Source organism: Lytechinus pictus, chromosome 10 (assembly GCF_037042905.1).
Source record: "Lytechinus pictus isolate F3 Inbred chromosome 10, Lp3.0, whole genome shotgun sequence".
Lineage (NCBI taxonomy): Eukaryota > Metazoa > Echinodermata > Echinoidea > Temnopleuroida > Toxopneustidae > Lytechinus > Lytechinus pictus.
This window is the reverse complement of record NC_087254.1, coordinates 1,694,474-1,816,369: the sequence shown is the minus strand read 5'-3', so window position 1 is coordinate 1,816,369 and position 121,896 is coordinate 1,694,474. Positions and strand designations below refer to the sequence as shown.

General features: G+C 36.7%; 1 protein-coding gene across 3 annotated transcripts; it reads right to left on the bottom strand.

Annotated features, from left to right (window-relative positions):
- Positions 1-5,130: 5,130 nt before the first annotated feature.
- On the bottom strand, positions 5,131-62,310 carry LOC129269585 (ras-associating and dilute domain-containing protein-like). 3 transcript variants are annotated; one of them, XM_064105111.1, is made up of 4 exons: positions 31,400-31,651; positions 23,825-25,770; positions 17,851-17,888; positions 5,131-5,909 (listed from the first exon to the last, which is right to left on the bottom strand). In XM_064105111.1, exons 2-4 carry the CDS (start codon positions 25,670-25,672, stop codon positions 5,588-5,590), a joined length of 2,208 nt encoding a protein of 735 aa, XP_063961181.1. In that variant the 5' UTR covers positions 25,673-25,770; positions 31,400-31,651; the 3' UTR covers positions 5,131-5,587. The 3 variants fall into 3 exon arrangements, 2 of the variants coding, with proteins under 2 accessions (XP_063961181.1, XP_063961180.1); XM_064105110.1 differs by lacking the exon at positions 31,400-31,651 and adding an exon at positions 62,150-62,310 and having other exon boundaries at positions 5,559-5,909; XR_010294733.1 differs by lacking the exons at positions 5,131-5,909; positions 17,851-17,888; positions 31,400-31,651 and adding exons at positions 19,612-19,948; positions 62,150-62,298 and having other exon boundaries at positions 21,656-25,770.
- Positions 62,311-121,896: the final 59,586 nt, after the last annotated feature.

The following is a 121,896-nucleotide window of genomic DNA, read 5'->3' as shown; positions in this document are numbered from 1 at the left end:
GTCCCCCCCCCCGCTTCCACCGCCTAAGTAATTAATACGCTTATTATTTCGACATAGCTATATATTCTATCTTGTCAAGTCGATATGTCCACATGGCGAGATATGAAGTGTACAAGTCCCGATATATCGCCATGTTGACATGTAACTTATTTAAGTCGACTTGGCAAGATAAAATATCTCGCCATATAACTTTTTATAAGTGGACTGACTTGGCAGGATAACGTATCGCGCCATGTGGACATAATAAGCTTATTTAGTCGACAAGGCAAGGTAAAGTATCTCGCCATGTCGTCAAGTCGATGGCATTTTAGAGGCTCCGTATGGCGTCTAGAGGGTAAATTTCCGGGGGGGGGGGGGGGTAACAATCCCTGACGATAAAAATATGGGGATAATATTTTCCTTGAAGTAGATGTCAGGAGGCGATTGTCCGTTGGGTCATCGTTATAGAACCCCATGGACTCGTATCATTGGCCTTTTGACCTCTTGATGACATTGGATCTCACTATATCCTGATCATAATTTTACACACACCGCGGTCTATCGGACCCGCGGTCTATCGGACCCGCGGACTATCGGACCCGCGGTCTATCGGACCCGCGGTCTATCGGACCCGCGGACTATCGGACCCGCGGACTATCGGACCCGCGGTCTATCGGACCCGCGGTCTATCGGGCCCGCGGTCTATCGGGCTGTAACCGTTTTATTTTGTGAGAGTATTCATTTGCACTGTCTTTCCCTCTTTTAAAGCCCACCCAGTACAATCCAAACCAGAAGAAGGCCATTGTGGAATTTTGAGATCTCTGTAGCGTTCAATTGATTGGTTCTGCAGAACTGAAAGACACATTTTAAAACCAGCAAAAAATGATTGAATGAAAAAATGAAAAAGTGTTTGCACTAAAAATCTTTGAAAACCTTGGGGGTTTTTAGGGGCAAAAATATGTTGATTGAATGCTTTATGGATAAACTAGTTGTAAAGACTAGACATTTACCTAAACTAACTTCAACATAGCCCATGGATGATATTTTTATGCTGCTAATTAACCCATTACTTAAATCTATCCACTGACCTGACAATTCGTTGGCGTTCATCCGAACCGTCATATCAGTCAAATTTGGTTTAAAAAAATCTTATTTTGAGATTTTAGCAGAAAATGAAAGTACAAGTCCTATTCTATCCATAACTAAATTATTAGGCAGTAATTTATGTTATTTTCTGAGATATGAGAGGATTTTCACGGCAATGCAATACAAAATTTTGTTAAAATGCGCAAATCCCTTTGGAAACGTGTACTGTAGTAGAGCAATACAACGTTTTGACTGACCGCGATGTCAATGTGCGCGGTCAGCCAAACTATCGTATCGGCCATCGGCACTGAATTGACTTTGCACGTGAAAAGTGATGCGATGTTTCGACTGACCTCGTACCAAAATTACAAGCATGGAGCTATCTTGCAATATTTTCTCTGATTCTTGGTTTTGTGTAAAAATAAGGATACCAATGTCAAGCAATTGTCTTGGTCTTTCCAACCATGTATTTTTCTAGCAATGAATATGTTGGTAGGCTGGGGAACTAAGTGTGAAAATTATAGTAAAATTTGAAGTCGATTTTCTCTGAAATGGGTTTGCACCGTCGTACATGTATGTGTGATACGACGGTTCGGATGACAGCCGACGAATTGATAAGATAATGACAAACCATATAGGCCTACTATGGAGTTATAATCAATTGCAATGTATCTCTTTTAATAACAGGTATAGTACATGGATCAGTATGAGGCAATTCCGTCGTTGGAGAAGGCAAACCCCTGTTACGATCCATGAAAAACCAAAATCACCCCAGGCTTATTTAAGTAACTAAACATGTGTTTGTGTTTCTTGACCTCAATGGGTCCGTAAAAACTAAACCGCAATTACATACGCAGTGCGCCGATTCAAGCAAACTCGCTCGCCATCGCATGCAGTCATTTTTATTTCTCTTTAGTTTCCTTATTTCGGGGCCGATTTTCTTCGTACGAAACTGAAAACAGAAAAACATTTGATTTCAACATACAATATGCCTTTGAAAACTTGATTGAATATCAAATACAATAACTTAATTCCGGAAGGCCTACTACAGGCAGAGCTGCTCTTAGTAATATCAGCTGTTGTTTATGGTCTAACCCTCAGGCTTGCGCCTGCGGAGGAGAAATGTTACATAAGAGGGATTATCGGGCGATTCAGGGTTGATAGCGCTTGGGAATGAAATATCTTGGTTCCTCCAACGAGTTATCGGGGTATAGGACAGCAGCAAAGCCATGAGCTGGGGAGGTCTCCTCTGCAATGAGGGTTTGACGTAATGGGGGCTGGTTTCATAAAACCTGTTATAATAACAAATTTGCAATAACAGTTAAAAGCTACTGAAATCATTCAATCTGATTGACTGATAGTAAATTTGTTGTAGAAATTGTGCATTTGTTATTATAACAAGACTATGAAACTGGACCCAAGAGTATTAAAGAGAACTCATTCTGGTATTTGTAATTGTGTAATACATTATTTCCATTTTCAATTTGAATAGATAATAAAGATTCTCTGATTTAAATATAAAAATGATTGGAAAGTGAAAATGGAACGTATCCTGTTGATATAGAAATGACTAGTGAGTGAATTATATTATTGGCTCCATACTGCAGTGCCTGACATTTGTTTGTTTGACTTTTAAAATAAATATCTTCTGTTTGTCAAATGTGGTTACATTCATAGCAGAGTTTAGAATTTTTTTTAAAATCCCAATATGTTGCAAAACTGTCACAATCAGAAAGAATAAAAATGATTCAAGATTTATCATTCAAACTATGACACCGTTTTCACTACCTTCCTAAAACTATATGCTTTTCACACTGCATTTCCTTAACCCCATACTATCCTTAACCCCGGACTATCCTTTACCCCATACTATCTTTTTATCGATTCACACTGCATTTCCTTAACCCCATACTATCCTTAACCCCGGACTATCCTTTACCCCATACTATCTTTTTATCGATTCACACTGTATTTCTTAACCCCATACTATCTGCTCAGCCGGCCAAATGCCTTAACCCCGGACTATCCCTCAGCTCATGAATATTGATTATTTTACCATACAGAGCGTGATTAACGTGCAATTCGACTTCCGTGATTGGCTTATGCTTAGCCCCACTTTCCTTAGCCCTGTTTCGTTTTCACACTGCATCTCTTAGCTCCGCAAATGTGGTGCTAGCACCACAATAAGCCGGCTAACCCTGCTTTTTTGCAGGGCCAGATAGTACCGTACTATTTACTGTGCTAGCCCACTTTGCTAAAACGTAGTGTGAAAACGAAGTGGGTTAAGGACTAGTTTAGTGGAAACTAGTTTAACGTGTAGTGAGAGCAGTCTTCGACACCGTTCTCACTACCTTCCTAAAATTAGTTTACTGGAAACTAGTTAAGTGGAAACTAGTTTAACGTGTAGTGAGAACAGCTGAAGCGATCTTCCAAACCGCTTCAGAAAACCACCACGCGATGTAGTTTTGATGATCGCTTTGCCTCGTTAAACTGGTCTTTAGCGTGAGGACACAACCATTCTTCGGGAAGCAATCTTCGCACATTTTCAGTTTTTAGCGCGCTACTCCACACGACAGGTGTAGAATGCCTAGGCTGCGGTTTCGAATTTCACTCACTATTTCTTTTGTATTTTCCTACCTAAACCTTTGGAATGAGCATTGTTTATTACGATATAGTTTAGTCCAGTTGGTCCTTATTGTCATATCTGTAAAAATTGAAATATTGTATAATTCAAACAATAAAAAACAAAAGAAATAGTGAGTGAAGGACATCATCGACTGTCTCATTTGCATGTCCCTGAATTGTGCATATCACATATTTTGTGAAAAATAAGCGAAACTTTGAAATGTCATAACTTTCTTATTTTACATCCGATTTTCATGAAAATTTCATCATTATGCTAGTTTGATTTTTCTCTATTTATTCAAATCAACATTTTTCTGGGGTGGACTGGACCTTTAAAATTGAGGCTGGAAGCAACATCAAACATTTCATAAATACTAATAAAAACAAAATTCACAAATTAGTTAAATTGATTTTGATGTGTCCAATTCACACTTTAAACGTGACTCGATCATGTATCAAAATTGTTGCCAATTTGCCAAGTCCCTAATGCGTAGCTTTCAGATACATAATCCAGGGATGAGATCATTGTACTTTTGATAACAATGATATCACAACATTTATCATGACATAATATGGGCCAACCGTGGCTATGACTCATACAAGACTTCATTCACCTACTTTAATTTCAAAGGTGATACCATACCAGCTACTGCAAACGACATTTCATATAACAATTATCGATGAATCAAGTCTGGCCAAGAGGCCATGGTGTCACTTCAGTCAAGGTATTGTATAAATGCTATAGGCGAGCGAAATAAAAGTCCTTAGATTAGGCCATGCACTTCTTGACTGACATTTCCAACTTTAAAACGTGATGACATACCAGCTGGGCGATTCCATACGTGTCGTACGGGACATTTTGACAACAATTTCTAGTTTCCTAGCCATATGCTTGAGCAATAAAATATTATTTTTTGTCAATGATAAAGCTATAGTGGGTAGTCATGTGAAAAACTAATAACCAACACAAAAAAATTGATTACATATGGGTAAATTATAGGTGAAAATGTTGTGTGTCGTACGTATGGACAATATATTTTTGTTGGTTGTCAGTTTTTTGCATGTCTACCCAGTAGTACTTTAATATTACCACAAAGCAAATTGAAGTTCTTCGTTCGTTTGGACAGCAGGTTGAAAAATGTTGTGAAAATGGCTGATTTTTCTAGCATGGAATCGCCCAGCTACATATTATTAAATTTCAATCATATTTCTGATAAAGGATGGGTGGATGTTTGCCAAGAGGCCACAGTGTGTTGCCATCTCTGGGAGATATTATTCATTCTTCATAGTTCTGCTATACCAGGGGCTCATCCTTATCCCCTCCCCTTCATGTAAAACCTTCCCTCTATAGCTCTATGGTTATACCAGGGGCCCTTTACCATCCCTCATTGTACAGGTCCTTTCTTCTTTCTATCAATCTTAAACTCGTTTTTATATTTTCTCTATCTATCTATCTATCTATCTATCTATCTATCTATCTATCTATCTATCTATCTATCTATCTATCTATCTATCTTTCTATCTATCTATCTTTCTATTCCTTTCAAATCCTATAATAATAATAATAATAATAGCGGTATATTTACCCAGGGTAGCCGCTTCAGTTCCGAAAACTGTTCTCCCAGCGGGCCCTGCTATTATTACCCCGGCTGTAGCTGGGCTGCCTAGGCGCTCAAGCATTCAAGGAATTAATCCTGCCGGGTACCCATTTACCTCACCTGGGTCGAGTGCAGCACAATGTGGATAAATTTCTTGCCGAAGGAAATTACGCCATGGCTGGGATTCGAACCCACGACCCTCTGTTTCAAAGTCCGAAGACTAATCCACTGGGCCACAACGCTCCACACTCCCTTGGTTTCTGAGATAAAGTGGAATTTATGGCAAATTGTGCTCCAGTTTATCCTTGTTGGTGGATCATGCTTACCTTGGTGAGATAGTAGACACACTGCTGGAAAGTATACATCATCACCTCTTCCAAGATAGACAAGACTTCTTGCTCACCCTCCTCTACCTCTCTCTTTTCCTGCTCTGATGAAGATGTTGATGATGAAGTTGAAGGTGTTGAGCTGTTCCCATCCTTATAGGGCATCTGGGAAGCCAGGTAGTTGTGAAGGTTGTTCTGGTAAAAGTTAAGAAGCTCCAAGGCATTGGCCATGCAGATGAGTAGAAGACGCAAATCAGGGAGGAGTGTTGCCATGGTACCATGAACATCCTCAGGTCTACCAAGAAAGCACAATTTAAAATTTACTTTCGGATTATTCAGTTTCATTTAATTCCTATAAAAATCAAAGTTTACCAGTATATGTTGATCACAAGATTGATTTAAAAAAAAACAAATGATTGCATATATTTTCACTCTTAAAATCAGTTCCTATGATCATTTGCGTTAACAATAACAAGTTTCTCAAATTCAGCATGTCCATATCATAATTTGTGTAATTAAAGGAAAATTATACTCCCCATAATTCAATATTTGGTTATGTTGCAATCAATTGCGCACATTCTAATGTCCTGTGATTTAATCCATAATCATATTTGCTTACATGTATATAGCGTTTAACACTAACTTTATCAGAAGTCTATAAAGCGCTCGACAGTAATGCAGAATAATTAAACTGGCTTTTGCAGAGCAGCTGTTATGCGTGCTGCGTTTCAAGGAATAAATTCCTACCAGGTCCCGGGAGGGGGGGGGGGCACTTCCATTGACGAGTGGATACCATGGGGTCTCTAAAAGCATCCGAAACAAGTATTTTCCATATTCTGAAAATGTATAAAAGTATAAGCGTGTGAAACCCTACCCTTAACGAGTATTGGAAGCAAAACGATAACCTTGTCAAGTATTCTCTGAATCGAACCCCTAAACAAGTACAGCAATATTTCAATTGTTGTATGTCACATACTTCGGTCGTCGGTTTTACCTTTACCTACATCATTGGGTTTAGTACGGCCCCACCTCCCTCACCTCGCGCAAATCGGACTCTTAAGACGTAGTGTTGACTGTTGAGGCAAATAGTACATCCTTTATACAACATTTTAGTCTTTTTTATACTGTCGCAAATTTGACCCTATACACGTAGCTTTCCGAGCAAAATAGATGCCCTTTTTTCATTTAGTTTTTTTTTACATCCTTTATTACATTATGTACGTAACGTGCCCTTTCTTGAAAAAGACATCCTTTTAACGTGTTTTTTGGGTCGCACATGGTATCCACTCGTCAATGGGAGTGCCCCCCCCCCCCCGAGTACCAGGTACCCATTCACCCCTTGAATGCAGCTCAATGCAGGTAAATTTCTTGCTGAATGAAAACACACCATGGCTGGAATTTAACCCACATTCTCCAGCCTGAAATACATGTACAAGAGTCATGACCACTAGACCAAGACACCCTTACATGATAATCTATGATATGAAATCTCCTATATAACACACTTTGCCTATGCGTGTATCCACATGTTTTTATTGTATTTTGCAGTTGAAAGTAGTATTAAAATACAAAGTTTGACTATTTGATAAGAAATCATTAAAAGGAACAGCAAACAGATATGATGTTCTGATGCGAGAGTTTTAAACTGTAAGACGGTGATATTGAAAACAATAAAGTTGTCATGTTGATGACAAATGGGAAGTATGATTCCATTGCCAATATAACACTTAATTAAGTTATGGGGGATCTTCCTTAAGAAAGATAAGAAACTGAATTAGAAGATTAAGCATTGAGTCAGGTGTGAGGCCATATCAGCATACTATGTCTTAGTCAACGTCTCTTAATCATCATCCATGTAGGCAGCCTGATAACCTATTTCTTTATAATAAACCAACCAAAAGCAAAAAAAAAAGTTCCAGAACAATCGCCCCCTGAGATCACATGCTAAAGGTTAATAGATCAGAGAATGTTAATTTATAATTATTCTTGAGGAATAAATTGCAGTTGCTAATGTGATGTTTTATGTAGTCATTCATTTTTGGCCAGTCAAAATTGTAGTTTTAATCCTGGACTTAGTTATACCTATTCCCAACTCTACTGTATATACCATAATAGCCACAACACATTATAAAACAAAGAATGAGAATCAACTTCCCAGAGTAATTATACTTTCTACTCTTCTACTGAAATGAATTCAATCGAGAAATGGCTGAAATTGAAGGACTGAATATATTTTGAAAATTTATAAACTCATTAACGAGTGCATGGCTTGAAGATCCATGGTTCACCTCCTCACACCCCTACCACCTCCACATACCCCTACCACCTCCACATACCCCTACCACCTCATCATACCCCTACCACCTCCTCACACCCCTACCACCTCCTCACACCCCTACCACCTCCTCATACCCCTACCACCTCCTCACACCCCTACCACCTCCTCACACCCCTACCACCTCCTCATACCCCTATCACCTCATTATACCCCTACCACCTCCTCATACCCCTACCACCCCCTCACACCCCTTCCACCTCCTCATACCCCTACCACCTCCTCACACCCTACCACCTCCTCACACCCCTTCCACCTCCTCATACCCCTACCACCTCCTCATACCCCTACCACCTCCTCATACCCCTACCACCTCCTCACACCCCTACCACCTCCTCATACCCATACCACCTCCTCATACTCCTACCACCTCCTCATACCCCTACCACCTCCTCACACCCCTACCACCTCCTCACACCCCTACCACCTCCTCATACCCCTACCACCTCCTCATACCCCTACCACCTCCTCACACCCCTACCACCTCCTCACACCCCTACCACCTCCTCATACCCCTACCACCTCCTCATACCCCTACCACCCCCTCACACCCCTACCACCTCCTCATACCCCTACCACCTCCTCACACTCCTACCACCTCCTCATACCCCTACCACCTCCTCATACCCCTACCCCCTCCTCATACCCCTACCACCTCCTCATACCCCTACCACCTCCTTACCCCCCTACCACCTCCTTACCCCCCTACCACCTCCTCATACCCCTACCACCTCCTCATACCCCTACCACCCCCTCATACCCCTACCACCTCCTCATACCCCTACCACCTCCTCATACCCCTACCACCTCCTCATACCCCTACCACCTCCTTACCCCCCTACCACCTCCTTACCCCCCTACCACCTCCTGCCCCTACCACCTCCTCATGCCCCTACCACCTCCTCATGCCCCTACCACCTCCTCATACCCCTACCACCTCCTCATGCCCCTACCACCTCCTCACACCCCTACCACCTCCTCATACCCCTACCACCTCCTCATACCCCTACCACCTCCTCACACCCCTACCACCTCCTCATACCCCTACCACCTCCTCACACTCCTACCACCTCCTCATACCCCTACCACCTCCTCACACCCCTTCCACCTCCTCATACCCCTACCACCTCCTCACACCCCTACCACCTCCTTACCCCCCTACCACCTCCTCATACCCCTACCACCTCCTCATACCCTACCACCTCCTCATACCCCTACCACCTCCTCATACCCCTACCACCTCCTTATACCCCTACCACCTCCTTATACCCCTACCACCTCCTCACATCCCTACCACCTCCTCATACCCCTACCACCTCCTCATACCCTACCACCTCCTCACACCCCTACCACCTCCTCATACCCCTACCACCTCCTCACACTCCTACCACCTCCTCATACCCCTACCACCTCCTCACACCCCTTCCACCTCCTCATACCCCTACCACCTCCTCACACCCCTACCACCTCCTTACCCCCTACCACCTCCTCATACCCCTACCACCTCCTCATACCCTACCACCTCCTCATACCCCTACCACCTCCTCATACCCCTACCACCTCCTTATACCCCTACCACCTCCTTATACCCCTACCACCTCCTCACATCCCTACCACCTCCTCATACCCCTACCACCTCCTCATACCCTACCACCTCCTCACACCCCTACCACCTCCTCATACCCCTACCACCTCCTCATACCCCTACCACCTCCTCATACCCCTACCACCTCCTCATACCCCTACCACCTCATCATACCCCTACCACCTCATCATACCCTACCACCTCCTCATACCCCTACCACCTCCTCATACCCCTACCACCTCCTCACACCCCTACCACCTCCTCATACCCCTACCACCTCCTCATACCCCTACCACCTCCTTGTACCCCTACCACCTCCTTATACCCCTACCACCTCCTCACACCCCTACCACCTCCTCATACCCCTACCACCTCCTCATACCCTACCACCTCCTCACACCCCTACCACCTCCTCATACCCCTACCACCTCCTCATACCCCTACCACCTCCTCATACCCCTACCACCTCCTCATACCCCTACCACCTCCTCATACCCCTACCACCTCCTTATACCCCTACCACCTCCTTATACCCCTACCACCTCCTCACACCCCTACCACCTCCTCATACCCCTACCACCTCCTCACATCCCTACCACCTCCTCATACCCCTACCACCTCCTCATACCCCTACCACCTCCTTATACCCCTACCACCTCCTTATACCCCTACCACCTCCTCATACCCCTACCACCTCCTCATACCCCTACCACCTCCTCATACCCCTACCACCTCCTCATACCCCTACCACCTCCTCATACCCCTACCACCTCCTTATACCCCTACCACCTCCTCATACCCCTACCACCTCCTCACACCCCTACCACCTCCTCATACCCCTACCACCTCCTCATACCCCTACCACCTCCTCATACCCCTACCACCTCCTCATACCCCTACCACCTCCTTATACCCCTACCACCTCCTCATACCCCTACCACCTCCTCATACCCCTACCACCTCCTCATACCCCTACCACCTCCTCACACCCCTACCACCTCCTTATACCCCTACCACCTCCTCATACCCTACCACCTCCTCACACCCCTACCACCTCCTCACACCCCTACTACCTCCTCATACCCCTACCACCTCCTCACACTCCTACCACCTCCTCATACCCCTACCACCTCCTCATACCCCTACCACCTCCTCACACTCCTACCACCTCCTCATACCCCTACCACCTCCTCATACCCCTACCACCTCCTCATACCCCTACCACCTCCTCACACCCCTACCACCTCCTCATACCCCTACCACCTCCTCATACCCCTACAACCTCCTCATACCCCTACATCCTCCTCATACCCCTACCACCTCCTTATACCCCTACCACCTCCTCATACCCCTACCACCTCCTCACACCCCTACCACCTCCTCATACCCCTACCACCTCCTCACACCCCTACCACCTCCTCACACCCCTACCACCTCCTCATACCCCTACCACTTCCTCATACCCCTACCACCTCCTCATACCCCTACCACCTCCTCATACCCCTACCACCTCCTCATACCCCTACATCCTCCTCATACCCCTACCACCTCCTCATACCCCTACCACCTCCTCATACCCCTACCACCTCCTCACACCCCTACCACCTCCTCACACCCCTACCACCTCCTCACACCCCTACCACCTCCTCACACCCCTACCACCTCCTCATACCCCTACCACCTCCTCATACCCCTACCACCTCCTCATACCCCTACCACCTCCTCATACCCCTACCACCTCCTCATACCCCTACATCCTCCTCATACCCCTACCACCTCCTTATACCCCTACCACCTCCTCATACCCCTACCACCTCCTCACACCCCTACCACCTCCTCACACCCCTACCACCTCCTCATACCCCTACCACCTCCTCATACCCCTACCACCTCCTCATACCCCTACCACCTCCTCATACCCCTACATCCTCCTCATACCCCTACCACCTCCTCACACCCCTACCACCTCCTCATACCCCTACCACCTCCTCACACCCCTACCACCTCCTCATACCCCTACCACCTCCTCATACCCCTACCACCTCCTCACACTCCTACCACCTCCTCATACCCCTACCACCTCCTCATACCCCTACCACCTCCTCATACCCCTACCACCTCCTCACACCCCTACCACCTCCTCATACCCCTACCACCTCCTCATACCCCTACAACCTCCTCATACCCCTACATCCTCCTCATACCCCTACCACCTCCTTATACCCCTACCACCTCCTCATACCCCTACCACCTCCTCACACCCCTACCACCTCCTCACACCCCTACCACCTCCTCACACCCCTACCACCTCCTCATACCCCTACCACCTCCTCACACCCCTACCACCTCCTTACACCCCTACCACCTCCTTATACCCCTACCACCTAATTAAACCCCTACCATCTCCTCATACCCCTACCACCTCCTCACCCCCTACTACCTCAGAGAACTAAAAAAAAAAAGGAAACTAATGGAGAGGCTGGCTTAAGAGACTTTTGAGGAAGTTGGTATGTCCTGCAAAGATAATTAATTGCTCCTCTCTTTTCGCCCTGAAAAGTGAAAAGTCATCCACGATCACATACACATACCCTTAACCCTAACTAGGCCGGGCTTTTTTGGCTGTTCTGTGGCCGGGGGGGGGGTTGATTCAACCCCCCCCCCCCTGAGATCTCGGCCGCCGATCGCGCGAGTGCCGCAAAAATTTGTAGCTGGTAGTGTGCGATGTAATCTACAAGGCTGTATGGTAAAATTTTCCAAAATAATGAGATGTTATTTTATATGAATTAATTATGCTAATTTATGCATAAATCATACTTTTTGCTCTAATTCACTAAATAAAGCTCCTAGAATGCTAATTTTTGGTGAAAATATTATTTGTAGCATTCTTAACAATGGTAATTGAAAAAAACTTCGGTTTGGAAATCAATTTCTTATGTATTTTATTGTTTTATGAATTTCTTATGTATTTCTTTGTTTTTCAACCTTTTGTTTTTCTTTGTTTTTTTCACCAGATTTATTGCACAACCTTTTTGAAGCATAATTATGCTAAAATCAATTGCTTTCAGCTGTTTAAAGTAAAAATAATCATATCTTTATGAATAAGATGAGAAAACTCATTTTGCATTGACTTTGTACACAAAATCACGTTTTGGAACAAGTTTTGGTCTGACGTGCACTTACAAAATGTTGCGTGATTTCGGAACCGCGTACCCGGGCGTCGTAAATTTGGTCTCAAAAGATGCGCAAGACTTAAAAGTATAAACTCTGCGAGTGGCGGGGTCAAAAAAATTTGCGCGGCGGAATAATCGCAGAAAATGTTGAGGGGGGGGTTGATTCAACCCCCCCCCCCGGCCATTTTAGGGTTAATGCATTCTATAAAATATATAACATTTAAAGAAAGAACAAAAGAAATAGAGTGAAATATCACTCGGTACCATATCATTTGACCTGCTCATAAGCTAGTTTTATGAAAATAAATGCAAATGATTTGGATAAAATGTTTAGCATTTTGCATGTATGATTTTTCTTTATTTATTCAAATTAGAATGGTTATAATTTGGAGAACTTGGATTTGAGTTTGAATTATAGTACTAAGCTGAAGATAATGTGATTTGAATTAATAAAATAAAATCAAATGATCAAAACACTCAAAATGACATTATATTCAGATAATAAAAATTAGTCAAATTATTCTGGTCAAGTAGCTCAAGGCACATGACATTTTTGCAATTTGTATTTCGTATTTTTTGTGTTGTATGAAATTACAATTTTCATAATTGTCGACTCAAAAGATTTTAACAAGAAATAATCTAAGGCTCATTTAATAAAAAGAATTATACATGAATGAAAAATATGAAACAATTAAAATCCATGTAATATCATTTGTATTGTTGAATATGGAAGAGGGGACGTGGCATAATCAGTTCTCATTGCAGATGCATGCAACTTTTCAACAAAATAATGTAAAGTTTAAATTCAATTCCAAATTATTTTGATGAAATTTTCAATGTTTTGTTTGTTTAATTTTATCACATCAATTCAAATCAAATCATTTTTCAGCATAGAGTATCCCTTTAAAAACCCGAAGAAAGTTTTGTACAGCCCTGAACAATATATTCAATCTAAAAAGAAAACAAGACCTTTTTATTTATTTTTTGTTGTTGAGCTTATCAGTCCTAAATGACATGCATTTGATTATCAGAAATTGGTTGTGCCTTGGATAGAGATAAGTTTGGAACATATACCGTGTTTACACAGTGACTCGTCTCAGGGGTTCGACAAGCGAGCCATGCTCAACATGGCAATTTTATGCTCTTTAAACGCGATCAGTGTGATCCGCGAGCCATGTCGAACACAACTTTTTTTATTTGCCAAAATTGTAGGTTTCAACCCGGGAGCAGAGTCAGACCCGCCTATTTTTCCATGTGTAAACAGAAAGCTGTGTCGAACCCCACATGACCTACAATGTAGGTCAAACACGGCATATATTTGTGACGTCTATTCTACTTCCGTTCGTGATCCGCGGGCCATGCCAATCTCGCCTTTTGTGTTTCAGTATTAACGTGATCACAGTTGCCCTCTTCACAGCGTTCGACCCTGCTTGAGGATTCAACACTCGAGCCGAGTCACTGTGTAAACACAGTAATATCCTCTCGGGTGTCAAACAAACAGTCAGTGAAAAATACTATTCGTTATAAGCTACTAGAAATCCTTGCATTTGATTGGCTGAGAGTACTGGAAATCACTGACTGAACTCTTCATAAAATGCTTCCCAGTACCTATAGGGGGTACACAGGGCTGAAAATAATTATAATCTAAATAAATTGAGTACACTTCACTGAGCGAAATGCTAAAAATGTCATCAAAATCTGATAAAAAAATAACATAGTTATTGAATTCTTAAATTTAGCAATATTTTGTGAAAACAATTATATGCACATCATCATGAATATTCATTAGATAGGCTGATGATGTCATGTCCCCACTTTCTTTCTTTTTATATTATTACATTAAATCATAATTTATGTCATATTATCAAACATGTGTACATGACATGTCTCCCTTATAACAAAATAAGTTGCAGCACTGAATATCTAATGCATTAAATTAGTTGCAAATCCATTCTTTTATTATATTAATGGACAAAATTTTAATTTAAAAAAAATTTCATATAACAAAATAAAAAAGACAACCGGGAAATGGACATTACTCATTGGATATTCATGAAAACATGCATAGAACTGTTTCATAAAAATAATTCAAATCTTTAAAATGTCAAAACGTTATACCTTGTTCTATTTGATTGAATTTTCAATTTTTTTTATTCCTAAGGGTCTTTGTAATTTTGGATCATGTCTTGTGTGAAAAGACTGGAGCTACAGCAACAGTAGCTTGGAGGAAAGGAAGTCTGGTATTTAGGTTCTAGAAGGGGAATTTAAAGGAAGAACAATCTCCCTGAAAGCAGAGAGTGGTACATGTCTTCTTACTCAGGTTTACCAATAGAAAATGATGTTCACATTACTTACAAATTATGTCTAACATGATATTTTAAACCATCAATCAATATGAAATATGAAAACTAGCATGCGATAGCTTTTATTTTCAGGGAATATTTAAAGAACTATGACAATCCAGAATCACAATATATTTGAAAATTTTATGAAATTTATGGAATATAGTGAGGATTGTTTTTTTTTCTTTTGAAAAAAAAATTAATTGAAAGATATCATGACACCTATGGAGCAAATGTTTACTTAAAGTTTTAACATTCTTGTCAAGTTCCTTCATAAAATTCATTATGTATCATATGAAAGATCATTACGATAACGAAAGCCAACACTCGGCTTTTTATTTGACCTGTAAAAGAAAAACCCTAGAAACTTTAGTTATACATTTCACACCATTTTATTTACACACTTGTGCAGAGTATATCATTGATAAATACAAATTTCATAAAGTCATGGATGCAGAGTGGATGCAGATCATTTTTATACATGAAAGGACCAAAACAATCTAGATTATTTGACTGCTTAATTCCTTTAAGAGGACTCAATCCACACTTCATCTCATCTTTGAATTCATTAATGGCATTCTCAAACAAGTGGAGCACCTCTGGCATATTCGCCTGCATTACGCGATTCAATATAGCAGCAGAGCTGACTTTGAACATAACAAAAGAATAATCATTCACAAAAAACACCATTCAGATGATGATAAAATCCTATGTTCACTGATCCTAAATGACATTTGACCTTGATTGTGTGACTAAAGACTTTTGCAAGATGATCAGTGATACTTGATTACCTTTATGTCCACATTTCATGAACTAGATCCATAAACTTTCAAAGTTATGACCTCAGTCATGTGACCTGAAACTGAAGCTTGATTACTCTTATGTCCAAGTTTCGTGAACTAGATCCATATACTTTCAGAGTTATGATACCTAAAAAACGTAACCTTGGTTAAGATTTCATTAGGTGGTTTCAAACCGCCTCGATCACAAGAATCCCCGTTAAATTACGAGAACTTTTTTAGGCTGAAAAATACCCATTAATTATTCCTGCATTCACACCGCCCTGAAACATACCCTTCGGGATAAGTTCCTGAAGTTACGAGCATGCGCAGTATGGTCTGATAAGCAGCAAGGCGCGAAATTCAAAATCACTAGCCCAGCAGCAACCCATGCACGGCGCCGCACCCAACGACACGCTGGGCTAAAAGTTCCCGTAATTTGCTTTCAGACCGCCAAAATACCCACGACCTTGGAAAAATCCCCGCGAAAGTTCTCGTAATTTCGCCAAGTACCTACTATTTATCGGGTATTTTCTTTCGGGGATATTACGCGTAGTTTGCTTTCAGACCGCCAAAATATCTGGTATTTTCTGATCGGGGTAAATTTCCCGATCAGAGAATACCTGGAACTGGCGAACTTCGAGGCGGTCTGAAACCACCTATTTTGATTCCTGCAACATAATCTAAGTTCATTGACCCAAAATGACATTTGACCTTAGTAGTGTGACCTGAATCTCACAAAGGATGTTCAGTGATACTTGATTAATCTTATGTCCAAGTTTCATGAACCAGATCCATAAACTTTATAAAAGTTATCATGAAAATCAACAAATACCCCCAACATGGCCAAAGTTCATTGACCATGACCTTTGACCTTGGTCATGTGACCTGAAACTCAGCCAGGATGTTCAGTAATACTTGATTACCCTTATGTCCAAGTTTCACGAACTAGGCCCATATGCTTTCTAAGTTATGATGACATTTCCAAACGTTAACCTTCGGTTAAGATTTGATGTTGACGCCGCCGCCCTCGGAAAAGCAGCGCCTATAGTCTCGCTCTGCTATGCAGGCGAGACAATAAATTGGCAAATTTATCTGCTATCACTGAAGGACCTGCAATATATATAATGTTCCCTCAAGGTCAGTAAATATTATAAAATTACTTCCTCACTTCAATACAAAATATTTCTGTATTCATGATCCCAGTTTTAATAACCATGTCATTTTGATCCACAGTTATTCCGGAGTATGCAGTGTGTCCCAGAAAAAAGGAAAACGAGATTTCGATGTCTGTTTTCTTCAAAGGCAAAAAAATTATGATATTTCATTTACATAATCATATAATTCAATCATTCCTGTTTATTCTAATACCTAATATAAGACAAATGCTTCACAAATTAATGAGAAAGACAAAATTTATAGTAAAACATATTAAATAATTAAGAAATCTATCTCTGAAAACGAGTTTCCTTTTTTGGTGGACACACTGTATAAGGTCAAATGAAAGGGGTAGTATTTTTTTACAGATGACAAAATTTGTCCTACATTCCAAGGGGAGACACTTCTAGAAGTTCTCAATAAAGTAAAAATGCAGTGTCACTCACAAAAACATTCCCTCAATTTCGTGTCCTAAATCTTACATATTGAATTTAAACAATTTGTAAAATTCAAATGCTTTAAGTCAATTCTGTTGATTTTGGTTCATAACTGCAATGCGATTTTATATTATTTTCTGAACATGAGTGGACAGTTTGTTAGTTTTCACCATAGTAATTTTCCACCTAGAAACCAGTTCCTGTCTTACTAGTATATATCATTTAAAAGGACATGAATTGACAGTTCTGCAAATGAAATCAAATCAATAAGGCCAATCTCGGGGCAGGCTCAGATATGTCATTTAGGCTAGCTCTTTGAAAAAATTCATCTTTTTAAATCATGCCTTGTTTATCACACAAATTGAAAAATTACAGTTAAAATCAATTTCACTTCTAGAAAAAAAATACACACATATAGAAATGTACTTACTTTTCTGTTGGGCGATTGGCAAGATTTTTAGTTGTGTCCTGTACATAGAAAAAATACAAAGAAAATATTTAAGATTAAGAGCCTTTAGGCCTTCACAAAATATTCCTTCCTAAATACAATACTTTATGCCATGTTAATAATAATAATGTTTTGACTTGTAAAGCGCCAAATCCACTCCGTAGATTGCTCAAGGCACATAAAAGGCTAAGAGTGAAATAAAAGAGTTTTCAGAAGATTTTTTAAAGTCTTGATAGAGGTGCATGTCTTCAGGAAGGCTACTCCACAAAGTGGGGCATGCATAAGCAAATGATATTTCCCCTCAAGTTTTAGAAACTTTTTTAATATACATGTAGTGTTTTATTACACTGAAATGCAAATCGTTTATCACATTTCAAAGAGTTTTAGGCCATTTTATCAAAAGTATTTCATCAAAGTGCTTAGAAAAATAGTTTGTAACTTGCTAATTTTTTTCATGACAGAATAAATGCAACCTGATTACGTACATGGTTATTTGTATACAAAGTATACCAGCAAGGACACTGAAAAACACTATATCTAAAGAAATAGAGTAAAATTCACTGAGCAAAATTCTGAAAATCTCATCAATATCTGATAAAAATATTAAAGTTACTGAATTTCAAATTTTGCCATATTTTGTGGAAACAGTTATACAACACTGTCATGAATATCAATAAGTGGGCTGATGTCATATCCCCATTTTCCTTATACATGTTATTACATAAAAATGACGAAATTGTGATACATCTCCCTTGCAGTTGCAGCAATGGTTATCTACACTTACATATTAAATCATTAAATCAGTTGTAAATCAATTTTTTTTTATTCGGGGGGGGGGGGGGGGGGGGAGGGGATTTCAATAAAAATAATTTCATAAAATAAAATACAAAAAGAATAAGCAGGGATATGACATCATCAGCTTGCTCATCATATTCATGAAAATGTGCACAACTGTATCGCCAAAATAATGCCATACTTTCAAATATTGTAACTTTTCTTTTATTCCTTGTCCAAGTTCGATTAAATTTTCAGTATTTTGTTTGTCTTATTTTACTTTATCTGTTCAAATCATATATTTTAGCCTGTAGTACCCCTATAATACCACTATTAGGGAGTTTACACACTGCAATGTAGATCGCTTTCATGAACATAAAAAATATATTGTTAATTGTCAAATGTCCTTCATGACAGGGAGGTCTTTGTCAAAGGTTGGTGAATTGAAACAGCAGTTCCATCCCAGACTCTGGACAAACGAAATATTAACAACTTTTAGTCTGCTCTGAAAATTAGGAATAAACTGCCATTCCGATTTACCAATTTTCAACAAAGACCTCCCAGCTGTCATTGTCATACGACTGCCATTTTCAATACATTTTCACATGTGGTATTACCCAAGGATCATATGTACCAAGTATGAACATAATTCATGCAGAAATAAAGAAATGAGAGTAAGTTGAACAAAAACTTTAAAAAAGGACGAACATGACCTCTTATTTGACCTTTTAACCCCTAGATGACCTTTGACCCCGTCACTCTAATGGGCTCACATGTGGTATTATCCAAGGGTCATATGTATCAAGTATGAACATAAATGCAAAAAATAAAGAAATGAGAGCAATTTGATCAACAGACTAACAGACTATTGGACTAACGGACCAACAGGAAAAGTGATTACTAAGTCTCTGCCGAACTTCGTTCAGGTGAGACAAAAATTGTATGCTTTAAATTCAATGCTTTTTTTTTGTGTAGATGCAAATGCAACAAAGCCGGGTCTAATCGGAAAAACAACTGGAAGTCAATAGCAAACTCGTTTTTTAAAGAAAATATTATTTAAAAAGTCAGACAAAATATCTTTTGGAATTGATATTCGTTGAACTAGACAATTATTTTCCATGAGTGAAATTGATCAAACAAGTTGGTGCTGCACCAGCCTGAGTTTTCTCAATCTTGAGATTTTAGCCTGATCTTCGCTATTGATCTAGAGATTCAAGAAACCCCATCTCCACCAGCGCAAGAAGAGCAATTCGTGCCCGAGCGAGGCATTGATGCATTATGGTGTGACGCCGAATCCCGAGTGCACCTGCGAATTAGTGGGATAATTCGAAAATAGCGCGCTATTTTGCAAATAATCCCAAGTTGACTTGGGATTGCAATGTCAACATTAATCCAGCGAACTATCCCGATGGTTGCTTCTCCATTACAAATAATCTCGAGATTGTTTAAATCAGGATCGTTCGCTAGATCAGAAATAGAGCGCTAATTTGATGTGCACTGCTATGCAGATAGCAGGCCTGCCAACATTTGAAAATAAAAAAAAGAGGAGTCCCAATCGCAGTGCTCAAGCTGCATGCAATATAATTCTACGCCGCAGTAATAATGGCAAGCATCAATTGATTCTGGGGTAATACAGACCTGCCAACCTTCTACAACAAAAAGAAGTATTCTTAGAAGGGGGAAAACCCCCCGAACTATCCCGATGATTGCGTCTCCATTACAAATTTTAAAAAAGGGAAGAAAGGAAAACAGGGAAGAAAAAAAGAGCATTTTTAAAAATTTGTCAAAACGTAACCATGTGAAATTACATTCATCCAATTACCATATTTGTGTAAGTTTTATGAAATAGAGACATACATGTATAGAGATGATTTTTGTCAATAAATTACGATTAAAAAAAAAATGTTTAAACATAATAAACATACTGTTGTATTTGGTGCAAAAAACGTACTGGTTGGCAGCTGAGATGGACGCAACCGTGAAAACATTGATTCTAGCCTGTTAAGTGGAAGCATACACATGCCCTTAACTGACATCCAACATGGATATTAAGGGATGAACATTTACTTGTAAAGCTATTAAATGGCCTTGAATGGGGGTGATACAGGGAATTTTCACCCCCACCCGATGATTACGACCCTAAGAATTCAGTCTTTGACAACAAAGATATTGATTGATTAACACCAAACTATTTTGTTGTTTGAATTCTACATGGGAGCAGAAAGCTTTTGACAAAGGTATGTGACATAGCATTCTTCTCCTTTTATTAAACATGTGATTTTATCGGTCTTTCACTACCAAACATGTTTTTTTGAAAGTGCTCATTAAACTTTTAAAGAATGAAAATTGCAAATCAAATTTGTGTGAAGAAACAGTGCATCCCAGAAAAAGGGAAACTGGAATTCAGTGTAGTTTTTTGCAATACAGTCCAACCTCTCTTATCCAGCCTCCCCTTATCCGGATCTCTCTATTATCCGGACGCACACTTACCGAGATTGTTTTCTTTCAATTCAATCTAGTACGTGAGGAAATGAGATTTCAATCTAAACTCAATCCTATACGCAAACTCACTTTGATTACATATATTTTCCAATATAGTCTACATACAACAACATTATTTTCATGAAAATATCTCAACCAAATCACCAAAAGAACCTAGGCAGGATAATTTTCCAGTAAATCAGGGTGCAGCGCAAACATTTCATCACATTCTCTTTTTATTTCCCGTAAAAAACAACACATGTCTAGCTAGCTAACGCTAGGCCTCAATACGGACAGCGCCATCTATCATGTTTAAGCCTACCGTCGGTATAACAATGGCTGACATTGCGAAGCTGCGATGGTCTAATTGTAAATTTTTGTTTCATCGAGTCATATTCTCTTTCTTTCGAGGTATGCTCGATGTATATCTAAACCATTTTAGCAGGTAAATTATCCAACAGTTTTGGCCATCGATCGATTTCATTTCCGTAAAAATACCGCCTATAATTTGCACTGACAAGGCAGTGATTACTGTCTGTACGCGCGCCCACTACAATATATAACGTGTAGCTACCGCCGTTGGGGAGCTGAGGCAGCAGCTGCGTGTATTTAATATTGGGTCTCCGAGATCCGGATAAATCCCTTATCCGGATTGGTGCTGGTCCCAACGTGTCCGGATAAGAGAGGTCGGACTGTATAATCATAAATCTTCTTCATGAAATGTATATGAATGGATATGCTTCTCTTCTTTCATTTGAGATCCATCTCAATGTTAGTAATGCACGCATGACTGAGTTAGAACAAAGGAAAATGGTACTACCAAATTTTCATTTGCAAAAGCAAATTACGATTTTGAGTTGGTTTTCCTGGCTTTACTGCTATCTTTTCGAAAACAAATTTCATAACTTGAATATCAATTTTTCCTCCTTGTGAGACCCAAAGTGTAAAATGTGAATGCCGCATGGTCGAGAAAAAGTAGCATAAAAACATGCTTAATTTTTACCTATTCGACGGATTGTTTTTCTCAGTGGATCATCCCCTCCCATCCAAAATTCTGCTGCCCCTGCCTCGTCTACATGTAATCCTATCAAGCAATATTTTTACAAGTTTTACAGACAGAATTCAAATATAATATTCAAGCCAACCACAATATCATATTAATCGTGCACATCACTGGTAGCTCTTTGTTGGAAATGCTTGTTTTTCAACGTTCCATCAAATAGATAGGAATCAAGCATGTTTTCATGCTTTCTCGACCATGCATCAATCAATTTTACGACAAGGTTTCATATGAAAGATGAACAAGTGGAGCGCCTCTAGCAGTCTCACCTGCATTAATAATTATTCACAAAAAACACCATTCATATAATAATACAATACTACGTTCATTGACCCTAAATGAAATTTGACCTTGATCATGTGACCTAAGACTTGTCAGTGATACTTGATTACCCCTATGTCACATTTCATAAACTATATCCATAAACTTTGAAAGTTATGACAGCAATTCAATAATTACCTCCAACATAGTCAAGGTTCATTGACCTTAAATGACCTTTGACTCGCATGAGATGTTCAGTGATATTTGATTACTCCTATGTCCACGTTTTATGAAACAGATCCATAGACTTACGAAAGTTATGATGATAATCAACAAAAAACCCAACTTGGCCAAAGTTCATTGACCTTAAATGACCTTTGACCTTGGTCATGTGACCTAAAACCCGCACAGGGTGTTCAATGATACTTGATTACTCTTATGTCCAAGTTTTATGAACTATAGAACAATACACTTTTAGAGTTATGATGGTAATTCAAATACCCCCAACATGGTCAAATTCATTGACCTTCGTCATGGGACCTAAAACCCGCAAAGGATGTTCATTTATACTTGATTACTCTTAGGTCAAAATTTTATGAATCAGATCCATAAACTTTCGAAGTTATGATGGTAATTCAAATACCCCCAACATGATAAAAGTTCATTGACCTTAAATGACCAAACCTTGGTCATGTGACCTGAAACTCGCACAGGATGTTCAGTGATATTTGATTACTCTTATGTCCAACTTATATGAATCAGATCCATAAACTTTCAAAGTTATGATGGTAATTCAACAAATACCCCCGACATGGTCTAAGTTCATTGACCCTAAATGACCTTTGACCTTAGTCATGTGACCTGAAACTTATACTTTCTAAGTTATGCTGTCATTTCAAAAACTTAACCTTTATTTAAGATTTGATGCTGATGCCGTCACTCTGCTATGCAAGTGAGACAAAAATTCATATGTAAGTTCTGAACTTTGTTTTCCAAATAGCCAGGAAAACTCATTTAAAATCGTACTTTGCTTGTGCAAATGGAAATTTGCTAGCAATAATTTCCATTGTCCTAACTCAGTCATGCATGCATTATAAACATTGAGATGGGCTTTAAATGAAAGAGGGGAAGCATATCTTTTTATTGATATACAGTGTACATCTCACGAAGCAAATTAATAATTATGATGGCAGAAAATAACACTGAATTCCTGTTTCCTTTTTTCTGGGAAGCACTGTATTTCATTTATCAGTTGTTGTTTTTGTTTTGATTTGCATGTAGACATGGAAGATCCAGGCACAACGAAAAGGATTTTTTTTAAACACAAAATAACAAATGAAATACATTGATATGTCTCAAAATCTTTACACTATTACTTACCCACGCGATGCCTTGGATGAGAGTTGCAGATTTGATAATGAGTGATTTTGCATTGGTCTGATGAAAGTGATAGGCGGCATATTCAACCATAGATGCTAAGAGGTAAGACATTCCAAGAGGACACTTGGTGTCTGCCTTCTCCAGGTGTTGCCCAATCCAGTTGAAAATCTGGTCCTCGTCATAAGGTCTGTACATAACTTTAATTCTCTGCTTGTCGTTGGTATATTCATTGGCTTTCTGGGCAAGATACTGGTTGGGAGCAACCCAGCGCCTCTGAGTCATGCTGGGTGGGATACTCCAGGGGAACATTGCTGGAGAAGTACAGGCTGCAGGGTCCTTGTACATAACTGCGTAGTGATGACCAAAGCACACAAAGTCTCCTGGGTTAAGAGTGGCACTTCCAGAAACAGGGATACCATTGATGATGACGTGCGCATCGGGTAAGGTCTCTAGTCTTACAACAAATTCACTCTCTTCTTCTCTAGAGTCTTCCTGTTCCTGAAGATGCCTCTGCTGGCGGAAGATCCAACAGTGCTGTGGCAAGATATCAGGAGCCTCTAGAGAGATATCAACACCCTCTGCATACAATTCATCACTATCATCCTCCTCAGGTTCAATTTGTCTATTGCCCACAAGCATCACTTCCTTGGTAAGCATGTGAAGCAAGACATCATGATTGTCATAACCGTGGAGTGTTAGGAAATAGGGCAGTTCTGAGGGCATTCTCATATTGCAAAGGATTGGCTCATCACTGCTCTCTGTTTCTTCGCGTTCCAGGCTCAAGTTTGGATCCTGAGAGTGGATGATGCTTGATCGTGGACTAGAATGGGAAGCAAGGTCTCCATTGAAGAATCCATTTTCCATATCTACACCAGTATCCAACCTGTCCATACTGGTCTCATTTGGAGCAACAGCATGTGACCGTGACATCTGAAGTCTTCTGGCATTCTTGTTAATACCAGATGTGATGCTGTCTATCTCGTCAGGTGGGAGATCTTGTCGTCGTCTGATCTCAAATCGCCTTACAAGACCATCACCAGGCTTCCAGAATGACTGGATCATCAAAGGTTTCTCATTGTCTGCAAGTGCTCTTACACATTCCTCAATCCATCTTTCCTGTGAATCACCCTGTTCTGTCTTCTTCAGTCCATTTTGCTTCCTACTTACAAACTTTCCGATGACATCACACAGAACATATTCGGTATGTGCACTTCTGGGTAGAGAATACCTTGTCAAAATTTCCTTCACTAACTCAACAGCTGATGACCTTGCAGAAGCAAGTATACTCTTATAATTTGATCCAGGGCACAAGGAGTCTCCAAACACTTTGAGGACTCCTGGGGCTGATTCCTCTGTTGACAGTTCCTTCCCATTCTGCTTTCTACCACCATCATTTTGTCTCCTCTTTAAACTCAGACTTCTTTCCAGCATCAAAGTTAGTGATTTTGGTCTGTGTCTCTTTTTCTGTGCCCTGTTAGGGGGTCGTATATTTCTATGCTCTTGACCGGGAGTTGGTGCCTTTCGCTTGAAGCGAGGAGTCTGAGGTTTCAATAATAATCCTGTAACCCCATTTGAACCAAGTACAGGTTTTTGCCCTCTGGATTTGCGTTGGCCATTTGAAAAGCTGCTACTACTGCTGTTACTACTGCTCACACTGATGGCATCACAGTTGGAATATGTGTCTGAACGTGGGGAGTCAAAGCCATTAGATAGGTTATCATGTGATGAAGGTACAGACTGCGAGAAGGGAAGACTAAGTTCGCTGCTGCTGACTCCAAAAAACTTGCTCAGCATCTTGTGTCTGGCAGAGTCTGTAAGGGCCGGCAGAGCCCCATGTTGATTGGCCATTTCCTGATCCTGAGGGACTTTAAGTACAAACCGGACTTTGCGTTTGCTTTCTACAGCAATGTCCAATGGACATTCCTCTTCAGATAGCAGAATTTCATCTGAAAGAACAAGAAAAACAAACTCATTAGACCCAATGTAATAACCAAATTAATTTCTTCTCCATATTTTGACTAGACTATTGATAATTAAATAATAATAATAATAACACATAAGACTTGTATAGCGCTTTTTCCATTTTGATTAGATGCTAAATGCGCTTCAGAGCAGAAAAACAAAACAAATTACATATAACACATGTCTGAAGAATAAGTCGATGTCTGTCAAAAAGCACTCTTATACATGTATGTTTTCAGGTTGCCTTTAAAGGTGGTCACTGAAGTCTGGGTTTTCAAACTCTGTGGAAGAGAAATCCACAGGATTGGCCCTGCATGAGCGAAGGCCCGCCTCCCCATGATTTCTTAGAAACTGGAATTCGTAAGAGATTAGATGATGAGGATCACAAGGTTCTTGAGGGTTGGTAGTTATGTATCAAAGGCTTATTGTAACTGGGGGAAGTTCCATAAAGATCAAAAAGAAGGATTTCTAAGTCTATGCATTCCTTCAGGGGCAACCAATGAAGAGTTTTCAGAGTAGGGGTGACATGGCTGCGCTTGCATTTTGCAACTTCTGCAATTTCTAAAGTTGAGAAGTTGTGAAGAAGGCTACTACCAAAATCGAATCATGAAGAAATTAGTGAATGTACCAGTTTCTGTGTTGCTGAGCGAATGAAACAGTTTCTTATAAAGTCAATTGATAAAGAAACTGATCTGCAAATGTTTGTTATCTGATTGGACATGGACCTGTGGGAATAAAAAAAACAACGCTAAGATTTCATTACCTGAGACAGAAATGGAATCAATGTCGATTTTGTTAAATTGAGACTGAGCCAAATAATAATAATAATAATAATAATGAAACGTTTTTGTATAGCGCAAAATACATACAAATACAGCAAAGTTGCATGTCTCTAAGCGCTTTTTACAGAAGGAGTGGAGAGCACTGGGTTCTTACATTAATTGTTTACAAAATGGTGAATAAATGTGGGTTCAAGCTATTTCTAAACTTTTCGTATGGTTGTATATTTCTAAGATATTCAAAGCCAAAGACTAGTAACTCAAGTTTACTATGGTTTAAAAGTAACGAGTTGACTTCAACCAAGTATCAATGTCCATTTAACCTTCCAAGATTACACAAGACTTATGTGGCACTAGTTTGATTGAGTAAAAATAAAACAAAAATCTGAATATTATCTACACATAAATGATAGTGAACAGAGTGACGTATGATAATATCTTGAAGCCCTGGTAAATAAATGGAAAACAAAGTGGGCCCTCCAACAGAGCACTGGGGGACACCGCAGACCAAAGGCCCAGATGAAGTGGTAACACCATTTAGGACTGATTGTGAATTGAATGAACGATAAGATTTCAGCCATTGAAATCTGAATTAAATAATCTTGAAGGTGAATTATAACAATATTCACGGTGTTTTGGCAGTCATCAGAAATATTATAATTTGGAGATTTGGATTAATACAAACTTCTTTGGCTGAATAACATAAATCTATAAATGAGGGTATACACACCTCCATCAGATATATTCAAGTAGGAGAATTGCCATGAACTTTATTTTTTCTGTTTTTAATTCAAACTTGATCACTGGTATCAAGTTCATTTTCTTCTCCCTTCTTCAAAACATTATCCTCATCATCCTCCAGAAAAACTGTTATTTTCCCACACACAAATCTTAGTATCTTGACACTCTATGACAAAGGAAGAACCAAACCAAACCAAACTGAGGTTGGCCCGAAGGTGGCTTGAAGTATGTGTTGTGTATCACCTCACTATTTTTTATTGCCAGAAATTAAAAGGCAACTCAACCACTGAACTAGTAATAGGTTAATAGCAAATAATTATTGCTAACGAACAATAGAAAATGCTGGTGTGAAAAGACAGGCACACGTACGTGCCACTTGAATAGTCGTCATGGATTAAGAATCTCAAAGCGGTCTCAGTCTACTTCTGGTACATGTGCATACGCACCAAACCCGGTGCATGTGTATCTTGGGCCTATGTCAATTAGTTAAACCGTGCATAATTTAATACCCAATTACGAAACACAGAACACTAAACACGATCAACAGTACAAAATTCAGTGTTGATTATATGTGGATCGTCTCAAAATTTCCTGCTGTTAAAATCTAACATCAGTGCAGCCTCCATGGCAAAAGCATAAGACGTTCCAAAACTTCATCGTGTTCAGTGTCGCATTTTGTTGCATTTGCGATGCTGACAGTTGTAAAATCTACAGTGATTGTGTTTCAAAACGTACCTTTCTTGGGGTAAAGTTTTCCTCCAATCGAGGTCTGAATTACGTTCATTTTTACGACTGGGAATGGGGGCATTGAACACACCCTGTTTATCATTATATCTGTGTTTTGGAATGATTCGTGTTGCTGTTCAAATTTAAAATTGACATTGAAAACACCCTCAGTGGTGTGCAAACATTTTTCTATTTTCAGTCAGTGGGTAAGTGAGGTCACATGATCACAACACCACTGTTTGTGTTCACAAACAAAAAGGCATAAGTGATTTTTTGAGAGGGCACGCAACAGAATCATATCAAAACTTCATTGTGAAATAACTGGGATGGAACAACATTTGTCATAAGAGTCTTGCATGAAAACTCTAATGTTGACCTCATAATGAACTTTGACCTTACCATGTGACTTCCAAACACGATAACATGCAGGTCTCCTACACCTACAACCCAAGTAAGGAAAAAAAGTGACTTAACGTTGCAGAGTTATGTGTCATAACATTGACCTCAAAATGACCTTTTTCCTTATCATGTGACCTCCAACTGCAGCATAACATGCAGGTCTCCCAAGTCCATCTACCACCAAAGTTTGGTTGAAAAGTCACTTACGGTTGCGGAGTTAGGTGTCATAAGAGAGTCTTACACATAAACTTTTTTAATGTTGACCTGAAAATAACCTTTGACCTTACCATGTGACCTCCCACTGCAGCATGACATGTAGGTCTCTTAAGTACATCTACAATCCAAGTTTGTGTGAAAAGTGACTTATGGTTGAGGAGTTAGGCGTCATAAAGTGGGTCTTTCATGTAAACTATAACGTTGACCTGAAAATTACCTTCAACCTTACCATGTGACCTCTAACTGCAGCATAACATGCAGGTCCCCCAAGTCCATCTACCATCCAAGTTTGGTTGAAAAGTGACTTACTTTTGCAGAGTTAGGTGTCATAAGAGAGTCTTGCATGTAAACTTTAACGTTGACCTGAAAATTACCTTTGACCTTACCATGTGACTTTTGACTGCAGCATAACATGCAGGTCCCCCAAATTCATCTACCATCCAAGTTTGGTTGAAAAGTGACTTACAGTTGCGGAGTTAGGTGTCATAAGAGAGTCTTGCACGTAAGCTTTAATGTTGACCTGAAGATGACCTTTAACCTTACCATGTGACTTCCGACTGCAGCATAACATGCAGGTCCCCCAAGTACATCTACCATCCAAGTTTGGTTGAAAAGTGACTTACGGTTGCGGAGTTAGGTGTCATAACAGAGTCTTGCATGTAAACTTTTAACGTTGACCTGAAAATGACCTTTGACCTTACCATGTGACCTCCTACTACAGCACAACATGCAGGTCCCCCAAGTTCATCTAACATCCAAGTTTGGTTGAAAAGTGACCTATGGTTGTAGAGTTATGTGTCATAAGGTTTGTGATGGACGAACCTCTGGTTGGCGAGACAAAAATTATATTCAGTACAAAGCAAGTTTAGCTCATCTCTATTACAGGTCGTCTCAGTCAAACTAAAAGATCTAGTCTGTATCATTATCTGTATCAATTGATAAATGACAATGATTTCAACTCTACCTACCTTAACTTATTTTTAAAAATCTTGCTTTTCCTCTTTGAAATCACACTACTGATTTTAAAAGTCTTGATGGTTTTATTGGTATTTTATACATTCGTTTACAAGCTTTAAAACTAAACGTAGGGTTCCATTATCAGCAGTGAAATTGGCACATCATAACATCAAACAATTGTCTCCGCCAACTTGTAGCTGACTGATCTCTAATCAAAATGTGTTTGCAATTATTATTATTGAAAATTATTGATTATCATCAACCCTGATAAAAACAACAGTGATTCAGAAAACAGAACTTAATCAAGATAACATCAATATATATTTCAAATATTTCACTCAAATTAAAAATCAATAAAGATTTCAGAATGGTTGACAGTGGCCCAACGCTATGAAGATATAAATATTGTATGAACATCAATAAGGAAATGAATTATCTTTTTTTTTCTTAGCAACTGCAAGTTTTCACTAATTAAAATACTGTATGTAAATGTTCATTTTGTTTTTCATTGTTAAAGAGGGTAACTGAAGAGTATTTACAAGTACAAGTACAACAATAATTCAAAGGTGACAGGGTAGACATGGAAGTCAGGTCCCTGCCCATTATGGTGAGCAAGGTATTTAATCAACAGTATACTCTTTTATTATACATTTAAATAAATGCACACGATATATTCTTGTTAGTAATGTTTGTGTACTTGTTTAAAAATACACACACACAATTTTATTTGACAAAAAATATATCTGAATTCGAGTAGTCCCTAGAAGAAAAATAGTTTCTTAAATCCATGGGCATAGTACGTGTACATTCTCAAATGCAGTTTTAAATGACCTTTATATTACATCAATTCAAAATCCATGAACTAAGATATTAAGAAGGAGTGTTGTTTGTTAACCATCCTCCCATACTAACTCTCTACATACATTTACAATGACATCCATGGTGAACTATGAATTTGAGCATGGTATTGAAAATATAAGGCCTTTTATCTCGCTTAATATACAAAGGACCCTTTATAATTGTATTGTGAGACCATAAGCTAACACTCAATATCAATTCATTGATAATATACCCCCTGCAATGGCTTTTATCCAGCCCAATTTTATTCATAAATAATTAGAAATATATGAATAAAAGTTGGTATATGATATTTCAAAAGAGATATACTAAAGACTGGATTGCCCTATACACATACAGCTGAAAAGAGTACTATGAAATATAGTTTTAAGATCCACTATTTAATGACATTATACCAATTGTGTAAAGATATTTCTTTTGCTTTGTTGGAGTTTATAAAGTACACAAAAATAAAAGAAATTGTACTGTTCTACAGTTTAAATAATGTTATTAATGAAATCCTGATCTTGGCAATTTTTCCTGTCTTCAATGGAGGTTTGTAAAACAACTTCATTGTGTGTGAAGTATAACAACTATCATGATTACTTGTAAACTCTGTAAAGGTAAATAAAACTGTTTCCAGTAACTGAAAATAGTATCCAAAAGAATATGAGCACTTTGTAATTCAAATCAATGACATTTTGGGTATTTGAATAAAACAAAAGTGTAAAACTCAAATAAAACATTTTGTCTTACACAAACAACCTTGAACAATCAGGCACACCTGTGCTCTTCTCATAAACTGTTGAAAAAACACATCAAGAAATCAATGGACCCTTCTCATACATTCAGTTCATCAATACAAACCACAAGTTGAGAGCAATTACTGGACAACGTCAAAAGCTAATGATAATTGTCTAAAGTAAATAAACATGGATGTGAAATAATGATGCCTTACCCTTTTATGCTTCCAATTTGCAAATGAAATACTGATATATTATATCAAAAGACAAGAGTGTAATATGTCCGTGTGGTTTATAGTTCCAAAGCAATTTGGTAATAACAAAAAAACACCTTCTCTCTGGAATCGCGTGCACAAACAAGCACTTTTAATCAATATCATCAATTGAGATACTGCTCATGATTACTTCTTCTCCGTATGCGCTGCAAGAAAAACAAGAACTGTGTGGCGGATTGTGCACTTTGGAGTGCGGTCATCCGCTGCCCGAGAGATTCATCACTCCATCATGAAAATGCACTGGAGTGGAGCACTAGCACACTTCATTGCCAGGATGATCAATAGGTGGTTTCAGACCGCCACGAAGTTCGTCAGTTCCAGGTATTCTCTGATCGGGAAATTTACCCCGATCAGAAAATACCAGGTATTTTGGTAATGTGAAAGCAAACTACCCGTAATATCCCCGAAAGAAAATACCCGCTAAATAGTAGGTACTTGGCGAAATTACGAGAAGTTTTGCGGGGATTTTTCCAAGGTCGTGGGTATTTTGGCAATCTGAAAGCAAACTACGGGAACTTGTATCCCATCGATCACCGCGATAAGTGAATTCCCGGTTCATAGCCCGCGCTGTTCGATATGCATGGATATGCGAGGCTAGCTGATGCGAGGCCTACCGAGCGAGCAAGCCAGCGCCAATGCATGCAGCGATAAACATACGTACACTTTTCATGCGATGTGACTCGGGGTTCGACTTTCACTAGGCGGTTGATTCTTCTTCTTAAAAAAAAAAGTTTTACGAATCAAGGGTGATATTTACCGGTATTCTACATTTTCATACCAGATGACATCGCACTGGAGTGAGGAGGACACCAAGGCCTTAATTTCAATGTGGAGAGAAATCTAGTGCAATTGCAGATGATCAAGGGAACAAATGATTTGCGCATACGATCGAGTATACATGTAGTTAGTACGTGCTAGAGCTAGGCCGGCCGCAGGCGGATTTCCCGCCCCGGCCGTCCCCCGATTGTACTGCTAAAAGCGCGCGCTTCTTCGTCTGCTACCAGACAGTACTGCGCATGCTCATAACTTCGAGAAATTTCCCCAAAGAGTGTGTTTCGGGGCGGTCTGAATGCAAAATAATTATCTGGTATTTTTGAGCATGTAAATGTTCTCGTAATTTAACGGGGATTCTTGTGATCGAGGCGGTTTGAAACCACCTAAATAGAATATAGGTGCATGGAAGTAGGGGGGCTATACTCAATGTATAATAATGGGATTAAGATGAAGGAGGGAGGGGGTAAGTTGTAAGGTAACAATGGCTAGCCTGTAGGAGGGATGGATGAATGAAGTATCGATTGATAGTTGGAGGATTATGGAAGAGTCCCTGACTTAGATGGACCACTGAGTTACAGAAAACCTAAAGGTGATAATGAGGTGTAGTAAATCTTATATTGTAAGCCAAACTCCTTCATATTTTAGTAAGAACTTGCTAGGTTGCTCTGAAGGAAGATTAAAGACAGTTAGGATCTCAGAGTGTTTGTTTTTGCTCTTATCCTACAGTTAGATTCAAATTTGATTGGACAAAAAGTATTCTTGTTTAAACACACATTGTACTGAGGCTATTACAGTCTATTCCACCCCTCAGAATCTCCAAGGGTATTAAAAAGCAAATTTGAATTTCACAAATTAGGTTATATTGAAAAGTTTAAGAGAAATGGATCATACCAACTTGTTGTCCTCTTTTCAAAATGAAGAGTTGTATTAAAGGTAAAATGGCTAGCCTGTAGGAGGGATGGATAACAACAGCATCTCATTTTGTATCAAAGAATTTTTAAATACTGAAAAGCTAAAAGAATACCAAAAGCACTTGAACAACCATAGCTAATTAAACATTGAAAACAGGGTATCAAACTACAACAAAAGAGAACTCTCACTATATAATTATACATTCAGGAAAAAAATTGATTGTGATAATGTACAGGGCAAGTGAGCATGTAATGTCTAGCAAATCTCAGCTGCTAATTAGTCAACAGGCCAAGACCTTGTTTTTTGTACAGTACATAATATAGAGTCTGAAGTTAGAAACTAGATTCACTATTGTGCTCTGGCTGCTTCTTCGCAGAGAGTTCTGCATTTTAATTACTGGTGGTTTCAAACCGCCTCGATTACAAGGATCTCCTTTTAATTACAAAAATACCCAATAATTATTCCTGCATTCACACCGCACCAAAACATACCCATAGGGGAAAAGTTCTCAAAGTTACAAGCATGCGCAATATGGTCTGATAAGCAGGCAAGGCGCGAGATTCAAAATCGCTAGCTCAGCAGACACCCACAGTGCCTGTGCCCAACTATAACGCTGGGCTAAAATAAGTTACTAGGGGCGTGTTTATGCTTCCACTTTGCAGGCCAGAATCAGCGTTTTCATACGTGATTAGTCCAAAACACAGTTGCGTCCATGCTTACTTTCATTAAACAACGTTTCAGAATGCTGATCATAAACAATACAAAAAGGTACGTTTCAAAATGTTAATTGACCAGAATCAGGGTTTCTGGGGAAGTACAAACTGAACCACGATCGTAAACATGTTTAAATGACGTCATTTGGTACATGCTTCTGGCGAGATGAAAATCCACGGGCAAATACATACCTTACCTCCACAGAATTACCTCTCATCTCCTTGGTTCTAATCATGACATTTGCATGTGTGATTATTTACTTGAGTATAATCACTATTACTACCTCTCTAATTTGTCATCACGATGTATGTTGAGGGGTTTACAAAAAACCCGGAATACGAGTTATGATGAGGAGACATCAATGAGCCAGAAGCCCCAGTAGCATCAATCTTATTATTTTCTTATGTATATTTTAGTATTCTTTATTTTGTCTTACTATTATCCTCACCATCGTGTAAATTCTATGGCTATGTCAAGTAGCTCCATGCAATTACTAAAACATCAGAAATCATTTGAAAGTCAAATAATAGTCAACCACAACTCAGAAAAAAACTTACAAAAAATGGCGCGCCCAATTTGACCTCACTTACCTGTTCAATGAAAATTACTATGCGAAGCCAGCTGCAAATTGCGATTTTGCCTCTGAAATATTCAGCATAAACAGCACTCCCAGAACCCCGTTTGCGATCAGTGTTCTGCAACGTCGTTTGAAAACGCTGATTCTGTCGCAGCAATGGAAAGCATTAAACACACCCTAAGAAAGTCTCTGTAATTTGCTTTCACACTGCCAAAATACCTGCAACCTTGGAAAGATCCCAGCGAAAGTTCTTGTAATTTTGAAAAGTACCTACTATTTTCTTTTGAGAATATTACATGTAATTTGCTTTCACACTGCCAAAAGCACCTGATATTTTTTTATCAGGGCAAATTTCCCCAACAGAAAATACATGGAACTGATGAACTTCAAGATGGTCTGAAACCACCTTATGGTAGAATATTAATTTGATTCTATATGCTTGCACACTAACTGCTATGCTGTGTAAAACTTGCTGCTAGCATTGCTAGGTACATTGAATTCCCTTGGATGTAAATGTTCACATTACTCCAGAGATTTTGTGTGCTACAACATCCAACCATTGATTAATCTGCTGATTAAAGATGAAATTTACCCTGAAGATAAGTTTGTTGTAAAAATAGCAGAAAATATAATAAAACATATTGGTGAAGGATTGAGGAAAGTCCATTAAAGATTAAGAAATTTATTAGAATTTAAAATTTTGGATTTGTGATGTCATAAAACGAGCAGCTGCCCCATATGTTATGTAATATATAATGCATACATTTCAATTTTTAATGGTTCATGGTGACTTATTTTTGTTTTCTTTTTAGAAATGGGTGTGAAATGATTTGTCTATTGATATACTAAAGGTACAGTAAAAACCATTTTTCATTTTCCAAGAAAATTACATTTCATTGATTTTACCTCATGATATGTAGGAAAGCTGCTCACATTTGACGTCTCAAATCAAATAATTAAAATTCTAATATTTTTTTCATTATTTAATGAATTTTTCTTAAACCTTTGGCAATATTTGTTAATCATTTTTTTTTCTATTTTTACAATGAACTTTTTTTGTCAGGGTGAACTTCTTACTTGGCAATTACCCATGACCATCTTTATAGCAATATAGGTCTTTTGATACAAAGGAAAGAAAAAATAATTTTGCTTGTCCTAACGAAACATTAATACCTACATACTATTAAAAAAGATGGAAGATAAAATCAGTAAATGCCACCAAAGTACAATGAAGCCAAAAGAAAAAGATAGTAATTCCAAGTAAGCATTAAGGAATACAAAAAAAAACTGACACATTTTCTTTCTTGAAGAACATAATTTTTACCAAAACAAGACTTCTAAAAGCTCTTAAAATGATATTACTACTGTGATTCAACTAAGAATTAGCAGCTCAACAACTTAAGAAAAAAGGAAACAATAAATTTGTAAAAGAATTCTAGGAAATTAGCATAACAAGAAGGATATTTAGAAAAAAATTGAATACAATTGAATACACGTGATGACCAATGATGCATTAAATGAAACTCTATATCTGCTCTGATGTGAATCATAAAATTAAACTCTAAAGAAACATAAAGAAATTAAAGGAAGTCAATAAGGAAAGAAATTAACAATATTACTTGAATTGGACTGATCTGAGAACAAATGAGCCTTCAATCACTGCATAGTTCTGAAACAATATTAGCCCATTGGCAAGATGTATTCTTAAGATTAACTAGATTCAATATCTAATCTGATTTTTTTAACCTAAAATTTTCATTTCCCATGGGGATCAAAGTTGCCAGGCATTATTAGAATCAACTTTGATGACAGTTGATAATCACTCCTTGAAATTAGAAAGGATTTAATTCTTGCGATTTATGACCATTGAGAGAGAATTTGGAGAGTATCATACACATTTTACAGACAAACTTTCTCTCTATTGCAAGGCTGGGGTGGGGGAGGTATTGAAATATTTCATTTTACACACTATATAACAAATACAATTTTAAACCAACCCTAAATTTGGAACAAGAGAATGAAACAAATGAAACTGAAAAATGAGAAAAGAGAAAACTGTATGTGCATTGCTGAATGCCATTTAAAAATAATGTGCATGACAAGCTATGTAAATACAGAGATAACTCACAACCTATGGAGATATAAAATTTAATTACATACACTTCCTGAATGATTTAAGCTTTGGGGGAAGATGGTGAGCATTAATTACTTACACCTTATAAAGTTAATTTTTGTGAAAATATTCCTGTGGCTTCGTCTGCATCTTCTGTCTGTGTCTGGAAATAATTGAGTATCTGTTTAAAGTATGTTTTCATAACAAGCAATGAAATCATACCATTGTATGTATACTTTAAAAATACATAACTCCAAGAGAAATGCATTTTAAAGTAACTGATTTCAATTTATCATTAAATTATATTACACTTGATGTGTAATAATATAAGGACTACTGATTATAATACCAGCTAGTCGTATAAGGACCACTATTCATAACGTGTAAGTTCCTATACCCGAAGATTCACATCATTAAAAGGAAAGGGGTTACTAGACATAAAGTCATAGGACAATAAGTCATAAGGTGCAACATTCACAATGCAAGATGAGGGTCATTATTCAGAATGAACATGAAGATCAATACTCATAAAACTTGCTAGTCATAATAAAAAAAGGGTTGCTAGTCATAATAGTAGAAGGGGGTCACTAGTCATTATAGCAGAAGAGGGTCGCTAGTCATAATAAAAGAGAGTCGCTAGTTATAATAGCAGAAGCGGCTCGCCAGTTATAATAGTAGAAGAGTGTTGCTAGTTATAATAGTAGAGGGTTGCTAGTTATAGTAAAAGTGGCTCGCCAGTCATAATAGTAGAAGAGAGTCACTAGCTATAATAGTAGAAGAGGGTCACTCGGTATAATAAGATAGAGGTTCGTTAATAGTAGAAGAGGATCGCCTGTCAAACATACAGTCAGACCGCAGGTCCCTATGCTAATGAGCAAAAAGGCCAGATTCATCCAAATCATCTCGTGGCTGAATCCTCCTCCTTGCAAAATCTCGTGATTCGTGAGATTTTCTTTCTCTAAGAATTTACCTGTTTTAACCTCAAGTTAAATGAAATATTATTGCACCATCAGATAGAGTAAAAGTTACTCTTTCATATTGGTCATTTATTTTGTATACAATATTTTGTTAAATAAGTAAATTTCTGGCCTGAAAATGTGCCTCAAAACTGAATTTTCTTCCTCTGTTTTCTTTTGCAAATTGTGCAAAACTTTTTATTTTGAGCCTCAATGATATTTATATCAACATAAAGCTGAACTTCTGTACTTTCTCGCAATGCCACTCTTGATATGCAGCACCTTTTAATCGGGTCAAGATCACACTTTTCCCACCAAGGTACAAGACGAGATTTCTGAAATTTTGTACTTGCATGAAATCCAGAGTTCTGATTGGCTGGATAAGATTCACAGAACAACAGGCGGGGGTATTTGAGGAGATTACCACATGGGAAGTGTGACCTTCCCACGAACCCAGGCACTGGAGCCGTTGGAATTTGCCAGTGTGCGGTCTCTTTGACCAATCAGAGTGCAGTATTCTTGTTTTCAAGCTGCTTTATGTACTTGGCAAATGAAAAGTGTGATCTTGACCCGATTAAACCAATTCTTATTTTGAAACCTATATCATTTCAAAGCATACATATTTAGCTTTATCATGATATAAAAATCATTTGGGCTCAAACAAAAATAAAGTGTGAAAATAGCAGCTTTTGTCAGGTGAAAATAATTATTTTGTAGCATATTTTAGATCAAAATTGTAACCTATATTACAAAATCTTTGAATAAATCCAAACACATGACCTGAAAGAATGATTCTTCTTCTTTACAATGGTACCAAATTCATGAAATTCGATGCACAATTAGAGCAGCAATGACCGAATGAAAAGAGGTGTTTTGGTCCGCATCAAGCTCATTAAATATGCAAAACATCTCAAGTCATGAATATCACTTGGATGAAAGAAGCCACTTTCTTGGGACCTGCAGTCTGACTGCATATCAGGTTCGAGTCCACTTGGGCAATCGACCTAACTGACTCTGCTTCGACGGTTATTATATTGGATAACATTACAAACTAATGTTATTCAAACTGAATCATGAACTTTGTTTTGTGTTTTATATTATACTGTTCTTATGGAAAACAAAGATTTGAAGAAAAAAAATTTGTGCACACAATTTCAAGATATCTGTGACTGAATTTTTTTTCTCTGCTGGGGGTTGTAATTTTAACACATGTAGGACATGAATTCACACTGGGATGGAGTTGCCGGCCACTTTATTTTTCACTTTTTTTAGGCACTAGGTAATGATTTTCATGTGCAATGATTATACCACATACCACAGATATATGCCATGGGTGTTAATCAGTGGGCGACACGTGGGACATCATATCAAATGCCCTTATGATTTGTCCTAAAATAAGAAAAAAATATTTCTGCACTCGCTTTGAGCTTTCATCGTTTTGTTTAGTGAGATACATGTCCTGTTCATGATTACAAAAAAGTGTTTACAATATCAATACGAGAAATGTCAGCTCACCTATCTCGCATTATTTGTATAGTTATGACTAGCGACTCTCCTCTCTTATGACTAGCTATCCTTGTGAATATTGAACCGTTTTCATTATTATTGACTAGTGACTCTCTTACTATGAATAGCGAACCTTTTTTATTATGACTAGTGACCCTTATCATTGATAACTAGCGACCCCTATATACATTGACCTTTACGAATAACGATTCTTATACCATATTCAGGTTACCCCAAAAGCCTCAACAACTCTTTATATATTCAGATATAACATCCTCTTACATGTTACATGGCGATGACCTCATGCAAACCAATGTCTGGCCAGAAGACACTCCTTGAAAAAAAACCCTAATAAACATGACCTGAGAAAGGTTGATGTTCATGCATGAGTGATACATCTGATCTTGAGACAAAGCCAAGACAATACTTTTAATCATTTCACCAGACACTCTTTCTATCAAATCATACTGTTGTGGTCAGGATGAACACAAGTTATCTGAAAACCAATGGTTGAATAAACTCAATTTGTTTTCCCTTTATGATGAATGTTTTCCACATCTTCCTTGCCAGACTCAGTTCTCAAGACATTAGTTTAAGATTTTATGCCCAGTTGCTAGTATTAGATAGGCCATACAAGAAATCAGCACAGTTAATTACTTATTCTTCTGTAATATTTTGATGAGAATAAAGGGCTAAATGAATTGGGAAGTTGATTTGCTTTGAACAAAGATGCTAATTTTATTTAGGATATCAAAGTTCATTTTAGAGGAAACCAACTTCAAGTACATGCCAAAACCTATAATAGAAAACTTAATGCAATTTTTCTTTTGTTTTAAAGTATTCCTTGACTTTAATTTTTCTGTGAGTAGTCATTAAATTTACCATGACTGTTTTTTTTTATTTTTTTTTTTGGGGGGGTCTTGTTTGTTTTACCAGCTATTTTCAAACTTCACTGTCAATTTTATCTCTAAATGACCTACCCTACACTCTAAATTTCAAGAATTTGATAATCCAGACTGGCTGGGAATCAAAAGTAGCTGAACATCAGATTTATTTACAATTCTAAGGACTAACATTAACCCTTAAGATTGACTTTCAAATCATTTGAGATTAAAAAATAAAAATTGAGATTTAATTTGAGATTTAAAAGTATACACTCTAGAGTTGTAGTTTGTCATTTTTGAGTTTTACAGTACTGGTATTTTAATTTGAAAAGAGTACAGTGAAATTTTGAGAAAAACAACTCTGATGAATCTAATGTCTGCTTTAAATTACATTCATGTACACCAAATGACATAAAAACAGATAATTCTGATGACATGATTCTGCAGAATTACGATTGCGTTTAGTCAAAAGTGAAAATAAACACCTTTCAAATAACAAACATGAAATACAGAAAAGGGGGCGTTTGGAAAGACGTTTCTGTAGAATCAAGAACGAAAGAGGTCGTATAAATGCAATCGTGATTTGAATCATGATTCTATGACGTCACTGTGTTCGGCTACTTTCGGTTTGACTCTTGCCAAGCTCAAGGCTCGCTCTCTGCTCAGTGTATGTACAAATATGCTAAGCATGCATTTTTTTCACATGCATTTAACTTCAAGTTCTGTGTTGGTCATCCCATCGTCCACTGCTTTTCATCTTTTTGTCATGTCTTCAAGTTCTAGTAAATGAATAAACTGGACAATAATCTCAGTTGTTGTTGAGTTACATGTAACAGTGTCAATATTATTAAATTGGATCTACGATGAAATTCGCTTCCGAACACCATTTTCGATAAACCGACAAGATGAATAGAACTTAGAAGTAAACAAAATGAGGTGAGGTCCACACAATACAAGCAATGCTTTTTAGTGGATCCCTCCATTTTCTCAGAACTTTATTTTAAAATGTTTATAATATTTTGCTTATAATACTCTCTTTTTGTTTTACTTATAGAAAAATATCATATATTGTACATGCCTCAAATCATATTATCTGTATAAGTTCATTGTAATTATTTCGACCATGGTACTTTGTTCTGCTGAAAATCTTGAATCTTGAAAAAGAGATCCCTTTTACGTGTTTTTTTTTGGTCAAGCATGGTATCCACTCGTCAATGGAAGTGCCCCCCCCCCTTCCGGGGAAATACCATAGGACAACACATAAAACTGAAACTTTAGAAATCAGTATTTTGCATGAAACCACCAGTATTCTTTCTCATTTTCCAGTAATAATTATTGGAAACCAGTACTACTTGGCAACTCTGCTATAGATGAAAAGAGGAAGAATATATGACTGAAATTCTTTAATACATGAGGCCAAAACCTCTTTGAGATTCTTATTTTCAGCTACATGTAGAATGAAAATGACATAAAATCATAATGAGACTTGAGAAGTGACAAGATTTATTAATGTCGTTATTTCTCTCATTTCTATTTGTCCATTCTGTCCACTGTGCTTAGCATAAAAGTAAATCAAGTACATTTCTGCACAATATTTTCAAAACAATGGTGTTCAGTGATGCATGGTCCTACTATTTGAATGCTAATAAAATTGTTCTTCAAGAGATATGACTTATTTTTAGCGGGAACAGACATTGAAATTGAGTTTGCTTTTAACATAGGCCTACACCCAGTCCAATCAAGTATTAATTGTATCAGTTTCAAGTACCTTGGTGAATAACCTTTGAGATTTCTATTCCTGCAAAATGTATTCAACCCTTGTACACATTCCATGAGTGACTGTGGTATGTCAAATGATATCTTGTATGGGTGTATTCATGGTATTTCAACCATACAAGACCACTTTTAATAATAATAATCCTTTTTTTATATAGCGCTTAATACATCGGAACGACGTGTCTAAGCGCTTTACAGATATATTATTACCCCTGTCATCGGATTCAATCAGTCATTCCCGCACACAATGTGTGCACATCCTCCACTCCCTGGGGAGTATTCCAGTCAGTCGCCGGTGAGGCGCACACAGTACTGGACAAGCTACAATGACTTTCACATCCTACCGGGTACCCATTTAGCACCTGGGTCGAGAGTGGCAAAGTGTGGATTAACGCCTTGCCAAAGGACGCCAGACCGCGGTGGGATTCGAACACACGACCCTCTGTTTACAAGGCGAGAGTCAGAACCACTACACCACGGCTCCTCCACTTTTAATCAATGTTATGCCAATTACCCTATAGCTATCACAATTTAGTACAATATTTCATTTTAGTTTATGGTTCTAAATCTTCTACCAATAGCGGATGGGTAAATACATCATCCACATACAATGCAAGGAGGTACCCTTGGAGTGATACTAATCAATTCCAATTATTTATTTACTCCCAGAACCTGTAAAAGCTTTATTTGCAAACTGACAACACATCAACAATCGATGTTTGGCCCCTGTACCAACCAACACATTTAGCAGGCAGACACAAACTCCTTTATACTTCCTTTTATATCAATGTGAGAATCAATAGTCAATTCAAAGGAGCGAGTATCATATCAAAAGGATGTATGTGACATCATGCTTTAGGTACTTTAAATGCACATTGTATGAATTTTTTGGGCTGTCCTCCAGACAAGAAAAGAAATATCTTAATCCACTTATAGAATTAGCAGATGCAAGAGGAGTATTGCAGATAGAAACAAATTTTGCTGTTGATACAAACCAAATGGTTTCTATGCAATATGAAAGGTGCTTTACTACCTGACAGGTGCTTTCATCATGTTTGTCATGACATAAGGCTCCTTAAAAAGAGTAAGGGTGGATCATAATGTGTTGATCAAAATGAAGAGTTGCGTGAACGTCATCAAAAGCATACTTTTTGTATAGATGAAGATAAACCTATTGAATGACTGCTGGAATAAAGTGATTAAAGTCGTTTACAAAAAAAAAATGTGTGGAACCCCCAAAATGGTAGAAAATAAATTGAAGTAAATGGGTGCATGGGGTAGTTGGAATTGTCCGAAACATTTCAGAAGATGGATAATATATGTAAGATAAAGACTGACAATGTTGATAAACAAGTGGAACGCCTCTGGCAGTCTCGCCTGCATTACGCAATTTAATATAGCAGCAGTGCTAACTTTGAAAACTACAATCAAATAATCATTCACAAAAACACCATTCATATAATGACATAATACCACGTTCATTGACCATAAATGACATTTGAACGGTGACTTAAGACTTGTCAACTACACCCATGTCCACATTTCATTCACTCTATCCATAAACTTTCAAAGTTATGATGGCAATTCAACAATTACCCCATTATGGCCTAAGTTTATTGACCTTAACTGACCATTGACCATGGTCATGTGACCTGAAACTCGCACAGGATATTCAGTGGTATTTGATTAACCTAATGTCCAAGTTTCATGAACTAGATCCATAAATTTTCAAAGTTATGATGGTAATTCAACAAATACCCCCAACTTGGCCAAAGTTCATTGACCCTAAATGACCTTTGACCTTGGTCATGTGACCTGAAACTCAGGCAGGATGTTCACTCATACATGATTAACCTTATGTCCAAGTTTCATGAACTAGATCCATACATTTTCAAAGTTATGATAGTAATTCAACAAATACCCCCAACTTGACCAAAGTTCATTGACCCTAAATGACCTTTGACCTTGGTCACGTGACCTGAAACTCGAGCAGGATGTTCACTAATACTTGATTAACCTTATGCCCAAGTTTCATGAACTAGGTCCATATACTTTCTAAGTTATGATGTCATTTCAAAAACTTAAAGGAGAATGAAACTCTTGGAGCAAGTTAGCTTTTGTGAAAGCAGAAAAATCAAAGAATAAGATCAACAAAACTTTGAGTAAAATAGGACTAGCAATAAAAGAGTTATGAGCATTTGAATGTCGAGATCACTAATGCTATGGAGATCCTCCCATTGGCAATGCGTCCAAGATCTGTGATGTCACACACGTACAACTCTCCCATTCGGACATTGAAAATATACCCCAAAACATCTCTTTTTGCTCATTCTAATCATATGACAAACGATTCATCAATGATATAATGTTGTGAAACCTCTGTACTTGTCATCTCATAAAGAAAACACCTAACCTTGTGATAGACTCTATAAAAGTAAGAATATAAGTGAAATAAGTACTAAAGTAATGAGGGAGTTGTACGTGTGTGATATCACAGATCTTGGTCGCATTGCCGATGGGAGGATCTACATGGCACTAGTGATCTCAATATTCAAATGCTCATAACTTTCTTATTATTCATTCAATCTTCCTCAAACTTTCAACAATATGTTTCTTTGATTTTTCTCTTTGATATGGATTCAGCTAGTTTCAAGGGTTTCATTCTCCTTTAACCTTCGGTTAAGATTTTGAAAATAATTCTCCCAACATGGTCTAAGTTCATTGACCCTAAATGACCTTTGACCTTGGTCACGTGACCTGAAACTCGGGTAGGATGTTCAGTAATACTTGATTATCCTTATGGCCAAGTTTCATGAACTAGGTCCATATACTTTCTAAGTTATGATGTCATTTCAAAAACTTAACCTTAGGTTAAGATTTGATGTTGACGCCGCCGCCGTCGCCATCGGAAAAGCGGCGCCTATAGTCTCGCTCTGCTATGCAGGCGAGACAAAAATTGAAATAGTGAGAATCTGAAAAATACAAATAAGAATCAACCTTAAGATAGGGATAAGGAGGTAGACAGATGACTAAAGAATGCTGTTTTACTGCAAAACCTGAGAAAATACATAAACTGAAACTTAAATTCAGGACTGCAAGATTGGAACCTAATTTTATCATTTCAGCAAATGAATGAATCATTAAGTCAAATTTCCTGTGTCTTTCTATTTACTGTCATATTCATCTCTAAACAAACACATTCGAAATGAAACACTGAATGCAACTGAAGTCTTTTCAAGGCTATTTTCAGTCATCTCTTCTTTTATGAAAATGAATAAGACACAGAGAACCCCCTTCCCAGTCATTCAACTTTCTTAACTGAAAGGAGTTTGTGTCACATGACATGAAAAAGCTTTTAGCAGGTGCAACTTGCGTGTTTGTGTGTATTCTTTATATTATATGCTTGTACCTCACTCATCAATATATTTTCAATGGTAGGAAGACGGGTTAGTGAGTATTGGTAAAGTGTGGGTGTACAGCATTATCCCACCTCAAGAATTTAATAAATCCCAAGTAAAAATAGACAATGAATAGCATCCAAAACACCACTTAGAGGCTGTTCTCACTACGTTCCTAAAACTAGTTTACTGGAAACTAGTTTAGTGGAAACTAGTTTAACGCGTAGTGAGAACGGTCGAAGCGGTCTTGGAAGCGATCTCCCAAACCAGTTTGGAAAACCACCTCGCGATGTAGTTTTCAAGATCGCTTTGCCTCATTAAACTGGTTTTTAGCGTAAGTGAGGACACAACCGTTCTTCGGGAAGCGATCTTCGCACATTTTGAGCGCGCTACTCCACACGACAGGTGTAGAATGCCTATGCTGCGGTTTCGAATTTCGCGCGAAACGTGTCACCCCACTGAGAGCGTTTCCATAGCAACAAGAGCGCTTTACGTGAAGTGATTTTGAAAACCACTTTCGTGTGATCAAGCGGGAACGCTAGCAAAGCGATCTTCCAAAGTGGTTTTCTGAATCTGTTTCCAGTAAACTAGTATTAGAAAGCGTAATGAGAACGGCCTCTTACTCACTGAAAGTAGGTTGGAAGTCATAAAAACAGAACAATTATTTTATTGAAAACGTTTTAGATGTATCTTTAAAAGATTTTTAAAAAATATCTTACAAAAGATAAATTTCTGTTAGTTTACTAGATTTTGCCATAATGCCCTGTAATTTTGACATTGAAATGACTTTAGCTAGCAACTTCATAGGTCACCTAGGTTTAAAATGTCATCATTGATTGTAAAACAATAACAATTCATTTCAATTATAATTGTACTTTTACTTGTATTGCTTTTATACTTTGTGAATCGTCAATATTAAATGTTTTGATATCTAATATATGTTTTGGATGCTTAATAAAGCTTAGGACACAGCAATAAAAAAATTAAAAAAGTTTTAGAGTGGGCCAGATAGGTTACTTTGTCCATGACAATAAATAAAAATACACCAACAGCCAAGGTAAATCAAATTGCAAATAAATCCTGTATATTTTAATTGCAATCCATATAGTGCATAGGGATACTGCAATTTGGAATAAAGTAGAAGAAATGAAGTTAGCCCTGTATACATTTTTCTGACCTGTTAAAAAACCAAAAGCATTCATTACTAGAGAAAATCAAAGAACAGAAATATAGTTTGACATAAAAATGATTTCAGAATTTGATGTACTTTCTCATCAATTAAAGTTTTGACGTTGATTAAGGTTGTAATAATACAATTTAATTAAATTGTACTTCATTTTGTTTAATATTCCACACAATGTTATTTCTGTTCTAATTTGTTATTTGTAATGTATTACTTTATTGCGGTGACTCCTTTTTACAAACATTACATCCTTGGGGTCATCTGTTGTTGTTGATGTTACCTTGTGAATCTTCTATCTTGTTTTGTGTATCTCTTTGAAATTGACGGCATGTATCAGGTGATCTGAAGAACATAAGTAAGGGTGTGTTTATGCTTCCATTGCGAGGACAGAATCACGATCTCCAGCTGGCTTCGCATCGTAATTTTCGTTGAGCAGGAAAGCGAGGTCAAATTAGGCGCGCCCTTTTTCAAAAGTTTTTTTTCCGAGTGTTGTTATGGGGAAGGTACGTCGACTGTTATATAAACATCGAACAATTTCCGATATTTTAGTCATTGCATGGAGGTTCTTGATATAGCCATATAATTTCCACCATGGTGAGGATAATAGTAAGAAAAAAATAAAGAATATTAAGTATACAAAACAATAAAATACCTATTTGTTTATGCTACTGGGGCATCTGGCGATGTCTCCTCATTATAACTCATGTTCCAGGTTTTTTGTGTGTGTAAATCCCTCAACATACATCGCGATGACGAATTGGAAGAGTAATACTAGTAATAGTACTACACATGAAAAACAAGGGAGATGAGAGGTAATTCCGTGGAGGTAACATCCGACCATGGAGCAATGCGACTGTATTTGCCCGCGGATTTTCATCTCACCGGAAGCATGTACCAAATGATCGTGGTTCTGTTTATACTTCCCCAGAAAGCCTGACTCTGGTCAAACGACGTTTACAAACGCACCTTTTTGTGAGTTTACGATCGGCGTTTTGAAACAGCGTTTAAATGAAAGTAAGCATGGACGCAACCGTGTTTTGGACTAATCACGTTTGAAAACGCTGATTCTGGCCTGAAAAGTGGAAGCATAAACACGGCCTAAGTCTTGTGTGTCTAGACAAAGTTAAAGGGAAATCTTTTGTTTGGCAGGGTAAATATCCTGAGATTTATTCAAACTATAAGATGCATAGCGTGAGAGGAAGATCATCATTCATCTGTGTATTCAGTGCTAGGATGGCACTCATCCATATCAAATGACAGGTGACAATGCCCTTTTGCCTTCAACGATCTCTAAGCTGACAGGCCCTCAGTTGCTGTTTGAATTTCATCCAAGCATGTGCAGTTCTCATGGATGAATAACAAAATGTTCTATCATCAGGAGTTGGCATGGCAATTTGGGTTGAAGTCAATTTTTCTTTCGGTTCATAATCTTCATCCAAATAATTTGGATGAAGCCATACACAACTGTATAACTACAGTTACCTATATAATTTTTGAAGTAAATTGTAAAATTTTGTGTTTTTCTAATCCAAAACTAGAACTATCACTGAAGGTGATTAATACCCCCGCCCTACGCTGTTACCATGGCAACAGTTTCCAACACATGAAAAACAATATGTCTTGCCCATCTTTACCCAAAGACTTAGCAAAGTTTGAGAATTCCTGATGAAGTAGCTTGAACTGCAAGATTTTTTAAATAAATATATTGTTACCATGGCAATACGACTTCCAACACATGGAACATATTTAAATGACATCCAATTAGTAGAATGGGAACCTAATTCCAGGGCAGTTTCTAAATTTCTAAATCACAATCTCATATGACAAATTATAAACTTACCTCACACACAAGGAGTTATTTCTTCAGTTGAGTTGAATAGATAGCCAAAATATTTTTTTTTAAATCTAATGTTTAACTTCATATTTGGAGCACAAACTTGAAATATTTTCCTATCTTTACCAGAATAATATTATCACACTTTTAATAATGCAAAATCTCATAAAATTGTATAAATAAAACTTATCATATCTTGAATCTTGAAACCTTGTGCAATACATAATGGAAAATAAATCCTCTTTCAATCATTCATTAGTTACTAAAATTTAGTCAAGTGACACTAAATGGCAATTAAGCCCCACCTACAGTGCTGGGAAATTTTTGCTTGTGTAAATTTAGCATAGTAGTAAGACTTTCATACGACATTCTCTCTTTGGAGCCAAAAGGGCATAACTCCAACTTGACGTTAGTACGTAAGTATCAGTCTTGTTCTTGGCAGACAGTATGTAATAAGAGACTTATACTATCTGTCATTTATGCCTATATGCTGGTATCATGTACTAAGTGCAATATTGATTCTAGGCAGGTGATAAATACCTAGTTTGCATTGTTGTTTCACCTCCCCCTTCTCTCTCTCTTTCTCTTAAATTCACAGAAAAATTGAAAGCATGAAGCTGAAACACAAAGAGAATCAATGATGATCACAATAGAATTTCCTGTTCTTTGGATCAGTGGGGATATTGATAAACAGATCCATTCATATTTGAAATTTAAACTGATTTCACACATTTCAGTGCCAAATAACATGATAAAGACCGTTATAAATCATCATCGCCATGGTGAATTAGATGCTGGTTGACCCCTCCCCCCTAAAAAAAAAAAAATAATAAAAAAAATAAGATTTCAGCTCACCATTCCTTTTTGTAATGCTTGACAGCTGATTACCCTATTCACTCAAATAGTCCCATTATATAACATAAAAACTAGATTTTAATTTGTCATGCAGACGAATTAGGTGGTCTGTCATAGAGAGATAAACAGACATGATTATTTAAATAGATATTAGATTGAAAGATACATAGACAGACAGATAAACATACATATCTAAACAGATACAAATACGATAATTAGATGGATGAATAGAGAGATGGAGAGACAATAGGTGGATATATTAATAGAAGATAGACAGATATATTATATATAGATAGATATAGAGATATAAACAGATAAATAGGTATTAGAAAGATAGACATATTGAAACAGATAGACATTAGATAAATAGATAGATAGATAAGGCGGAGCTGCACCATCAAGAGTTTGCTCTATCTCAAGATTTTAGCCCGATCGCCCCTCTTCGCGATTAATCTCGAGATTCAAGAAACCCCGTCTCTACCATCGCAAGAGCGATTCCTGCTCGAGCGGGGCATCGATGCATTATGGTCTGACGCCGTGAATAAATAATACAGAGTGCGTCTGCACCTACGAATTAGCGCGATAATTCGTAAAATAGCGTGCTATTTTGCAAATAATCCCAGGTTGACTTGGGATTGCAATCTCAAGATTAATCCTACGAACTAGCGCGATAATTGCGTCTCCATTGCAAATAATCTCGAGATTTTTCAGATCGAGATAATCTGCTGGATCAGAAATAGCACGCTAATTCGAAAACTTGGGATGGTGCAGAGTGCAGACAGCCCTTTAGATAGATAGATAGAAGATCATATTAAATAAATAGGTAAATAGATATTAGATAGACCTGTGACAAAATAAACAGACATAATTATTTAAACAGATCAATAGACATTAGATTGAAAGATAAAAAGATAGACATACATACTTAAACAGATAGATATAAGATAGACAAATAGAAAATAAATAAATAAATATATATATGGATAGATAGAAAGATGGATGGGTGGATAGATGAAATATAGGTGGATAGATTGAAAGAAGATAGATAGATAGATAAATAAACATAATTATTTAAAGAGATAAATAAATATTAGATTGTAAGATAAATAGATAGACAGACATATTTGAACAGATATAAGATAAATAGATAGTTAGAAAATAGATAGATTGATAGATAGTGACATAGACAGACAGACAGATAGATAGATAGATAGATAGATAGATAGATGGATAGACAGATAGATAGATAGATGGATAGATGGATAGATAGATATTGATATATAGCATAGATAGCAGATAGATTATAGAATAACAATTATAATAGAAAGATTGATATGATATGAAACAAAGTAATTATAATCTGTTTTATTTTGCAATATTTTAACTATTATTCATTGGAATTCATGTGCAAGCTAGTAAAAATAAAAAGGGGGGGGGAAATCATGTTCACCCTTGGACTCGAACCCCTGCCCGCATGACTGAATGGGATGCAAGTCTGACGCCTTACCCATTGAGCTACAATATTTCCCATAGACTTTACACGTATGCAAAATACGAGAATCTCAAATCCAATTTTGCAAGTGAAATACGGGAATGATCCCTGCATCTGATGGAAAATAAAGGCAACATTTGAGAAAGCTTAGAATCTCAGCTACAACATACTTTAAGCATAAGGAAAACTAACAAGCAAAAGTGAAGATATGGCTGACGAAATAGAGGAATGTAGAATCCAGTTTTGAGGAAAAAGTCATCTCCCATAGGGATTACACGCAAAATGAGCAAAAATGACATGCCTCTAAAAATTTTCATTTTTCAGGATGATCCGTTTATCAAAATGAAAAATAAAGGCAATACTCAGAAAGAGTAAGACCTAAGCTCCAACATATCCCAAATTGGGCAAGAATTGACCAATATTCACTGAGTTAGAGCCAAATTTGCATAATTATGATAACGTCATGATATGAGGGCCAAACGAGACATGAAATCATATCTATGATTCATACTCTATCGAAATATGAAAACAAAATTGGGGGTCCCGTTCATTCTGAAGGGGATAAGACAGTTTGAACTACATTTCAACCTTCTACTCTTTAAATCATAAGAATTTTCATGTGAAATTTGGTAGGTCAATTTAGTCAAAGATATACTTTCAGAATATTTAAAAACTCAATTGAAAATTTTACCTAAAATTAGGTTTAGGCTAGGCTGGTTCTTAAAGAATCGTCAGAGCTTGAGCATTCGGCACATGGCATCTGCATACATGTCATATCATGTAGGTGCCATTCACAGCAGGTACGAAAGTCCAACAACGCAAGTCCAACAGCGCCCTTTAATCTACCTCTATTTCTTTTGAATCAAACCTAAACAGCAATGTAATACTGATTTATACTATGATCAACAAGAACATACATTTGACAATTAGAACTAATTCATTTCTACCATAGCCCCAGATAACTACACATAACATGAATTTATAGAGCTCTAATTCTGTCTGGGGGACCTTATTATAAAGATTATGGCCTATCAGAGCACTCAACAATGAAATGGGAGATAAATGCTTAGAAATTTAAAGTAGTTGTAAGGATATGAGGGGCACTTAACAGGTCTCATGTGGCTTCAATCAACCATTTAATACCACTACTGGTATTTAACAATGCTAGTGCTCACACAAAAGAGAGGGAGAGATGGGGGGGGGGGGGAAGAGGGATGAGGGGGATAAAACAAGGAGGCAAGTGTGCTCAAAGGGGAAGAATTTTTATAACTTTCCTTATACAGACAAACAAAAGGTGCAGAACAGATGTAAAGAATGTGAATGTGGGCAAAAAGGCTAACAGTGAAAATACAGTCTAATGGAGTACAAAAGGCTTCATGGACCACTGACCAAGGTGATAAATGTATTTCAAAACTATTACAGAATAGCAACAAAACCATAAGGGGATGACTATTCAAGGCAGTTTAACCCCAACACACGGAGACCCTACTAGCAACCAATTATGATCTAAAGTAGATGAAGACATGGGAGCAGCAAGCCAATCCATTGATGATGGATAAAATAGTATGCCCTTAAGATGAAGATTGAGATAATAGGTGCCCTGATCCATCTGGCATTTAGGAAACAATAGAATATTTGAAACAGAAGCAATGCCACATATCAGTGATGATTGTACAAAGAACTAGATTTTAATTCGTCATGCGGACGAATTAGGTGGTCTGTCGTATAGATAGATAAACAGGAAAAAAATATTTAAACAGATATTAGATTGAAAAATAGATAGACAAACAGATTTACATAATCAAACAGATACATACAAGAAAGATAATTATATTAGATGGATGGAGTGATGGATGGAGAGATAAATTATAGGTGGTTATATTAATAAAACATAGACATATATAGATAGATATAGAGAGACAGACATATAGATAGAGAGACAGACATATAGATAGATAGAGAGACAGACTTACAGATAGAGAGATAGATTGATAGATATATAGATATATAGATAGATAGAGAGATGATTGGTGGTTATATTAATAAAACATATATAAACATATAGATAGAAAGAGAGACAGACAGATAGATAGATAGACAGATAGATAGACAGACATATATATAGATAGAGAGACAGACATATCATGAAGCTATTACGAGCTATCTCGTAATAGCTTCATGCTGCGTGGTCCTATCGCGTTATGTAAGCGGGCTCTAACTTTCGCCTGGCGGCTCGCCAATTGATGTTAGATATCGTTCCTTCGCCCGAAGGAAGCGATAACAAAGGATTAAGAGAGAAATTGGAAGATGGTTCTCCTTCTCGTGATAGCTTCATGGATAGATAGACAGACATATAGATAGACAAACATATAGATAGACAGAGAGACAGAAATATAGATAGATAGAGAGACAGACATATAGATAGATATATAGATAGATAGATAGATAGATAGATAGATAGATAGATAGACATATAGATAGATACAGAGACAGACATATAGATTGATAGAGATCGAGACAGAGATAGATAGAGAGACAGACATATAGATGAATAGAGAGACAGACATATAGATAGATAGATAGATAGATAGACAGATAGATAGATAGATAGAGAGACAGACAGACAGATAGATAGATAGATAGATATATAGATAGATAGATAGATAGAGACAGGCAGATGGATGGATAGATAGATAGACATATCTAAACAGATAGATACATATATATTAGACAGAGAGAGAGAGAGAGAGATAAACAGACAGATAGATATACAATGTAGGTAGATAGACAGACAGACATATGGATAGATAGAGAGAGAGGGACGTATTCAAACAGAAAGATATATATTAGACAGAGAGATAGATATGTCATGTAGGTAGATAGACAGACAGATAAATAGATATGATATAAAAAAGTAATTATAATCTGTTTTATTTTGCAATATTTTAGCTATTATTTGTTAGAATTCTTATAATTGATCGTGGGCAAGATAGCTAAAAAAAAAAAAAAAAAAAAAAACTAGATTTTAATTCGTCATGCGGACGAATTAGGTGGTCTGTCGTATAGATAGATAAACAGGAAAAAAATATTTAAACAGATATTAGATTGAAAAATAGATAGACAAACAGATTTACATAATCAAACAGATACATACAAGAAAGATAATTATATTAGATGGATGGAGTGATGGATGGAGAGATAAATTATAGGTGGTTATATTAATAAAACATAGACATATAAAGATAGATATAGAGAGACAGACATATAGATAGAGAGACAGACATATAGATAGATAGAGAGACAGACTTATAGATAGAGAGATAGATTGATAGATATATAGATATATAGATAGATAGAGAGATGATTGGTGGTTATATTAATAAAACATATATAAACATATAGATAGAAAGAGAGACAGACAGATAGATAGATAGACAGATAGATAGACAGACATATATATAGATAGAGAGACAGACATATCATGAAGCTATTACGAGCTATCTCGTAATAGCTTCATGCTGCGTGGTCCTATCGCGTTATGTAAGCGGGCTCTAACTTTCGCCTGGCGGCTCGCCAATTGATGTTAGATATCGTTCCTTCGCCCGAAGGAAGCGATAACAAAGGATTAAGAGAGAAATTGGAAGATGGTTCTCCTTCTCGTGATAGCTTCATGGATAGATAGACAGACATATAGATAGACAAACATATAGATAGACAGAGAGACAGAAATATAGATAGATAGAGAGACAGACATATAGATAGATAGATAGATAGATAGATAGATAGACATATAGATAGATACAGAGACAGACATATAGATTGATAGAGATCGAGACAGAGATAGATAGAGAGACAGACATATAGATGAATAGAGAGACAGACATATAGATAGATAGATAGATAGATAGACAGATAGATAGATAGATAGAGAGACAGACAGACAGATAGATAGATAGATAGATAGATAGATAGATAGATAGATAGATAGAGACAGGCAGATGGATGGATAGATAGATAGACATATCTAAACAGATAGATACATATATATTAGACAGAGAGAGAGAGAGAGATAAACAGACAGATAGATATACAATGTAGGTAGATAGACAGACAGACATATGGATAGATAGAGAGAGAGGGACGTATTCAAACAGAAAGATATATATTAGACAGAGAGATAGATATGTCATGTAGGTAGATAGACAGACAGATAAATAGATATGATATAAAAAAGTAATTATAATCTGTTTTATTTTGCAATATTTTAGCTATTATTTGTTAGAATTCTTATAATTGATCGTGGGCAAGATAGCTAAAAAAAAAAAAAAAAAAAAAAAAAATCATGTTCACCCGCGGACTCGAACCCCTGCCTGCATGATGGAATGAGAAGTAAGTCTGACGCCTAACCGATTGAGCTAAAATATTTCCCATAGACTTAACACGTAAGCAAAACACCAGAATCTCAAATCCAATCTTGCAAGTGAATTACGGGCATGATCCCGACATCTGATCGGAAAATGAAGGAAACGCAACCGAAAGCTTAGAATCTCAGCTACAACATACTAAAAGCTCAGGGATAACTAGCAACAAAAATTGGAGATATGGCTTACGAAATAGAAGAATGTAGAATCTAGTTTTGAGAAAAAGTCATGTCCCATAGAGATTACACGCAAAATGAGTAAAAATGACATGCCATTATTATTTGCAATTTTTGAGGATGATCTGTTTATCAAAATGAAAAATAAAGGCAATAACTCAGAAAGAGTAAGAACTAAGCTACAACATATAAAAAATTGGGTGAAAATTGACCAATATTCACGGAGTTAGAGCAAGATTTGCATAATTATAATGACGTCATAATAGGCAAAATGGATTTTTTGAATTCCGACGCCATTTTGATGACGTCATAATATAATTGAGGGTCAAATGAGACATGAAATTATATCTCTAGTTCATACTCTATCAAAATATGAAAAAAAAATTGGGGGTCCCCACGCGTTCTGAAGAGCTACAGCGGATTTTCTATAGGCATGTTTTTGCCCATATATGGCCTATAGTGAGAGCTCGCGCGCACACGTGCTGCAAACTTTAACGGGTGTTAATTTCCTTATTAATGGTCGTAGAAGGTTGATCAAGGTATCAAATTGCTCAAAATTATATGATCAATGCAATGAAATAAAAAAACGGTGTTTCTGAGTTGCATTCAAGGCGTTACGCGCGGAAACGCGCGCGCATACGTTTGCGCGCGCAATTTTTTGAAATGCTTAAAATGACCTAAAACGTACTCTGTTTTGGTCAAAAAGTGATTTTTAGATAGATAGATAGATAGATAGACATATAGATAGATACAGAGACAGACATATAGATTGATAGAGATCGAGACAGAGATAGATAGAGAGACAGACATATAGATGAATAGAGAGACAGACATATAGATAGATAGATAGATAGATAGATAGATAGACAGATAGATAGATAGATAGAGAGACAGACAGACAGATAGATAGATAGATATATAGATAGATAGATAGATAGAGACAGGCAGATGGATGGATAGATAGATAGACATATCTAAACAGATAGATACATATATATTAGACAGAGAGAGAGAGAGAGAGATAAACAGACAGATAGATATACAATGTAGGTAGATAGACAGACAGACATATGGATAGATAGAGAGAGAGGGACGTATTCAAACAGAAAGATATATATTAGACAGAGAGATAGATATGTCATGTAGGTAGATAGACAGACAGATAAATAGATATGATATAAAAAAGTAATTATAATCTGTTTTATTTTGCAATATTTTAGCTATTATTTGTTAGAATTCTTATAATTGATCGTGGGCAAGATTACGAAAGACCATTAGTGCCACGGAGAAAAAAAAACACTATTTCTACTAATCTGTTATAACAGATTACGGTATTTCTACTAATCTGTTTAAACAGATTATAATCTGTTATAACAGATTACGGTATTTCTACTAATCTGTTATAACAGATTACGGTATTTCTACTAATCTGTTATAACAGATTACAGTATTTCTACTAATCTGTTTAAACAGATTATAATCTGTTATAACAGATTACGGTATTTCTACTAATCTGTTATAACAGATTACGGTATTTCTACTAATCTGTTTAAACAGATTATAATCTGTTATAACAGATTACGGTATTTCTACTAATCTGTTATAACAGATTACGGTATTTCTACTAATCTGTTTAAACAGATTATAATCTGTTATAACAGATTAGTAGAAATACCGTAATCTGTTATTACGGTATTACGGTACAGATTACGGTATTTCTACTAATCTGTTTAAACAGATTATAATCTGTTATAACAGATTAGTAGAAATACCGTAATCTGTTATAACAGATTATAATCTGTTTAAACAGATTAGTAGAAATACCGTAATCTGTTATAACAGATTAGTAGAAATAGTGTTTTTTTTTCTCCGTGGCACTAATGGTCTTTCGTACAAGATAGCTAAAAAAAAAAAAAAAAAAAAAAAAATCATGTTCACCCGCGGACTCGAACCCCTGCCTGCATGATGGAATGAGAAGTAAGTCTGACGCCTAACCGATTGAGCTAGAATATTTCCCATAGACTTAACACGTAAGCAAAACACCAGAATCTCAAATCCAATCTTGCAAGTGAATTACGGGCATGATCCCGACATCTGATCGGAAAATGAAGGAAACGCAACCGAAAGCTTAGAATCTCAGCTACAACATACTAAAAGCTCAGGGATAACTAGCAACAAAAATTGGAGATATGGCTTACGAAATAGAAGAATGTAGAATCTAGTTTTGAGAAAAAGTCATGTCCCATAGAGATTACACGCAAAATGAGTAAAAATGACATGCCATTATTATTTGCAATTTTTGAGGATGATTTGTCTATCAAAATGAAAAATAAAGGCAATAACTCAGAAAGAGTAAGAACTAAGCTACAACATATCAAAAATTGGGTGAAAATTGACCAATATTCACGGAGTTAGAGCAAGATTTGCATAATTATAATGACGTCATAATAGGCAAAATGGATTTTTTGAATTCCGACGCCATTTTGATGACGTCATAATATACTTGAGGGTCAAATGAGACATGAAATTATATCTCTAGTTCATACTCTATCAAAATATGAAAAAAAAATTGGGGGTCCCCATGCGTTCTGAAGAGCTACAGCGGATTTTCTATAGGCATGTTTTTGCCCATATATGGCCTATAGTGAGAGCTCGCGCGCACACGGGCTGCAAACTTTAACGGGTGTTAATTTCCTTATTAATGGTCGTAGAAGGTTGATCAAGGTATCAAATTGCTCAAAATTATATGATCAATGCAATGAAATAAAAAAAACGGTGTTTCTGAGTTGCATTCAAGGCGTTACGCGCGGAAACGCGCGCGCATACGTTTGCGCGCGCAATTTTTTGAAATGCTTAAAATGACCTAAAACGTACTCTGTTTTGGTCAAAAAGTGATTTTTAGCATTTTAAAATTTTGACGCGCGCGTACGCGCGCGTCTTGACCTTCAGGTGACCTTTGATGACATGACCTGATGACCCTTGATCTGAAGTTTATGTCATGTGAATTTGATTTATTTTTTGATAATTGATAATGGAGATATGATTGATAATGTGATTTTACAAAATGGCGTCTAGATGACGTCATGATGACGTCATGACATTAAGATTCTTGCAGAATTGAGGTCTTATTGATGTTGATATGTGGTGATATTTTGATGATTATTGAATATGAACTTTCTGAGATTTGCTGTCCACAAGAAATGGAGGAAATAAAAATAAGAAATAAAAATAAATAATAAATAAAGAAAGAAAATTCGGACAAACATAAGAGGTGATCTGTCATAGACAGACCACCTAATAAGACTGGTCATCTGCTCAGAACTGTATAGCCAATATTGGTATTCAGTTAAACAGTGAATTTGAAGGTGTAACACAAATAGTGCATGAATTCTATGTGAAGATTTTCTTTGAGTGAATGAATGGATGAGTGAATGGATAGATATATGAATGAATGGATATCTGTAAGGATGGATGGATGAATGAATGCATGAATGATACAACAATGAATATGAATTTAAAAAAAAAGAATAAATAAATAACTGTTATGATATTAAACAAATATCGAACAAATTAAACAGAGAAAATTTAGTTAGATTATATTTGCTACTTTTGTTTAAAGGTTAACAGATCATACACTAAACAAAATAATAAAGTAATACATATCTTGAAGAGTCAGTTCTGATTATTCCAAAATTATGATAGTCCAAATAATCCGAATTGGCTGGCAAGGAGTTCCTTAAGTTATTAAGTCCACAATGCTGGCGATGATGAAATGTTGAAACGCGATGGATAATTAGAGTCACTGCAGTGAGTTGAAATGTCCGTGAAGTTGATGATGATGAACAGTTGATTTTAGCAATCCATTGGTTGAAAAATGTTCTCTAGAACAGGTTGATGATCTTGACGAGGACTGGAAATTCCTCTCAAAATAACTGCAAACAGTTCATTGATAGTGTGCAAATAATTCCGTAGAAATCAATGTTGCATTCCAGGTGGAGATAAATATGTACCTCCATCACAGTACATGAATTGATAATCCATGCACTTTATGTAAACATAATGATTCAGTGGCTTCTATCATGATTCCTATACCTCATGAAAACCACCAGCTTCACTGATACTGTATTTACATGCTACCTGGCTCCCTTGGTCTAACCCGTAAGCGAATCTGACTTGCCCTTTTTTTCTGCATGTAAACATAATTACCTTGTTCCGTGAGCTGGAGCTTACTCGCCTTTTTTGCTCCACCAAATTTTATCCAGTGATCTGTGTGCCGAGTCTGATCTGCTGTCCTGTCCTGCAAGCCGAGTCTGATCCGCGAGCTGAGTAGGGTGTAAACGAGAGTTCGAGACGGTGGATAATCCACAGGTCAAGTCTGTTCCACGAGGCGGGTCTGTCCCGTGAGCTGGTGTAGCGTGTAAACGCAGTATGATTCTGTTCTGGCTTCAAAAAGAGCAATACAGTCTGTGGTACTACACCATTGAAGATTGTAGAGGGAATAGTTGGGAATGAGACAATTTCAAAAATCATCTTTGATGATGCCATTAACTTGAAAACAGGGAAGTGTTCATGAGGCAAGCAGTCAGTGATTTGTAATGACTAATTTGTTCCCAGCCAATGCGAGTTAAACACTTCTTCATTGTTCATCTGAACTGTCATATCAGTCAATTTTGGTTTAAAAAAAAAAAAAAAAAAAAAAAAATATCGATTTTGAGATTTTTGCAGAAAATGGAAGTACAAGTCCTACTCTCTACAAATGAAAATTCCTATTTAGGCAGCAATGTATTTTAGTTTCTGATATATGAAGGGATTTTGAAGGCAATGTCATAAAATTTTTGATAAAATGAGCAAATCCCATTGAAAACGTGTACTGTAGCAAGCAAACAACAGCTGCGCGAACTTAACATATGCAAATTTATGCACAGTCAGCCAACCTGTCCTATCTGCATTGATTTTGCATGTGAAAGAAAGATACGTTTTGCTTGATTGCGCACATTGAAATCACAGTCAGGATTGTAGTATGCTCTATGCCTCGTAGGGGGGGGGGGGGGAGAGGACCACTCCCATTGACGAGTCGATACCATGTGACCAAAACAACACGTAAAAAGGATCTCTTTTTCAAGATAGGGCATGTTACGTACGGAACAAAATAAGGGTGTCAAAAACACTCAAATAATGAAAAAAGGGTATATATTTCGCTAGGAAAATTACGTGTTTTTACGGTCCAATTTGCGAAGGTATAAAAAGACTAAAATACTTAATAAAGGATGTACCTTTTGCTCCAACACTACATGTTTAGAGTCCGATTTTTTAAAGCCGACGTCCGCGATCACGTCCGTGACAAACAATTAAGATATCGTTGTACTTGTTTAGGGGGTCAACTCAATGAATACTTGTCAAGGGTACCGTTTTGTTTCCAATTAATGGTAGGGTTTGAAACGCCAATAATTGTTAAGGGGTGCATTTTTAGAACATAAAAAATTCTTGTTTAGGGTATCCACTTGTCAATGGAAGTGCCCCCCCCCCCGGCTCTATAGCATTTTTTTTAGACTTGAAGAGATCTAAAAGTTGAAGATATTTTAGAGTATGCTTTTATAGTACATTTTGTAGAGATCAAAGCTGGTACATTCAAATATTCTGTCAAATATTCAGATACCTGTTCAACTTAGAAATGAGTAAGCTGGGAAAACTGCAGAGGTTGAGCAACAAATATTCTCACATGCAGGTTACTCATATACCCACAGAGTGACAGCTTGGCTTTGACATCAAGATTTGGAACATCACACCCATGTTTTGATCCATCCAGATTTAAAGGGATGTAACTCATGCACACATACATGATCATATGGGGACACCACAAGCAATTTAAAGTGAATACTGCTGTCAGGTACAACTCAGGCATATATCTGGGGCCCGTCTTACAAAGAGTTGTGATTGATCCGATCAATTGCAACTATGGATAGCCAGCAACGCCAACATTTGAAATACATGTTTGTTCCAGATATTTTCTAGAAATGACGTAGAATTCATACATTCACTGTTTTCATGACAATTCAGTATATGCTTCTCTTTGTTTTTAAAGGACATAAGCAAATTTCCTGAAGAAAAAATTATGACACTGATGGATTACCATATACTTGGGATTGATCCGATCAATCGTAACCAGTAGCGTACCGTGAGCCGGAGGAGACAAAGCATTGGGGGGGCACTGCATTGTCTGTGAACAATGCAGTGCCCCCCCAATGCTTTGTCTCCTCCGGCTCACGGTACGCTACTGATCGTAACTGTTTGTAAGACGGGGCCCTGGTGAACATTCATGATAAAGTCTTTACTATATAATTTATATCTAAACCTCACTCACCTTAGACCCAATTTTATCTACTATCTCGAACTGGTTTCACTTAAACCACTTCACAAAACCAGCATCGGGTGTGTTTATGTTTATGTTGACCTAGTGGTTTTAAAAAGTAGATGAGGTATAGGTATATGTCCCACGGGGGGGGGGGGCACTCACATAAATCGGTGGTATGGGGACTTGCCGCTTTTGATGACCCCCTAACATTCAGTTCTCTAGATACTCCGAATAACAAAAATTTCATTCAGAAGCCGCCGGGCCCTGCTCACAAGACCCCCGTTATGAAACATCTCAGTTCCTTAGCCCTGCCAAAATTGTCCAGCGCGAGCACCGCATGGGTAGAGCTGCACTCACGGCCTCACAACTCCCGCTAGCAGCTTCATGCATGGCTAGCACCCTCATGTACATGCACAGTGCTAGCATGTATCGTACCAACCATATGATCCTGTTCTGTAGACCACTTTCACACCGCCCGGTATACTTTTTGGTTCCCAAGACCCTGCATTTTACCCTTGTAATCAGTTCCTTAGACCTCTATTTCAGGGTTTCAAGGGGCACACCCCCATCAAAATATAATTTGAGCGCCCCTCCCCCTGGGAGTATAGCATGCTGTCAACAATATTTCAGAGTATGTCTATACTGGACTATTATAAAATCACTGTGGTAAAATTTTGCAGTTTACATACATGTATACATGTATGTATACATACAAAAAACTGACAGAAAATAACAAATAGCAAAGACAAAAACAAATTGATGCTTACACATAATTGCCTCACCAGTTCCAGAGTTTTACAGAAAAACCAACGCAGCATTTATCAACCCACATTATGAGTATGCCTTTCAAATGTCATTACCTACACAACATCACAATCCATGACTTGGCACAAACTTGGTGAGCATGTGCACTCACAAACCAAACTCCACCCACAAAGATAAAGCAATAATTCAATATTCCAAGTTTAGAGCACAGCAAACCCAGAGCGTTAGTCCAAGTTGAAATCAAGATCAGATAAACAAGTTCTTCTTTAGCTGGTCCACTAGAATCTGTCTGCACTTTCTTCTTGACTTTGGTGTAACACCCATGTTTTCATCTTAAAATACTAAACATAATAATTAGTTATAAAATATTAGCAGCTAAGATTAATGTATTTAAAACATGCATTTTAAAAATGATGAAAAACATGAGGGTATATAATTAAATAATGGGTATAGCATGAAAACAATGATCACAACAAGTGAAGGAGTATACATCTAGCCTATGAGCTACATACCACCATATTCACCTCCAAATTTAGACACAGGTTAGTTAGTTTTCATCTCAGCTACAACATCTTCTTGTAATAGTTTCATTGTAAGTCTTTATATACTTGGACAGCTAACCCGACTTCTTCATAACTTTAAATAGTCTTTATTGCCTTCAAAAACAAATAAATGGTTTCCTGAAATTATTCTCGTCCTTGGTAACAGAGCTTGAGGCCAGAGAAACCGTCATAGGCTAGCCATAAACTTGTGAATCATTTGTTTGATTGAATGGTAGATCACTAGGTTGCCAAGTTCCATTGAAGATCTAGAAGTGCCATATATTACTCCTCATACTAAATAGATAGCTGTGACATCAAATATTGATGGGGGTGTTCACAAAGATTTAGGGTGCGTTTATGCGCCACTTTTTAACCCTAGAATCATGATCTGAATCATGATTCAGATCATGATTCTGCAGAATCACGATTGCGTTTAGTCAGAAGTGAAAATAAACGTCTTTCAAATCACAAACATGAAACACAGAAAAAGGGGCGTTTGGAAAGACGTTTCTGTAGAATCACGAACGAAAAAGGTCGTATAAACGCAATCGTGATTTGAATCATGATTCTATGACGTCACTGTGTCGGGCTACTTTCGGTTTGACTCTTGCCAAGCTCAAGGCGCTCGATATACTCAGTGTATGTACATAATTCTCGCTACCCCAAATAGGAACAAAAATCTCATAATGCGCGAGACGAGATAATTTTCACTCCGTCGGGTCGTCATCACCACTTCCGGTTAAGAGTCATGCTCGCGCGGGGTTCGCGATTCTGAGTTTTCCACCACGCTGAAATCGATGCCAATCAGCGTAATATGTACAGATTATAATACTTTTTATTTAATTTGGTCAGTTTTTATTCCATTTGAATTATAAAAAAAATATATATATATATTTCACGTGAAAATAATTTTTATTCATGTTTTTATTTGGTTATAAAAAATTAAACAAAAAATGAATATCTTAAAACTTTGCATTTAGCGACCGGCCTGACACCACGATCGTATTCGACTAGACGCTAAATATATACAGCATTTATTCCGTTCAATTTTTAGTCGACCACAAAATGGATAAAAAATCAGTTTCCGAACTTAAAAAAATCTTAACTGACAGAGGAATACGTACCTTGCAATGGAAAGCGTCGGGCAGAATTAGTGACTTTAGCAGAAAAGGCCGTTAAACTGTATCGTGAAAGAGAGGGTTGTGATCACGAACTTTCCGAGCGAAAGCGACGTTGTGTTGTAGTGCATGACGGCACTGTTGATCTGAATGGCAAAACAGTGCATTGGACTTCCGAACAGGAAGTTGTAATACCGAAAAAGCTATCCCATAATGCAATGCGCGTTACAGGGATTTTCCCGGATCTCGGCGAAATCGCTATTTGGGGTAGCGAGAATTATGTAATATGCATTTCTTGTCATGTTCAAATTCTGTGTTGGTCATCGCATCGTCCACTACTTTTCATTTTTTGGTCATGTCTTCAACTTCAAGTTCTAGTAAATGAATTATCTGGACAGACAATGATCTCAGTTGTCGAGTTAGCAGTGTCAATATTAAATTGGATCTAAGCTGAAATTCACTTCCGAACACAATTTTCGATGAACGGACAAGATGAATAGAAGAATGGACCGTATGATAGAAGTAAACAAAATGACGTATAATAGACTGAATTCTGGAAGAAAAAGATTTTTCGAGAGCCGAAACACGTGCGAAAAACTTCCTCTGTCAAACTGCGTACTGGATTAGCCCGAATCTGAGAAGAAACAGCATTGGAAAGAAGGTCGTCTAAACGCTGATTCTGTGATATTGTGATTCACGTTTGTGTTTTGAATCATGATTCAAATCATGATTCTGGCTTGAGGTCGCATAAACGCAGCCTTGGTCCAACTAAAAATGGCAGTCATGCCAAGAGGATGGACCCTAGGCATTATTAAAGGTCAAGTCCACCACAGGAAAATGTTGATTTGAATAAATAGAGAAAAATCAAACTAGCATAACACACAAAATTTCATCAAAATCGGATGTAAAATAAGAAAGTTATGACATTTTAAAGTTTTGCTTATTTGTAAAAAAACAGTGATATGCACAACTCAGTGACATGCAAATGAGACAGTTGATGTCCCTCACTCCCTATTTCTTTTGTTTTTTATTGTTTGAATTATACAATATTTCATTTTTTACAAATTTGACATTATGGACCAACTTGACTGAACCATATAGTATTAGACAATGCTAATCCCATATGTTCAGGGAGGAATTATCGTTGTTTCACTTGACAATGAGGAGAAAATTAAAATATTTCATATTTCATATGATAAAATACAAAAGAAATAGTGAGTGGATGATGTCATCAGTCTCCTCATTTGCATACCGACCAGGATGTGCATATAACTGTTTTGTGAAATTAAGCGAAACGTTAAAATGTCATAACTTTCTTATTTTACATCCGATTTTGATGAAATTTTCAGTATTATGCTTGTTGGATTTTTCTCTTTTTGTTCAAATCAACTTTTTGTTGGGGTGGACTTGTCCTTTAATCATCAAAGGTCAAGTCCACCCCAACAAAATTTTTATTTTAATTGATCGAGTTAACGAGATTTAATGTGGATAAACTTTTTACAATCAAATCTGATGTGACCAAGGTAGGCATAATTGTATCATTTCTGGGGCCTGTTGCAGATAGAATTGCGTTTAAACGCAAGCCAAAAAATCAATCGCAAGTCCCAAATGCGCGCTGTTGATTGGTTGAAAATCAAGTTGCGCATGATTTTTAGAGTTGCGATTGATTGCAACTCTTTCTGCAACAGGACCCTGTTCTCTATTTTTACAAAACCTTTCAAGCTTCTGCGCTTCGCGCGGTAAGAGGAATTATTTCAAATTTTTTGGGCGCTCATTATTTCTTTCGAAAAAAAAAATGTTTTGATCACAGCAAGTCAATATTCGAGTTGATAAGGGTACTAGAGACGCCTTCTTTTGATTTGATGAGATATAAAAAACTTTGTGCTCCGCACGGGAGGGGGGGAAACTCCCCCCTCCCCCCTAAGGAGCGCGCTCTGTAAGTGTTGGCACACTTCGCGTGCACTTACTGCCCCTTCCAAGATGAAATCCTGGCTACGCGGTTGCACTCATTGGAGCCATTATGATAGATCACATGAAGTCTTATGCAAGAATCAGGTGCATTGACACATCAGTAAGAATTCTGGTGGCACCCATGAAAACACCATCGGAGTTATATTATATGACAAACTGGTATTGTTTAGCACTTCTTGCCTTTTAAACCAAGACCTCAAACAATGCAATTCCAATATTATCTATTTCCATTGACGAGTGGATACCATGCACGGCCATGGGGTCTTGAAAAGCATCCTAAACAAGTATTTTCCATATTCTGAAAATGCACCCCTTTACAAGTATTGGTATGTGAAACCCTACCCTTAACAAGTATTGGAAACAAAACGATACTCTTGGCAAGTATTCCCTGAATTGAACCCCTAAACAAGTACAGTGATATTTTAATTGTTATGTCATGGACTTCGGATAGTCTGCTGTGCAAGCCCTTCACTCGAGTTAAGGGTCTGAATTGCAGCCTACTCATGCCTTGTGTACTGAAGGCCCTCTGCAAGTTTTGTATGTGCTAGTCTTTGAGTGGAGACACACTTGTTGATCAAAGTTTCAATCAGGGTCTGTGCGTACAGACTAGACGTCGGTCGTCGGTTTTACCTTTACCTACGTTAGGTTTACTATGGCCCACCTCCCACACCTCGTGCAAATCATACTCTAAACACATAGTGTTTACTGTTGGGGCAAAAAGTACATTTTTTATAAAACATGTTAGTCTTAAATTTTTATACCTTCAGAAATGTGACCCTAAACACGTAGCTTTCCTAGCGAAATAGATACCCTTTTACATTATTTCAGTTTTTTTGAAACCCTTATTACGTTACGTACATATCCTGCCCTATCTTAAAAAACACATCAATTTACATGTTTTTTTGGTCGTGCATGGTATCCACTCGTCAATGTAAGTGGCCCCCCCACCCCGGGTTCCCTTTACTAATAATCAATAGCATAACATATTTTTTTATTTATATATATAATTCTCAACATTGGCATTTCATATATTTTTACAGTAAAGTAAAACATTTATTTTTCACTCCTTTAGCAAGCAGGAAAGCCTTATAGAGTTAGCTCTACGGCAACATCACCATTTGTTGACGCAATCTCAACACCAAATATGTCTTATTGACGTTTCTTTCACAGAAAACTTGTAATCATGACCAAAGATCGAAACTGATTGTATCATTCCACCAAGTTCCTTCCCAGCCGTCTTTCACCTTGAACTCAGTTACAAATTGTTGTCGTTTTTCAAAAGATTTTGCTGTTGAGACAAGATTCTAGGTTCAGGGCAGGTGCATGCTTTTCCTGGAGATAACAAATATGTTGGTCAAATTGCGAGTCTTCAGGAGGGGGAATGAGGAGACTGTATAAGTTTGTATGAGAGATAAATTCTGTGCCAAGAATTGAATTTGGGGCTGCAACTAAAAATATGTAGCCCTAAACCTTGGCAGTTTGCTTGTTAATCGCAATGTCACTGTGCTTGGTGATCTTTTGCCTCAACTCATACAATTTTATAATACAAACTTGAGAATTTCCCTCAGTTTGATCTTCTGAAACATATATAATGTTGAAATTAAACATTATCACTATCAAGGTGTAGTACGCCTAATATACAAGTTCTAGAAAAGAATACGTGGTTTGCATAACATAAAACACCTAAAAGTGTATATATTTGTAAAATAATTGTGTAATTTTTTAACATGACAGCTGGGGTACAATAATCCATCATAAATTTACAATCAAATAAAAGCAATAACCAATTGTAGATGCTGAGTGTATTATTGTCACCATTCATGATTCAATAATTTGCTTTCAACCTTGGAAAAAAAATCACTGCAAATGTCGTCATTATTTTGCAAAGTACCTACTATTTAGTGGGTATTTTTTTCAGGAATATTTCAAGTATTTTGTTCATATTGGCATGCCTAGTATTTTCTGATCAGAGGATACCTGGTATTCTTGATATTCAAGGCAGTCTGAATATGCCTCTTGTGAAGCAGACATTCTATAAATATTTTGGCCATCGTTTACGGCAAGCAAGCCACCATCCAAAGGGGATGAATGTCTTATAATTAATACTGCTATCAACAGGATATAGGCGATTTGTAAGCTGACCAATAAGCAGCAAGAATAAAGTGACTATGATGACCGCAATATTTAGCAAAGTTATGAGTTGTGAGTTACTATGCCTATTCAGACTGACTTGATTACTAGAATACCCTTTTAATTACAAGAGCTTGTTCAAGCCTTAAAAAACCAGACAATTATTTTTTTTCTGAATTCACATCAGCCTAACATTGGCCCAAAGCAGGGACCCTTTCAGATACAGTTACTATAGCATTCACAGTATGATTTGATTAGCAGCTAGAGAGGTGTGTGATTCAAATCACAAGCTCAGCAGCCCCACACTGCCTGCAACCAACGACTCCCTGGGTTCTCTTTACTTGCTTTCACACAGTAAGAATACCTGCAACCTTGGAAAAATCCCTGCATTGTGGCCTAATATTCATCCTTCTATACAAGCAATATTAAGTTCATAACATACTTCTTTAATTTACTTCTCTTTTCTCCAGATCATAACTTGACCAAAGTTAAGTTTCTCAAATTCATGTAAGGGCAATGAACCAATTACAGATTAAAAATTAAGGATATTCATTTCGTTATCCCGAAACCTTGGCCTAATTTAAGATTTCAAATTCAGTTAAAAAGGCTGCAGACCAAATTTGCTAAATTTCATCTGAATTGGATTAAATGAGAGATGTTTTTTCTTATATACCTCTCCAAACTCCTATGATATACCCTAATATAGCTGCTTTACTAAAGCCAGGGTAATTATGGTGCAATGCTAAGTGTATTCAGACTACCTTGATCACCAGAATACCATTTAAATTACAAGAACTTGTTCAGGCAAAAAAATACCCAATAGTTTCCCCCCTCCCGGCTCCCGCATTCATACTGACCCAAAGAAAACCCTTGTGGGGTAAGTTATCAAAATTACGAGCATGCACACTTTGGTCTGATAAGCAGGCAAGGGGCAAGATTCAAAATTATATATATATATTGTCACTCAGATTGAATAACATAGAATCACCTTACAGGCCTAATTTTTATCTTTGCATTTACAGTTACATAGGGCATTTTTACACATGAATCTTGAATCATCATTGTAATGATGATTGCAATTCATCTTTAGAAATTAGAATCATCAGACCTTTCACATGCTCACTCGAAAACTGTGATTTGAATTCGAATTCCTGAGCAAAGGCGGTATGTGTCCATGGTGACTTGTCAATCAAAGCACTGCATCGCAAATACACACTACGATGAGTGCATGACAATTGCATTATCTACAAAGTGCTTGAAAGGTCAAGCAAGCTCTGCCCTCCCCCAAAAGATGTTTGGGAGGTCAAGCCTTTCACAGGCAAAATTTGTACCATAATTTGAGTGAAACTTAACTGGAATTCACCTCCGGAGTAGAATTTGATTTCATGATTGTGATTAGCATTCGTGATTCTAATCATGTTCTAGTTTGGTTTCACACATGTTAAAATCCGTCATTAGCCTTATTTTTCACTGGAATCATTCAAATTATGATTTTTTTTTTACTGTGTGAAAGGGTGGTTAGTTACAATGTGCCATAATCCCATAACCTTTCAATATGCATGAATCAGCAAAACACTAAAAGACATCACTCTTTTATCATAAATGATTTGTGTCTCTAAATCAAATGATTAATCAATTGTTTACATTAAGGAGCTTTCGATTGTCTGCGACTGCAACGTAGTCCTAGATCACCGGAAGTGGTGACACCACTCGTTCAGTATCACGTTCGTACACTGATGAAAACAGTTTCGATTTAAAGATAAATTCCAGTTTTGGTAACGATCTAAAAATGACTTTTTACAGAATCTAATATAATGACCACCTAAGTGTCTGTTTGTATGAATAAAAAATATGTGCCAAAGGATTCTGGAAGAAATTGTGTAATTGCTGAGAAATAAGCAAAATAAGCGCGGATTCGGTCACTTCCGTCGGGTCTTTATTTTAGCAATAATAATACAGTGTCCCACGTGTGCCTATCTGTGTTGGTGATCTTCAGTGTGAACATTTTTCAGCGTAGATTTCAAGATTTCACAAAGTTCAGTTTATGTAACTGTACCAGATCTAGACCCTCGATGATATACTGACAATTAAGCCTTGTTTTACAGACTTTCTCATGAAATCAGTGTTTACTGCAAATACTGGAATTTCTCTTTAAGTCGACGTACCCGTACCAGGCTACAGCATATACCAGCATGACAGCGAGCGGGCCGTGGGCCGATGCTCGGCCGGAGTATCAGGCGTAGCATCACGCTACGAACCAGTGGCTGTGGGGAGACTGTGGGTGCAACATTTGCACTCTTGCGCAAAAAGCCGTAAAAACACAGTTGTTTGGAAATAGAACATCAATTACCTATTGGATATGTAGTGTCTGAAAACTGTCGACACACTAAATGTAAAGGAAAAGCTGGTAACAAGCAGTAATTTGCAGTTTACCAGCCCTGCTGAATCAACGAAACTTGAATGTTGATGCGGCTTCATTCATTTTTGCTAAGCTTGGATGACGTCATCATGTACGAACTAGCACTCGTTCGAGCACTATGACACCGAACGTCAAAACCCTCAAATACGAGTCACAGAATTGGGCAGTGAACGAGAAGGCTCGTCACAGATTACTTCGCACATGCGCAGCGCTCCAAAAATTCCTTAATCTCGTACGTCCACATGGCTCGTCACAGAAAACGAAAGGTCTCCATTACTATTTCCAACCGGCCATCACACAATTTTCAACTGACCATCAAGTTTCATGAAAAGATAGGAAATTCATATCCCAAAAGGGGGAAAAATTAATTGCCTCTACCAATTATTGGTTTCATATGACACTGGTCACAAGGTTAAGACTAATAGATGATTGGGAATTTGAATGATGTATTACATTAATACATGGACAGAGAGATTGATTGGCCATAATGGACGACCCTCATACTAACCACAGGGGGTTACGACTGAGAAAGATTCCTAACCCACCCTTAATTCAAACCATCCCTATTTCCAGTACAGAGGCAACTTTTCATAAAATTCTATGAAATCTGGGTGCTGAATACGGAAATGGATTCAATAAGAAAAAAGGATTCTGAACTCGGTAGTCAAAATTGTGCTGCACTCAACCCAGGTGGGGTGAATGTGTACAGGCAGGAAGGAGCATGGTTGCCGATCTGAGCCGGGTTAATATAGGAGCGTCTAGGGCAAAGGTGGATGTGCGTACTTTACAAATACCCTATACTATTATCATAAAACTAACTTGTTCAATATATCAGTATTACATTTTTAAAAGCCAAATCCATCGAAAAGGATAATCCATCGAAAAGGATGGTCCAGACTGGAAATATTTATATCTCAATAAATAGAGTAAAATTCACAAAGTAAAATGCTGAAAATTTGATCAAAATCGGATCACAAATAACAAAGTTATTGAATTTTAAAGATTTGCATTATTCCGGTGAAACAGTTCTAGGCATGTCTTTATGAATATTCATTAGGTGGGCTGATGATGTCATATCCCCACTTGTTCTTTTGTATTTTATTATATGAAATTAGGTTTATTCAAAATGTTTCTACCAAGAACTTAAACAATTGGATTGACAACTGATTAAGTGCATTAGTTATTTATTGCCGCAACTAATTTCACCATAATGGAGAAACATCATTTACACATGTATGAAAAAATGAAACATTTGTGATTTCATGTAATAACATAACAAAAAGGAAAGTGGGGATGTGACATCATCAGCCCACCTAATGATTATTCATGACGATGTCCATATAACTGTTTGCACAAAATATTGATAAACTTTAAAATTAAAAAACTTTGCTATTTGATGAAATTTTCATCATTTTGTTCTGTGAATTTTACTCTATTTATTTAGATATAAATATTTTCAGCCTGGACCGTCCCTTTAAGGTAATTTTGATTTGAAAACAAGAAAATCAACACGTCATAAAAATGGATGTGTATTAAAGGACAAGTCCACCCCAACGAAAAGTTGATTTGAATAAAAAGAGAAAAATCCAACAAGCATAACACTGGAAATTTCATAAAAATCGGATGTAAAATAAGAAAGATTGGGTCAAATCAGCAATTAGTCATTTATCAAATTAGAGACAGAGATGGTACATGTAGGTCAAATGATTGAATTTTGAGAGTCTGAAATGAATTGTTGTACATGACATTTGTCACTGTTATGTGCGGGTTTAACAAAAACAAAAACAGCAAAGTAATTATATAACAAATATTGATTTTTAAAAAAATCTAGATTCATACCCAAAGTATATTCGAGCAAACGACTTCTTAGATATCAACTGAATTTAAGCTACCATATAAAGAAAAGTAATCAAATTTATGTGTAACAGAAAAATTAAGCAATATAAAGAATGGGAACATATGGCAAAGCATTAGAAAATCAAATAATCAATCATGAATCAAACACACATTCAAAGAATTAGTCTGTGACATGAACTAAGTTAAGAACTTTACACGAAATGGGGAATTGTAATTAATTATATGAGGGTGTAATAGAGAATTTCAGTAGATTGAAATACACGCATGGCAAATTATTAGAAAACCAAATAATTAATCAAGATACATACAAGAGTGTGATATATCAAATGTAAAAAAAAAATATTAGAAAAATGAGATAGAAATTCAATCTAACAGAACAAGCGAGTATCTATCCCATGTAAAGTTTCATCATCGTCTGCTGCTATTCACGAGTTGATTTGGATTCATATTGGTTAAGATATTTCACTCTTTTGTATTAAAGTACAGCCTAAGTATTATGTTCGGTATCAAGTCAATTTGTTGAGTGAGTAAAGAGATTCTGTCTGAACATGATCATGGACTTGATTTTCATTGATTGGTGGTGCACATTGCTGCACCATGCAGAGCTCTGCATGTAAGTTGATATACGGCTCGGCAACTTCATCTCACCATCACCGGCGTATTTCCCCTAATTCACCTTTACCCACGTCGCTTTGTTGCTCACTAGAAAACCTTCATCATCAATCTCTTCTTCTGCAAATTCATGTATTTTGAAATCCAAATCTAGATAAACTTTTTGTAAGACAGAGCCCTGATGTTATTGGTTCAAAAGTTACGATAGATTAGCCCTGATGTTATTGATTCAATAGTTACGATAGATTGAATCAATCACAGCTCTTTGTAAGACAGAGCCCTGATGTTTTTTATTCAATAGTTAAAAAGATTGAATCAATTTCAACTCTTTGCAAGACAGAGCCCTGATGTTATTGATTAAATGGTTGAGATTGATTGAATCAATCACAGCTCTCTGTAAGACAAAGTTGTACTGTTATTGATTCGATAGTTACAGCAGATGGAATCAATCATGCTCTTTGTAAGACAGAACCCTATGTTATTTTAGAATCTTGGAAAAGAGTGACAATTTGTAACATGAGCAGTATGCTCAACCTGCATTTCTATTTGGACAAATGGTATATGGATAAATACTAATCATAAGCACACCTAGAAACCTTTATTTTACCATGTATAAACAATACATGTCAGATTATTAAGATGCAGACAAAAAATATATTTCAGTGAACAGAAAATCTTGAATTATACAGTATACTTACAGAGTTGTTGAATCTTTACAGGCAAGCCAGGAAATAATTAGATATCATAAACAATCAGGATTCCTCTTAACTTTTATATTCATCCAAAATATGACCTATTGTTCCTGTCATGCCAGAGAGAGGACCTTTCTCTGTTGAAATCACTGTTCACTAAAATTCACTTCTCTCCAGAGCAGCTAAGAACAGCTGAACCTCAACAAGACATGGTGGTGACAGGCACAATATGAAGAAGCGTCCAGTGCGACCCTCTGAAGAATTCGTCAGGAATAGAGGAAATACGTTCTTAGCGCAATCAATTAAGGAAGGGGGACTTTCGGATGAAGATTCGGACAATCAACGGCTTAATGAAATTATCAACCCTGGCCGATTTTCCTGAGTCATCACACATATGTGTGATTGGACAGAGCATCAAAGTCTAGTGGGTTAAGGGATGTAAATAATCATTAGTATATCTAATTTTAGAGAGCAAATTGTTTATAAGAGTATGGTGGCAAAGGAGCCAATCACAAATGATTAACATGTTTGTTTGCTTCATTCAATTCACAGAAAGTAACAAACGGGATAGTCTGCTGTGTAATCCTTCACTCAAGTTAATAGGTCTGAATGAGCAGCATACAATGACTTGTGTACTGAAGGCCCTCAGTAAGTTTTGTGTACATGTGGTAGTCTTTAGGTGGAGACCCACTTGTTATCAAAGTTTCAATCAGAGTCTGTGCCTGCAGACTTATGACGGGCCTACATACATTCCAGTAGTAGATGTATTCATAACCTTCTGCACTCTATAAATCTATAAATATATATGATGTATGTTACTATTATTATTAATCTTCCTGATGTCCTTGAATATAATCAAAGAAATATGACTACATATTGCGTTTACAATGACTGCAGAAGGATAAGATGAAAACATATCACTGTGACCTTGACCTTTGGACCTCAAAATCAATAGGCTTCCTGGGATCCATGCTAATATCATACACTCTAAATCATATGAGCCTAGGTTAAGTCAAACTGAAGTTATCGCGTTTACAAGGACTGCAGAAGGGTAAGATGAAAATATGTCACTGTGACCTTAACCTTTGGACCTCAAAATCAATAGGCTTCCTGGGATCCAAGCTAATATCACACACACCAAATTTTATGAGCCTAGGTTAAGTCAAACTGAAGTTATCGCATTTACAAGGAAAAGTTTACGGACGGACAGACATAATAATACGTCCCGTCTAGACGGGCGTATAAAAACTACATATGAAAATTTTCAAGAACAAAACTACTGACAATGACAACTGACATTACATGATACTAACTTTACATCTTGAATAGATCATAAGATGTGTTCCTTCCTTTCAGTTGTTCATCTAATACAAAAGATGGTATAAAAATACCCCATGAAATCAAACATGAAAGCAAATTATTCCTCCCAAGTCAAACAAGGTAAATACAGCAGCTAATTCACCAAGACTGCATCAGAGATAATCAATAAATACTAGCCAAATAAAGCACATTAATGGAAATGTTAATGAAAGTATTTGTAAATCATTCAGCAGTGCCAGATGCATCCTGAACCTTGTACAACAACTGATATCCATCTCCCTGTGTAATTAGGCCAGCGGAAACGCCATTGGCTTAACCTACATTTCCTCTACAAATGGGCTACAAATTATAGTGAGAAACATCTAATCATCATTTTATACTGGGCATGTAATCACATTGTATTACTTTACTTTGCCTGGGTGGAATGTTGTTAGTCTTGTGGACACCATACTGTGCTGCCTTCAAAATATGAAATTGTACAGTCTGAAAGGTTTCGTCTTTTAGTACAGACAGCTCGTTGTCAAAATGTCACCTGAGTGTATAATGATTGGTGCAATGACAGACACCTGTAGCTAGTTGTTGCCCATTAATACCCTTTTTACACATGCTAAAATTTCCTTAACCCCGTGCTATAGGTGGGACTAAATTGCCATTTAGCCCCACCTATAGTACAGGGTTAAGCTTAGCCCACTTTCTTTTTACACAGCATTTTTGCAAAGTGGGCTAAATAACCCCACCTTTAGTACAGGATTATTTGGCCCTGCAAAAAAGCAGGGTTATCCCAGCAATTGCGGTGCTAAGAGCGATAGTACGGGGTTAAGATCGCTAGTGTAATAGAAAGTGGGCTAAGCGCTCCCATTCATGCCCCGCAACAGAGCCAGCCTTGTTGTCCAATCAGAGGTAAGCATAATGAATATTCATGAACAGCTGAATCAAGCAAATAACGTAATTAGGTCTATCGTATAGCCGGTAAACAATTCGGAGTGAAGTACTTGTACTTCGAATGATCGACAAATGTATTTAAAGCGCGCACGATTTTGGATATGACCCGAATGACCCCTCAGTGCGCTCATGAATATTCATGAGCTACCACTAGTCCGGGGTTAGCGAGTTTCGTGTGTGAAAAGCAAGCATTCCCTATCCGGGGTTAGCAATAACAATTTGGCATGTGTGAAAAGGAAAAAAAAAATAGTACGGGGTTAAGGATAGTACAGGGTTAGCGATAGTCCGGGGCTAAGAAAATCCTGTGTAAAAAGGGCATTAGAGACTTGGTGCAGGCTTACTGCTGGATCTAAATTCTTGTGTACAAATCAATGTTGGCCCCTTCCCACCCCCCCCCCCTCCAATCTAGCCAGGAGCAAACTCACAACCCAGTGAAGATAATAGGGGATCATTGTACCATGGGGCTCCTTACAGGCCGTTCAGACTGTCCCCCGTCACCCGGGGGGGGGGGGGGGGGAAGGGGGAGAGAAATCTTATCTCTTATCTCTTTACGACCGACCGTCCATACAGGTGTCCAGGAGATTGGCACCGGGGGAAGAGTGGGCTAGGTCATCGGCATGGTTACGTAAGGCGCGCCCGCACATGATAACGCGGGAAATGCAATTACTTGCAGCTAGCTGAGCACTAGCACAGTACTGAGCGGAAGCAGTTCTCTTGAAACCACATTTTGCGCATGCGCAATTATGATTAAAACAGGTGCGCGATCTCGGATTACGAGGCCAAGGTCCCTCTTTCTTCAAATAACCCGGGGAATAGAACCGGGAGACAGGGGACAACCCTCCAGACCGTCCAGACTGTCAATTTTCCGGGGGATGTCCCGGGTACCGGGGGATCCCCTAGGGGATGTCCCGGGTGACGGGGGACAGTCTGAACAGGGGGTTAGTAGCTGTATGATTGTACCATGATGGAGAATCAAGGTACTAATGGATAATTTGTTTTTCTGTTCCGATCATGAAGAAGCGAAAACGGAAATCAGCCTCGTGGTTTGGTTCTTGAAAACACACAAACGAAATCACAACCAGAAAAACGTGTTGTGATTTCGTAGATCAAAAACAGACAATTGAAATCAGAAATACTTTTGGCCTTTTTCTGATTTCTCATTCTAGATTTGTGTTTTTATACATAAAAAACAAAATCAGAACACGCTTTCCGCTCCATGATTCTGTTTTCAGACAATCGCACAGCAAACATCAAAATTGCTGTCGGCTCTCTGATTTCTGATTTGCTTTTCGTTCATCAATATTAAAGAGCGTCATCTACGTCAACAAAATGTTTAAAGCGCCATACTTCATAATCATCTTGATAGAATTCAAAGTAAACCACCGTTCTAGCATATATACTGGCAAGCTATGGGTGTCGATCTGTATTCATGATTGGGGGCTGTTTTGTTCTCTTGTGAGAGATCTTTTTTAATTTTTAAAAATAAATTTTGGATAGCTTTTATTTTATTATTCTTTTGGTTTGGGCGGAAGTCAGTAGGGTAATGGGTCTAAAGTTTTTGGGGCAAGACACGTCCAGAGGGCAAAATAAAATTTTAATTAAGTGAGTGAGGGAAGCGAGAGAGCAAAAATGGCTTTTTGATATATAAATCAATTTGTTATGATGGATTTTGTCATGATGTTTAAAACATATATCATATCAAAATCAGTTGCAAAATTTGATTTATCTATTTAAAAGGCTATTTTTGGCTCGGTCGCTTCCCTCGCTCAATGCATTTTGGAATGAATTTAGCCCTTTATGTCATGTCTTGCCCTGAAAACTTTAGTCTCATTACGCCACTGACCTCCGCCCAAAGTAAAAAAAATAATAAAAAAGCTATCAAACATTTAGAAAAAATAAAAAAAAAGATCCCTCACAAGAGAACAAAACAGCCCCCAACCATAAATACAGATCGACACCCATAGCTTGCCAGTATGTATGCTAGAACGGAGGATTACTTTGAATTCTATCAAGATAATTATGAAATATGGCGCTTTAAACATTTTGTTGGCGTAGATGGCGCTCTTTAATATTGATGAACGAAAAGCAAATCAGAGAGCCGACAGCAACTTTCATGTTTGCTGTGCGATTGTCCGAAAATAGAATCACGGAGCGGAAAGCGTGTTCTGATTTTGTTTTTGATGTATAAAAACTCAAATTTAGAATGAGAAATCAGAAAAAGCCCATAAGTATTTCTGATTTTAATTTTCTGTTTTTGATCTACAAAAACTAAATCACAACACATTTTTCTTGTTGTGTATTCGTTTTTGTATTTTCAAAAACCGAACCACGTGGCTGATTTCCGTTTTGCTTCTTCATGATTGGAACGGAAAAACGAATTATCCATTAGTATTAGTACCTTGATTATATAGCTACTAACCATAGCTCCATGATTGTTCTAGTAGGATCCATGACTAGTCTAATGACATAAATTGGGGCCACCTGCATTTTACTATATGTGCAGGTGGTTACTATTAATACTTCGAAAATTTCAACATAAAATCACAAGAATTTCAAGAGAACAGCATTCATGCACCGTTGCATTGACATTTCCGACCACAACCCCCACAATCATCCGTGATAACCATCATCTGTCTTACACACCTACAACCTTCCCCACTTAACACAGGGGCGGATCCAGGAGGGGGCCGAGCCGGCCCCGGCCCCCCCTATTTTTTGACAACCTGCAGAAAAAGTGTACTATAGGAAAAACACTAAAGAAAAGTAGGAAAGAGGTATCATACCCAGGATGTGTAATTTACAACCTCGTAACGGCCGGCCCGACCCCGAAAGGAAACAAGAAAAGGGTGAGGGGAAGAATTGGAAAAGGAACTTTATATAAAAAATTTCGCTCGCGCTTCGCGCTCGCATTGCCTGTGCCAATGAATCCCATTCGAGAGGATTAAATGACACTTATATATCCAGATCTGAAATCAATTTGCACACAATATTTTAGCTCGCACATCAAGCTTTAATTATGTTGTTTGTTTTACACAAATTGTTTATATCAATATTTTCAGCTCGCGCTGCGCGCTCGCATTGTTTGATTTGTGAATTACCTATCCTCTTTGTGCTCCTTTATCATGTCAGTATATAGAAAATTGAGCTTGTGCTTCGCGCTCGCATTTAATTGTTTGAGACACACAGCTTTTTCTGTATTTAAATAAAAACGCGCTTAGACTGTCCAGTTTTCAGGTCGGGATATAAAAAAATTTGAGCTCGCGCTTCGCACTCTCATTATTTAATTGGTGATACTTGTATCCTCTTCATTAATCACTAAAAACAGTCCTAATTGAGTCCCTTTTCACGTTTAAATTTCAGCTCGCGCTTCGCGCTCGCATTGTTTAGTTGGATACTTATCTTTTTCATGATTATAAAATCTCCTTAGAATCTTCAGGTCTAAGGACATAAAATATCAAAGAATTTGAGCTCGCGCTTCGCGCTTGCATTATATATTAAGACCACACGAGATACCTTATCTTGTTTATAACAATAAAAACTAACATATACTTAAAACTTCAGTCTCTAGTAAGGACTACCCCCTGAACCCCCCCCCCCCCAAAAAAAAAAAAAAATCAGATTATAGCGGCCAATCGAGAAAAATGTTGATGAAAATATTTTTCGGCCCCCCCTATTGGCGAAAGCTGGATCCGCCCCTGTAACATGCAACAAAAAAAGCAGAACGTTTCCTTCATAGTAATGACAGGGTCCCAGTGAAGGGCTTGTGCAACATGTTTGCATTCTTTTACATGTTTATGTCATTGAACCTTTTGGTATTCTGAGTCAATTTACTTGCTGACCCTCCTAGCTCTCAAAAGTCCAAGCAGGAGACACAGTAAATTGCATAAATCCTGCTAGATGGGTTAGGCACCTTCTCATTGAAAATATCCATTCTTTCTCTGGTTTTAATACGTTGATTGACCAAGTCAAAAGGCAAGTATTCTTGTTTGGATGAGGAAAGAGATAAACTGTACTTTTCATCATTTCTTTCTAGCTTTCATTAATGACTCTACACAGCTGTATCATATGCCATTTCTTAATCATGTGTCATTGCATTTCTAAATCAATGCTAAATGTTGAGTTCACATACAAGAATTAATGGTAACACCAGCTGAGAAGAAAATATCAAACATATTGCCTAAAAAAGATTAGTCCTACACAAAGAAATAGCAACCATAGCACACAACATGGTAGATTAATAAGATAAATCAGGAACTGCATTATTCTTGCTGAATAAGGAGGAGAAGGGAAACATTAATTAGCATCAATAATTGGAGAGGATTGTCACACAAACTACAGGAGCCCTTTCTACATAGCCAGGGAACTTGGGGATCTAAACTGTGGTTTCTATCTCTGTTTAAACAATTTTTTTCATAATACACTGGATTATATCACTCACTAGGGCATAAGCTGTTCAACAGTCTTTCATGCAGATTAAATTTGAGGGTATAATTTGTCTACGAAAATACTATGATTTTATTTGCACTTGAGCATGAATATGACCTGCATGGAACATGAAATGAAATGAAGATTCCCATGCTTGATAATAATAATAATAATTATTGGCATTTATATAATAATAATAATAATAATAATATAGGGTATTTATTTTGCGCACATATCCACCTTGTTAGGTGCTCAAGGCGCTCCTATATTACCCGGCTAAGCTAGGCGTTCACAGCGCACACAGCTTCTTGAGGAATTACTTCCTACCGGTACCCATTTACCTCACCTGGGTTGAGTGCAGCACATCGTGGATCAGTTTCTTGCTGAAGGAAATTATGCCATGGCTGGGATTCGAACCCACGACCCTCTGTTTCAAAGTCCGGAGACTAATCCACTGGGCCACAACGCTCCACAACGCTCCATATAGCGCTTTATCAATCTACGACTGCTCAAAGCGCTTCACAATTATTATTACCCGGTCACTGGATTCATAGCATTTCAAGCAGCCTGTTAGGCGCACACTTGCTAAACCAACCACAATGACGGTTGTTTCCTACCGGTACCCAATTAGCACCTGGGTGAGAGTGGCAAAGTGTGGATTGACGCCTTGCCAAAGGACGCTAGGCCATGGTGGGATTCAAACACACGACCCTCTGATTACAAGGCAAAATTCAGAACCGCTACACCACGACGCTTACAAGTGAATTTGTAACAAATGGTTTTATGAAACCTATCTAAATATGGAGTGCCCTCAGAGCAGGTAAATATTATTAGGGTGTGTTTATGCTTCCATTGCGAGGACAGAATCAGCATTTTCAAACGTTGTTTCAGAACACCGATCGTAAACGTGGTTCTGGAAGTGCTGTTTAGACTGAACTTTTCAGAGGCGAAATCACAATCTCCAGCTGGCATTACATCGTAATTTTCGTTGAGCAGGAAAGCAAGGTCAAATTGGGCGCACCATTTTTCGAAAGTTTTTTTCTTCTGAGTGTTGTTATGAACAACTATTTTTTAAACATCAAACAATTTCTGATATTTTAGTAATTGCTTTGAGCTACTTGACATAGCCAAGGTGAGAATAATAGTGAGACAAAATAAAGAATATCAAAGTATAAATAAGAAAATAATAAGACATCTATTTTTTGTATGCTACTGGGTCTTCTGGCTCATTGATGTCTCCTCATCATAACTCATGTTCCGATTTTTTTGTGTAAATCCCTCAACATTCATCGTGACGACAAATTAGAAGAGTAGTAGTGATAGTACTTAAATTAATAATCACACATGCAAATGTACATTGTCAGATGAGAGGTAATTCCTAGGAGGTAAGTCCCCGTTGAACCAAGCGACTATTTTGCCCGCAAATTTTCATCTCACCGGAAGCATGTACCAAATGACATCATTTAAACACGTTTACGATCGTGGTTCTGTACTTACCCATAAACCCTGATACTGGTCAAATGACGTTTTGAAACGTACCTTTTTGTGAGTTTATGATTGGTGTTCTAAAACGTTGTTTAAATGAATGTACACATGGATGCAACCGTGTTTTGGAATAATCACGTATGGAATCGCTGATTCTGGCCTGAAAAGTGGAAGCATAAACACGCCCTAAGAAATGTTTGATATGACTATACCTAGGGCTACACATTAGACCTCTAGTTCAAAAGTGGGTGATCTACCACTGAACAAACAGTCATTTCTTGTCAGTAATTAATTAACTATATATAACTTGGTGATATATCTATCAAACCTCTGGCAAGCTTTCAAGTTGCCAAGAACACTATTGGTTTAAATAGTACATGTACATAGAAAAAAGCAGGCACTTCAAATGTGTGCAAATGTAATTTCAAAGCATATTACAAGAAAATACATGGAATTGAAATGGTCAGCTCTATCTTCAGTAAATAAACGAGTTCACTCCAGGTCAATACTCAAGAATACAGAACTCTTATTTAGAAATCAATAGGTGTAAACAGACTGCCTTGAAACCAGAGTACCTGTTAATTAATGGTAACAAAAATACAAGATAATCATTCACTTTATTTGCTTTCACACTACCAAAATAACCAGGTATTTTCTGATCAGGGTAGATCAGCGAAAATTTCCCAATCAGAAAATACCTGGAACTGACGAACTTCAAGGCAGTCTGAAAACACCTAATGAATGACTTGAGGCCTTACTTCCCAGAAGGGCATCTGTCTAGCAGTCAGACCGCAGCTCGCGCGATAATGAGCATATTCACGAAGATTTATTCAGCGATTGTATAAGCTTTTTAGAAATTGTTACAAAATTAAAAAACTTGTTTAAAACTTTTAACAATAGTTGTTAGAGTGATAGGCTGCTTGAATTTTTAAACAGCATTTTAACTGAAAAGTCATTTTGATTTGACGTACTACAAAAATCAAGTGATGTGTGAAAAATTTGAATGGAAAGCTAACCCATGTTAACCACATGCAGTTGACAAGTAATGACTGATGATTTTTGACAGGTTAATCAAGAATATTTGGCACATACTTAACCAAAGGAAATGCCACCCATAAACATGACACACCCCACAGTTCACACAAAGTAGGGTTCATTTCAGCCTTCATGTGCATGCATGTATATAACAATGTTCTAAAACAGTCTTCTGGGATATTCTTCACTAATTTTTGTATCTTGGACATCAAGGAAAAATATTACAAGATGACACAATCCATGGTCAATTGTGAGAATGCTTATGTTATGTAACAGCAGAGCATTTTCAAGAGCATCAAGAGCTTGAAAACATGGCTTCTTTGCATAATTAAATATGCATTTAAAACACATAAGAATGATGGAGCATCTGTGGAGCATTCGGTAGATAAATCATTAGTGATCATTAATGATCTAAATATTGTAAAACGAAATATGCATATTGCTATGTACACACAAAACAATAAATAAATGAAAAAAAAAATTAAGGCCCAGGAAATCTTTGTATCTATTAACATAAATAAGGTGTTAAATAAGAAAGTTATGCCATTTAAAAGTTTCGCTTATTTAAAAAAAAACAGTTCTAAGCACAACTCAGTGACATGCAAATGAAAGAGTCAATGATGTCTCTCCCTATTTATTTTGTTTTTTATTGTCTAAATAAAACAATACTTCAATTTTTATAGATTTGACGATAAGGGCCCTCTTGATTAAACCACACAATTTTACAACAATGGTAATCCTACATGTTCAGGGACGAATGAAACTTACTTCACACAACAATGTCAAGAAAATCTAATTATTTCATATTTTATACAATACAAAAGAACAAGTGAGTGAGTGACATCAATAAAACAGAGATAGCTGGATATTAAAAAAGTTAACCCCTATGAATTTGATTTTGATGATTTGACTTGAAACTCAGACAGGATATTCAGGGATACTTGATTGCTCATTTGTTCAAATTTCATCAACAAGATCTATAAAATTTTAAAGTTATGACAAATCCACAAATACCCCCAATATGGCCAAAGTTTGTTGACCATAAATGACCTTTGTACCTTGGTCATGTGACCTGAAACACAGGCAGGATCTTCAGTGATACACCATTATCCCTATGTCCAAGTTTCATGAACTACTAGATCTATAAACTTCAAAGCTGTGATGACATTTCAAAAACTTAACCTTGGTTAAGATTTCGATATTGATTCCCCCAACATGGTCTAAGTTCATTGACCCTTAATGACCTTTGAACTTGGTCATGTGACTTGAAACTCAAGAAAGATGATCAGTGATAGCTGATTACTCTTATGTACAAGTTTCATGAACTATAGGTCTATATTCCTTCTAAGTTATGATGATATTTCAAAAACTTAACCTTGATTAAGAGTTCAATGTTGCCGACAACGCCACCGTCATCGGAAAAGTGGTGCCTATACTCTGCTTTGCAGGTGAGACAAAAAATGGTCAAGGGTTATTTTTTTTATGAAACAAAACATAAAATTAGGAGTCATTTGCTCAGCTGGTGTAAAAGTAAACAAAAGGTGTAAAATTGCTTAAACGTACCCTAACCCTATGGACAACAAACATGAATAACCAAAATGTATTGAATGTTCTGTACAATGGTGTAAAGAAAATCGTCTTGAGCTAAACACATCAAAAACTGAACACATGTGTGTGGATTTTCGAATGAGGAAAATTTTGAATCCACTTTAATCACCATATCCCCATAAACGATGAAGATATCAATTTAAAGTAGTTTCTAACTATAGATACCTAGGTACGACTATTATCTTGGGTGACTCAAATCAATGATGTATAGCTAAGAATGGAACCAAAGGATGTATTTTCTTCGGAAGCTACTAAGCTTTTGAATTTATAAGAAATTCATATATGTCAGTGATTGAAAGCATGACGATCTTTAGGTGCCCTCTGCCTTGTGTGATATAACATTGCTAGTCTTCAAGATAAAGGGAAACTAAAAAGAGTAATAGGTAAAATTCTGATGACAGAATTTGACCAAGACCTGATTGTGAAGAAATAACTCTTAATAAGGCAATTGAAGTATCTAGAGATAATTCACATCTTCCAAATGTTCATTATGCTTTGTTAAGAAGTGGAAAAAGATGGCGGTCTTTTAAAGCAAATAACACCCATATCTTAATTTGTTTGTGTCTCCTTCTGTCCGTCTCTTACATTAAAAGTTGTGAGTAGATTTCTCCATCTCTCTCCCTCTTAACTATTTGATTATGATCCATGTTAGTAATTATACCTGAATATGTTTACTGAACCAAAAGCATAATACACACCTGAAATGTAAAAGAAGGTACTGCAGTTTATAACTAAATTTGATAACCTTGTTGAAATTGGAGAAAAAAATTGATGAATTTGCCAATCAAATGAAATCATAATCCAAACCTAATATGATAGGAACTCCAAATTCAAATTTATACAATTTATTGTTTTTTATTATGTTTTCGAACGGCATGGATATAAACAAGGCAAAATTCCATTTATGGACAATACTTTTACTGTATACTTGTACTTAAAGGGATGGTCCAGGCTGGGGATATTTATATCTCAATAAATAGAGTAAAAATTCAGAGAGCAAAATGCTGAAAATTTGATCAAAATCAGGTTACAAAATTCAATAATAAGTTATTGAATTTCAAAGATTTGCATTATTCCGGTGAAACAGTTCTAGGCATGTCTTTATGAATATTCATTAGGTGGGCTGATGATGTCATATCCCAACTTGTTCTTTTGTGTTTTATTATATGAAATTAGGTTTATTCAAAATTTTCTACTAAGAAGTAAAACGATTGGATAGACAATTGATTAAGTGCATTAGTTATTTATTGCTGCAACTAATTTTATCATAATGGAGACACATCATTTACATATGTTTGAAAAAATGAAACATTTATGATTTCATGTAATAACATAAGAAAGAGGAAAGTTGGGATATGACATCATCAGCCCACCTATGAATATTCTTGACCATGTGCATATAACTGTTTTCACAAAATATTGATAAACTTTAAAATTCAATAACTTTGTTATTTGTTATCCGATTTTGATGAAATTTTCAGCATTTTGCTGTGAATTGTACTCTATTTATTTAGATGTAAAAATTTTCAGCCCAGACCATCCCTTTAAACATTACCAGTTATCAGATATATGATCCATAACCTCAATGACTACTGACATTATTGATGAAAGACCACAATAAAGTTGTGAAAACTTATTTTAAAAAAATCAAATTTCTAAAGAAACCACACTACCTCTCTTGCTCAGAACAGCTCCAGGCATATTGATTTTCCTTCTACAAAACTTTTCCAATGAAACAGGTAAAACACACACACACACATAAGTTCATGAATGAAAACAAAATTCCAGTAAGTAATGATCCACAAATAAGAACCATGATCCTGTCCTCAATCTGGCTACTGCATTCTTTTGAATCAAGTTGAATGTACAGCCAGAAGTTTATCAAAGGCAAAAAAAAAAAAAAACTTCATGGCCATGCAGGAAACTTGTGAAGGACTAACCATAGTAGCTTCATGGTCTAACGGTGTGCTCTTTGAGCAGCAAAACGATGAATTAAAGGGCTCCCTCTAACCTCCCTGCACTTTCTTCAGCAAAAACTTTCCATTTCGTATAAGGACTGTTCAGATGATTTATTTTTAAGGATAAACCAATTAGATACATATATATGCTTTTTACACTGGCAAAAAATTTGCTTAAACCTGAAATATACGGTAGAATGTGATTAAACATATCCCACTTAATTTTCACTCAGTGTCCAGTGTTCGATGTAAGAGGTAACGGAGCCAGCACTGTTGTCAATTCAGAGATAAGCATTTATGAATGGCTACCACTAGTCTGAGATTACTGAATTTTGTATGTGAAAATCAAGCACTTCCTTAATAGCTCAGGTTAGGCAGAAAATTTGGCCTGTGTGAAAAGGATAAACATTTAGTAAGGGGTTAAGGATAGTAATGGCTTAGCAATCGTACGGAGTGAAGAAAAAGTAGTGTAAAAAGCCCATCAGAGACCGATAATACACTACATGAGGATTAGGATCAGCATTAAACACTGGTTTTGATTCGAGTCATGCAACTTGGACTTAAGTTGCTATTTTGATTACTTGCCACTCGACTTGCTAAATGTCCAAAATGAACTGGTCTTGACTTGAACTTGCAATAAATGACTTGGGACTTGCAACAAATATCTTCTGACTTGACATGACTTAGGCTTGGACCTGAGCTATGGCCAACTGACTTGGGGCTTGGCTTCGCTTGCCCTGTTGCCAAAATAATGATAATCATATGCAACATCTATATAGTGCCTAATGCCATACTACTATCACTGCATACAATTACCCCGACTGTAGCACAGCTACTCTGATTGGGCGCTTGAGCATTCAAGGAATTTCTTCCTACCAGGTACCCATTTACTACACCTGGGTGGAGAGTGGCAATCATAAATAAACTCCTTGCCAAAGGATGTGAGTGCTGCAGTGGGATTCAACCCTCAGACCATGTGGTTCAAAGTATAGAGACCTATCTACTGAGCTACAACACACCTGAAGACTTTGGATTTGCAAAAACAAGTTTTTAGAAAATTGTGGCATGCAATGAAGCTCTGAAAAATGCACTGAAAGCAACATAATGCCCTTGCAGTCCTGAATGGAGTAATGATGAACAAGGGGGGGGGGGCAAATTAGTAACCTTGCTTATTGATGATAAAAATGTTTGACTTGTAACAATACTTCAATTTTTACAGATTTTTCAATAAGGACCCTTATGATTAAACCATGCAAGGTTAAAACGATGGTGTTCCACAAGATCAGGGAGGAATATAACTTTTTTTTTCACATGACAATGTGGAGAAAATTAAAATATGTCATATTTCATACAATTAATGAGAGACAACATCAACTCTCTCATTTGCATATCACTGAATTGTGCACATAACCAATGAGCTCCTTGATAAAACTGTTTTGTGAAAAATATGCGAAACTTTAAAATGTTACAACTTCCTAACTTCCTTATATTACATCCAATTTTGATGAAATTTAGCGTGATTTGCTTGTTGGATTTTTCTTTTTTGTGTCTCCATTTAATAAGATGGAGAAATTAAGGTAGCGTGAAGTTAAAGCAGGGAAGGCAGTATGACAGGATGGTAAATTGCCAATTCGTCTACTGCCAACTCGTCCACTCACCACATGGTCTACTTTCATTTAGTCTAATGCCATTCCGTCCATCAACATTTCGTCTAACAACCATTTGGTCCAATCATCACTTTGTCTAATCACAATTTCGTCTATGACCATTTCGTCTCATAACCAGTTGTTCCAATATCCATTTCATTTTCATTCATTTTGCACAATTTAACACTTAGTCCAATTAGACCAAATGGTATATGGACTAAATTTATTGGACCAACTGGTTATTAAAAAAATGGCATTAGACTAAATGAAAGTAGACCATGTGGTGAGTAGACAGACTGATGGTAAACCAAATGATAGTAGACGAGTTGGCAATTGGACGAATTGGCATTAGACGAATTGGAAATAAACCTACAGGGATGTTTAGAATTCCCCAATTGATGTAGGCATGAAGGTGAAGTGGTTTTAACTCTGGTCTTTGAATCAGAGGAGTTATGTATGGTTTGAACCTTATTCCACGCTAGACCCAGGTAGGATTAATTCCTCTAATGCACATAGTGTCTATGGTGGCTCAGCTGCAGGGGGTGGGGGGACAACAATATTCTACAATGTACTAAAAGTCAAGTCCACCCCAGAAAATAAGTTGATTTGAAGCAATAGAGAACTAGCATATCAATGATGTGGAGCTCATCCAGCATCTTGCAATGAAATTTAACACAATTTTAAATTTCAGCCCACTTGACACTGTAGTGTATTATATTGTTGACATAAATTGAGGAAACAGAATTGAAATTAATGAAGAAATTACAGAGAAGAAGCATTGTTTTTTTTTATTTATGAATACATTTCATATAAATAAGTATAAATTAGCTTCTAGTCAAAATTTCTAAATTCTGAGTAGAACCTTGGTGAACCTCATGTAGCTCTCAGATGGAACAAAAAAAAAATCAAAATCAGTCAACAAATAAATAAAAAGCATTTTTTGTGAGTTTTGAAAAATATGCATAAGTTAGCATATTCAATGGGTTTCAAAATTCTGTGTTATAATTTTGTATCCCCACCTAGAGCTATCATAAAAAGCAAATAAAATTGAAATTGATCAAAAATGAAGGAGAAAAAGCATTTTTGGTGTGATTTATGAATATATTTTGCATAAATTAGCAAAAAAAAATTCTAGTCAAAATTTCAAAATTCTGTGTGGAAGTTTGGTGACCCTCATGTAGCTCTACTAGATGGATGAAAAACTGGCACATCAATGATTTGGAGCTCATCCGGCATCTCACAACAAAATTTCAGTCCAATTGACACTATAGTGAATTATATTGGTGACTTAAATTGAGGAAACAGAATCGAAATTGATGAATCTCATGAGGCTCTCAGATGGAACCAAAAAATTGAAATCAGTCAACAAATAAATAAGCATTTGTGTGAGTTTTGAAAATTATGCATAAATTAGCATATTTAATGAGTTTCTAAATTCTGTGTAGTAGTTTTGAATCCCCCACCTAGAGCTATTATATAAAGCAAACAGAATTAAAATTGGACTTGAAATGACGATGAAGAAGTATTTTGAAATTCGGTCAACAAATAAAGAAGAGGCATTTTCTGTGATTTATGAACAAATTTTGCATTAATTAGCATAAATAAATTTCTACTCAGAAACCTATTTAGAAGTTTGGTGAACCTCATGACGCTCTACCAGATGGAAGAAAAAAAATCGGTCAACAAATAAAGAAGAGGCATTTTCTGTGATTTATGAACAAATTTTGCATTAATTAGCATAAATAATTTTCTACTCAAAAACCTATTTAGAAGTTTAGTGAACCTCATGAAGCTCTACCAGATGGAAGAAAAAAAATCAAAATCGGTCAACAAATAAAAAAGAAGCATTTTATGTGATTTTTTTTAAATATGCATAAATTAATTTCGCATAAATTAGCATACAAAGTTTTCTAGTCAAAATTTTAAATTCTGTGTAGAACAGAAGTTTGATGAAACTCATGCAGTTCTACCAAAAGGAAGAAAAAAATCAAACTCAGTCAACAAATAAAGAAGAAGCATTTTATGCAAATTTCTAGAATTATGAATAAATTAATATTGCATAAATTAGCATAAACATTTTCTAGTAAAAATTGCAAAATTCTTTGTAGAAGTTTGATGACCCTCATGAAGCTCTATCAGTTGGCAGCAAAAAAATAAAAATTGGTCAACAAATAAAGCATTTTTTTGTGAATTTTGAAAAATGTGCCTAAATTAGCATATTTAATGAGTTTCAACATTCTGCGTAGATGTTTTGAATCCCCCACCTAGTGCTATCATATATAGGAAAAAGAGTTGAAATCAGACTTAAAATGACAAAGAAGAATTTTTTTGAAATTGTGGACGGACGACACGCCACAACATTAGCTCATCTGAACCATGGGGCAGATGAGCTAAAAAAACTTTATCAAACCAGCATAGGGCTGAAAATTTCATCAAAATCAGACACAAAATAAGAAAGTTATGACATTTGAAAATTTTGCTTATGGTTTTTTTTACAAAACAATTATATGCAGTGACATCAAAATGAGAGAGTCGGTGGTATCCATCACTCACCATTCTTGTTTTTTTTATTGTTTGAATTATACAATATTTACATTTTTACATATGTGACATTAAAGACCAACTTGACTGAACCATAGTGTAAAAAAATTGTTATTTCACATGTTCAGGGAGAAACAACACTCTGTTTAAGGAGATAATAAAATACGTAAGAAATAGTGAGTGGATGATGTCATCAGTCCCTTCATTTGCATACCGACTAGGATGTACATAAAACTGTTTTGTGAAATTATGCGAAACTTTGTCTACTCTTAGCATATCTCTATCACACATCTCACATTCACAGACAGACACTATCAAAATGGTTTTCCCTTCAACGCAGAAGTAAGGAATATATGTAAAGCAGTGAATTAACTTCAACAAGTAAAGCTGAATATGAAATGGGTACCTACCTCCTCTACTTTGTTTCTTCCATATCATCCACTTTTTATTCCAAGCAGATCCAACATACTTCATCATCTTGCTGCACTCCTCATCCAGAAAACAAATAGAAGTGCAGAAACTCTACTATTCCATCAAATATGATCAAGAAGCTGGACTACTCCATTGAGAATACATAGTACCAATGCTAAGGTCAGAATCATTGTGTACAGCATGCAGAGCATCATCATTTATCCATGATTTACCTTCAGTTGTAATATGAATCTTCCTTGGTTTTATAAGGAAGGATACTAGCATGAGATTGAGAAGACAGCTAGTATCCCAAGCTCACATTTCACAATATCTGCTTCTGTCATTGTTTGCTGATGACCCACAATTCAGATCTATAAAAAGATTACAATATCATAATATCTTCTCCAACTATCGATGTTCAATGCCATTCGATATCTCTGCACAGAGAAGAGTGTTGTCAATTTATTTACAATAAATACACCATTGTTGGACAGAGAACAGCTTTTAACTTGACATGTATCACAATATGAAGTAAAAAGTAATTTCTGAAAGACTCTCCTGTGATAATTAATAATTACCACTGATACTTCACTGGATAACAAATTCTCTAATACCATTATCCTTCAAGAAAAAGCCTGAATCTGTGCCACTGTTATTGTTAAATAAAGAGCAAATCTTTTCCATCTAAAACACTTGAGAAAAGCAAAACATTCCAAGAACAAGAATGTGCCGAGAATAATCTGAAAATTAATAAGTGCCTGAGAGTACTATGGCCACAAAAACTGGACGTGTATCTAGCTTCAGAAAACCTTAGAAATGCACTTCAGCATGCCTCAAGTAAGAATGCTTTGTAAGTTTGTATGGAAGGAAACCCTATATTGAAGATGGCTCATTTGTGAAGTTAGAATTGGACAAATGTGAGACAAAGTTGAGAACAATTTTTAAAGAATCAGAAAAGTGTAAGAGTATCAGCTCCAGATGCCTAAAATAGCATGGTTGATTTGATTTAAGAACCACAGAGTTCGGTACCCAATTCACTTAGTCACAGCTCCATGTCAGTATAACACCATGAAATGACAAAACATCTAAAACCATAACAACCCACTTCAAGAAAGTGCAATGTACTTTTTACACCATTACCCTTCAATACACACATTACCCCGTTATCAACAGGTTTTTTTATACCATTACATTTCTTTTCTAAGGAACTTACGGAATTAATAAGAATATATTATCATGAAATATACCTACCACATCTGGGAAGTTCAACCAACAGTACTTTAGCAACACAACTAATGCACTTTAATTCCTATTAAAGTTTATCATGTAATTTAATACATGAATAGTACATTAATACCTATCACCTCCTCCTCCTCCCCCCCCCCCTGTTTCATGTGAGTATTTTGTCAATTTTGAATAGATAATCATTGTCATCAAACCATTTAGATATTCCACGTACACCAATGTGTATTTTTTCCTTTCCCTGCTTTTTCATATCTCGTTTTCTTTTTTTTTCTATTACATTATATTTCTCCATCTTTGCATGTCTTCCCTGGTCTTTCTTTATTCATACTGATTATTTCCATGTTTGTTTTGATATTAATGTACAGTGTATATTGTTACGTATTTCTCACTAGTTTTTAAGTATTTAATTGATATGTAATTTTGTATTTAATTGTACCATTTTCATTTATACACTGTCAATAATCAAACTGTCATGGTTGGAATGAGTTAATAAATGAATAAATAAATTTTTGAAGTTACCTACTCCAGTCAGAAAGCTATTTAAATAAAAAATGTTGATTTCCACAACTGAATTCAGTATTAAGATGAAAACATGAAAAATTAAATTGAATACCTCAAACTAAATCTCTTTTATCTACTACATGTTTATCTAATCATGAAAGGACTTTTGCAAAAACTTAGACCCATTGTCTAACAAGTGGAATGCCTCTGGCTGTCTCACCTGCATCACGCGATTCAATATAGCAGCAGTGCTGACTTTGAAAACTACTATAAAATAATTATTCACAAAAAACAACATTCATATAATGAGACAATACTACGTTCATTGACATTTGACCTTGATCATGTGACCTAAAACTTGTCAGTGATACTTGATTACCCCTATATATCTACATTTTATACACTATATCTATAAACTTGGAAAGTTATGACAGCAATCTAATAATTACCTCTAAAATGGCCAAAGTTCAATGACCTTAAATGACCTTTGACTTTGGTCATGTGACCTGAAACTCGCACAAGATGTTCAGTAATACTTGGTTACTCTTATGTCCACGTTTTATGAACTAGACCAATACACTTACAGAGATATGATGGTAATTCAACAAATACCTCCAAATGGCCAAAGTTCATTGACCTTAAATGACCTTTGACCTTGGTCATGTGACCTGAAACTAGGACGGGTTGTTCAAAGATACTTGATTACTCTTATGGCCAAGTTTCATGAATCAGATCCATAACTTTCAAAGTTATGATGGTAATTCAACAGATACCCCCAATTTGGCCAAAGTTCATTGACCCTAAATGACCTTTGACCTTGGTCATGTGACATGAAACTCAAGCAGGATGTTCAGTAATACTTGATTAAACCTTATGTCCAAGTTTCATGAACTAGGTCTATATATTTTCTAAGTTATGATGTCATTTCAAAAACTTAACCTAAGGTTAAGCTTTTGATGTTGATTCCCCCAACATGGTCTAAGTTCATTGACCCTACACGACCTTTGACCTTTGTCATGTGACCTGAAACTCAGGCAGAATGTTCAGTAATACTTGATTAACCTTATGGCCACGTTTCATGAACTAGGTCCATATACTTTCTAAGTTATGCTGTCATTTCAAAAACTTAACCTTAGGTTAAGAATTGGTGTTGACGCCGCCGCCGCCGTTGGAAAAGCGGCGCCTATAGTCTCACTCTGCTATGCAGGTGAGGCAAAAATGAACTCCCACATCCCACATCGTTCTCTCCCATTTACTCCAACATGTATTTCTCTCTCCGCACATTCAATTTTGATCGTGAGGTACTGAACTGAAGTTATTGGTAACAAACACGCAAACTTCTAAGGTCTACGGTATCCTTTAAAAGATTCTTGTCCAAGTCGTGTTTACTTTTTTTGCCGTGCTTTTTATATTACATGTATACGCTTTGTTGTTAATATACGTCGTACAAGATTCCTTTATAATTTCGTTTTGTCAATGAAATGACGCCGATTGCCTAGATCTAGACAATTTTTCAGTATGATATTTTGCATTTTCGTCACGCGAATTTTTACCGTGCAAACGATTTTTATTTCTCTGGAGGAAGAGTGAGGAATGAGACCTGTACTAAAACTGGAAACGAAAGGGATTCATACATCACACACAACTTATGAGAAATTAGAAAACTGGTCTGATATTTCTGTCTGATTTGCATTTTTGTCGCGCGCGAATCATAACCCGAACTTTTTTGTTTTCCTCTGGAAGAAGAGAAAGGACGACAGAAAGACTGGAAACAAAATTTTTAAAGGAATACGACTTATCCACTCATAGATAGAATATTTGTCATTCATAACAAAGACAAACAGGGAAAGAAGTAAGCTACTACTCAATAACTTCATTTCAGTAACCATGTGGGATGTACATAAAATTCAACAGAAATCAGGTCAAATATGTGGAATGTGATTATGTTAAAACAGTAGTCAAAATTTGCTTGTTGGTTATTTTAAAACAGTAGTCCAGTACATTTTATTTAAGGCACTTGCTGGCTTAAAACGAAACTCGAATTTCCCATTGAAGACACCGTTAGAAAAAAATTGCATCCAAGAAGAAGCATCAAAATCCAAGTGATTTCGCACGCGCACGCGACCCGACTGATTAGTATAAGCCTTTTTATCTGCCACTGCAATTTTAACCAATGATTGAGCTGTCTAGAAGTGTATCTACTGGATGATATCAGCTCACCTCCTTGCTCAGATAAACATTTATTACAATCTTCTTCAAAAATTTAGGGACTACTTTCTTCCTTTTTCTCATGAATTACCATGGTGACTCCGAGTTGCCTTGACAAAGTAGCAGCATGTTTTCGGGAAGAAATGTTTTTATTTAATGTCACTATATACAGTTGAGGCCGGAATTTTTCATAAACCCAGGAAATTCAAAGAAAAGTTGACACTTGCGAAGCATCATAAAATTTACTAAATCTTATAAAATATTTGTGCTATCATGACAAATTTGATATCAAACAAATGAGAATGTCATGCCCCTTCATCACATTGCTTTGTCAGAAGCAGAAAAATATTTAGGTGTCATTTTTTCCCAATTTTTTTTTTATATTTTAGACAAAGTAAAAATAAAAACTGGACAAAAACATTCCACATTTGTGCTAGTGACTTCTCAACACAAGACATTTCAGGTTACGCTTCTTTGTTCAGTGGTGACATATCATGATAAAAAATGTAATATAGATCATAGATTTGACATTTATATATTTCTATGAAATGATGTTTGAAAATTTAATAACAAACAATAGACTACATTCGGAATGAATATTACTTTTTTTTTCTTCAAAGAAAATTCCACTAGAAATATTTTAATCCCAACGGCATCCCAATCATGTGAAAGAGCTTCATACCAAATTTGTCACGGTAGTATTTATATTTCTGAAGATAAAGTAAATTTTACGATGTTTGGCAAGCGAACAGTTTCACTGAATTCCATGGGTGTCTGTAAACTTTTGGCCTAAATTGTATGTCTTCCGCTAGTATTATTTTCATTTTGACTATCTGTCAATTCAATTCAAACCATTACCGGTTACAACTGGTCTTTATGGCATGCACCTTTAATCAAAGCAATAAGTGAGGAAGTTAATTTGATGCAGAGGTTTTAGAATCAAGCTCTGGTCAAGTCATTCGGATGGTAAAATAACGTTAAAGGTCAGTCCCAGCATTAAAAGCGAATTTATCTCTGCATTTACAAACAAGCATAATTCTAGCCTCTCCCCCCCCCCCCCGATATCTACATGTATAATACCTGTTAAATCACAAGAACTTGTTTAGGTTAAATAATTATACTCAACATTGAAACCACCCCAAAGCAGAACCATTTTGGACAAGTTCTCAAAGTTACCATGCTGGCTCAGTGACGTCATCATGTTCTGGGTATTTTTTGAATCCCTTAACATTCATCGTGATGACATATTAGAGGAGTAGTAATAGTGATAGTACTTAAAGGGATGGTCCAGGCTGAAATTATTTATATCTAAATAAATAGAGTAAAATTCAGAGCAAAATGCTGATAATTTCATCAAAATTGGATAACAAGTAACAAAGTTATTGAATTTTAAAATTTATCAATATTTTGTGAAAACAATTATATGCACATCATCATGGATATTCATTAGGTGGGCTGATGATGTCACATCCCCACTTAATTTTTTGCTTAAGTTATTACATCAAATCATAAATGTTTCATTTTTTCATACATGTGTAAATGATGTGTCTCCATTATGATGAAATAAGTTGCGTCAATAAATAACTAATGCACTTAATCAGTTGTCAATCCAATTGTTTGAGTTCTTGGTAGAACATTTTTTAATAAACCTAATTTCATATAATAATTTTCCGTCAAGTATCGTCTGTAACAACGTCAAGTATCGTCCGTAATGGTGCATAACAACGGTTATAAGAGGCATAAATATGTTTACCAGATACGTATCCACACAATCAATTACATTATATATTTTTTTCCTTTCTTCATAATAATGTTATTCTGATGAAACACCCGCCATTTGACCATAATAAGCTACAAGGTCCCCAACTTATTGTTCACCCTATACTTAGAATCTGTAATTGTGCATGCGGTGATGTAATGATTATGATTATGATATAATTTTCAGCATCATCGACGTAATCAATATAGGCCTAGGCCTAAATATAAGAATTATATTTCAATAGAATAATTCATTCGATGAGCGACTCTCATCATCAGTGTCCTTCACGGAGAGGTTTTGCGCCCGCCACCAGCCCTACATGTACCCCAGCTTTACCCCTCCGCATCCTGGCGACATGTATTGCATGATGTAGGCCTATGACCATATTTGTTAATTTTAGATGAAATTAATCATAATGAAATGATTATATAAAATCATAATGATTTTATATCAGACTAAATGGCCATTAGACCAAGTGTGAATTGGACCAAACGACCATTAGACCGTATGACAATTAGACAAAATGAAAATTAGACCAATTGACGATTAGCCCAACTAGTCAATAGACCATTTGGCTATTAGACCAAGTGGTTATTAGACCAATTGGATATTAAACCAAGTGGAAATTAGACTAAATGGAAATTAGACCAAGTGGAAATTAGACCAAATGTTCATTAGACCATATGACAATTAGACAAAATAAAAATTAGACCAAACGGAAATTAGCCGAAGTGGAAATTAGACCAAGTGGTGTTAGACCAACTGATAATTTGACTAAATGGTTTTAGCTCAAATGCTCATTAGACAAATTGGATATTAGACCAAGTGGGAATTAGATGAATTTGATTTTATACCAAGTGAGAATTAGCCCAACTGGTCATTAGACTAAATGGGAATTAGACGAATTGGATATTAGACCAAGTGGGAATTAGACGAATTGGATATTAAACGAACTGGTTGTAGACGAAATGGGTTTGGACTATGTGAAGTTGGACGAACTGATAGGTAGACCAAGTGGCATTAGACCATCCGATAATTCACCCAATGAATCATGATCAGTGGGAAAATAGACTGAGACATGCTGAAGCTCTTTAAAAAAATAAAACAGTGCATAAAAGTTAACATCAGTAAACAGTAGAGGGCAGCAGGCATGTTGCACTGCATGCTACTCATTGAGAAATGGAGATGAAATATGGACTGCTATGAGAGGCATGGTTGTTTCTCGAGGATGAAGGGGACCGCAAAACAACCATGAACAAGGGCTTTGTCAAAGAGCAAGGTTGTGGCCAGTTCAGTTCCTGCAAGCTTAAAGAAACAACCATGTCTTGAATACCACAGGGGTGTTTTATGAATACATCTCTAAAATATTTACCAGGAAAGATCTAGCATTTAAAGGAACAGCTAACATTAGATCTTTAAATCTAGGCCAACTTATTAACCAGTGTTTGGCTCAGTTGGTAGAGCGTCTAATCCGGGCCACGTCACACTAAAGGTATGTTCAATGTCAATTTTTTTAAATTAAAACAGCAACATGAATCATGATTGAAAACTCAATTACAAAACACTGAATACCTTGAACCTTGAAGAGTAATCCCTTTCAGCAGCTTCAAAGCTATCCCGGGATGAAAACATTCTGTGTATCAGTGCGAGGTGCCATGGTGAAGTAATTTGAAATTTCACTTATATACATTAAAAGTGAATGTGCACCGTGCAAGTAAAAACTGCCTCTTGGTTTACAGAATACAAACACGATCAGCCGTGCACTGTTCAGTGTCAAAAAAATTAAGCTGTTTATCATCTTTAAATTTCCTGCATTCGTTAGCACAGCTTTAGTGTGCAGTTTTGACCCATCACAAGAAAGGTCAGTTCTGGCACCTGTCTGTGTAGGCTTCCACTGCCAGAGCAAATTTAAAGACGTTTCAAAACTCATTTGTGTTTGATGTCGCATTCGCGATGCTCAAGGTCATAAAGTTTGAGCTGATCGCATTAACAAATGCATCTTATTCAAAGTTTAAATTTTCCTCCAAATCATGATTTGAAAGACATTTACTTTTACACCGGGAATAGAGGACATTGAACACACCCTTTGTTTCTCATTTTATCTGCATTTTGTAATCATGTTTTCAATCATGATCCATGTTGCCATTTAAATTTGGAAACCGACATTGAACACACCCCAAAAGACGCTAAAAGATGGAAAAATGATAGTAGCTGCGACCCTTATTGGAGTTCCACAATTTGGCGCTGCTCTACCTTTTGTGAGCCTTGTTGATCATCAAACGAATGTGTACTGTTTATTTTTAAACAATATTCAATAAAATATTGGGGACAAAACAAGCAGAAGTCAAGATTCCATATCGTTCCATCAATATGTCATCTCTGTTATGCACATACATGCAAGAAGAGTGCAAGTTGTCTAAAATAAACTCGCGCAGATATATGGCATCCGCAATAACTGCTCAAAGCATCTCTGTGCCTGTTACTAGGTGGCAAAGGGCATAAATCTTGTTATTTATGTCCATTGCCCTTGGTAATCACCTTATTTTGTTGTTTTACAGCCACAGTCAAATATAACCAAAGTAAAGTGGACGCAGCGTGGTCCAGTGATAGCTAAAGTCAAAGCTACCAACGGAGAAACAAAAAACAAAGTGATACACTGCCTTATAGACTTAGATGCTTTGTGAACTTTTATTGCGGCCCCATCCAACTGACTTTTCCTACCGCATATATATTACCTGATATTTCACACAGGACTCTTGAGACTTTGAACGATTAATGTACTATCAGTATTTCCTATATGCATGTTGTACTTATCATAATTTTTATGTGTATATTGAATACATTAATTGTCCTTTTTTCAGTCCTCTCTTCAATCTCATAGGTTTATATTCATGTTAGCTAGGTCTACTCCATATTCCCCCCATGATGATCAGGATATAAACGTTTCAACATGTTCAGACCCAAGTGACATGATTCAAATGGCACCAGATGAGTTTCTGTCTGCAAGGGGTTTTTAAAATATCTCATCTGAATCGTCTATCGTTACTGAAAAATGTTGATGAAATTAAATCAACAACCATAAGTATGGGTCTCGATATTGCTACTCTAATTGAAACACATCTTAGTACAGCCATAAATGACGCTGAAATCCAAATCCCTGACTATGATGTTCAAAGATTAGATCGCAGCAGATTTGGGGGAGGTGTTTTAGTGTATATAAGGAATCATCTTCATTACGTTAGAAGAGACGACTTAATGGAAAACTCCTCCCTTGAGATTATTATAATAGAAATGAAATTGACCAATCAGAAACCTTTCATCATAGTATGTTGGTATCGCCCACCTAACACTAAAACCGAATCGTTTGTAGCATTTAAAAATGTGATGAGCAAAATCGATAACTTAAATACCAATTACATTGTTATCGGCGACATGAATTGTGATATGCTATAAAAGAATGTAAATCGTGGCAGACCACTAAATTGTTAAATATCATGGAATCTTTCAATTGCAAACAACTTATTACGAAACAGACAAGGGTTAGTTCCTCTTCTGCTACCACTGTTGATCTTGTTTTCACTACCTGTGAATCAAACTGTTCAATCAGTGGTGTTATTGAACTATCTATGTCTGATCGATCATTATATGATCTATTGCGTATTTGCTAGATCTCTTTCTGAGTCTACTAGTGCACGTAAGTATAAAATTTTAATAAGTTTGACGAGCTTGCTTTTCAAATTGATATAACATATCATGGGAGTCTGTTTTCAAATTTACTGATCCGCAAGCAGCCTACAAATGTTTTGTATCTTGTTAAATGTTACTGATAAGCATGCCCCTTTACGTAAGCTTCGAGGTGAAGCAAAAAGAGTCTCCTTAGTAATAGAGATATCTTTAAAAAGATCTGTGAAAGAAATCGATTGAAAGCCAAGGCTAAAGGGACTAATTCTCTGTCGGATTGGGTTGCGTTTAAACGAGCCCGTAATCAAGTTACTTTGTGCATTCAAGAAGCAAGACATTGCTTTATCACAAAAAAATGTTGAATCTGCAAATAAAAACACAAAGATGATTTGGAAATCACTCAGATACCTAGCACCCCGAAATAAGTCATCTTGTTAATTTCCACCCTTAGTATCTAATAATTCAGTATTAAAGGGGAGTGAGTTAGCTAATGCTTTCAATGATTTCTTTACCGACATCGGCAAAAACTTCAGGCTGAAAATTTACCAGTGAATGATCTAAACGCAACTAATCTCCCTTGTAATAAAGCAACAGGGCCTGATAATATACCCTCTAAAATGCTCAATTGTATATCTCACTCAATTGCACTCCCATTGACTTATATCATTAATCAGTCTATACTTTTAAGTACTGTCTCAAGTCAATGGAAGTTAGCGAGAGCTACACCAATTTTTAAAGGAAGTAGTAAATCATGTTTTGATAACTATCGTCCGATTTCCGTCATTTCAGTCTTGGGTAAAGTTATTGAAAAGGTATAACACGACCAATTGATGCATTATATAACATAAATTAATATCCTAACTCCCTGTCAATCCGGCTTTAGACCCAAACACTCGATGCAAACTGCACTGATAAATGTAACAGATCAATGGCTTTCTTCAATTAACTAAGGGAAATTAACTGGCTTGTTAATATGATTGATCTAAAAAAGGCCTTCGACACACTGGACCATTTGATCCTGTTGGAAAAATGAAAATATGCGGATTTTATCATCACACCACTGAATGGTTTAAGAATTATTTATTTCATAGACAACAGTTTACGTGTGTTAATGGTATATCATCTCTTATAAGGCAGGTTAACTGCGGTGTGCCACAAGGCTCATTGTTAGGGCTGGTATTATTCTCATTATATATAAATGATCTACCTGATAAATTACACTGTAAAGTATCTCTCTACGCAGACGATATATGTATATTTCATTCTTCAGAAACTCCCGAAGTCATAAATAATAAGCTGAATTAAGATTTATCAATCATTTCATCTTGGTTAAAAGATAACAAATTATTCATTAACACCAAAAAGTGTGAAACCATGTTTATTGGTTTAGCCCAGAGACTTAAGAAAAATAAAACCAAAGTTAATAGATGCAAAGTATGTACTGATGACTGTGAACTAAAAAGAGTTCATGTTTGTAAATATTTAGGCATATATATTGATGAGTCTACTCTGGAATGATCATATCCAGTCTTTATGCAAGAAAGTTATTAAAAGCTTTTATCTCCTTAGAAAAATCCATTACTACATTGATAAAAAAACTGCTCACTTATATTATAAAAGTATCATCCAGTCTATTTGATTACCGTAGCACGGTTTGGGGTAATACAGGTAAAAACAATCTAAACAACTGCAAATTTTGCAAAATAGGTCCCTTTGGTCAGTCCTTAAAGTTGACCATATGTATCCCACAAAAGTATTGTATAATACCAAAAAATTTGATAATCTTGAAGACCGTAGATCAAAACATTTGGCTCTTTCTATGTATCGTGCCGTCTAAAAACTTGCTCCTGATTATATTTGCAATACATTTTCCACTCGTAATACACCCTATAATACCAGATCTGGAAAAACCCCATTAAGGTTAACGCATCCAAAGACAAATTATGGTAAAAGATTCTTTGTCTACCGAGGTGCCCAAATATGGAACTCTATTGAAAAGAAAATTCCCCCTTGTATCACTTTATATTCCTTTAAAACACATCTTAACCCTCTAGCACCTACAGATTCCTATGCATAATGGCAATTACTCACTGGAGGAAACAATAAAACTGGTAGTAAGTAGGCATTGTTCCAAACAAATTGAAATATTTTTTTTTTAATTTACTTTTGTTCATTACAAGTTATATTTATTTTGTAGCATAGGACCTGTTGAATAGAAAGGTACACGGCAAAGTTCAATCAGATATACGAATATTGACCTTTGACAATCGTTTGCAGAGCGAGAAGAAAAAAAAACAAAAGTTCGGGTTTCAGCCGCCCCAGTCCCACGCCTTCAAAAAAATGTAAAGTATCACTGACAGAATACTAAAGTTTTCGCCAAATCTTGGATCAAATATGTCAAAAATTAATTCCAACTCACATCTAGATGTCACTCTGTGTGATATCCAACGTTTTGATGAACATATAGCAAGGCCCGAGCTTCTTCGGCGAAGTAAGTGGTTTTCCGAGACATGGACGCAGCCATCTTTGCTGAGATCGACTGCGCAACAGTCTGGAACTTGCTACACGTCAATCGGTTTTTCTCTATTATACTCAATAGGAGCATACACTTTTCTATGCAGATCTATGTAGCAGCCAACCTATACGGTATGCACACGCAATATTACCACGGTAAATCATAGACAAGAGATACTATAGCGCAAAGAAAACGTACGGACGGTTAAGGGCGGTTCAGTGTGTAATAGGAAGGGCGGTCTCGGGCGGTTCAGGTGCTAAAGGGTTAAAAACATGCTCATTTCCCCTCATCCTGATTATTGATGTTAGCAACGCCTGCATCATTCCCTCCTCATACCCCTTTCATAAACCCAATAAAACACAATTATGCGGCTAATAGCAGCATAATTTGGTCGTAAAATCAGAGGAGGACAAGAGTTATCCGCATTATTCTGATGCTGCTATTATCCGCATAATAGCGGCATCGGGACAAGATTTTGAGTTTATGAACGTATTTCCAAATAATGCGGATAATTGCCATGGTGCGGTCACAAGGTCACCCTTTTCCAACACAACCGCATTGGAGGGGGCGTGTCCAGTTGTCATGACGATTATCCGCCTTTTTCAGGACGGGCGCTCGTAAAAATAATTTATGGAGTTTGTGAACGCAATTTTTATTGAATTATCCGCATTACTCTTAGGCGGCTAATTGGAGGATATGTTTTATTGGGTTTATGAAAGGGGTATAAATCAATCCCTTAGCCCCTGCTTGAGATTAGGTTATCTTTAAAGGACAAGTCCACCCGAACAAAAAGTTGATTTGAATAAAAAGAGAAAAATCCAACAAGCATGACACTGAAAATTTCATCAAAATAGGATGTAAAATAAGAAAGTTATGACATTTTAAAGTTTTGCTTAATTTCACAAAACAGTTATATGCACATCCTGGTGGGTATGCCAATGAGGAGACTGATGATGTCATCCACTCATTATTTCTTTTGTATTTTATTATATGAAATAGAGAATATTCTATTTTTCTCCTCATTGTCAAGTGAAACAACGATTAATTCCTCCCTGAACATGTGGAATGAGCATTGTTTAATACTATATGATTCAGTCAAGTGGGTCCTTATTGTCAAATCTATAAAAAAATGAAATATTGTATAATTCAAACAATAAAAAACAAAAGAAAAAATGAGTGTGGGACATCATTGACTTTCTCATTTGAGTTGTGCATATCACTGTTTTATGAAAAATAAGTAAAACTTTTAAAAGTGTCATAACTTTCTTATTTTACATCCGATTTTGATGAATTTTTAAGCGTTTTGCTTGTTTGATTTTTCTCTATTTATTCAAATCAACATTTTCTGGGGTAGACTTGACCTTTAAGTTATATTTCTTATTGTTTACATTTTTTCTGTTTTCTTTTAGTCCCCCTATTGCTTTTAATTATCTTTTGCTTTTATTATCATATTGTATTTTGTTTCTTTCACCGATATTGTATGTTTTATGTCATATGATTTTGTGCTTTTGTCATTACCAGGCATGTTTGATTGTATTGTACTTTTTATTTTTGTGCGAATGGGCCCCTGCGAAAAACAGCATTAGCTGATAGGGTGTTCCATCCCACGCGTGGTAAATAAATTTAAAAAAAATTACAAATGACTATAAGCTTAAAAAACAACCAGGACATGATAGTAATACTATGCCTCGCTGATATATTGAACTATATAATACTGAGGGGATGCTAGATTTCAATTTAAATTCAAATGGCCAGAAAATGCCATAGTGGGTAAAACAAAATGCATTCAGTGACTTCTACACATTTTTAATATTGTAATGTTCGATGAACCTAAAATATATAATTTGACATTACTGACTCTATACCAAAGCTTTGGACCTTGTGACTATTAAAACCTTTGGACCCTGTGGGCTGTGACTATTAAAACCCTATACCAAAGCTTTAGACAGGCTTTAACCTTGTGATTATTAAAACCCTATACCAAAGCATAAGACAGGCTTTAATCTTGTGATTATTAAAACCCTATGCCAAAGCTTTAGACAGTCTTTATCCTTGTGAATATTAATAAAAAACATTATACCAAAGCTTTATACAGGCTTTAACCTTGTGAATATTAAAACATTATACCAAAGCTTCAGACAGGCTTAACCTTGTGAATATTAGAAATTATACCAAAGCTTTAGACAGGCTTTAACCTTGTGATTATTAAAACCCTATACCAAAGCTTTAGACAGGCTTTAACCTTGTGATTATTAAAACCCTATACCAAAGCTTTAGACAGGTTTTAACCTTGTGATTATTAAAACCCTATACCAAAGCATAAGACAGGCTTTAATCTTGTGATTATTAAAACCCTATGCCAAAGCTTTAGACAGTCTTTATCCTTGTGAATATTAATAAAAAAAACATTATACCAAAGCTTTATACAGGCTTTAACCTTGTGAATATTAAAACATTATACCAAAGCTTCAGACAGGCTTAACCTTGTGAATATTAGAAATTATACCAAAGCTTTAGACAGGCTTTAACCTTGTGATTATTAAAACCCTATACCAAAGCTTTAGACAGGTTTTAACCTTGTGATTATTAAAACCCTATACCAAAGCATAAGACAGGCTTTAATCTTGTGATTATTAAAACCCTATGCCAAAGCTTTAGACAGTCTTTATCCTTGTGAATATTAATAAAAAAAACATTATACCAAAGCTTTATACAGGCTTTAACCTTGTGAATATTAAAACATTATACCAAAGCTTCAGACAGGCTTAACCTTGTGAATATTAGAAATTATACCAAAGCTTTAGACAGGTTTTAACCTTGTGACTATTAAAATCCTATACAACAACTTTAGAATATCAAACAGTGGTATCAATGAACTCCTTGTTCTCTCATTCAGCACCAGTTATTCCTCCCTCTCCTTTTCTTCTCTAACTCCTTCCCTCTGTTCCATTTTCATCTACCCTCATCCCTTCCCTCTATCCACTCGTCTTCCTTCTCTCATTCATCATGAACTGCAGAATCATACTTCTTTGCCCCTATCATTACATTTCATTACAGCTATGTTTCTGAGGGGATTGGCAGAAGGGGAAACTCCCCTCTTCAAATCCCTATCTATCTGTCATCTATCATGACCTTCTTAACAAAATTACATTATATTTGAGGTTCTAGTCTCCTTGTAGGAAGAGATGAGTAGATTTGATTGCGCTACTAGGTTTCTATTTAATTACCACTTGCATCATGCCTGTAACCTAAATATACACATGTTTTTCTTTGATAACGTTTTGAAAATTAAATGTTTAGAATCTTGTAACATTTTGGATCCTAAACAACATTCAAGATCTTATAATACCAGTATGAAATCTAAATTTGAATCAACACATTCGTTCATCTTCTCAAATCAAAATGATCAGACAAAATAAAATAATTCCTTGATAAAATGAAAATTATACTTTGCATTAAAATCGATGTTGTCTTTGAATAGAAAATAAGTGATACATTTTCAGATGTATTGGTCTAAAATGTCAAAATATATTAGTACTTTAGCATTAGTCGATTAGTGGACATACACCAGTCATTTTATCTTTGGTGTTTCGTTTTTTGATTCAACGGTTTCATGACTTGCTACCATTTTTTTTCATTTTGATATGTATATATATATATATGTTTTTTTATGTGTTAAAACTGTAATACTTTTAAATATTTTCGTATTGTCTCACTTTTATATGTTTTTCAATGTTCACGGACTTGATGAAAAGCAGTCTGTTGTGACTGAATGTAAGTTTTACTGTGATTAAATAAATACAATACAATACAATATGATTGCTCCGGTGTAAAGTCTGCACATTAAACCAAACATAAATGCAACACCTAACCTCCAAAACTAAATAAAACCCTCATCCTGATTAACATTCTGAATAAAAAAAACTCTATTACAATTCTAACTCTAAACCTATGCCTTTTTGGATATTAAGACATGAGTAAATGTCGCAGGAGAATCATGTTGTGTCACCAGTTCAACATCTATGGGTGTTATTCCAACACATTTGGATGTTACTTTTACACTCTATGGTGTTATGTTCAATCTCTAGGGTGTAATTTTAACACCTCAAGGTGTGGTCCTCTAGGGACACCAACTGGTTTTAGTTTTAACACCCTGGTTTTTAACAGTGTATTAAAGGAAATGTCCATCAACAAATGGTGATAAATTCCCAAAATACAAAAGAGATAATCTGGTCACACTCCACTTATACCCCTTTCATACTGCACTTTTTCCTGGTGAACTTTGCCAGCGAAAGTGTCCAGTGCAAAAGGTACAAAGGAAAACTTTCCTGGTAAACTTCTCCAAATCGAGAGGTAGAGAACTTGCCTGGCAAAATGGTTTCCTTGGCAAAGTTTGCCGCTGAAAAGGGCAATATGAAAGCTCAACAGAGAATTTATCTGCTTTAATGACATCAGAGGTCAAATTTCATAACCCCGAAATACCCTAAAATTAGATTCTGCGCGCTAAATAAAACGGATGGCACATCAATCAATAGACCAATCAAACATAGTTTCTTTTTTTACTAACGATATTTATCATAAAAGTGTCTTTTACATGCTTAAAAATGCACTGCAAATATTAAAATACTCTCCATTTTTGTTTCTTTTGCTTATAATACTTCTAAAATATATTGTAATTCAATCGATAAGACGTAATGTTAACATTATCCTTTCTTTCGTTGCGCACATGCCGAGCTTGTTCAGCTGAGAAGTACTAGATCTAATAGCAGTCATTCATTGGGAGTAAAGCCCTGGTCAATCTGATCCCAAAATACTGGTAGTCCAGTCATTTTAGCCCAAAATTTGACCAAACTTGGAACAAATTGCAACATAATATTTTTCACCACAATGCATTTATGTGAGGTCCCTAGTACAACATACTAAAAGTCCTTAACTATCCGAATAGGGGAAAGGCATCTAATTTTGCATAAATCCAAGATGGCTGCAAAAACTAATTGATATGCCTTATTCTTAATATTTTTTGCACAGGCAATGGGAAAATCTTGAATGAATACACAATTCACTATGAATAAGATATTAGAAATCAATTGCAATCGTTTTTGGGACTGTCCGGTTAATATTTTTCCAAAAATGTGAGAATTTATGCCAAGATTTCCATGTTTTTGGTCAAATATTTGCATGCGCATTGACATCTTTCTGTTTTATCATTGACATCAACAACTAATAAATGCAAAATGTCAGCATTCGACAAGAAAGGGGATATATTATATTAATGAGAATATTGATATGCTTCATAACAGTATTAAAATCTTATCTTGCTTTAGGTTAAGGGCAAATACCTCCGAAAGTATTACTCGATATTGCAATAAAATGACACCAAAAACCAACCTTCGTGTCTTAGTCACACTTTTGATATCGACTACAACGCGATCGCTGGCATGCCTTTAAAGAGAGTACAATAGATTAAATCGGTCTTGCCTCGCCTTTGTTGGTGTGACTAACACGCATAAATATATTGTAATGTGCGTATAGCAATAGAAAGGTATATATTACTCAGAAGGGTATGTGGGCAAAGGGCGTTTTCTACATATAAAAGCAATTTTTATTTTAATAAAATCTCTTTGAAAAGTTAGAAACATTGCTCTGCATGCTGCATGCAATGAACTATTAAAATATCATGCTTTATGGAGCCCCCAATGTGACAAAGTGGTGTTTTTGCTACAGAGAAAAACAAGTTTTATTGTCTTGAAATCACTTGGAGGCATAAGAGTAGACTTTTCTTTATCAGTTACATATAAAGAAGTGATGGCACAGCAAATCCTACCCCATCAGGGGTCTGCGGAAGTCACCAACCCCTTTTTGTATTTTGTCCATTCCTTGGAAAATTCGACATTTTAGCCCCATTGAGGCAAAAGGCGTCTCCCCTTTGTTTTTGGTTTATTGTTTTGTAAGCACTTGGGGATGAATCAATAGACTTTCCTCTATCAGCAAAATTTAAAGAAGTGCTGGCACAGCAAAGCCTATATCCCCTCACGGGTTTGCCAAAGTCACTCACCCCTTTTCCATATTTTGTTATGGAAAAATCTATAAATCTGGAGCCCTCATTGAGGTAAAAAGCTGTTTCTGCTATAGTGTAAGCCTTTTTTATTGTTTTAAACCACTTGAAAACAAAAGAGTAACATTTCCTCTATCTGCTTCATATAAAGAAGTGCTGGCATATCAAAGCCTACATCCCTCTGGGGGCTGCCGAAGTCACCCCACCCCTTTTGCGTATTTTGCCCATTTCTTGGAAAATTCGCCATTTTGGAACCCCATTGAGGCAAAAGGCATTTCCCCTTTGCAGTAGACCACTTTTATTGTTTTGTAACCGCTTGGAGTTAACGAAATTATATCTTCCTCTATCAGCTACATACAAAGAAGTGCTGGCACAGCAAATCCTACCCCATCAGGGGTTTGCCAAAGTCACCATCCCCTTTTTGTATTTTGCCCACTTCTTGGAAAATTCACCATTTTAGCCCCATTGAGGCAAAAGTTGTTTCCCCTTTGCAGTAAACCATTGTTATTGTTTTGTAAGCACTCGGGGATGAAAAAAAGACTTTCATCTATCAGCAAAATATAAAGAAGTGCTGGCACAGCAAAGCCTATAACCCCTCTTATTCTTTAGTTTTTCTGCTTTCACATAAACTAAGTTGTCGCAAGGGTGATTTCATTCTTTAGAATAATGATGGTGACAACAACAATGCTTATAAAGATGGGGGTGACAGTAAAGCGAGTATGAAAATGAAACAAAGTCTAACCTTTGCCTTGGACCTGGTAAATATGACTCCTGCTGAGATCAAACTGTAGCATCTTATCTTGAAGGAGGGGTAAGAGCATGGCTACTGTCGTGTCATTGGTTACTCTCAAAGCCTTAGTGATCATGTGATTAGGTGATAACTCAATATGGAAGCGCAGTACTCCCTCATAGACAAGTCCCTAAAACAAAATAAAGGTTCAATTTACAGATTAACAGGCGTATTTGTTACTGAACTGAAAATGTATTTTTTGAAACTGCACACTCTACTGAATATATACTGAATATATACTGGAGATGTATGAAACATTGAAAAGACTACTTAAAGGACAAGTCCACCCCAACAAAAACTTGATTTGAATAAAAAGATAAAAATCCAACAAGCATAACACTGAAAATTTTATCAAAATCGGATGTAAAATAAGAAAGTTATGACATCTCAAAGTTTCGCTTAATTTCACAAAACAGCTTTATATGCACATCCTGGTTGGTATGCAAAGGAGGAGACTGATGACGTCATCCACTCACTATTTCTTTTATATTTTATTATATGAAATATTAAATATTCTAATTTTCTCCTCATTGTCAAGTGAAACAGTGATTAATTCCTCCCTGAACATGTGGAATTAGCATTGTTTAATACTATATGATTCAGTCAAGTCGGTCCCTATTGTCAAATCTGTAAAAAATGAAATATTGTATAATTTAAACAATAAAAAACAAAAGAAATAGTGAGTGATGGACATCATCGACTGACTCATTTGCATGTCACTGAGTTGTGCATATCACTGTTTTGTGAAAAATAAGTGAAACTTTAAAATGCCATAACTTTCTTATTTTACATCCGATTTTGATGAAATTTTCAGTGTTATGCTAGTTTGATTTTTCTCTATTTATTCAAATCAACATTTTGCTGGGGTGGACTTGACCTTTAACTAAATAAACAACAAGTGAAATGCCTATGGGAGTCTCACCTGCATTACCTGATTTAATATGGCAGCAGTGCTGAATTTGAAAACAACAAATGAATGTTCAAAAAAGCGATATGATAATAGAATACTATGTGTAATGTTCATTGATCCCAAATGACCTTTGACCTTGAAAATGTGACCTGAAACTCAGACAGGATGTTCAGTGATACTTGAATACTCTTATGTCCAAGTTTCATGAACTAGATCCATAAACTTTCATGATGGCAATTCAACAAATACTCCCAACCTGGCCAAAGTTCATTGACCCTAATTGACCTTTGACCTTGGTCACATGACCTGAAACTCGGACAGGATGTTCATTGATATACCATTTTCCATTATGTCCAAGTTTCATGAAATAGGTTTATATACTTTCTAAGTTATGATGACATTAAAAAAATTAACCTTGGTAGATTTCAATGTTGACGATGTCGCTGTGATTTGGGGAAGTGACGCCTATCATAATAATCCTTGAAAAAGTGCAACAAAGTTGCTGCTGATACTCAAAGCTGTGCAAAATTGACAAATTTTCATTTTTAGCAGTTTTTCTGTCTTTAAAGTATGTTGTAGGGTAATGCTGTCCTATTTAATTTTTCAGATTTTTTTGCTGATGTGTCATGCAGTATACTACCTATGTACGGGTTTTTTTCTCCATGTGTATGTGTTGTATAATTACCTTTTTATGAAAACATACTGCAACATACAAGCACTAAAAAGCAGTAACTTGAGGAAGATATATGACTCAGTCAAAATTTCACACCTAAAAAGTGAACTTACTTTATACCAAGAAAAATATGCTAAATCTTTGTTCCCAGGGGGGCCAGTCAAATGTATTGCTGTACACAAGCGTGGCCAAATTATTTCCAAACACCCCCTAAACAAGTTTTTCTCTGTGTGCAAAATGACCCCCTAAACAAGTTTTTCGCGGGCTTTATTTACACATTTTGGCCCCTTAACAAGTTGTCACCAGAATATGACCCCAGGGAATAAGCTAGGGGGGAGGGAAACATACCCTAAACTTGTTTTGCTAGTCTTAAAAAAAGCTTTGGAAAAAAACACATACCCTAAATACGTTTGACCCTGTGATTGACCATTGACCAGTCTTTCAAAACTTACCCTTCTTTTGAAAATCAGTGTTTTTGATACCCTTATTAAACGAGTGCATGCGCGGCCTGCGTCTTAACCTGAAAAAACACCCCTTTAAACATGTTTTTTGGCTCACGCGTATGTACAGCAGTATATTTGACTGCCCCCCCCACCCCGGTCTCTGTTTCTCTGCGTAAAAAAACCAATGTTACTACATAAATGCACAAACTTATTATGCAGGTCTATACACACATATTAATTGATTATTCAAGCCTCGAGAGTGAAAGGTTACAAACTATTGACCACTGATCAACTACACTGCAATAAATCCTGGTGAGAAAATATAGATCTGCACTGAAACTAAGCTTCTCTGTTAAACCTCAATGCTTCATTGATTTCTGATGTCACACTACAATCCTGCATTATCAACCAGTCTCTCTTCTATTCAAAATCAGCATCTTCATTACTGCCAGTATTTTTCAATTGATAACAAACACCTATACAGAGGAAAACTACAGGACCAGGATCTGTTATGCAATAACTTGAGGATATACCAAGACTGTGCTATCATAAACAATGTACCTGTAGGTACAAGAATTTTTTAAATACTATTACACACACAGAAAAAATAATTTAGAAATATATGCAATGCTGACAAATGAACACTCCTTCCTCACCCTTCCATGTGAATATTGATGAGAATTACCTCGTAACACACACATCAGAAGAAAAAATAATGGATCACCAAGAAAGTATAGCCTAGGATTGGATGGGAGTGATCAATTTGATTATGATTGATCATAAACCCACTAATATCACTTTAGGGTGACATTGCAAGAAAATGGTTTCGCCTGCAATACGCGATTCAATAGCAGCAGTGCTGACTTTGAAAACGACTACAGAATAATTATTCACAAAAACACAATTCATACAATAAAATACTATGTTCATTGCCCTTAATGACATTTGAACTTGATCATGTGACCGAAGACTTGTGCAAGATGACCGTTATGTCCATATTTGATCATCTAGATCCATAAACTTTCAAAGTAATGATGGCAATTAAACAAATACCCCAGACACGGCCAAAGTTCATTGACCTCGGTCACGTGACCTGAAACTCATTTATGCTTTTCACACTGCACTTTTTTTCCTTAACCCCAGGAAATTGGTAGGGCTAAGGGGGGTCTTAGCCCCACCAATTTCCCGGGGTTAAGCTTAGCCCACTTTGTTTTCACACTAGTTATGTTTTAGCAAAGTGGGCTAGCAAGGTAAATAGTAAGGTACTATCTGGCCCTGCAAAAAAGCAGGGTTAGCCGGCTTATTGTGGTGCTAGCACCACAATTGTGGTGCTAAGAGATGCAGTGTGAAACGAAACAGGGCTAAGGGAAAGTGGGGCTAAGCATTAGCCAATCACAGAAGTCGAAATCGCACATTAATCGCGCTCTGTCTGGTAAAATCATCAATATTCATCAGCTGTGTGATAGTCCAGGGTTAAGGCTTAACCCCGGCTAAGCAAATAGTATGGGGTTAAGAAAGACAGTGTGAATCGAAAAAAAAGATAGTATGGGGTTAAGGATAGTCCGGGGTTAAGGATAGTATGGGGTTAAGGAAATGCAGTGTGAAAAGCATAATAGAGGATGTTCAGTGTTCACTGATGCTTGATTACTCTTCTGTCCAAGTTTCAAACTAGAATACTTTCAGAGTTATGACATTTAAAATACTTAACCTTGGTAAAGAATTCATTTCGATTCCCGCAACATAATCTAAGTTCATTTACCCTAAATAACCTTTGACCTTGGTCATGTAACCTGAAACTCACAAAACATGTTTGATACTACTTGATTACTCTTACTTTTCCTTACTCGGACAAGAGGTGCCTATAGTATCGCTCTGCTATGCAGGCTAGACAAATATGACTTAGACCTACTTCAAATATGAAAGAATTCAGCCGCTAGGCGTGTCTTCTTTGCCTTCCTCTGGACTCGCACAGAAATTCTTTGACTGCAGCTCCAATGGTTGCCTGTGAGACAGAGGAGAACCTTCACAATTTTGCTGCTAGTTTTAAAGTATCTTAGTCACTGAAGTCCAGAGTACATTGATAACCTAGTAATTGGTCATTCTCAAGTCCGTAATACTTGTTCATTGTCATCAAACTGACACATTCAGCACCTTTCCAAGATACATCGTCACTGACACCATTCTCACTACCTTCCTAAAACTAGTTTACTGGAAACTAGTTTAACATGTAATGAGAACGTTCGAAGAGATCTTCCAAACCGGATCATAAAACCACCTCGTGATGTAGTTTTCAAGATCGCTTTGCCTCGTTAAACTGGTTTTAGCGTGAGGACACAACCGTTCTTCGGGAAGCAATCTTCGCACATTTTGAGCGCACTACTCCACATACTGTGTGTAGAATGGCTACGCTGCGGTTTCAAATTTCACGCAAAACGTGTTACCCCTCTGAGAGCATTCCCATAGCAACAAGATCGCTTTACTTATTTTTAAAACCACTTTCGAGTGATCAAATGGGAATGTTACGAAAGCGATCTTCAAAACTGGTTTCCTGAACTGGTCTTCAGTAAACTAGTTTTAGAAAGCGTAAAGAGAACGGGTCACTGTTGTCCCAGCAAAACCAGGGAATCACCTACTTGCTGCAGTGAAGACAGTCTCCCCTCTGCCCGTTGACCAATTAAAGGAAGCCAGTAACGAGCTTTCCATTATCTGCAACTGCAACATAGTTCTAGATGACCGGAAGTGGTAACACCGCTCGTTCAGTATCACGTTCGTACATTGATGAAAACAGTTTCGATTTCAGTCGACTTACCCGTACCAGGCCACAGCATATACCAGTGTGATAGCGAGCGGGCTGTGGGTAAATGCTCGGCCGGAGAATCAGGCGTAGCATCACGCCTCGAACCAGTGGGGAGACTGTTGGTGCAACATTTGCACTCTTGCGCAAAAGCAAAAAAAACCACCGTTGTTTGGAAATGAAACATGAATTACCTACCGAATACGTAGTGTCTGAAAACAGGACACACTAAATGTAATGGAAATGCTGGTAACAAGCAGTAATTTGCCGTTTACCAGCCCTGCTGAATCAATGAAACTCGAATGTTGATGTGGCTTCATTCATTTTTGCTAAGCTTAGATGACGTCCTCATGTACGAACTAGCGCTGGTTCGAGCACTATGACATTGAACATCAAAACCCTCAAATACAGGTCACAGATTTGGACAGTGAGTGAGAAGGCTCGTCACAGATTACTTCGCACATGCACAGAGCTCCCAAAATTCCTTTATCTCGTACGTCCACATGGCTCGTCACAGAAAACGAAAGGTCTCTATTAAATGAATTGCATGGACTAAGCTGATAATTCCTAGGTGCTGAAGTATTGTTTTAGTGACCTAAACATGGTATGCAGCAATTTTGTAACAGAGAGAAAAGGAGCCAAATCAAGTGACTATTGAATGGAAAAAACATATCCAATCTGCAGAGTACATGTATGTAAGTTCCTGAAAGCATTTCAGTCCCAAGACAGGGCCCCTCTTTAATTTGATACCTCTTACAACCTGTAGCCCAATTTATACGTATTCAGACCGACTCACTAACCAGGATATCTGTAAATTTACAAGAATTTGTTCAGGGCTCAAAATATCTATAGGCTATTTTCCACATTTATTCACAAGAGATATTCAGATTACGTTCTCGCAAGTTAATCTAAATCTAAACATTAGAAAAGTTATGAGCATAAATATAAACATAAAAAAGTTATGAGCATACATCGTCACAGTGGCAGACGATCGAGGCATGTGATAGCTCACAGCAGAGATCTCATAATTTGCTTTATTTCACATTGCTAAAATACCTACAACCTTGGTCTTGTAATCAACATTCATGGGAACCATACTCAAAAGGTGGTTTCAGACCGCCTCGAAGTTCGTCAGTTCCAGGTATTCTCTGATCAGGAAATTTACCCGATCAGAAAATACCAGGTATTTTGGTAATGTGAAAGCAAACTACGCATAATTTCCCCGAAAAAAAATACCCGCTAAATAGTAGGTACTTGGCGAAATTACGAGAACTTTCGCGGGGATTTTTCCAAGGTCGCAGGTATTTTGGCGATGTGAAAGCAAATTACGGGAACTTTTAGCCCAGCGTGTCGTTGGGTGCGGCGCCGTGGGTGGCTGCTGGGCTAGTAGTTTTGAATCTCGCGCCTTGCCTGCTTATTAGACCATACTGCGCATGCTCCTAACTTCAGGAATTTATCCCGAAGTGTATGTTTCGGGGCGGTCTGAATGCAGGAATAATTAATGGGTATTTTTTAGCCTAAAAATGTTCTAGTAATTTAACGGGGATTCTTGTGATCGAGGCGGTTTGAAACCACCTAAAGAGACAATCAGAACCAAGGATTCTGAATTATATCGGCCTACTATTTACAAGGTATTTTTTATGGGAGGGAGATTGTGAGTATTTTCCTTTTCCATTTAGCAAAAATACCTGGAATTTCCTGATAGGGTAGATGTAGTCCACACAGTGCATAAAGCGAAGTCTGAAGTAGGAAGACTAGATTCACATTAGGGCCGTCTGCACCGTCCCGAGTTTTCAAATTAGCGCACTATTTCTGATCCGAAAATGTCATCAAAATCAGATGTAAATAAAAAAAGATGTGACATTTTAAAGTTTTGCTTAATTTCACAAAACAGTTCACATCCTGGCCGGTATGCAAATGAGAGGAACGATGACATCACTCACTCACTTTTTCTTCTGCATTTTATTATGAGAAATATGAAATATTCTAATATTCTCCTCATTGTCCTGTGAAAAAAGGCTTATTCCTCTCTGAACATGTGGCATTACCATTGTTTTAACATTTTATGGTTCAGTCAAGTAGGTCCTCAATGTCAAATCTGTAAAACTTGTAATATTGGAGAATTCAAACAAAAAAAAGGAAATAGTGAGGGACATCATAGCCCACCCACCCCCTATTTGCATGTCACTAAACTTTATAACTGCTTTGTGAAAAATAAGCGAAAATTTATGTCATAAGTTTCTTATTTTACATCAGATTTTAATGAAATTTTCAGCATTATGCTTATTTTATTTTCATTTATTAATTCATTTTCATTTATTAATTTATATCAACATTTTTCTTGGGTGGACTTGACCTTTAATCAATTTTCTTTTCTTCATTTTTTTCTTTACTTCATTTTTTTTTCTTTCCTACATTTTTTTCTTTATTTCCTTTTTTTCATCCTCTCTTCCTTTCCTTTTCTTTTTTTCTTCTTCCTTTTCTTCCTTTTTTCTTTAGTTCATTTTTTCTTTTCTTCCCTTCTTTCTTTCCTTTCTTTCATTCTCTCTTCCTTTCCTTTTCTTTTTTCTTCTTTCTTTCCTTCCTTTTTCTTTACTTCATTTTTCATTCTCCTTTTATCTCCTTTTTTTTCCTTTCTTTTTTTTCTTCATTTCTTTCATATATTCTTTCATCATCCCTTCCTTTCCTTTTATTCTTGCTTTCTTTTTTTTTCTTTCTTTCTTTCTTTCTTTCTTTCTTCATCTATCTATTTATTTATTCATTTATTTATCTATTTATTCATTTATTCACTTATTTATTTATTCTGTTCTTTTGATTTTTTTTCTTCATTAGTTATTTGAATCCTCTTTTTATTGCATGCCTTGGTCCCCTATAAAATACACGAGAATATATGATGAGAGGAAATTAATCAAACGGCATATTGACCCTTACTTTGGTCATGGCAGGCAAGATAAAATCCCTTAAAAAAATTAATTACAAGTTATATCACAATGCATGTTAAAAGAGAGACAATGGTATATAAAACCATAATGTTTTCTATTGAAGTAATAAAACTTTGTTTTGAAGGATTTTTGGTGGCAAAAAAAATATATTTACATGCAAGCATTTTCCAATTATCTAAAAATTCTCTTGCATGACCGGGCAAGTGCTTCAAAAAAGTTATTTAGCACCCTGTATGGCGATAGGAATTGAACGTTACACTTCAATTTTGATAATTTTTATCAAAAATTTCTCTCAGTCATTTCATTCATCGCTACAGTTCACAGGGGATATAGAACATGTTTGAAGGGGGCGGGTCGAAACAGAAAAAGGGTACATCACTTTTTACCAGAGCAGAAAGCCACGTTTGACTCGGAAGGTTGTTTTTCTTTAAGTGAAAGATGTTACAAATGTATATTTAAGAACCTTGTTCCCAAATACACATCATTAAAAGCCAGAAAAATGCACTTAGAATCATAATTTGCTCTTCAAGATGGAAATTTGCTAGTATCTTGTTCTAACTCAGTCACACATGCATTATAACGTTGAGATGGGCTTCAAATGAAAAAGGGGAAATATCTTTATTTTGATGTACATTTCATGAAGCAAATTTATGATTGTGATGGCAAAAAATTATTCTGAATTACGGTTTCCTTTTTCTGAGACTCACTGTATAACAACGTGCATGATTCCAATTTCAGTTGAACATTCATCATGCATGCAATGGTGATTTTAATTTTCTCTGAGTTTCTTTTTTTTTTTCCAATCTGCAGAATTTGTTGTTTCTACCAGGGGCATCTTAGGAATGGTAGGAAACTCAAACAAAATTCATTTGAAAATCTATCGGACTACAAAGGCATTCCAATATCTGACAAAGCACTCCACATGGGTTTGATATTCCATGTGGCATGCCGATGTTAACCCTTCGGAGCCGACTGGCTTCTGCAGAAGCAAAATATAAGTATTTACTGCTTTTGTCTCTAGAAGCATTTGTTTGGATCCATTTCTTTTGCAAATTTCAAATAAGTTATGGACTGTCGCCTGAAAAAAAAGTTCCTATTATTGACACATGTATCTGAATGTCATTGTTGAAACATCTGTTTGAAACACATTATCTTGTCGTCGGCTCATCACATGGGGTTGGTTAAAGCAGGCTACAGTAGGTGGTTTCAGACCGCCTCGAAGTTCGTCAGTTCCAGGTATTCTCTGATCGGGAAATTTACCCCGATCAGAAAATACCAGGTATTTTGGTAATGTGAAAGCAAACTACGCGTAATTACCCCGAAAGAAAATACCCGCTAAATAGTAGGTACTTGGCGAAATTACGAGAACTTTCGCGGGGATTTTTCCAAGGTCGCAGGTATTTTGGCAATGTGAAAGCAATTTACGGGAACTTTTAGCCCAGCGTGTCGTTGGGCGCGGGCGTCGTGGGTGGCTGCTGGGCTAGTGGTTTTGAATCTCGCGCCTTGCCTGCTTATTAGACCAAACTGCGCATGCTCCTAACTTCAGGAATTTATCCCGAAGGGTATGTTTCGGGGCGGTGTGAATGCAGGAATAATTAATGGGTATTTTTAGCCTAAAAATGTTCTCGTAATTTAACGGGATTCTTGTGCGGTTTGAAATCACCTAATATTACATTCCTATCCTTTCTAACACATCCCTGTTTCTACCAAGAAACAACACCATGCTCCTGGTCCCACTACACCTCAAGATTGCAAGGATACCTGTCACATGTTTTTAGACAAATTCCTGACAAATCTTATTTCTCTGACAACTACACACTACATCCGAGTTTCTCAAGAACCATCTTAAAACATATTAAGAAAAATATATGATAGACAATGTTTTTTTTTTTTTACCAATGAATAAATTTTAGTAGATTGTTCCAAAGAATCCAAACTCTACCTTCTCTTCCATTATCTATACCCTTTCTTATTCTTCATAGCAAGATGCATTTGCTTAAAAACGCTGTTCCGTCAATATTGATTTTGTATCAAATAATTCCACGCTCTAAGCATTATCTACGTAGTCACTGAGTCGAGATTTGTCTAACATCCAAGCCCTATTGAAGAGAGTGAAGAAAAGATTATTGATTACATCCAGCAAGTGCTACAGTATCCAAAAAGACAAATCATCTGTAACAAATATGTAGGCAAACTGATGTTATCATCTGCATTACAAGTAAACATATTTGAAATGGTACAAGCATTCATGGTTTAAAAACAAAACAACTAATGCATGCAACATTGACAAAATTTCAGATGTATGTAATAATATTCATGCCACTTTCTGAGGGGTAATAAATGTTGATAATCATTCGAATGTTTTAATGATCACCAACTAATCATACTCTCATTGGAATTCAATAATACCTTGGCAGGAATATCAAATTGGGCCTTGACAATTATCAACATTTTATAATGAAGGTTATGATAAATTATCAATACTTTCAGAGCAGCACATAGGCATGCTCAGGTGGCAATGTATGATGTCCTGAGTTCATTAGGCTGCACCAGTGGCATAAGGGGGGGAAGGGGGCAGGCTGCGCCCTTCCCCCCCCCCCACCCCCTGACGGATTTAACTGGGAAAGTACAAAGAAAAAAAGGAAAAAAGAGAAAAGGGAGAAAGGGAAAGGAAAAGAAAAGAAAGAAAAAGAGCAAAAGGGAAAACGTGAAAAGAAAAAAATATATATATATGGGAAAACGGAAGGAAAGCAGGAAAACGGATGAAAGAGGAACATGTAAGAAAGAATATATCATCCCGAAATACTATACATTAGCATGATTAACAAGAAAGGGAAATACCGGGGGGGGGGGGTACTCGATTTATAACATGATACCTTTGTGCCCCACCAAAGTCAAAAATAGGGGTCTCTGGATCTAAATCTTGGTCTTAAATCGGGGTCTCTGGAACGGCTCTTGGATCAATGATTGCCAAAGTCTGGAACTGACCACATAAAAAAAAAGGGGTCTCCGGAAATCGTAGGCGTAGCATGGTAGCGGCTAGGTTTGTATCGGGCTAGTTAGCTGCACATGGGCACGGGGAGCTTCGACAGCCTAGCATATGGCTCCGCACCGATCAAGCTCGCCGCTACGAACGGCTGAGTAGTTCATGATGGATGCGCACTGGAACAATACACCACAAATTTGAGGGTCTTCGGAACAAGAAAAAATAGGAATTTCTATGGCTTTCTGAATTGGTGATGCTCTGGAACAGAAATTTAGGCTGAAAATGGGGGTCTCAACCTCGGCACATATGTATCATACATTTATACTAAGTTCCCCCCACCTCGAATCAAAAGATGATTCGATGATGCATAAGAACAATAAACACACATAAAATTAATAACTATTGTGTAAAAAAATCAGTAATTAGCTTGTTCATATTTTTACTTGTTACATGATTTATTTATTTTGACTGCAGAATATATCGCAATCAAGATCTTTGCTAAGCCTATGATACATTATTATTTTCTTTATTCTACCTTGTTTTATGTTCTATACTGTATTGCCTCGGCAGTAATGTGCCAGGACCTGGACTACTTTTACTTTCTCAGTCTATGTTAATTACAAATGTATGTTTGTATTACCAGGTAAATGTTTATTTCATATCCTCTGATCCTTTATGAATATTTGAATAAAGTGATACAAAATCAAATTATGCTAAGCATGCTCATTACGACATTGATATTTGTTAAAAAGGAAAACTAGTGTCATAGAGTGATTTCTTGTCATAGAAAAACCTTAGAATAGCTGTATTATTATTCATGTTTTCAAGCTTTCAACTGAATTCCTCACCATAAAAAACCCTAGAAGAGCTGAATTATCTATGTTTTGGGGATTTCTGGATAACATTCACAAATTGGCCTCTAAGCTATTTAGCTCATTCCATAAAAAATAAAACCGTGGTCGTGAATGAATTCCCCACCACATGTCCTCTAAAAATATGGTATTATTAAAGTTATTAGTCTTTCTGGTTTAAGATTAGGAGCATATTACATACAAATTGTATGATAATTAGATGATTATGCTAATTAGGATAATTACAAAAAATTGCCTAAAGTTGCCAAGATGGCAACCAGGCTGAATTTACTTCAATAACCATATGGAACACGAATAAAAAAAAACAACCTTGTACTTGACAACTTTTCCCACTTTTCCAGGTATGGAAATGTTCTACTGGACTAGTTCTGTACATTTGTTGGGGGCAGCAAAATTTAGCAAAATAACAGTATCACAATCTCATCCATCTTTTTATTTTTTAAATGCAACTCATGAAAATTATAACGTTTGTCTTAATATTTCTAAAAATAGGGAAATACATTTATATGATTTGACATATTTTTATTGATATACCATAAAAACTTATTAAAATTTACAAATGAAAAGGAAACAAGTGGAATGCCTCTGGCCGTCTCACCTGCATCACGCGATTCAATATAGCAGCAGTGCTGATTTTGAAAACTACTATAACTCGCACAAGAT

Coding starts and splice junctions, on each gene's coding strand:
- LOC129269585 (XM_064105110.1), bottom strand. Junction 17,889..23,824: donor TCATCCAAGGCATCGCGTGG/GTAAGTAATAGT, acceptor TTCTATGTACAG/GACACAACTAAAAATCTTGC. Junction 5,910..17,850: donor GCCAATCGCCCAACAGAAAA/GTAAGTACATTT, acceptor CTTTCTTGGTAG/ACCTGAGGATGTTCATGGTA.